General features: G+C 42.3%; 2 protein-coding genes and 1 non-coding gene across 3 annotated transcripts; 1 reads left to right on the forward strand and 2 right to left on the reverse strand.

Annotated features, from left to right (window-relative positions):
- The first annotated feature begins 271 nt into the window (after positions 1–271).
- HSD17B2 (hydroxysteroid 17-beta dehydrogenase 2) lies at positions 272–70,568 on the forward strand. Its single transcript, XM_060085406.1, has 5 exons — positions 272–683; positions 42,693–42,905; positions 49,490–49,675; positions 64,844–64,981; positions 70,207–70,568. Exons 1-5 carry the CDS (start codon positions 272–274, stop codon positions 70,566–70,568), a joined length of 1,311 nt encoding a protein of 436 aa, XP_059941389.1.
- A 26,321-nt stretch (positions 70,569–96,889) lies between these two features.
- On the reverse strand, positions 96,890–110,743 carry MPHOSPH6 (M-phase phosphoprotein 6). Its single transcript, XM_060084406.1, has 5 exons — positions 110,660–110,743; positions 105,462–105,574; positions 100,235–100,325; positions 98,048–98,142; positions 96,890–97,591 (listed from the first exon to the last, which is right to left on the reverse strand). The coding sequence occupies exons 1-5, from the start codon at positions 110,708–110,710 to the stop codon at positions 97,459–97,461; spliced, it is 483 nt and encodes a 160-aa protein (XP_059940389.1). The 5' UTR covers positions 110,711–110,743; the 3' UTR covers positions 96,890–97,458.
- An 18,284-nt stretch (positions 110,744–129,027) lies between these two features.
- On the reverse strand, positions 129,028–129,134 carry LOC132481029 (U6 spliceosomal RNA). Its single transcript, XR_009530737.1, has one exon. It is a non-coding gene; the product is annotated as a U6 spliceosomal RNA (small nuclear RNA).
- Between the last annotated feature and the right edge of the window lie 15,045 nt (positions 129,135–144,179).

A 144,179-nucleotide genomic window follows, 5' to 3' on the forward strand; every position in this document is an offset into this window, starting at 1 on the left:
AAAGCAGAAGAGACTTCCTGCGAGCTAGAGGTTTTGTTATTCGGTGTTCAGACAGATTGAATTCCGTCAATTATTACCCAACTAGTTATCTCTCCAGAGGTCATTAAAAGAAATGCGTGTGTTTGTTGTGGGTGAGTATGCATCTGTGTTGTGTGTGAAGTGGGCGTGCGGGGAGCGGTCAAATAGGAAGTGCTCTAGTATTTATATTCAACTGCAGACTGGTTTAAATTACCCACCAGGAAATATGCGGCTGTATGAGTATGCTTAACTCATGCTCATTCAAGGTGTTCCGGCGCTGTTTTCTCCCCCTCCCTTCTTGCCTCTCCGTTCAAATAACCCAGGCTGCCTGCAGCCTGTCTTTGCCCATTTGACTCAACTGGCCCTGAGCACGGAAAGGAGAGGAGAGTCTCTGAGAATGGGCACTTTCTTCTCTGAGCCAGGATGGCTTTGCCTGACTGTCACCGCAGTGCTGGGAGGAACAATTTTTTGCAAACTCAAGAAGAGCCAAGGGCAGGTGCGGAGGAAGGTGGTCTGCCTGGCGGGCCTCTGGGGAGGGGCTTGCCTGCTCAGCCTGTCCCTCTTCTGGGGCTTGATCCTCTTCTCCCTGTCATGTTTCCTCGTATATACTTACTTTTCTGGCCAAGAGTTGTTACCTGCAGATCAAAAGGCGGTGCTGATCACAGGTAAGCGGGCGGCACTGCGATTCTCCCTCAGGGCGGGAACTGACACTTGCTTTGCCTTAGGGGGACTCTTTCAGATTAGTTTTAAAAAGATAATACTTGGCATGGAGTAAATGAAAGCACATCCCCAGTGTCTTTCACTACACTGTTTTGGTTTGCTTTCTTTAGGAGGTGCACTTGAGGGGCTGATGGTGAGAGAGACTGGGAAAGGGACGTGCATCTAAGCCACGAGTTTGTTAATTTCCCAGCATATGTAAGAGTAAGCAAACGTGGTTTGTTTGTTTCATTGTAGCCAGGATTGTCGCCTCGGTTTTTTAAAGCTTAAACCAAATTTCGTTCTGAGATTAATGTTCAGCTGCGTTCTAGACTTGGCTTCTTATTCCCTAGGTGCGCAAAAAAGCTGTCAAATTTAGGTTATCCTTGTACTTTGCTTCATTTTTTAAAGATCGAAGAGACTTAACTGGGCTGGAAATTTTGCGGTTTTCCCCGACTGCTGTCAAGAACCTTGTGTCTCATCTGAGCCTTTGTCTTCAGATCTGTCATTGGACCACTAATATTTACTAATTGGATCAAACTGGCAGTGTGTCCAGAAGGCGGCTGCTTGTTGGCTGAGCTGCCAGCTTTTTCCTTCTTTTGTGTTTCTTTTTCCACTGCAAGTGTGAGGCCAGATTAAATTCCTGGGTGTTGTAAAACTGGTTTGTTTGGTTGTGAAGTTTGATTTTGGATAGGGCTTTAATTAGGATCACCACAGTGTTATCCTAACCTAGAAAGCCCAGCCAAGGTGAGGATACCGGTTGCAGAATCATTTCCCAGGAGGTCATCACCCCACCCCCTGCCCCCACCCCCAGGCTGTGACCTGCGGGAGTGAAGGCAAACGGAGTGTGAACAGAAGCAAATCAGGCGGTTTCCCAGTTCAATGAGAAATGGACTAGAAAGTGACTTGTCTATCTTGCCTTTGACTTAAACTCAGTAGTGAAATTCTCTCTTAAAATGAGACACAAGTTGGCCCTTGCTGGAGTTTTGAAGTGCTGCAGAAATAAAGCTTCTGCGATGAAAAAAAAAAATAACCAAAACATTTCAAAGGTAGAAAATTCAGCTGATCCGTGGGATGCTTATCTCTGTGAATGTCTGGTATCACCTGGAATCATGCATCCAGAAGACTGGCTGTGTTTTCCACTATTCCACTTGAATTCTCTGGGGCTGGCTGGGTGAAAAACTATAATAGCAGTATAAATTTTTCTGTTCTGTGTGTAGTAGCAAGTACCTGTGGTTTTCAGAGTAATTCTAGGTCAAATTTAGTTTCTGTACTTTTCCACTTGCACGAAAGAAGACAGAACAATTAAGCATGTTAAAAAAAATAATAGCGATGCTGTGGTTGACACTAATGGAACATGATCTCCTGGAGGTCCAAATATTCCTGGGAAATCAATTTCAGGGAGCAGCACTTCTAAGGCTCATAGATAAGAATACTAAAGCTTAGGATAAACAGAGGCAAACTTCAAGGTAACCGAGAAAATAGGAGTTATCTCTTGCTTGTTTGTCTTGTCAATGTTCTTTATCCTCTGCTTTTGAAGATGTAGGCATGCAGAAACACAACAAATGCACACTCAATTCAGTTAGTTCACATCAGCCATTGAAATGTCCTGACTTGGGTTCAGTGTCATGGAAAATGACTGATTCAATTAGGCAACTTGAGCCCAATGACTAATCCCTCAATGAAATGCTTAGCAATTAGAAAGCTTAGAATTAAGAAAGGAATGACATACATTAAGGTTAACTGGAATGTGCCTTTCAGGCTCTTTGTCATTTTCATGAGGAATGCCATAGATTCCACATAATTCTAGAGATGCTTTCAAGACCTTTGTACTAAATAGGGAAATTTTAAATGACTTCAGTTAGTTAGACCAAAACTCATTAAAAAATAAGTCATTGTGACTTGGAATAGCCTTTGTTTCAGGTTGGCTTACGTTATAAATTGGTACACATTTTAGTGTCGGGGAATACAGAGAGAAATGTCTCAGTATACATCAAAACCATAAATAATATTCCTTTATCTGATAATTCAAGATTTGGACATTTCTCTTAAAGAAATAATCTGAAATGTAAAAAAAGGGTAGATGCAAACCAAAATGGCACATTCACAAAGTTGTTCAACACAACCTTATTTCAAATTGTGAAATATCAAAAGCAATCAAAATGATGACAACATTGTAAAATTAGAAAGAAAACAATAAATGTCATTAAAAATGAAAAAAAAAAAAACACCCCGAAATGGTGACAAATTACGGTATATCCTCTGGATGTAACAATAGGCAACAATTAAAAATGACAACCACAGGACTGTGTTATAACATGGAAACTGAACTAAGAGAAAACACTCCGGGGATCTAGGTGTTTGGATAAGACTGCCTCTATATATACACTACCAAATGTAAAATAGATAGCTAGTGGGAAGCAGCCACATAGCACAGGGAGATCAGCTCAGTGCTTTGTGACCACCTAGAGGGGTGGGATAGGGAGGGTGGGAGGGAGACGCAAGAAGGACGGGATATGGGGATATATGTATACATACAGCTGATTCACTTTGTTATACAGCAGAAACTAACACACCATTGTAAAGCAATTATACTCCAATAAAGATGTAAAAAAAAAAGACTGCCTCTATGTCACATGAAGAGGAAAAGCACTGGAAGGAAACAGTCTGTGAATGGTTGGATCAGAGAACTTGGATTTGTTTTTCCCTTAGAATTACTCTAATATAGTTATATTACTTACATAACAAAAATATTTAACAAAGAGATTATGTTAGGAGGATAAAGTCCATCTTAGTGCCTAGTTAATTATGGACCCAGGTGTAGGACAATGACAAGAACAAGTTCAAAAAAACTTTTTCTTTGAGTCCCCTACTTCACTTTGCTAAGATAAAGGTCTTTTGTCTCTAAGACATATACTTATAGCAAGAAGAAGAAATAAGCAAGCACAGGGCATTTGAATACACATTTGTCCTCAAGGCCCCTGAAGCCACAGCAGCCATTCAATTTTTAAAATAACTATAAGATTAGTGAAGAGAAGGTCCACAAGTTTGCAATAGCGTCTCAAGCACAATACAGTGAAAAGAATGTTGAAGTCTGACAGGCTTGGCTTTGAATCTTGCATTTACTTTGCCTTAGGGTAGGTTCTCCAGGGGCAGGGCTTAAGATGAAGATTTGTGTGAAAGGGATTTATTAGGAAGTTCTCCAAGGAACAGAAGTCCCAGAGTGAGGAAGATGGACAGCTTGGGCTCAGCATCAAGAGAAGCCTGCTGAGGGTCCCATGTTGGCTTAATCGCTTGGGGCAGATCTGGAGGCACTGGTGGGTCACAGGTGACAGCCATCCCCATTGTGGGCCAGGGAGCTGTACTCCTTATACCCTCACACCTATCAATCATTAGTTAAGGGCTGTCACCCCCATCCTCTTTGGTGGTAGGAGGGGAGGCTTAAACTCCAGGCACTTCTGGCTCTCCATGGTCACTGGCAAAAAGGACCCCAGCATCCTGGGCAGCCCTTGGACAAAGTTGCAGGTGGCTGGGAGTGAAGGTGGTATGGATTAGAGCACCAAACAATGGTCAAGGGATCTGGGGCAGCATGACATCTGCTACATACCTCTTACTAGAAGTGTGATCCCTGAAAGTACCCAGTTTTAGGCTTTTGAACTTGTTTTCTCCTCTGTAAACTGGAAATGATACACACACACACACTGTCTCATAGATGGAGTTAGTAGATGAGAGAGGGAGAGGAAGGGAGGAAGATAGGAGATTCTGTGTGTTGACAAGGTGGGGTTGGGGTTAGGGAGAATAAGAAGAGAACAAAATGAAAAAAGAACAGCTGACAAAGAAATGGAAAGAAGAAACATCCATTTATTCATTCTATTCATTCAACTATTGATTGAGTCCTTGGTATGTGCCATGTATTGTCCAGAAGCAGTGGGGGAAGAAAGCTAAAGACCATGCAGTTGTTAGGTTGGTAGGTGATGGGATCTGAGTTCCCAGTTTTCCTTAACCTTGGACCCACATCCCCTGGGGGTTCCTTCCTCTTCTTCCTAGGTTGTGCATTGTCATTCTCAGCCTACCCTTTGAATTTGGTAGAAGATACACAAGTAACTTTGATTTTTCACCCTCAGGGCTTTCATCCTGGTCCCTCCAGTGTTTCTTGCCCATCTCGAAAGTTAACTATTGATATGTCATATGCTATGTGCAAGGCAGACACCTGGAGGCTTTCTTAGTCCACTGGGACAGATACGGCCACAGCTCACTATAGCCATGAGGTGGGGTACAGAGGGTGCCTTCAGGAGGGTTCCCAGAGTGCCATGGGTCCCAGGGTTGGGTGCAGGAGGGGCCTCATTAGGAACTGAAAAGTAGCTTTCTACAGAGAAAATGAGGTCTTCCAGGCTAACTGGTCAATCAGGTATGACACACATCTAGCCCTCATTAAAATTTGTTGAGTTGGATAATTTTAATTGGAATTTTCAAAATTGGGTACAATGGAAGAGAGATCAGGGAGGGGAAGAAAGATATGTTTGATGTGGAAGTCTTTATCTTATACTGCAAACAAAGTGTCTAGGTCGATGGTGACCCCCTTCTAGGACTTATTAGGTAGTCTAATTAAGGTTCTAAAATGGAATACTGTTGGCATCAGCTTGGGATTTGGGCTCCTTTGACTTTAATGGTAGACTACTGTAATGGATAAACATTGACACTGGACTAGGGACTAAAGCAAATAACATCTCTGCACTCAGAGCTTTACATACCTTTTATATTTGATTCCCATAACCCTAATAACTAACATGAATGAGGAAACGGTGTCCAAAGTCCCTGAACTACTAAGCAGCAGACATGGGACTAAACCCAGATCAGACCCATTTGCCATCCAAAGCCTTTTTCTTAACCACTGTTATTATCAGTGTTATAGCTACAGTTACTAGTAGCCTATAAAGGTTTCCAGGATATAAAATGTGTCCATTCATCGGCAAGTGAGTGTTGAACATCTCTTATGTGCACAAGACTCTGCTTGATACAGAACTTGGCAATTGATTGGATGCAAGATATGCCCATGAGAGAAGATAAAATGAAGGCACCATGGATGGGGATACCTTTGAAAAGGGTGATAACTGAGAGATGACATATGGTGAATTTGACTTCGGGTTTGAGTTTGAGGGCAGTGAGGGGGCAGTGCAGGTGAAAGGTCACTGGCAGTTGGAAATACAGACCTAGACCTTGATTAGGTTTGGAGAAGGAGGATGGAGAAACACAAGCAATATAGTGATGGTTAATATTACAAGGGAAGAGGTCATTGGTATATATTGTATGAATCAATACTGTCCTCAGCGAGTCTATAATTCAGTCGGTCTGTCAGATTTTTTTTTTATGAGCATATATCCTCTTTTATCATTCAGTTTGAACTTAACCTTAGCCCTCTACAGAGAGGCATAAAAAAGGTATTGCTAACTTGGGTAATTTCGTAAAGGTTTGAACGGTGACTTTATTAGGCCTTCTAGATGGCGTGTTTAGGTTGGTGGATACTCTCATGGAATGAAGTCCCCCAAATGTATCGTAAGCTGTTTGATGGCAGGGACCAGATCTTTTTTTATAACCAAGTCCCTCCTCAGTCTCTGAGCATGTTAGACGCAATACAATGTTAATGCGTGAGTGAGCCCTGAGTGAACGAACCAAGCTGGTGCAATGTCCTCCCCTTTTCGTGGTCATTGGTTAGACACAATGGGTTTGTGCCAATCTGCCCACTTGCTTAGGTACTTATCTCTGCCAGTTCTTTTTGCTGGGGTCACCTGTGTAGAAAGGGCAGAGTGACATGGCCGAGCTCTGAAGGCCCCATTGTTCTACAGTGACTTCATTGTTGGCTTGCTCTGGACAGGGCTTTGTGATGACTTGGTTCTAAGCATACTCCTGCTCACCCAGGATGTGGCACGAACAGACTATCCTCTGGTCACACCCCCAACCCCTCCCACCAGGCTGCTGAAGCTGCTCTCCCAAGGGTCACTGGTGCCCTCCTAGTCCCCAGAGCTTGGTTTCTACCCCAGCACTGCTGACCATATTTTCCTTCTTGACACGGCCTCCTTTGCCTTCTGGGATACTACATTTCCATGCTTCTCCCCAACTTCTCCATCCTTTGACCCCACCGGGTCCTTCTTCCTACCCCTCCCACTAGGTGGCCTCTACGGCTCTGTCCTTAGCCCTCTTCAGAAGGGTTCATGGTACAAACAAGTTCTTATCTCTGAAAGTGATCAAAGATTATCCTTGCATACCCCCTCATGGCCAAAGCTGCCTTGTCTATTTGTTTATGTCAGTCTGTGAACCTTGATTACCCCACAGATTTTGGCATCCCCTATTTATGCTCCTAAAGATGAACCCTTCCCAGATGCTTTTCCTTTGCCTTATCCCCTACCTTCCAGCAATGGGGTTCAATGCTGAGCCTCAGAGTTGGTGATTACACTAGATCATAGGGTGTCAAAATGTATCTGCTAGGACATGGTGTGGGCAAATGTTCTGAAGCAAGACTGGAGATATCAGGTTAATGGGTAGATGGTTCAGATAGTTACATTTTGCTGAAACAAATGGAGATAAACAGACACCTGGGGATGACACAAGTCAGTAAATCCAGGGGCCAAAGAGGACAAGATGGGGGCAAGGTAAGCAGGGAGCATGAGGAAGTCTTGGGCAGAGACAGAGTGGAATGGAGAAACATGTCTATCTTGGATGATACAGGGACCCCTGGGTCTGTCCCATTCACCACTGTCACAAAGTGGCATCTCCTCTTTAACATGGAATTCACTACATGCAGCACCCTGGTGTTCCCTGAACCCCACCCCCTTGCCCACTAGTCTGCATCATGAGATCCTTCCTCTGTGCTCAGAATTGCCATCTCCCATGGATTTCATGCCATAAACAGGACATTGAAAAGATACATATACTGCTCGTCAGGCAGGGTCTGGTCACATGCAAGGGGTCTCCCTTGGCCTGACTCATTTGTAACAAGCCCGTTGTGATACTGGGTGGAAAAAATAATGAGGAGGAAATAACATCTCATCTGCTACTTTGGCATTTACACAAGCTACGGATAAACTTCATTTCCACCATGAAAAGGTACTGAAAAACAATTCTAAAATTCACAAACAGAAGCCATTAGGAACCTTGAATGCCCTTTGTGTGCAGAGGACTGAAGGTCCAGGAACTGGGCCAGATGAGTTTTAATTTGAAACAGTCAGTGTCCAGCATGGTCTTAGGTTGAATAGAACCCAAATTCCACTTTTATGGATCAAAGGCTTTGATAGGGCAGTTGAAACACTGGAAAGGGATCTGGATTTCATTGAATTCTATTTTCTAAAGACTCACATCTACCGAGGTCCTGTAGCCTATAGAGTCAAACCAAACCTGGACATCATTAAGGAGAGGAATAGAAACAAAACCAAAACTATGTTCCTCTCTTGAAACAACACATGTGCATCTAAGTGCAGGTCTGGTCACTGTCATTCAGGGTGGGCAGTAGGTTGCAGTGGTTAACACCATACACTTAGGACAATGACTGATATGGCTACCAGCTCCTGCCTTGCTACTTACTAGCTTTCTGACCTAGGGCAAATTAATGAACCTGTCTGAACCTCAGTTTCCTTATCTGTAAAATGGAGATAATCATAGTAGTGATCTCACTGGGATTGTTGCCAGGATGGAAAGAAATAACACCCATAAAGGGCTATCTGTAGATGGTAACTCTCATTCTTAGCCAAACAGGGCAGCATGAGGGTGGTGACCACATAGTCAAAGGATGAGGTTGCTGAAAGAGTCCTCCAACTCTGGAAAGAGAAGAATGAGAATGAGCATGATTGCAATAGGCTCTGGAATATGAGATGGAGGGAATCATTTTCTTAGGATCCTCCCACCCAATACCAACACCTTTTCCCACTTAAAGTTTGAGAGAAGCTTCTAGAAGCCCCAAAAAGTGGGTGTTCACATACAGATAGTAAACCGATAAGTCATCCTAGGGAAATATCATTGTAGGGACAATGGTGTAGGGGCTGGGGTTCCACTGCATCCTGTTCCCCAGGCAGGGTCTGGTCACATGCAAGGGGCCCCTGGCCTGACTCATTTGTATCAAGCCCATTGTGATACTGGGTGGAAAAAATCATGAGGAGGAAAGAACATCTCATTCTGCCACTTTGGCATTTACACAAGCTATGGATAAATTTTATTTCCACCAGCCATCTCCCAATGCCTGAATGACCTTTTCAGGATCATCCATTTAATCCAGTGGGGTCACGCCTGTAATGGAAAACTCATTAGCTTCTCAGGGAAATCATTTCACTTTTATCCAATGCTAATCTTTGTAAATATTTTCTTTATAATGAGCCAAAATATGCCTCCCTGAAATATCCAACAGTGCACTCAGTTCTGCCCTTGGAAGTCACATAATCTAATTAAACCACTCTTTTGCACGGTAGCCCTTGAAAAATGCGAAGACTGCATCATATCATAGCCAAATCTGCTTTGAACTAAATCTTCTCATTCATTTTATCATTCCTCCCATGACCTGGTTTCCAGAACTTTCACCATTCTACTAAGTCTCCTCTGGACCATTTCCAATATCTTGACATTCCTTTGAGATGTCAACTCTTTTTTTTTTTTTTGCGGTACGCGGGCCTCTCACTGTTGTGGCCTCTCCCATTGCGGAGCACAGGCTCCGGACGCGCAGGCTCAGCGGCCATGGCTCATGGGCCCAGCCGCTCCGCGACATGTGGGATCTTCCCGGACCGGGGCATGAACCCGTGTCCCCTGCATCGGCAGGCGGACTCTCAACCACTGTGCCACCAGGGAAGCCCCATCAACTCATTTTTAACATCAGGTGCCATCTCGGTATGAGCAATACACACCAGACTGGAACTAATGCGGTGAAATTAAATCAGTATACATGCAAGGTTCTTCTTGGATGTGGTTGCTTTGTTTGGTGGGGTCAATCCACAACTCCCTTTTTAATATCCCCAGCTGAGTTCTGAACTAATAGACATAGGCAAGTGGAAATCAAGATGTCAGCTTTACTCCCCATAGAAGCCTTGGAGAAGGTGTCTTAGATGTGTAGTACTAATGGTGCACCCAGTCAAGGCAGGGTTGAAAAGACTCAAGCCTTGTCCACAAGGTAGGGCTTGGGTTGGACAGCTAGGCTATCACAGCCTAATTGCACAGGCATTTTGCAGGCTGGGCGATGCCGAGGAGGAGAGGAGAGCTTCCATGTGACACTGTGCCCTCTTGAGTTTTCTCCTCTATTTTTCAGTCCTGATCATTTGCTCTGAACTGTCCTTTTGGTTCTTCTGTTAGAGAGAGAAAAGACCTTTGCATCCAGTGTAACGGTCTTGTACAGTTCTTTCTGTCAAAATCACCAATCAGATGCTTTGTTCCACCTCCCAAGGGGGAGGGAGGAGTGAGAGACAGAGAAGGTCCAGTGTCACACTGATAGATATACCTCTATACTGAAGGAAGCATAGGCAGTGAGGAAGAAGTGTTTGCCCTAATATTAGGCTCAGAAAGCTGGCTCTCTGGATGGAGGATGCTGTATCTAAACTGTGGCTTATGTGATAGAGGTCCAGGGAGGTTTGACTACAAACTTAAATGGGGTCAATAGTGGGCAGTTTGCCCACAACCTACCCACCACACCCATCCCAACACACACACACATACACACACAATATCTAAAAGAAGGTATTAGACCACTGACTAGCTCTGGGCCCTTGAACAAGTTGCTTCACCTCTCTGAGGTTAGTTTTCCTCCTGTGGAAAAAGGGAATCATGATGGATACCTCTTCTCAGGATTAAATAAGATTACAAATCCTCTTCTCAGGATTAAATAAGATTACAAATATATATGTATGCTACATGGCACATAGTAGATGCTTCCTGAAATATAAGAACCTTTACCCTTCCCCATCTTGTCTGGTTTAGTAATCCCTTTGGCAAAGGAGATAAAAGCGAAATAGGAGTTTGGTAATTCTGCCTTCTGTACCATTCATGAATACTACCTCATTGGCCTCCATTTTGCCTGCTCCTTTGTTCTTTTGCATTATGACCATCACTTGAAAGACAAGCCTTCTTTCTGTGGTTAACTCATTTCTGCAGGCCTCAGACTCATCTAGGTTTTCACTTACAGATGCTTTTCTTACATGGGTAGGGCTTCTCCCGTGTCAGGACCCTTAGTTCTGTGCTGTACCTACCTTTGGTTCTTGCCCTTTTAAGCCCTGGCTTCATCTGAGAGCTCCCTATGTGGTCACTCTGGCCTCTTGAGTTTTCTCCCATGATTCTTCTCAGTCTTGATCCTTTTCTCTGCATTGTCTTTTTGCTTCTTCTCTTAGAGAGGGAGTCTTCGGAGGGCATTGGATCAGGAGCCCTTGCTCTGGGTATAGTGCTCAATTGCTGTCTCTCCTCCTGAGTCTCCACCTCTATATGAGAACCCTAGGCTGGGTGTGAGGGGTGCTGAGAGTAATGAGGATGTGTGATTGACTTGAGCTGTGATGGGAAACACAACTGGTTATTGTCTTCATGTTTCCAATCACCACTTGTCAGCTGCCCCCTGAGCACACTTGACATACAATGGGGAGCAAAGACAGACAAGGTCTCTGCCCTCATGAAGCTTAATTCCAGTGGAGAAAAACATAATACAAACCAACCAATAAATAGATAAACTAATCTCAGCATGGCAAGACTTTGATGGCATGGATAGTGACTTCACTGTACTGCTGAGAACCACCTTGTATTGGAGGCTTCCTATGTGTTAGAAACTGCGTCAGGCACTGTGATTAGCATTTTCCATGCCTAATTTCAGTCAGTTTTCACAATACCTCATAAGGTAATTTTTTAATATATGCAAAGCTGTAAATATATGAAAGTAGGGTAAATATTCACAACATGCTCAATACCCATATTCTAAAATCATGATGGAGAGATCGATGAGATAATATCTATCATTAATCCCATTCAAAAGTGAAGAAATTGGGCTTCCCTGGTGGCGCAGTGGTTGAGAGTCCGCCTGCCGATGCAGGGGACACGGGTTCGTGCCCCGGTCCGGGAAGATCCCACATGCCGCGGAGCGGTTGGGCCCGTGAGCTACGGCCGCTGAGCCTGCGCGTCCGGAGCCTGTGCTCCACAATGGGAGAGGCCACGACAGTGAGAAGCCCGTGTACCGCAAAAAAAAAAAAAAAAAAAAAAGAAGAAATTGAGGCTTTCAAGGGATTATACAATTTAGGTCATATAACATAAAATAAGTAAGTGACAGTGCTAGAATTTAAATGCAAGTATTCTATCCTTCTTTTAGTTCAAGCAGATGATAGAGTAGTGCAGACAGGGGAATGGCAGGTGTGCCTCTTCTGGGGGAAAGGGACAAGGATGGCCAAATGTTTCAGACCTGCCAAGCTGTTTCAAGCATCTCTAGCTTCCACATTCAGGCCTAGGGTGTGAAGGTAAAGCAGACTCTCAGCAATGGAAGGAGAGCTCTATCACCCAGCAAGGCTCACCTTGGCAGCTCCAGAAAACCTTGAGGACTGAACAAGCAGGGACGTCCCTGGGGTTTCTCTCCAACAGTAGGGTTGTTATGCTTCCCATGAGAAGCCGTTAGTGCCCCGTGCAAGGTGACTTCTCATAGGGAGTCAGTTCCTATTTTCCAAATATTCCCAGCTGTGCCCTGGGGCTGTCACTTGGCTACCTCTAGGTTATTACTTCAAACCTACCTTGTGTGCTGTTGAGTTTTGTGAGGTTTTCGGTAGTGTGAAAAGGGGATTAGAATCTATTCATTCATTATTTCACCAATAATTATTGAGCACTCTGTGCTGGATACTGGGAATACAGGGACAAATAGCATGCATTCGTTACACTGAATAAACTTACAGTGTAGTTGGGGGGATAGATAAGAAACAGGACATTACAAGGCAATGCAACATGTGAGTGTTCAGAGAAGGGAGAAGAAGTAAGAGGAGATAAGACACCCTAGGAGTCTGGGGCAGAGGCCAGGAGTTTGGAGAGCAGCAGCTGATTGGAGGGACCTTATGATGGGAGAATCAGAGGACTTGCTAGCTCATTGGGTCTAGGTAGAGAAGAGGAGAGAGCCACTGCACATTAGGCTTTCCCTACTATAACCCTCAGCAAAGCTCTTTGTGATTTCTTTTGACAGTCTATCTTGCTAGATGGAAGGTGAGCTCCACGAGGGCAGGCAATATGTAAAGCATGGTGGCCACAACAAGCTCAAGGAATGAATTCATGAACAAATGAATGTAGACAATGATTCTGAGGCACTGAGAATGATTCTTCCTACTAAGAGAAACAATAGATTTTGAGAGGCTGAGGGGAAAGAACTGACTTTGAAGAGAAGATAAAGCCTTTTGTTTAAGACACTTCAAATCTGAGATACCAAGGTTGTATCCAGATGGAGTGTCCAGATGACTTGGAAAAGTGAGGCTAAAATCCAGAAGGAGCCCAAGACTGGAGACACAATTAGGTTAGTCTTCCACATAGGTAGGATAAATAAAGCTCTGAAAGCTAAAACAATGCCTGAGAGAAGAGTGTAGATAGAGATTAGGACAGGGAACTGGGCAGTGAAGGCTACCCAAATCTATAGAAGAGGAGGTAGAAGGTAGATCTGAATGGTGTAGGGTTCCAAGGGAGAGGAGAGTTCCAACGAGGAAAGTTAGAAACAACTTCCAATATGGAGGACAGATTGAGTGGCATGACAAGATATCTCTGGATTCAGTTCTCTGGGGAAACTGATTAGAGCGATTTCAGGAAAGGGTATAAGAAGGAGCCCCAATGCAAGGACAGTGAGGGGATGGTGTTGGTGAGCAACTCTGAAGTTTTGAGAACACTGGTGGAAAAAGGAAGGTGCAAGATGGGAGATTAGCTCTAGGGAATAGTAAGATCAAAAGAACTTATGAGGAGGGAGAAATTTGGGGGAGTGGTTTTGGAGCCCCAAAAGGAAGGACTCAATGAAGAAGATATTGAAAGTGCAACAAAGATTGTAGTAATTGATGAAGTGGGAGGCTCTTGCTCAGGGGATGAAGAAGAAATACAAGCAGTCACTGTCTCAGCTTTCCTTCAATTTACTTCATTTCAATTCACTTATGTAGTGAATTGTCAATGGTTTGTAGTGCCAGTTATGGTTATAGGGTAGTTACGAGAATAAAATGACATAAGGCATGCCAGATGCTTAGTACTGGGCCTGGCTGCATAGTATAAAATCAGTGAATGCTATGGCAGGAAACTAGAGAAGATAAAAGACAATAAAGTAATCAGAGAAAGCCTCATGTTGGAAGTAATACCAGCTATTTTTCTGGGCTGGAACAGGTAGGCTCCATGTTGGACTCTTATCTCTCTGTTCCTGCCAAGTTAAACAGAATGTCTCCTGTCATCACATTTGCCAACCTTTATGAGTATTTGTTTGATGTCTTCTTCCTTCTAGAGCAATAGCTCTTGACTGGAGCAATTTTGCTTCCCAGAGGACATTTTAGCAATGTCTGAAGATATTTTTGGTTGTCACAACTTGGGGGCATGGGAACAATCCATTGGCATCTAATGGGTAGAAGCCAGGGATGCTGCTAAACATTGTACAATGCACAGGATGGTCCCCATAACAAAGAATTACTTGATGTCAGATGTCAATAGTGCTGAGGCTGAGATACCTTATCCTAAGGTGTGAGCTCCTTAGATCAGGGGCCATATCACTTTTATTGATCACGGTATCCCCAAGTGCCAGGTACAGAGCAAGTCACATGATGGGTACCCAATAATAATAAAAGAAAATGAAAGGAAATGGATAAAGAAGATGTGAGATACACACACACACACACACACACACACACACACACAAAGGAATATTACTCAGCCATAAAGAAAGAATAAAATATTACCATTTGTGATACGATGGATGGACCTAGAGGGTAGTAGGCTAAGTGAAATAAGTCAGACAGAGAAAGACAAATACTGTATGATTTCACTTAGATGTGGAATCTAAAAACCAAAACAAATAAACAAACATGATAAAACAGAAGCAGAGTTATAGATACAGAGAACATTTAAATAGAGGGGGATGGCTGATGAGAGAAATAGGTGAGGGAGATTAAAAGGTACAAGCTTCCACTTGCAAAATAAATGCATCACGGATATGAAATGTACAGGGTGGGGAATGTAACTATGTAATATCTTTCTATGGTGGCATATTATAACTAGACTTGTAGTGATCATTTTGAAATGTATAGAAAGACCAAATCACTATGTTGTGTAACAGGAACTAATATAGTCTTGTAGATCAATTATACTTCAAAAACAAACAAACAAACAAATTCATAGAGAAAGAGATCAGATTTGCCGTTACCAGAGGCGGGGAAGGGGGAATTGGATAAAGGCAGCCAAAAGGAAGGAAAAAAAAGGGAAATTGGGGATTGAACTGGAGCTTGAAGAATAGGCCAGGTCTGAATGTATTTTTCTCTGCTTTGAGTACACAGTGGCAGAGGGTGCTGGGAGTTGTTTGGAAAAAAAGTTCACAAAGGAGACTGTAAATATTCTATCCCCAATGGAATGGACGAGATGAAGCAGCCCTGGGGCTTCACCAGGAGACTAACACTGCTATAAACAAGAGAGTCTCAGAACAAAGGGTTTGGAACTGAAGGTAACACAAGAACATCCCAGACTATGAGCACTTCATTGTTTTGAGAGATAGAATTCAGCCAGCCTCAGAAGCAGCAGAGATAGAATTTTAAATAGACACAAAACAGAGGGTTCTTTTGATAATGCACAAAGGTGAGGCTTCTCAGCCTACTGTGGGCTGCCCTGCACACAGAGAAGGTCTCCACCTTGGGGCAGGTCTACGAGTCTGTGGGATGTCAACCATCACTGTGCACTAGAATCATCTATGGGGCTTTTAGAGCATAACTGATGCTTGGGCGCCCACTCCCAGAGCTCAGGTTTACTTGATCTAAGGTGTGTGACCTGGGCATTGGTATTTCTTACAGCGCCCCATCCCAGGTGACGCTACATCGAGAATGGAGCACAGCTCAAAGCCTCCTATAAGCAATTCCTCTCTCTAACACCTATGTACCCAAGTCCACTGGGTGTCTCGGACTTGCCATGTCTGAAAGTGAGCTCTTGATTTGGGACCCCACCTACCTGGCCCTCGCTCAGTCTTCCCCGCCTTGGAGATCCACACTACCCAGCACCCTGTGGAGACCAGAATCCCTGCTTCTCTTCCTTCTCCCCCCAGATCCAATCCACTGCCAGAGCTGTAGCTGCTACTGATGCCCCCACTGCTCTCCTGCACCACCTCTGTGCTAGTCAAGGCTGCCATCATCCCTTCCTGGGCAGTTCCGAGCCTCTGGGGTTCCACTCTTGCCCCCGCCCAAATCATTCTCTGCAGAGCAGCCAGAGTGCCCCTCTCTGGTTTAAGAACCTTCAGAGGCTTTCCACGGTAAAGAATAAAACCCCAAACTTCTGCCCAAGCCCAGGGGCCCTGCGCGATCTGCTCCCCCTCATCTCACACCTTTCTCCCCTACTCCTTAGCTGGAGACACTAAGCTTTTCCTGGCATTGTAGCCTGTGCACATGCTGTTCCTTCCATCTGGAATGCTTGGGGTAGGGGAGCCCCTTTACAGGGCTGGCATCTTCTTCACCTTCATATCTTAGTCTAAATCAGGGCTCCTCAGTCACCATTCACATCCCAGGCCATACAACTCTTTATGGTTGGCGCTGTGCTATGCATTGTAGGATGTTTAGAAGCATCCATGGCCTCTACTCACGAGAGGCTTGTAGCACCCTACTCCCCCCATTTTTGATTGTGACCACCAAAAATGTCTCCAGACAATGTCCCGTGGGGGCCAAATCACTGACCAATTGGAACACTACTGGTTTAGTTTAATTCCTTTTTAAAAAAATTTTATTGACGTATAGTTGATTTACAAGATTGTGTTACACTGGTTTAAATATTCCCTTCTTGAGCAAGTGTTCCCTTGTGTCCGGGCTTTAAGTCTCCAGCAGTTATTCTCATTCTCCCTATCTTACTTTCATGGCACTTTTCTCACTCAGAAATTAAATAGGGCTTCCCTGGTGGCGCAGTGGTTGAGAGTCCGCCTGCCGATGCAGGGGACACGGGTTTATGCCCCGGTCCGGGAGGATCCCACATGCCGCAGAGTGGCTGGGCCCGTGAGCCATGGCCACTGGGCCTGTGCGTCCGGAGCCTGTGCTCCACAACGGGAGAGGCCACAACAGTGAGAGGTCCGTGTACCGCAAAAAAAAAAAAAAAAGAAATTAAATATACGTAGCCTTTCCCCACTAGATTACCTTGACCTTTTCACTCAGTTCTGTATTAGCAGCATCTAACACAGCTGCTGGCACATAGCAGATACTCACTAAACATGTATTGAACAAGTGCATGCATGAACAGATGAATGCATGAATAAGCCAGGACTGCTGGACATGTGAATGGGAGATGATCTAGCACAGTAGAAAGAGAATGGACTTTGAGAGCCAGCAAGTTCTGGCTTCCCAACTCTGTGTGACCTGGAACAGCGTAATGAATACCTCATAGCCTTAATTTAATTGTCTACAAAATGGGGACACTATCCTTGAGTGTCTCATCGGCTGTGCATTCCTTCCTGCTCTCTCCCAGATCACAGGTGATTTTGATGCTCCTTCCTGTGCCCTTGGCAGCTGGAGCAGGTCTGTATCAGAGCTCACCATTGCCAAGGACAGGAATCAACACTGTATCCTCCAGGCCTTATTTGATACCAAGCATATCATAGGTGTTCCGCCAATGATCTCTGTGCAGTGTGACCAGGGATCATGTTGTATCCATGCTTTTGTGATAGCACTGTGGCCAGTCTGTTGAGATGATTCCTACCGGGCTGGTCCCTGGGAAAAATGACCTATCTCAAATCCCTCCTTGGTAGGTCATGGGTCTGGGCAGGTTGTGCCCCTCTCTGTTATGGGTTCACATTCATGTAGGCCTCTGGCTTCATGCAGAAAATTGGGAAGCCTGGCCTGGGTCCTCCAGTGTCTCTGTTCCTGCTTCTTCTCCAGGCTTTGCAAATAATGAATTGGATGATGATGTCCGACTGACTCTTAAACCCAGGGAACTGAGGGTGGGGAATAACACCCTCCTCTTCCTCATTCACCAGAAAAGGGAATCTCCATGTCTCCAAGATGGTTCTAGCAAAGAGCCCTTGTGAGTGGAGTTATCAATGAGTTCTAGTTTGTTCCTAGCAGGAGCTCCCTCAGGAGGCATCCCTTTTGTAAAAAAAAAAAAAAAGTATTTATTTATTTATTTGGCTGCATTGGGTCTTAGTTGCAGCATGCGGGATCTAGTTCCCTGACCAGGGCTCAAACCCGGGCCCCCTGCATTGGTGGCATGGAGTCTTAGGCACTGGACCACCAGGGAAGTCCCAGGAAACATCCCTTTGAGGTGCCTACCTGCTCAGAAGCCCGCAAGAGGAGGCTAACCCCTGGGGTTGCATTTCCCTTGGGACTGGCTCATCCAAGTCCCACTAGGCCAGCAAGTGGCAAAGCGTGGACCTGAATCTATGTCTTGTCCATTTCTCTATTTTCATGCTCAAAATCCACATCCCAGGGGAAAATATCCTTTTCCCCAGCTCCAGCAAGGTTGGGCTATCCAACCAAGATGCCACGTGGTAGGGAAGGGGTAGCCCCTCTGTAGTGTCCTAGGGATGCTGTAATAAGGGACCGTACACTGGGTGGCTTAAAACATCAGAATAGTTGTTTTTAAGTTGGTTTCTTTTTTAAATTTTATTGGAGTATAGTTGAGTTATACAATATTGTGTTAGTTTCAGGTGTATAGCAAAGTGATTCAGTTATACGTATACCCATATTCATTATTTTTTAGATTCTTTTCTCATATAGGTTATCACTGAATATTGAGTAGAGTTCCCTGTGCTATACAGTAGGTCCCTGTTGGTTATCTCTCTTATATATATTAGTGTATGTGTTCATCCCAAGCTCCTGATTTATCCCTCCCCCCGCCCACTTTTAAGTTGTCTTACGGTTCTGAAGCCAGAACTCCAAAATCAAGGTGTCAACAGGGCTTCGCTCTCTTAGAAGCCTCTAGGGGAGGATGCTTACTTGCCTCTTACAGCATCCAGTGGTCCCTGGTGATACCTGGCTTGTGGCAGAATAACTCTAATCTCTGCCTCCATCTTCACATGACAGTCTTCCCTCTGTGCGTCCAAAGTTCCCTCTTCTTATAAGTCATATTGGATTAAGGGCCCTTCCTACTCCAGTATGACCTCCTGTTAACTAATTCATCTACCACAACCCCATTCCCAAATGAAGGTCACATTTTGAGGTACTGGAGGTTGGGACTTCAACTTATCTTTTTGGAGGATGCAATTCAATGCATAACATCCCCTCAAACCAAAGCAGGGTCGCATCACCAGAAGAAGAGGGAATGGATGCTGAGCAGATGTGCTGGCTATGGGCACATCCACACTGCATCCACCCCTTCTCCATGCATCTTCCCCCCTCTGCTCTCCATCCTGGAGACTGACCTCAGCCAATGGAGAGCAAGGGTCAGAGGTTGCAGGAAGGGAGACGTGTGAAATCAGATTATTCCTCCTGGCACCCTCCCTGTAGGGTCACTGGGGGCTGCCTAACTCCCTTGCTGGAAGGTCACAGTTCACTCTCTCTAGATTCCAGTATCTAATCCCTCCCTTTGCCCCTTCAGGCCTAGGAAAGGGCATCCTGACTTTTACAAGCCCGGAGTGTTCTACTGTCCTTTTACCCTTCCCACATCCCTTATTGACTTTCCTTCCAATCACCCAATTTGCCATCTCTTTACTCAAGGTATCCTGCCTTATACAGCAGCAAATACAACAGATGTCCACTGAACTTCTAAGAAATGTTCATTCTACCGTTCTTTTTTTTTTTTTTTTTTTTGTGGTACACGGGCCTCTCACTGTTGTGGCCTCTCCTGTTGCAGAGCACAGGCTCCGGACGCGCAGGCTCAGCGGCCATGGCTCATGGGCCCAGCCGCTCCGCGGCCTGTAGGATCTTCCCGGACCGGGGCACGAACCTGTGTCCCCTGCATTGGCAGGCGGACTCTCAACCACTGCGCCACCAGGGAAGCCCAATCTACCGTTATTTCTTGATTAAATAAACACTTTGCCAAATGACATCTCTTGGTCATGACTTCTGGTTCTCCTTGTTTCTTTGATCCTTCATCTAATCATAACTCATTAACTAAAGTGCTTTCTAAGAACTTTTCCTAGCAGCACAGGCTTTGGCTGCACTGAAGGTGCAGAAACATAAGGACCCACAGCACCCGTGCAGATCAGAACCCGTGCAGATCAGGGAGTTAGTGACCTGGACCACAGAGAAAAGAAGCCAAGCCAAAAAGCACTAAGAGCAGGGGAGATTTGGAAGAGGCACGCATTCCAAACAGGCTAAGATTAACATGTCCCTTGTGCAGAGTCTACAGAGGAGACAGAGATCCTTGAAATCGTCAGCATTTTTCATTCACCATTTTCATTCTTCATTTCATTTTCTCAACGACAGGGATTGTAAACTAAGATAGCAAATACCAACATAACCAATGATAAATTTAGCAGGAATGGGAAAAGTCCATAGTGCCAGCCATGGACTCTGAGTTTCCCACTAGACTGTAAGCCCCTTGAGGGCAGTGACTGGGTCAATCTCAATCATCATTCTATCCCCAGCATCCAGCCCAGTGTGAGGCAGAGAGAAGCTGAGTGAATTAATGAGTGAGACACTTTGGTTGGGGCTAGCTTCTAAAGGTGTTATAAATCAACTCTGAGACTATGCACAGAGAAAACTTGACTGTGTGTGTTTTTGTCCCTGAGGGAAGCTTCATCTCTGGTTGCTGCTGGGAACCAACAAAAGGCTGGATGTGGAGAGTCGCCCATGGGCAGGGTATCCCCTTGGCACTATGCAAGGAGGTTCTAACCTAGAATATATAACCATAGATAGAAGTTCACGTTTTGGTTTAATCAAGCAAATAATCAAAGTGACTCAGATATCAGGGAGGGTCACCCTGCCCCATTAAGTCAAGATATCATCTGCTTGAGCCCCTATATGAGGGGCTCATATACCCTGTGAGAGGTCCATCCACGCTCTCTAAAACATGTTTGCAAATCCCCGATCTTTCTCCAAGTCAGCTCTGACTCTCATTTCCAGTGAAGGTGAACTCTTGTTCTCCACACTGCTTTCCATCAAAACATTTAAGAGCCCCTTTTCCTTAAATACTCACCCCTCAAACCACCTACCAAAAAAAAAAAAAAAAAAAGCCACACACACCACGCACACAAATCAGCTGAAAGTAGTAAGCTTTCCAGAAAATTCAAGGCTCTTCTGTCATAGCAGACACGGTAGATATTAGACTGCCCTATTCTTCTGTTATTTTTTATATCTTACTTTTTATTGACTTATAATTCACATACCATAAAATTCACCATTTAAAGTATACAATGCAATGGTTTTTAGTATATTCATAAAGTTATCCAACTGTCATCACTAACTAATCCTAAATTTTCATCACCCCCAAAAGAAACCTGGAACCATTAGCAGACTGTTCTGTTCTGAAAATGTCACTTAGTCATTTCAGCCAATTCGACTTCTCAACCTCCCGACATGTTGCTTTCCATCTCCACCACCTCCACTTCATCTCTTTGGGGTGTCACTCTTTCTCCCTTTCTATTAGTGTTTTTAGCTGGAAGGGAATAGTACATGGCAGTGCTGTCCAGTGGAAATATAATGCAAGCCACATAAGTAATTTAGATTTTTCTAGTAGTCACATTTTTAAAAAATGAAAAAGAAACAGGTAAAATTAATGTTAATCATATATTTTACTTAATGCAATATATCCAAAATGTTATCATTGCAGTATGTAATCGGTATAAAAGTTATTAATGAGGTATTTTTCCTTGTACTAAATTTTTGGTGATTTGTTTGTATGTTACTTCCTTGGAGAAGTCTTCCACGATCTGCCTCCTCAAGGCTGGTCCCTTCTGCCTCAGTTATTCATCACAGCATTCATTTAGTTCCTCTGTAACACTTAACACAATTCATCATTTTCTTTTTTATATCATACAGGTAATGTCTGTGTCCCACACTGGACTGTAAACTTTGTGAAGACGGTGCTATAGTCTGAATTACGTTCTCCCCAGGAATTCCCTGGTGGTTCAGTAGTTAAGACTTCATGCTTCCACTGCAGGGGGCACGGGTTCGACTCCTGATCGGGGAACTAAGATCTCGCAAGCTGTGTAAGCAGCCAAAAAAACAATTACATTCTCCCAAAATTCATATATTGAAGCCCTAGCCCTACCCCCACCCCCAAAGTGATGGTATTCAGAGATGGGGCCTTTGGAAGGTGACTGGGTTTAGATGAGTTCATGAGGGTGGGGCCCCCATGATGGGGTCAGCATCCTTACAAGAAGAGATACCTCTCTGTCATGTGAGGACACAGTGAGGAGGCCTGCAGTGAGCTTTATTCCTGCAGGCCAGGAAGATAGCTCTCACCAGAACCTGATCATGCTGGCACCCTGGTCTCTGATTTCTGGCCTCCAGAACTGTGGGAGAATGGATTTCTGTTGTTGAAGCCATCCAGTCTATGGTATTTTGTTATGGCAGCCTGAGCTGCCTAATACATATGGGGATCACATTTATCTTCCTCATCAATATATCCCAAGTGCCTGCCACACTGCCTGGCACACAGTATGATCTTAGTAATAACTTGGCAAATGAATGAATAAGTAGATATGGATGTCAAAAATTATTAAGGTGTAGCAATAGCTACTTAGACAATTCACCTAGAATAGTATCCATTGGGAACTTTTCTTTCTGGGAATTGTCACCAAACTTGGAGATTGTCCTCCTGGGAATGGGCCACACAGTGAAAATTAGATTTACTCATAGCTGTGGTCCAGGCAACAAATGTTGAAACTCAGTTCTCTTGTCTGTGAAATGGGGATAAGCATATTGACCCTAGGAGCCATTTATTCACTCAACAAACACAGAGTTCCCAGTGTACTCCAGGCACTGTGCTAGGTGCTAGAGATTCAACAGGTCACAAAGCAAAGTTCTTGTCCTCATCAAGTCTCCATTCTACTGGGAGAGACAAATATTTTAAAATTAATGTACCGGGACTTCCCTGGTAGCGCAGTGGTTAAGAATCTGCCTGCCAATGTAGGGGACACGGGTTCCATCCCTGGTCTGGGAAGATACCACATGCCACAGAGCAATTAAGCCCATGTGCCACAACTACTGAGCCCGCATGCCACAACTACTGAAGCCTGAGCACCTAGAACCTGTGCTCCGCAACAAGAGAAGCCACTGCAATGAGAAGCCCGTGCACTGCAATGAAGAGTAGCTCCTGCTCTCCACAACTAGAGAAAGCCCTTGAGCAGCAACGAAGACCCAACACAGCCATAAATAAATAAATAAATAAATAAATAAAAAATTAACGTACCAATATGTCATACAATGTCAAGTAGTGGTAGGAACAATGAACAAAAATACTGAGATATCCTAGTTAAAGTGTGTAGTACAGTGTCTCAAATATAATAAGGGGCCAATAAATAGTACCCTTTATATCACTCTTACTATTCAAGTTATGATTTACTACACAGTATCTAAAGAGATACTTTTAAAATCAAAGTCAGCTCATGTCACTCCTTTGTTCAAAACTTTCTGATGCCATCTCATCACACTTAGAATAAAAGCTGTAGTCATCACCATGGCTGAAAGCAGGGTTTCTCTATCTTGGCACCACTGACATTGGGGCTGGATACTTCCTTGTTGTAGGGCTGCCCTGTGCATTGTAGGATATTAAGCAGCATCCTTAGACTCTACACACTAGATGCCAGTAGCACCACTCAACTGTGACAACTAAAAATGCCTCCAGGTATTGTTGGATGTCCCCTGGGGTGGGGGCCAAATCGCCCCAGTTGAAAACCATTGGCTTAATGGCCCCACATGAACTGGCCTTGAACCACTGCTCTGATTTACCTATTATTCCCTTCCTCACCTACTCTGCTCTGGTCAAAATGGCCTCCTTGTTCTTCCTCTAATAATTATGTCCTAAGAGCTCTTCCCTGTGCCTATACAGCCTTCCCTGGGATACCTGTTCAACTGCTCCTGCACAGAGGTGCCTTCCCTGACCTCCATACAGAACCTGGCATCCTCCTCCCCAGTCGCAGCACTCATCACCTCTTAATATCATACGCATTTGTTTGTGTGTTTATTGGATGTATCCCATCTCTATCTACCATGTAAGTTCCATGGGACAGGGACTTGGATGGTTTTATGTACTTCTGTACACCCATGATCTACTATGTGCATAGCACATAGTAGGTACTTAATAAATAGCTGTTGAGATGGCCAGTAGGCACATGAAAAGATGCTCAGCATCGCTAATTATTAGAGAAATCAAAATTACAATGAAGTACCACCTCACGCCAGTCAGAATGGCCATCATTAAAAAGTCTACAAATAACAAATGCTGGAGTGGGTGTGGAGAAAAGGGGACCTTCCTACACTGTTGGTGGAAATGTAAGTTGGTGCAGCCACTGTGGAAAACAGTATGGAGGTTCCTCAGAAAATTAAAAACAGAATTACCATATGATCCAGCAATCCCACTCCTGGTCATATACCCAGACAAAACTATAATTCAAAAAGATACATGCACCCCTGTGTTCATAGCAGCACTATTCACAATAGCCAAGACATGGAAACAACCTAAATGTCCATGGACAGAGGAATGGATAAAGAAGATGTGGTACACATATACAATGGAATATTACTCAGCCATAAAAAAGAATGAAATAATGCCATTTGCAGCAACATAGATGGAACTAGAGATTATCATGCTAAGTGAAGTAAGTCAGAAAGACAAATACCATATGATATCACTCATATGTGGAATCTAACATGTGACACAATGAACCTATCTATGAAACAGAAACAGAATAACGGACATAGAGAACAGACTGATGGTTGCCAAGAGGGAGTGGCGTGGGAGAGGGATGGATTGGGAGTTTGGGATTAGCAGATGCAAACTGGTATGTATAGAATGGATAAACAACAAGGTCCTACTGTATAGCACAGGGAACTATATTCAATATCCTGTGATAAACCATGAATGGAAAATAATATGAAAAAGAATGTATTGGGTTGGCCAAAAAGTTCGTTCGGTTTTTCTCTAAGATGGCTCTAGTGGCATTTAGTTGTCTTTAACTTCATTCGAAACAATTTTGTTACATTGTATTGTGACAGCTGCCATATCAGTGTGCATTTAAAAAAAACTTATCAAAATTGGTGAATTTTTGTGCAGCCATTTTAATGTTGAAGATGAAAAAAAGCAACATTTTCAGCATATTACACTTTATTATTTCAAGAAAGGTAAAAATGCAACTGAAACATGAAAAAGGATTTGTGCAGTGTATGGAGAAGGTGCTGTGACTGCTCAAAAGTGTCAAAAGTGGTTTGTGAAGTTTCGTGCTGGAAATTTCTCGCTAGACAATGCTCCAATGTCGGGTAACTGAGTCACTTTGCTATATAGCAGTAATTAACACAACATTGTAAATCAACTATACTTCAACAAAAAAATAAATAGCTACTGAAAGAATTAATTAATGAATAAATGTATGATTATTAGAAGGATAGGCAGGAACACACAGGATGGAAAAAGCAGAACATTTGTGGGATGATGAAGAAATCAGCCTGACTGGAATACAAGGTAGAGCCTAATCTTGGGCTTGGTTGGGTGTGTTATAGAAATTATTGAAATCCAGGCAGGGTACTTCATCCATTACTTATCAGACAAGAGGGAGCCAGAGAACGTTCATAAGTCGGAGAAAGATATGGTAAGGATGGAGTAGAATTATATTAGAAGCCAGACCCCAACTAGAAAACAATGGAATGAAAGCCTGGATCTAACTAGAAAATAACACAATGTTTTGTGTGTGAGTAGGGATGGCAAATAGCTTCCTCTCTCTGCTGTCTCTGATTGGTTAGGCATATGGGGGGAGTGGGTTCTAAGGGAGAGAGGGCTTTGATTGAACAACGTCCATGGTGGCATCAGAGGGGTGTGGTGGCAGGGACATCCCAACCCTGTTGGAAGGAACTAAGTCATTGTCAGTGATTGTTAATGAAACAGAAAATAGAGAACTTCTGTAAATCAGAGATCTCTTGGATTTCTGGGCAGGATTTGAGTCAACTTTGGCAGGTAGCATCTTGCACCATTATATGTTAGAAGCAGACCAGTGAGTTTTTGGCTACATGTTGGCAAGAAGGACATCCTGTCAGTCAGGAAACACCTTTCCTGTGTAAAAGACGCACAGAGACGTTATTAAGGCAGTCCTTTGCAGATGAAACTATAGATAATCACAGGGAGGAGGAACTAAGCCACCCTGGGATAATGGGGGAATTTAACGACATCTCCAGGTAGTTTTCCCTTCTTTGTGTTACGTTAATCTTAAGTAAACTTACTTTTTATGTAGTAGTGTGCTAGTTTTTTACGGAGTTGCTTAACATGTTTTTACAAGTGTTACTTTGCTTGTAAAGTGTCTTGTGAAATACAGGGTTGGAACCTTTTGAAATAAAATTCCACTAACCAAACCACGGGAAAACAAAGCATCCTGCAACATACTTGACCAGTTCTCTTTAAAACCATCAAAGATATCAAAAACAAGGAAACGTCTAAGAAAATGTCACGGCTGAGAGGAGCCTGAGGAGATAGGATGAATAAATATAATATGGGATCCTGGATGGGATCCTGGAACAGAAAAAGGACATTAAGTAAAAAGTAAGCAAATCTGAATAAAGTATGGAATTTAGTTAATAATAATGATTCAGTATTGGTTCATTAATTACAGAAAATGTAGCATACTAATATAAGATGTTAATAATAGGGGAAACTGCCTGCAGGGTATATGGGAACTCTCTATACTCTCTTCCCAATTTTTCTATAAATCTAAAACTGCTTAAAAAATTAAAATCTATTTTTTCGAAAAGACCCACTTTACCTTGAGATCTTGGGCATGAAATAAGGTAACATATATAAACATATATACTCAGACTTTTGGGACCTAGATCCCAGCACTGTTTTAGGCCCAGAGGACTGAACAGTGAAGTAGAGAACCCAGTAGATTCCCTGCCCTGATGGAGGTGACCTAGTTCTTTTTCTTTCCTGCCTGTATTCTTCTCCAGTGGGGTGTTCACTAAAGGAGGGACTTTAAGTTCTCTGTAAACAAAAACTAGGGCCTGTAGTTCCCAGGACTTTTCTATTTATAACATTCATTACTCTCTGTTTTAATGATTTACCTAATGTCTGTCTCCCCCAAACCAGGGTTTCTTCACCTCAGCACTATTGCCATTTGGATCATTCCTTGTAGTGGGGTCTGCCCTGAGTGCTGTTGAGCAGCATCCCTGGCTTCTACTACTGGAGGCCAATAGCACTCTCAGAGTTATGACAACCAGAAATGTCTCCAAACATTGCCAAGCATCCAGGGGGACAAATTCACTCGTGACTGAGATCCCTGCCTTAGGTGATTCTCGACCCTGGCTGTACACTGAAATCACTTGGAGAGCTTTAGAAGCTATTGCCAATACTAAGCCCCATCCCAGGCCAACTAATTAAGACTCTCTGGGGATGGGGTCTGGGCACTGACATTTTTTAGAGTATCTCAGTGATTCTAGTGGGACTCACGATTGAGAACCTCTGTTCTAGGCAGTAAGCTTCATGAAGGCAGGGAAATGTCTTTCTTTTATGGTGGTATTTCCAGGACCTAACACAGTGATCCCTTAGTGAATGAAAAATGAATAAATGAATGAATGAATAAAGGTGAAGAGAGGCAGGAAGACATGTCAGAAGTTAAATGTGGCATTTAGGGAAAGCCAGAGCACCACATTTTTTTATGGTCATGGACACCAACTGTTGAATAGATTCTTCCTATTTCTTTTGGAGGAGATGGGCATTTAATAGATTTTTTAAAGGTATTCTCTGAGTCTCTGCAAAGGCACCCTAAGAGGAAATGGTCTGGGGAGGTTTGGCTGAGTCCCCTAGTACTGCCAAGAAGGAGTTTTCACAGTCTTGTCTGGATACTTAACTCACCTCTTTCTAATGGCTTCTGGTCTTGGCTGAGGATTTCTGAAATTCTGGCCACCTCAGCTGACTGAACATCAAGCCCATCAGCATCAATTTCGGGGATGTCAGTATTGAGTTTCATGTCTAGTGTTTCTTAACTGGCATACTCTTAACACATGTAATATGAAATCTTGGACAATTATGATGTCATTTTCTGTGGCATTTGAGGATGTATATCCCTAACTTGGTAGCAATCTGATGGGAGGCTGAGCTGAGGTGGCTTTTTTTTTGTCATGAAATGCAGAAAAGGAGCTATAGCTGGATGTCAATGTCTTAGGATGAAAGGCACGGGTACTGAATGGGGGGTGAGGATTGGGAGAGAAGGTTTTGGTCCTAAGTAACTGGAAGGAGGGTGATGCCATTTAGGAGAATAAGAAATTCCAGAAGGTGAAGCAACTGGGGGCAATTGGTGATGAATTCTGTTTGAATTTGGAATGGCAACAGGTGGAGTTCAGGAGAGGTTTCAGGACTGGACTGTGGTCTGGAAAGCCAGCCACTTGCTCAAACCCAGCAGGGCTACTTTTTTTTTTTTTTTTTATCTTACTCACAAGATACAATCAGCACACACAGCAGACGAAGGAGCAAGGTAAAAGCCCAGCAGACCAAACAAATGAAGAGGAAATAGGCAGTCTACCTGAAAAAGAATTCAGAGTAATGATAGTAAAGATGATCCAAACTCTTGGATAAAGAATGGAGAAAATAGAAGAAACAGTTAACAAGGACCTAGAAGAACTAAAGAGCAAACAAACAATGATGAACAATGAATGAAATTAAAAATTCTCTAGAAGGAATCAATAGCAGAATAACTGAGGCAGAAGAATGGATAAGTGACCTGGAAGATAAAATAGTGGAAATAACTACTGCAGAGCAGAATAAAAAAAAAAATAATGAAAAGAATTGAGGACAGTCTCAGAGACATCTGGGACAACATTAAACGCACCAACATTCAAATTATAGGGGTCCCAGAGAAGAAGAGGAAAAGAAAGGGAATGAGAAAATATTTGAAGAGATTATAGTTGAAAACTTCCCTAATATGGGAAAGGAAATAGTTAATCAAGTCCAAAAAGCACAGAGAGTCCCATACAGGATAAATCCAAGGAGAAACACGCCAAGACACATATTAATCAAACTATCAAAAATTAAATACAAAGAAAAAATATTAAAAGCAGCAAGGGAAAAACAACAAATAACATACAAGGGAATCCCCATAAGGTTAACGGGTGATCTTTCAGCAGAAACTCTGCAAGCCAGAAGGGAATGGCAGGACATATTCAACGTGATGAAACGGAAAAAGCTGCAACCAAGATTACGCTACCCAGCAGGGATCTCATTCAGATTCTACGGAGAAATTAAAACCCTTACAGACAAGCTAAGAGAATTCAGCACCATCAAACCAGCTTTACAACAAATGCTAAAGGAACCTCTCTAGGCAGGAAACACAAAAGAAGGAAAAGACCTACAATAACAAACCCAAAACAATTAAGAAAATGGTAATAGAAACATACATATCTATAATTACCTTAAATGTAAATGGATTAAATGCTCCAACCAAAAGACATAGACTGCCTGAATGGATACAAAAACAAGACCCGTATATATGCTGTCTACAAGAGACCCACTTCAGACCTAGAGACACATACAGACTGAAAGTGAGGGGATGGAAAAAGATATTCCATGTGAATGGAAATCAAAAGAAAGCTGGAGTAGCAATTCTCATATCAGACAAAATAGACTTTAAAATAAAGACTATTACAAGAGACAAAGAATGGCACTACATAATGATCAAGGGATCGATCCAAGAAAAAGATAAACAATTGTAAATATATATGCACCCAACATAGGAGCACCTCAATACATAAGGCAAATGCTAACAGCCATAAAAGGGGAAATCGACAGTAACACAATCATAGGAGGGGACTTTAACACCCCACTTTCACCAGTGGACAAATCATCCAAAATGAAAATAAATAAGGAAACACAAGCATTAAATGATACATTAACCGAGATGAACTTAATTGATATTTATAGGACATTCCATCCAAAAACAACAGAATATACTTTCTTCTCAAGTGCTCATGGAACATTCTCCAGGATAGATCATATCTTGGGTCACAAATCAAGCCTTGGTAAATTTAAGAAAATTGAAATTGTATCAAGTATCTTTTCTGACCACAACGCTATGAGACTACACATCAATTACAGGAAAAAATCTATAAAAAACACAAACACATGGAGGCTACACAATACACTACTTAATAACCAAAAGATCACTGAAGAAATCAAACAGAAAATCAAAAAATACCTAGAAACAAACGATAATGAAAACACGACTACCCAAAACCTATGGGATGCAGCAAAAGCAGTTCTAAGAGGGAAGTTTATAGCAATACAATCCTACCTCAAGAAACAAGAAACATCTCAAATAAACAACCTAACCTTAAACCTAAAGCAAGTAGAGAAAGAAGAACAAAAAACCCCCAAAGTTAGGAGAAGGAAAGAAATAATAAAGATCAGATCAGAAATAAAGGAAAAAGAAATGAAGGAAACAATAGCAAAGATCAATAAAACTAAAAGCTGGTTCTTTGAGAAGATAAACAAAATTGATAAACCATTAGCCAGACTTATCTAGAAAAAAAGGGAGAAGACTCAAATCAATAGAATTAGAAATGAAAAAGGAGAAGTAACAACTGACATTGCAGAAATACAAAGGATCATGACAGATCACTACAAGCAACTCTATGCCAATAAAATGGACAACCTGGAATAAATGGACAAATTCTTAGAAAAGCACAGCCTTCTGAGACTGAACCAGGAAGAAAGAGAAAATATAAACAGACCAATCAAAAGCACTGACATTGAGACTGTGATTAAAACTCTTCCAACAAACAAAAGCCCAGGATCAGATGCCTTCACAGGCGAATTCTATCAAACACTTAGAGAAGAGCTAACACCTATCCTTCTCAAACTCTTCCAAAATATAGCAGAGGGAGGAACACTCCCAAACTCATTCTACGAGGCCACCATCACCTTGATACCAAAACCAGGCAAGGATGTCACAAAGAAAGAAAACTACAGGCCAGTATCACTGATGAACATTGATGCAAAAATCCTCAACAAAATACTAGCAAACAGAATTCAACTGCACATTAAAAGGATCATCCACAATGATCAAGTGGGGTTTAACCCAGGAACGCAAGGATTCTTCAATATACACAAATCAATCAACATGATACACCATATTAACAAATTGAAGGAGAAAAACCATATGATCATCTCAATAGACACAGAAAAAGCTTTTGACAAAATTCAACACCCATTTATAATAAAAACCCTCCAGAAAGTGGGCAGAGAGGGAACTTACCTCAACATAATAAAGGCCATATATGACAAACCCACAGCCAACATCGTTCTCAATGGTGAAAAACTGAAACCATTTCCAGTAAGATCAGGAAGACAAGGTTGCCCACTCTCACCACTATTATTCAACATAGCTTTGGAAGGTTTACCCACAGCAATCAGGGAAGAAAAAGAAATAAAAGGAATCCAAATTGGAAAAGAAGAAGTAAAGCTGTCACTGTTTGCAGATGACATGATACTATACATAGAGAATCCTAAGGATGCCACCAGAAAACTACTAGAGCTAATCAATGAATTTGGTAAAGTTGCAGGATACAAAATTAATGCACAGAAATCTCTTGCATTCCTATACACTAATGATGAAAAATCTGAAAGAGAAATTAAGGAAACACTGCCATTTACCACTGCAACAAAAAGAATAAAATACCTAGGAATAAACCTACCTAAGGAGACAAAAGACCTGTATGCAGAAAACTATAGGACACTGATGAAAGAAATTAAAGATGATAGAAACAGATGGAGACATATACTATGTTCTTGGACTGGAAGAATCAACATTGTGAAAATGACTGTATTACCCAAAGCAATCTACAGATTCAATGCACTCCCTATCAAACTACCAATGGCATTTTCCACAGAACTAGAACAAAAAATTGCACAACTTGTATGGAAACACAAAAGACCCCTAATAGCCAAGCAATCTTGAGAAAGAAAAACGGAGCTGGAGGAATCAGGCTCCCTGACTTCAGACTATACTACAAAGCTACAGTAATCAAGACAGTATGGTAATGGCACAAAAACAGAAATATAGATCAATGGAACAGGATAGAAAGCCCAGAGATAAACCCACGCACATATGGTCACCTTATCTTTGATAAAGGAGGCAAGAATATGCAATGGATAAAAGACAGCTTCTTCAGTAAATTGTGCTGGGAAAACTGGATAGCTACATGTAAAAGAATGAGATTAGAACACTCCCTAACACCATACACAAAAATAAGCTCAAAATGGATTAAAGACCTAAATGTAAGGCCAGACAGTATAAAACTCTTAGAGGAAAACATACGCAGAACACTCTATGACATAAATCACACCAAGATCCTTTTTGACCCACCTCCTAGAGAAATGGAAATAAAATAAAAAATAAACAAATGGGACCTAATGAAACTTCAAAGCTTTTGCACAGCAAAGGAAACCATAAACAAGACAAAAAGCCAACCCTCAGAATGGTAGAAAATATTTGCAAATGAAGCTACTGGCAAAGGATTAATCTCCAAAATTTATAAGCAGCTCGTGCAGCTCAATATCCAAAAAACAAACAACCCAATCCAAAAATGGGCAGAAGACCTAAATAGACATTTCTCCAAAGGAGATATACAGACTGCCAACAAACACATGAAAGGATGCTCAACATCTTTGCTCATTAGAGAAATGCAAATCAAAACTACAATGAGATATCATCTCACACCAGTCAGAATGGCCATCATCAAAAAATCTAGAAACAATAAATGCTGGAGAGGGTGTGGAAAAAAGGGAACACTCTTGCACTGCTGGTAGGAATGTGAATTGGTACAGCCACTATGGAGAACAGTATGGAGGTTCCTTAAAAAACTACAAATAGAACTACCATATGACCCAGCAATCCCACTACTGGGCATATACCCTGAGAAAACCATAATTCAAAAAGAGACATGTACCAAAATGTTCATAGCAGCCCTATTTACAATAGCCCGGAGATGGAAACAACCTAAGTGTCCATCATCAGATGAATGGGTAAAGAAGATGCAGCACATATATACAATGGAATATTACTCAGCCATAAAAAGAAATGAAATTGAGCTATTTGTAATGAGGTGGATGGACCTAGAGTCTGTCATACAGAGTGAAGTAAGTCAGAAAGAGAAAGACAAATACTGTATGCTGACACATATATATGGAATTTAAGAAAAAAAAATGTCATGAAGAACATAGGGGTAAGACAGGAATAAAGACACAGACCTACTAGAGAATGGACTTGAGGATATGGGGAGGGGGAAGGGTAAGCTGTGACAAAGTGAAAGAGCGGCATGGACATATATACACTACCAAACGTAAGGTAGATAGCTAGTGGGAAGCAGCCGCATAGCACAGGGAGATGAGCTCGGTGCTTTGTGACCGCCTGGAGGGGTGGGATAGGGAGGGTGGGAGGGAGACGCAAAAGGGAGGGGATATGGGAACATATGTATATGTATAACTGATTAAATTTGTTATAAAGCAAAAAATAAAAAATAAAATAAAAGGTTAAAAAAAAAAAAAAACTGCAATGAGGTATCACCTCACACCAGTCAGAATGGCCGTCATGAAAAAATCTACAAACAATAGGGCCTCCCTGGTGGCGCAAGTGGTTGAGAGTCCGCCTGCCGATGCAGGGGATACGGGTTCGTGCCCCGGTCTGGGAGGATCCCATATGCCGTGGAGCGGCTGGGCCCGTGGGCCATGGCCGCTGAGCCTGCGCGTCCGGAGCCTGCGCGTCCGGAGCCTGTGCTCCGCAACGGGGGAGGCCACAACAGTGAGAGGCCCGCATACCGCAAAAAAAAAAAAAAAAAAAAATCTACAAACAATAAATGCTGGAGAGGGTGTGGTGAAAAGGGAACATCTTGCACTGTTGGTGGGAATATAAATTGATACAGCCACTGTGGAGAACAGTATGGAGTTTCCGTAAAAAACTGAAAATAGAACTACTATATGACCCAGCAATTCCACTACTGGGCATATACCCTGAGAAAGCCATAATTCAAAAGGAATCATGTACCACAATGTTCATTGCAGCACTATTTACAATAGCCAGGACATGGAAGCAACCTAAGTCTCCATCAACAGATGAATGGATAAAGAAGATGTGGCACATATATACAATGGAATATTACTGAGCCATAAAAAGAAATGAAATTGAGTTATTTGTAGTGAGGTGGATGCACCTAGAGACTGTCATACAGAGTGAAGTAAATCAGAAAGAGAAAAATAAATACTGTATGCTAACACATATATAGGAAATCTTAAAAAAAAAAAAAAAAACGGGTTCTGAAGAACCTAGAGGCAGGACAGGACTAAAGACGCAGACGTAGAGAAGGGACTTGACACGAGGAGGGTGAAGGGTAAGCTGGGACGAAGTGAGAGTGACATGGACATATATACACTACCAAATGTAAAATAGCTAGTGGGAAGCAGCCGCATAGCACAGGGAGATCAGCTCAGTGCTTTTTGACCACCTAGAGGGGTGGGACGGAGGGAGATGCAAGAGGGAAGAGATATGGGGATATATGTTTATATATAGCTGATTCACTTTGTTATAAAGCAGAAACTAACACAGCATTGTAAAGCAATTATGCTCCAACAAAGATGTCAAAAAAAAAATTGACGTGAAAAAATCTAGCTATTTCCCAGGGCCTCACCACCCAACAAGTTACTATCCTTTAAGAGTGCCAAGGGCAAGGAAGGTGGGGTGTCAGTAGTACAACTGTCAAGTATTTTCTCTTCCTGGATTAGGAGCTGAGCCTTGTATGGCTCTCAGGAAAGTCTTAAGTGCACTAGAGTTTTATTCTATTTATCTACCATTTTATTATACCTCAATCTATTTTATAGGGAACAGGCTGTGTCAACATGAGGGTGGCAATCTGATGCATTGCTTAAATCTTAAACAAGGGAGGGGAAAGTCCTTTCCTCCTTAGTTTTCCACAGGTTTCCAGATAAACAGGGCTAGCCCCAGATGACCTTTGTTAAGTGGGACAAAGAATTGCCTGTGTGCTGGGCTGCGGGTGGGGGTGGGGTGGGGGGGTGGCGAGTCCCAGTGGTGAGGATGTTGGCCACAGAAATGTGCATGGGCATTAGGAAGTGGTGGGTCCTGATCTGAGAGCATGACCCGTGGGAAGGGGCAGCTTTGGGATCCTCAGCTTGAGCTCCTGAGTTCATTGGAGGAACGCAGGCCCGGAGTTGGCCCGTCTCCTGGTTAATCAAGAGAAACCATCGATCTGGCGTTTCAGGTGAAATAGCTGGACTCTAAGTGTTTATTTAAATGTTTTACGAAACACAGTGTGTGGGCCAAGCAAAACACATATTCAGAGCGTGTCCTCTTATTTGGTATCAATACATAGCAGGTCCTCAATTTGTGTTTGTCTATTCCACTGATAGAACTGAAATTCCACTATGAGAATGGGCCTTGATACCTCTGAAGATGCTCATCCACTGAGAAGCTCTGCTTTAAGCTGCTGTTGTTCAAAGATATTGATAAAGGGGAGACTTGGAGGAGCTTTAGGGACAGGGTCTGGGAGAGATGGGACCACTGGCAGAAAGCAGAGGGTAGTCCTTGGCCAATTCATCACTGTGGTTAGAATAGCTGTGATGACCTCTTGAGATAAGAACTGAACTGAAAATCCTTTTGGTTCCAGGAACTAGAAGTAGCCAATGAAAGGAGTAGCATGGATTAAAAATTTTCAAAAAAACCCAGTTGCCATTTATTTAACTAACACCTGGATAGTAACTGCCATATGCCAGGCTGTGGTCCAATTACTTTAGTATTTATAATCATTTAATCCTTCTAACGATCTTATGAGGCAGGGCCTAGTATCACCTCACTTTATAGATGAGGAAACTGAGGCACAGAGAGGTTAACTGGCCAAGGTCACACAGCTGGTAAGTAGCACAGTGAGGATTTGAACCCAGGTATCCTGGCTCAACAATCCAGGCTCGGGCTTCCCTGGTGGCACAGTGGTTGAGAGTCCGCCTGCCGATGCAGGGGACACGGGTTCGTGCCCAGTCTGGGAAGATCCCACATGCTGCGGAGTGGCTAGGCCCGTGAGCCATGGCTGCTGAGCCTGCGCTTCCGGAGCCTGTGCTCCGCAACGGGAGAGGCCACAACAGTAAGAGGCCCGCGTACCGCAAAAAAAAAAAAAAAAAAAAAAAAAAGAATCCAGGCTCTCATCATTTCTCTCTCTACTGCATTTTGACAGGGAGAATTTTATCATTTAGAGAAAAATGATGATTTATGGTTTTGTAGACTATATAGAAATAGCTAAAACTGGTTTATGTAATATTAATTTAAAAATTAGTTGTCAAATCATATGTGTGCTATAACTGTAATTGTTAAAGAACAGTGTATAGGAAAAAAAGACTAGAAGAAAAAGTACGAAACTTATGAAAGTTATGTTAGATTGGTGAGGTTATGGATAGTTTCTTCTTCTTTTGTTTATCTTTTTGTTCTTAAAGTTTTATTACTTACATGATGTTTTACTAATGTCTAGAAATTGTTTACAAATTCTTCCCCCTTCATCTCTCTTTCTGAATGCAGCTTCCAAGGGACCAGCTTGTGTCCAAGAGCACATGCAGTCTGTCTTTACAGGGTGGGTGTGTTTCATTCAAGGGACCTAGCCCTGAAGAACTTCGGAAGTTGAATTATTCACAACTTGCCTAATATAAGACTTGACCCAACAAATGATGGGATGTGTTTCTGTTCAACAGCTAATCCGGCGCCCCCATGTGGTAATAGCGTAAATCCACTTACAATTAGCCCACCAGCTCTGAAACTATACAATTCTTAATTCTTCTGAATTAAAGTGATTCACGTTTTCGTTTTTCACACAAATTGACTTTATTAATATTTTAGAATAAATCACTATTTCACATTCATTCCTATTTTGCAAAAATGGGACTCTAGTACTCGTTGCTTGCTCCAAACTGATGGATTTCCAGGCCACTAGAGATAGAATAATCTTAAAGGGCATAGCTTAAAACCACCCCCAGCATCTTCCCCACCCTCTATTGGGGTAGACATCCAACTCAATATGTTTGCTGGGACTTATTTTTGAGTCAGGAACCCTAGTGCCATAGGACTCTCTCTCTCTCTGCATTTTTAAGGCATTAAGGCCAATGCCCTTTTTTTAAAAAAAAAAAACATTTATTTATTTTGGCTGCACCGGGTCTTAGTTGCAGCACACAGGATCTTTGTTGTGGCACGCGGGATCTATAGTTGTAGCATGCAGGCGTCTTAACTGCAGCATGTGGACTCTTAGTTGTGGCATGCGTGTGGGATCTAGTTCCCTGACCAGGGATCGAACCCGGGCCCCCTACATTGGGAGCGCAGAGTCTTACCCACTGGACCACCAGGGAAGTCCCAAAGCCAATGCCCTCTTAAGTGCCAATTTAGCCAACTCATGCTTTTATTTGATCACCTACTATATGCTAAGCCTTGTGCTCTGGAAGCTTTGAGTATTTTACACTCCAGATGTTTATATGCCAAGCCCTGCCTGGGTTCCAACCTACCTCTGCCATGTGCAGCTGAATGACTTAACCCTTTTGTGTTTCAGTTTCCTCCTCTGTAAAGCAATGATAGTAAAATGACTTATCTCCCAGGGTGGTTGGAGTTAATATGTGTGAGGCTGGCATTAGAGTCATACTAGGTATGATACTTTTCAGAGGTTACTATTGGGTAACTTATGAAACACTTTGCCTTTTCACGAAGGCCCCCACCTTGTCTTTGTGTTTCTGGAGTGCACAAGGGCTACTCTATCTAGACAGGGAGCGGCTCCCCAGCCACATACTTTCCCAAGGCCCTCTTAATCCTGCACAGCCCTAAGACACCAGGGCTAGCATAGCTTGATCTCTAACAGGAGATCAGAAATGATGTCTGGGTTAGAGCCATGCTACTGATAACAAGTCACATATGACAGGCTGGGCCTTGTGCAGAACATCCTCTGTCTTGTTGACTTCCAAGGTCAGTCTAGGAGGGAGGTACTGGTATAATCCCACTTTCCAGATGAGGAAGTGGAGGATCCACATGACTGTATGTAACATTTCCCAAAGCTCAGACATGGGAGAGGCAGAATCAAGCAGTCTGAGTCTTAATCAAGATGTTTAGCTGACTGTCAGTAGAGGCCAACTCCCCATCTACCAATATCATGAATGTAAAGGCCTGTAAATCAAGAAGGATGTCATGTGCCTAGTATTATTTTTTAAAAAAAGATTATAGTAATTATAGGCATTGTTAAGCACATCACAAATATCAACTGGTGTAGGCACCATTATCAAGCCTATTTTACAGATGAGGAAGCTGAGGCACAGAGAGGTTAAATAACCTGACCAGGTTGCACAGGTAGGGATGGTGGGGCCAGGCTCAAAACCAGGCCTCTATGCTACCTTTTCTCACTGGTAAGGACAAACACATGGCCTCCCGTGAACTTTGGCTTTCTTAATTCAATGTCAAATAAAAAAAACAAATCCAGGTTTTGTATGGAAAGACTTTATTCTACAGGGTTGATTACTATGGGGCCAGGGGCAGGACTGTTGCAGTGAAGGGAACACTTTGACCACAGGTCTGCAAGTATCTCAAGGGTTAGACAAAAGAGTTTTGCTTTCATGGGGGCGGGGGGGGGGTGAACATGTCTGAAAAGAACCAGGTGAGGGGAATGGGGATAGGCCAGGAGTGATCAGACGGCAGAGGAGGGACCATCTTCTCTGAGGCCAGCCTGTTCTCAGGAGGAGCTATCTGCTGCCTCAGGCTGACCGTGGGCCAGGGCTTGGGGTAAGGAAAGAATCTATACCAGAGTTTGGTTAACAAGCATTTTGTTCCAGTGACTCACTGGGGACAAAGTTTATCTTGTCATTCATGAAGCAAAGGGTTGGAATTTTGAGGGCCTGGGTCTGGCCTTGTCATTGGTAAACAAGGAGGGCATCCCTCAATTCTCTCTAATTCACATGGAGAAGGTGACTCCTTTGCAGGAAACTATTTCCCAGAACACAAAGAGTGGAAGTGGTTTTTTTTTTGTTGTTGTTGTTTGCGGTACGCAGGCCTCTCACTGTTGTGGCCTCTCCCGTTGCGGAGCACAGGCTCCGGACGCGCAGGCTCAGTGGCCATGGCTCACGGGCCCAGCTGCTCCGCGGCATGTGGGATCTTCCCAGACCGGGAAACGAACCCGTGTCCCCTGCATCGGCAGGCGGACTCTCAACCACTGCGCCACCAGGGAAGCCCTGGAAGTGTTTTTTAACTTTTGCTGTTTTCCAGGACCACAGGGCTTGGTAAAGTTCAATATGTCCTCTCTCATTTTGTGGCTAGCATCTCCCGTAGGCCAGGCTCTTCCTAGGAATTTTCCGCAGAGAGTTAGATCCTGGATTCACGAAGCTGCCTAAGCTGGTCTAAGGCATTACCTTCGAAACTGTCTTTGGATCATTCTCTACTCAGAGAAAATGGGGTCAGGATCAAAGTGTCTCTTCCTTCTTTAACTTAGCATAATGTTTTCAAGATTCATCCTTGTTGTAGGGTGTATCAAAACTCCATTCCCTTCTATTGCTGAATAATATTCCATTGTATGGCTAGACCACGTTTTGTTTATCCACTCCGCCACTGATAGATGACCCTTTCTCACCTTCCTTGGTAGGCACCCTGTCTGAGTTTATTTGCTGCTTGGAGCTGAAGGCCACAGCCTGCATCTCTGTACCACAGGAGGATTCTCTCTGCGCAGAGGCAACATGCTAGCATCCTGATATGACACAAACCTTTCAGGGGAACTGGGAGCTTTAAAACCCATGGCCCCAATAGGCCCAGCCACACCACCCAGGAGGCAGAAGCACAGGGTGTGGTGTGTCACAAATGGGAGGGGCCTTCTGTGAACACCTGCTCTCACCCAGCAGAGTGTGTATCCCCTGGCTCCAGGTTCACGCTTCACTCCAGTCCGGTTCTGAGTTAGTTATTTCCAGGTTAATTCATATCCTTCCTTGCTGGGCCACAGGAGGCTCATTCAGAGGCTGGCTTCCCCAGACCTTCCTTCTCTGCTTTCACAGATAAAGGAGAAGGTGGTCCAGGATGACGAAGAGTCATGCACTGGGATTCAGGTCCATCCCTTCTATCTCTGTGACCTTGGCCTCTCTCATTTTCACTTTCCCCATCTGTAAAATGGGAATGATCATCTCTACTGGAGACACGGGGAGGATAATTTTACAAGACAGATTTAACCACCAGTGACATTTGGTGGTTTCCAGGGAGAGACCACATGCATTGCACCCACCACATGGTGAACTTGCCCCTGTCAAAGATCTGGCCTCAGATCTTTTTTTTTTTTTCCTCGAAAATACTTAGCTTTATTAGAGAAATGGTACTAAAAATAACAAAGATTCAACCAACATTTGCTCTATTCTACTTACATATCATAAATAAGAAGCTTTGATGCAAGACACACACTCCTTCACAATCTTTCCACGCAGACCCTGAAGCTCGATTTGTCCAACGGCAGGTCCATTTCTACAGGGCAAAGCTACATTTGCACGGCTCGCAAAATTGTTATATGCATGTAGTATTATATTTTAAAACCAGAATTCTAATGTGCTCATTTACAGCACAGCAGAGATCTGTCACGTGGCCCAGACCAATTGAGGTCTGCCTCAATTGGTACGGTCTCCTCCTCTGACCAGGACCAGGCAGGAAACCATGCACACACAGGTAGATGTGGACATACAAGAAACAAAGTAAAGTGCAATCAACTATGGTAGCCAGACGCCTTCATCTTGTGTTAGGAGGGGCAGAAGTGCCCACATCTTCTGTCTGAGGGGCAGAAGTGCCCGCACCTCTTCCTAAGGCTGCACTCTCTTGGGCAGTGTTTGCAGACGCCACCTACAATGGCCTCTTGGTAATACCTTTTCCTATACTTATAGGGCCCATCTTCATTCTAATTGGCATGACCTTTAAAAGAAGAGAAATTACACAAGAAAAATCAGTACTCTCTTGCAGCAAAACTGGAAAACATTGTAAAACAAAGCTCCGTCCATTCTGCCTCTCCTCCTAGAGGCAACTACTATTACCATCTTGGTGTCTCTCCTTCCAAATGCCTCCTTTTATATTTGCATGCATGGGTAGGTAGAGAATTAGTTTCCTCCACCCCCGTTTTGGGTCATAAATTGGATTCTGTATAATAATTGCTGTACTATAACATTTTATTTCACTTAACAAAGTATCTTGGAGCAGTATCTATTCCAGTTTATATAGTTCTACCTTATCTTTTAAAATCACTGTGTCATATTCCATCATATGTACCATAATTTATGCAACCATTCTCCAATTCATGGATGTTAAGGTTAATTCCTTCTTTTGCCATTATACACAGTCCTGTAAAGAACATCCTTTGTCTCTGCATATATGTGACTTTTTCCTCTAGGATAGATACTGAGACTTTTTGGGTCTCAGTATCTAAAATGGTCATTGATTTCACCCCTTCACATTTATCAGCAATATCTGTGAATGCCTGTTTCTCTGTCCTTTTGCCTTTTGATGGTGATTATCTTCTCTTTGGAGACAGTAACACTTCTGGTCAGATTCCAGGCAGGTCTTGTTAGCTTCGAAGTCAGACATCTTTTCTGATCACTGACATACTGATCCTTGAGTTGACTGTCAGCATGCTGATTTCCTGAATTTTCTGATTCTTAGGGGGATGCCTGACTGTAGCCCCCAACTGCTGACAAGACAGATTACCTCAAGGTTTACAGGGAAGATTGCCTGACACAGCCAATGTGAAGATGATCTCTCGTCTTTAGAGCTGTAGAAACCATATTAATTGTTACACGTTTATTCTGGTATGGCTCAAAGGGTGATTTTATGTCCATGTTGTCTTCATCTTTGGAATTTCAGGTATCTACGTTTGTACTTGTGGGTGTGAAACAATTTCTCTAGGGTCCGTAATATCCTCCAGAGTGGGTTGGGTAAACTCCCATCTCAAATTCCGGTAGGCTTGACATGTATTTTACATATGATCTTATCCTCTGGTTTCACAAAGCAGTGCACTTAGGGATTTCTATGTGGTTTCTGTTGCAGGTGTCTTCCTAGGATTGATGTCTATTCAGTGGTTTGGGAGAAGGCCATGGCTAGGGAAAAAGTTCTGAAGAGGTGAGAAGGACAGGTGGCTAGGAGCCTTCATCTTTCATAATCCAGAAGGAACTGGTCCCTGTGGGCAGCCTCTGCTATTGTCCTGGGTCCACTATGAAGCAGGACGTGACACTTTGCTACATCTTTAAAATGAAGAAACCAACTCCAAAGTATTAGTTTGTAATGAATGTTTTACTGAAGATTTTATGCAGTGATGGAGGTTATTACATAAAATACTACATGAGGAGATTAATAAAAAAGCTTCCATTAGATGTCTTAGTTTTGCCTCCTACGTTCTTTGGCCACCAGCCACTCCTGGACCCCTCCCCCTCATCAGCATTTCTCCTCCCACTTATGCCCCCACCTCAAATTCTACCTCACCTCCCTTTCTTTCTCATACAGAGAAATTTGTCTCTTGTGGCTTCTCTGACCATTTTCTCACTTAGCAAAAAAAAAAAAAAAAAATCAAACTTCCTCAAGACCTACTCTCTCCAGGGAACATGGACCATCATAAGTAGCATGCAGTGATTTTTTTGTTCAATGATTTTTCCTGCCATTGAGGTTTGAGCCCACTTTGTATTGCCTTGACCCCTTGCAGGTGGCGATTCTGGGATTGGCCATGCTTTGTCCAAGTATCTGGACGAGTTGGGCTTCACAGTATTTGCTGGAGTTCTGGATGAAAAGGGATCTGGAGCAGAGGAATTACGCAGAACCTGCTCCAAGCGTCTCTCCGTGCTCCAGCTGGACATCACCGACCCGCAACAGATAAAAGATGCCCACAGCAAAGTGAAGGAAAAGATGCAGAACAGAGGTACTGCCTTCAGCCACTTGCGCCCTCGAGTGCCCTCCACCCTCCTTGCAAACGCCCAACACTGGTTCCAGCCTCTAATTACCATTGTCCTCTAGTCTGTTCTGGCACCTGGAGAACCCTGTACTGAGCACCTGCCACACGCTGGCACCTTTTGCAGACACGAAGACATTAGGAATGAGTCAGGTGTGGTCCGTCCTCAGAACTTACAGAATTCTCCATCCCATTCCCTCCAGCATCTGCTTGGTCACTCTCCCATTAATTACTGCCCCTCCTCATTTCTTTCCTCTCACCGATATTAACTTGTATTAGACTTAAGAAAATAGCTTCATAATCACTGCCTTCCCTTAGCCACTGCCTTTCTCTTCCTCTTCCTTTACAACCAAGCTCCTTGGAACCCTGCCACCCTGTTTTCACTTCTCACCATGCCTCCCTAAGTGGTCTGGCCAAGCAAATCAGTATTATCCTAAACACCAAGCTCTTAATTTCTCTGCTGTGTTTCAGTGTGTTGATTATCCTCCCCTGCTTGGGCTTTGGGGTCTCCAGCCCCCTCTTGCCCTCCTAGTTCTCTGATCATTCTTTCTGCTTCTCCTGTATGAACCTCTTCCTCCGCCCCTCCCCCCATTCCCCTAAATGTGAGTGTTACTGAGGGCTCCACCCCCAAACTTCCCACTCCATGTTTCCCGGGCTGTATTGTTCTCTCCCTATACCAGGAATTCTCACCCGGGAAGTGTTTTAAAATACCTGTGCTTGGGCCCAGGATGGGCTGTGTAACTTGTGGGGGGGGGGGCCCAGGGCAAAATGCAAATTATGTGGCGCCCCTTGTTTACAAAATGTTTAAGATGTTTAGGTGGTGCCAGCAGAAAATTAAACCAAGCATGAGACCTTTCTGAAACACAGGTCACACACCCGTGATACCCACCCAACCTGGGACCTTCCCCCAACAGATTAAATCAGTATCTACAGGCAATAACTCAGCTAATACTTCCACAATGAGGCCAGTACTGTTGCTCTCCTTTTGCTGAGAATGTCCACTGTAAAGAAGATCCCATTTGGGGGTCTCAGGTATCAATACATTTGAAAGCTCCCCAGGTGATGCTAATATTCTGCCAGAGTTGAGAAACACTGCGATTTAATACGATAACTTCTGAATGTGTGTTACCAACCTAGCTCTCTTCTAAACGTCAGGACCTATATGCATATAAAATTGGTTAGCAGACATCCCATCTCAATTTGTCAAAAACTGACCTCATTATCTTTTTCTCTGCTGCCCGTCTGCAAATCAGTTTACCCTCCTGCATCGGACGACTCAGACACTGGCTCCAACGCCAGCACTGCCACCTAATCTGTCATTCAAGTCAGCAACCTGGGGGGGTCACTTAGACCTGCCGCTTACCCTCGATTTCTGCATCCTATTGGTCCGGAGTCCTGTCAATTCTACGTCCTAGATCTTTATCATCCCGCCCCTTCCTATCATCCCCAGGCAGCTGTGGCTTAACTGGGGCCCTCATCTCCCGCCTGAGCTCCCACAATGGCCTCCTTGCAACCAGGCTTTCCTTCCCCTATGCTTTCCAAATGGAGAGTGGTCTTTACAATGTGCACATCTTACAGTGCCATCCATTTCCTGAAAACCTTTTGATAATCAGAGCCTCCATGTCTTGCATTCCTCCCATGAGCAAGGCCTATGCTTTGCCTCATTGAATGGTGCTGTGGTTCTCCATCCACCACCAAACACCTTAACAAGAATTCGAAGGCCCTTCAGGAAAATGGCCCTTGCCAAACCCTTAATCTGCAATACCTGCTGGTCCACTCAGTAAATTCTGGAATGGTTTCCAGAATAGAATGTACTAGTTTACATCTTTGCACGTCCAGCTTCCTCTTACCCAAATTTCCCTCTTGCCTCACTCCATTCCTCTAGACTTTTGCTTTTGTCCAGCTGCAGACTCTACCCTCAAAGGAGATCTAGCTCAAACATCTCTTGCATGACCTTCCTGGTAATCCAGGTAACATCATTCACTTCCTGTTCTGGACCTTCACCTGATATCCGTTGCCCACACTGGTATTACCAATTATACAAATCTGTCCATCTCTCACTCCTCACCACAAGGTTCCTTGAGAACCAGAACCATGTCTCCAACAGGATTCTTTCAGACGCAAGTGATACGACCCAATTCAAAACTGCTAAAGCATAAAGGGAATGTATTTTGCTTATATAACTAAAAAGGCCCATTGATTTCAGGCATGTCTGGATCCAGGCACTTAAACAACGTCATCAGCACCCAGTCTCTGTTTCTTAGCTCTGCTTTCTCCTGTTTTGCCTTCACTTGGGGGTTTTCCGTGGAGGCCTCAAGCACTTCCTGCTTACATCCTCTTTACAGCTGACCTTCCCAGCAAAAAGAGAGTAATATTATCTGCTTCATTTGGTAGTTGAAGGGGTAGTTATTATATACGGAGCACTTACAAGAGTCCCTGACATGAGGCAAGCAGTCAGTAAGAACTCCTATTTTCCATTCATTCAACATTAAGCACAGCCCCTGGCATATAGTAAGTGCTCAATAAACATCTGAGAAATGAGAGGAGGAGAGAAAAATAGATGGTTGGTAATTAGAAATTAATTTTCAGCCAGTTTAGTAGTGTGTGGTTGTTTTCTAGAAAGGTAGTTTTCCTGGCTTTGCCTTTCACTATCCCTCTTATTATTGACTTGATGGTATCTTGTTAGGAGATATTCAATACAGACCCATCTGGTGAGGCCCAGAGGGACAGTATTGACCATAATGAATGATAAAGTAGTGGTTCTTTTTTTTTTTTTTTTTTTTTAGGCCACGCTGTGCATCATGCAGGATCTTAGTTCCCCAACCAGGGGTTGAACCCATGCCCCTGGCATGGGGAGTGCAGAGTCTTAACCACTGCACCCCCATGGAAGTCCCAAAATACTGGTTCTTGATACACTAATACCGTCCCAGTGTCCTGGGATGAAGGGGTCCAGCGAGTACAGTTTCCAAGGTATGAGCCCATGCTATTTTGGGGCCAGCCTTCTGGAGAGCAATCCTCCTTTGAGGCAGAGTTACCAATACCCCAATACGATACCAATACAGAATTACCTGCTCTCCTCGAGGTCTCTCTCAACTTCAGCCTCCCAAGTCAAAACAAAAGTGGAGCAGTAAAATAGGCTCATTAAAAATCACTAAGAAGGATGTTTGCGAAAGAACCCTCTGGGCCACATGGATAAACCAGAAAACCTCAGCTCCTGCAAGAGGGCCAGCAACTGTGCTGTGTTCCTACACACATATTTTAAAATTATTATGAACATATTGTTAATTATTAATTAATATTATTTAAAAACTATTATTAAGTCTTACAGGTATAATGGGCTTATTGGCTAGCTTAGAGTTTTATGGCAGGAGTTGGCAAGCTGTGGCCCTGTTTTTTCTTTTTTTAACGTTTTATTTTGAAATAATAGTAGACGCAAGCCTCCCCCAGTATTAACATCTTGCATAACTATAGTACAATATCAAAACCAGGAAATTGGCATTGGTATAATCCCCAGAGTTTATTCAGATTTTACCAGCTATACATGCAAGTGTGTATGTGTGTGTGCAATTCTATAACGTGTAGCTTTGCGCAAAAATCACCTCACTCAAGATACAGAACTGTTCCATCACCACCAGGCTTTTTCATGCTACCTTTTTAGAGCCCTATTCTCATCCTTAACCTGTTCTCTATCTCTTTAACTTTGTCATTTAAAGAATTTTCTATAGATCTGCCACCTGTTTTTGTGTAGCCTGTGAGCTCAGGATGGTTTTTACATTTTTAAATGGTTAAAAGAAATCAGGGGCTTCCCTGGTGGCGCAGTGGTTGAGAGTCCGCCTGCCGATGCGGGGGACACAGGTTCGTGCCCCGGTCCGGGAAGATTCCACATGCCGCGGAGCGGCTAGGCCCATGAGCCATGGCCGCTGAGCCTGCGCGTCCAGAGCCTGTGCTCTGCAACAGAAGAGGCCACAACAGTGAGAGGCCCGTGTACCGCAAAAAAAAAAAAAAAAAAAAAAGAAATCAGAAGATTTTTTTGACACATGAAAATTATATGGAATACGAATGTCAATGTCCATAATGTTTTATTGGAAGACAGCCACTCCCATTCATTTACAGATTGTCTGCAATGGCAGAGCTGAGTGAGTAGGAGGTGCAGTGCTAAAATATTTCCTATCCACCCTTTTATAGAAAATGTTTGCTGGTCCCTGTTTTGTTTTTTTGTTTTTTGTGGTACGCGGGCCTCTCACTGTTGTGGCCTCTCCCGTTGCGGAGCACAGGCTCCAGACGCGCAGGCTCAGCGGCCATGGCTCACGGGCCCAGCTGCTCCGCAGCATATGGGATCCTCCCGGACCGGGGCACGAACCCGTGTCCCCTGCATCGACAGGCAGACTCTCAACCACTGCGCCACCAGGGAAGCCCTGGCCCCTGTTTTAGGGCATTCTCAAGCTGCCACCTGCATGTGGACTGGTCAAAGGTGTTCATCAGGCTGAGTGAATTAAAACCTTCATTTGGAGGTGGGAGTGGAGGCATCCTCTCCTCCCATCACCATCCTTGTAATAGCTGTTGAGCTCTTACTACGTGCCAGGCATCATCTCACTTAATGCTCCCAATCATTATTGCGTCTAAGTGTCAGACCACCAACTCAGGTGTGCAAGAAATGTAATTTTATTTTCTATAAGTCAGCGCAATTTCTATTTTGAGCCGTCTTTCTGCCACGTGGCGAAAACCGTTTCAGTCATTTTGAGCTTTATCCCATTTCCCCAGGGTGGCATCTTAAATTCCTGGGGATGGGACATTTCAACTGCGACGGTCAGTGCCTCATGCTGGGCTCTGCTGAGATGTCCAGTGCTCTGTCCAGTCCTCATGCAGGTTGGCTGCTACCTCCCTCTTGGAAGCCATCAGAAAGGCACTGTTAGGGTTGGTGCCTCCTGCCGTTTCTGTGCTTTTGCACGGAGGCTCACTCTGCTCCTCTGCATATCCCACTGGTTCTCACACTTGGGTGTGCATCAGGGTTGCCTCGAGGGCACGTTATGTCACAGTGCTGAGCTTCAACAACAATGTCTGATCATCAGTTTCTGATCCAGCTGGTCTGAGGTGGGGCTCCAGAATTTGCATTTCTAACAAGTTCCCAATTGATGCTGATGATGCTGGTTCTGGACCACACCTTGAGAAACAGCTGGTCTAAACCATGCAGAGGCTCAGGGAACTCAGAGAATCTGCTTCAGGTCTATCTAGCTGAACATACCCCGGATGTTGCTCCTCTGTAAAGAGGACCCAGGGACTTCCCTGGTGGCACAGTGGTTAAGAATCCGCCTGCCAATGCAGGGGACGCGGGTTCAAGCCCCAGTCCGGGAACATCCCACATGCTGCGGAGCAACTAAGCCCGTGCGCCACAACTACTGAAGCCCACGCACCTAGAGCCCGTGCTACACAACAAGAGAAGCCACTGCAATGAGAAGCCCGCGCACCACAACGAAGAGTAGCCCCCGCTCGCCGCAACTAGAGAAAGCCCGTGTGCAGCAAGGAAGACCCAACGCAGCCAAAAATAAATAAATAAATGAATTTGAAAAGCCCAGAAATTAAAGAGGACCCAGGTCACTCACTTCTGCTCCAGATCCCCCTCCCCCAAAACATCTGGAGTTTTTGTATTACCTGTCTGCTACCGTTTAGGGCAATGATTCCAAAGCTTGGTTGTACATTGGAATCACCTAGGTAGGGACTTTATAAAACTACTAATGCCAAGGTCCCCTTTCTTCACCACCCCACAATTTCTGATCTAATTGGCTCGGGTGTGGCCTGGGCATCGGGGTTTTAAAAGCTCCCCAGGTGATTTTAATGTGAAGTCAAAGATGAAAAATCACTAGTTGTGGACAGCGGTTCTCCAAGTGTGGTCCAGGCCTGCAGCATCAGCATCACCTGGGAACTTGTTAGAGATGCAGATTCTCAGGCCCTACCCCAGACACCCCAAATCAGATCCTCTGGAGGTGGGGCCTGGTGACCTGTGTGTGAACAAGCCCTCTTGGTGATCCTGGTCAGTCAAGGGGATCAGGCTGGCTGGGGAAGGGCCTAGAGCTCAGGGACTCTGCAATCTTTTTAGCTCTTGGCACTTCTGCTCTAGTTTTCCTGGGCTAAGGAATCTTTTCTAGTCGAAGGAAAAGGGAAGATAGGATCTTATATCATTGCATTGCATATAAGATATATCGTCTTATATCTGCAAGTCCAAAAGATATCATTCCGTCTCCACACACTCCTTTGAGGGAGAAACATTACGTAGACTTTGATTAAATCTCCTCCTTGCTGTGTCATTCCTCCACAGGTATAACAAATATCTAGCTGCCCGGATGTAGGAAAGGGCTTTGAGGCAAAAGAATATTCCTCCAAAAAACCATTGCTTAATATTTCACAAATAATCAGGGAGACTAAGTTTTGAGAGTTGAAGTGATCTGCCTAGATCCTAAGTCTCAAAGGGGCCCTTTTGACTTCAGAGCTGGAAGGGCTGAAAATCTTCCCACTCTCCCATCTTGCCTAACCTCAGAGTTGTTCCCTTCTGTCCTCAGGACTGTGGGCGGTGGTCAACAATGCTGGGATCCTTGGCCTCCCAGCTGACGGGGAGCTCATTCCCATGACCGAATACAAACGATGCATGGCCGTGAACTTCTTCGGGGCTGTGGAAGTCACAAAGGCATTTTTACCTCTTCTTAGGAAATCCAAGGGGAGGCTGGTGAACATCAGCAGCATGGCAGGTGAGTTGGCCTTTCCCCACAAGGTCGTGGGTGCCGGTCATGCAAGATGTGACTCTCAACGCTCCCTGTGGGCTGAACGAGAAAGCAGGGCACTCTCATGCAGGGCTGGGTGGAGAATAGTCAAATCGTGTGTTTACCGTTGATCTGAGTACAATTAAAACCTTTCTTTCCTTTCAAATCCTTTCATGTACTGACCTTACCGGCCTTCTAACTCATCTATTCATTACTGGGGATTTAGGGCTCTCACACTTCTTCACAGTGTGACCGCTAATGCACAAGCTTCCTAGATTTGGAAAGGAAACCCTGCATACGCTTAATGTCATCGTGACAGGGAACCTGTTTTCAACCCTCCCTGAATTCTTCACACTCTGTTGTTCCCTGTGAGATGAATAGCAAATGTCTTCACTCTTTTGGCACTGTCAGAGCCCTGTGTCTCAGTTGGCTGGCTGCTAGGATTTTCCATAAGACAATTCCCATCGTTCTGCAATCTCAAGGCAGTTGGGGCAGGGTGTGACATTTGATAACTCATCTCTCTCCATTTCAAAGAACAGATAGTCAACAAGTCAAGGGTTTAACGATCTCCCTTCCATAAAAAATGCCCATGCATGTGATGTCTCATTCTTTCTTCTAGAACAGATATTTCCAAACTGGTGTTCCTCAGAGCCTTACTCAGCTTTGAGTGGTGTCCATGGGGTTGTCTTTTGGGCCACTGCATGGGTGAGAGGGAAGCCAAGAGGGTGGGCTCTGGACTCTAGGATCCTGCCTTCACATTGAGGAATACCACTCTTCACTGTTGGATCAGTTAGTTCTGAGTGAGATTTTTTTTTTTTACATAAAGGATCCAACTATTTGGTTGGTTGGTTTTGGTTTCTTTGTTTTTTTTTTTTTTAAGGGAGACATTTTTGTGTATTTTCTAGACAATCATTGTTGTCCCTCATATTTTCTTCCCTGGTTCTAACTTAGCAACTTCTTCTAACTTACTAGCTATGTGAGTGTGTCACTAGTGTTGCTGGTTGGCCTGAGGAGGAAGGAAGGAAAGAAGGAAGGAAGGAAGGGAGGGAGGAAGGGAGGGAGGGAAGGAGGAAGGAAGGGAAGGAAAGGGAAGGAAAGGAAAAGAGGGAGGGAGGAGGAGAAAGGATGGAGAGAGAGACGTCTAAGATGGTTAAGAGCAATGAGTACTGTATTTCAAATTTTATGAGAACCCCAAAATATTTCCAATTTTTTTGCTACCTTGCTAAAGCAAACAAATCCTGAGAAAATACATTTGCAATATTTCACCCTTAACTTTCTTCTGAACTTAGCCTTTACATTTTTGATCTCTGTGGAAACCTCACTTTTCTCAGTCCCCTGGTACAATCTGGTACATCTGGAAAAGTCTCACATGCTCCTTTGCCTCACTCATTCAACAAATATTTACTGAAATGACTTATCATTGCCTTCTACTTGACACAGTGACAAGGAAGATTTTTCTCTTCCTCTCTTGGTTCTCAACTTTGAGCATAAGATTCGTTCATAAGATTTTACTTATGTATCACTGATAGGCACACTACCTGCTATAGGCCCAGTGTCTGGCATGAAGTAGAAGCTCAATTAATAAATGAAAAAATGCAAGCGTGCAGATGAATGAATGGGCGAGTGATGAATTTACACTACAGAGCATGCCCATTCATACACCTTCAACTTGACCTCTAAAACTTTTTCTAAGCCAAGACTTTGAATGGACTTGTCACGTATTTCCACTGGAGGAAGATATTTGAGCGTTCAAATAAATCACACATCTCACTCTTATTCTCACCCCTGGACATGCAAAATCTTTTATACCCAGCCTTACTAGTTCCATTCCAGTATCTTACCATCGTCACCAAGTCAACATGTCTGAAGCTAAACTTTCTATCAGCCATTCAGAGCTTCCTTTCTTGACTTCTTTCTGTTCATCTCTTAGTCTTTCAGGTTTCAGAGCTTTGAGCCTTCTTGGATTTGTTTCTCCCTGTGCCTTTCTCTCCTTTTCTCCCACCCAGTCAGTCACCAAGATGTATGGAGTCTTCCTTCATCACATCCAGCTTTGAATCCTTACGTTTCAAGGAAACTCTAGAAATAGGTTCATTTGCAGGACTCAGAAACCACCCAGGGAATTTTATACAGTTGTTAAAACAATAGCATGAAAGCAGAACAGAAAGGAAGCGTACGTACTTGACAGGGCAGGTGTTTGTAAGAGGACAGGAGCCAAAGATCTTAAATCATGCTTATAGTTTCCCTCATTGATGAGGGCAGAGGAGTTCAGCAGAATCCCTAGCACTTTGCTGATGAGTGTTTTGCAAAACAATGGAAAAGATTTTTGAGCAAGGGGACAAGAAGCTAGACTGTAACACAAGAATCAGAAAAGTCATGGCATGTGTAAAAGACACTATATAACCAACCACCAATCCACAAAATTAACATCCAATGTGATGCCAACTTGATGATGTGTCTCTTGGCAAAGCTAATGTAATAGTAATTTTGGAAAATGCACTTAGTTGGGAGTTCACCCTGGTCTTTTTCTAATTTTGAAGATGGAGGTATGGAGAGAGAGAGAGACAGACAGTAAGTGTTCTCCAAAAGGAGTTCATGGTTGCCCTGACCCATCATGTTGTCTTGAGTCTGGCACCTCGGCCACCCTCTGCATGACAAGAATTTCAATGGTGTAGATTATCATGGAAGTTTGCATCAGCCAGGAGGAGCTGAGATGGAACTGATGACTCTTTTCAAGTTATCCACTGTGCGTAGCAAATAACCCCAAAGCAAGTGTCTCAGGATACTGTGAGTAGGCAACTGGTCTGGTAGAATAGTGGTTTCTCAAATACATGCATGACCTAAAACCTGGAACCTGGAATATGTGACTTTACTTGGCAAAAGGGTATGATTGAGTTAAGGATCTGAAAGGCAGAGATGATCCTAGATTATCTAGGTGGGTCTGATTCGGTTACAAGAATCCTTATAAGAGGGAGGCAGGAAGGTCAGACTCAAAGAGAGGTTGGAAGATGGAGGAAGGAGCTGTGAGCCAAAGAATGCAGGTAACTTCCAGAAGCTGGAAAATTCAGTGGGGATAAACTGCCTAGGTTTTGATCCTGTCTTTACCACTGACAACAGAGTGACCTAAGACAAAGTCCTGAACTTCTGAGTTGCAGCTTCTGCATTTTCTGATGGAGATAATAATGATCATTTCTTCTTAGGGCCATGGTGAGATGAGATGAAATGACACGGTTTTAAGCATCAGCCTTGCACCTGGCATGTGGTAGAGTTAGAGACCCAAAAGCCATCTGCCATGAAGAGGCTGCCTCTGTGTGCACCTGTGGCTTTTTATCCTGCCAACCGCTGGCATTGCCACCTGTGACTGTTCCATCCTGCCGCTGTCACACACTAGCTCCTGGGCAAATAAGCCCAACTGGTCACTACTTGCACATTTGACCACATCTCTGGGAGGATTTTCCACCCCCCTGTAATCATGTTTATCATCCCTCCCACAGAAATAGAATAGCTCTTTAACCTAAATCCTGGCAAGGAAGTTTGATAAATATTTAACCAAGGATTGTAGGAAGTGGGAGATGACTCTGATTGATTGTACATAGGGCACTTGAAAAATCTTTATGTTTGAGAGGTCTAAAAGTCTTTTCTGGCCAGTTTTCCTCTTAAGAAATTGCAGAATAAATACCCGTGTTATGTCATAAGCTGTGCTTGAATGAGAACAGCTGAAAGCAAACCTTATAAAATGACTAAGGCCTCAGGGATTTTGAGCCGGTTGTGCTTTGAATCGTGCTCTTGTATTACTAGCTGGGTGATCTGGGGCAAGTAGCCCCACTTGTCTGTGTCCATTTCATCTTCTGTCGTGACAGGGTGACACAGCTCCTGAGTCTAAGGCAGCATTTCTCAACCTGAACTTTATCGATATCTTGGGGAGGCTAATTCTTTCTGTGGGGGGCTGTCCGATGCATTGTAGGATGTTTAGCAACATCTGTGTTCTTGACCCATTAGATGCAAGTAGCACCCGGTGCTGACTTTCAGGTATTACCATGTGTCCACTGGGGTGGGGGTGGGATGCAAAATCAGCCCCAGTTGAGAACTTCTGGTCTCAACTGTAGATCTAAATGCACTGTGGATTCTGAGTGTTTAGCACAGTTACTGGTACACAGAAAGTACCCTAGTAACAGGGCCCTCTCTACTGAGAGACAGTAATGGTTGCCCATCACAACGAGCTATTTAAAATGCATGAAGATTACTTTACACCAAAGTAAGTGGCCTCAGAGGGTCTTACAAGTCTACAGATTTTAGGTATCTGGCACATTTCACAGTTCCAAACTTGAGCCTGGTCTTACTTAGTCCGGAGAAGTTGACAATGGGATCATTCCTGGATTTTTTTTCTTGCCAAGTTGGCTGCCTTAAGGGAATCATCTGGCAAATCATTCAGCCAGTCTCAGCTGCTCAGTGACGTGAGAGGAAGCCAAAGCTGAGATTTGTTTCCTTAAAACTCTCGCGCTAGCCAGGGCTTAGCGTAGGGTAAGGGGGAGAGGGGAGAGCAAGATGGAGTGAACGTCTTCATGCTGAGTTGAATTAGATGCTTACACCCCTGAAGTCATTCAGTTCTAACATGTACAGGATGCAGATATTGATTCCTTTTTAGATCAAGCACACTCTAGCCCAGGATCATCCAGCTGGTAAGCAATGAAGTCAGTGCTGGTAACTGGGTCTATTTAACTCCAAATTCTGTGTTCCTCTCACTTTTCCAGATTACCAAGCAAGAACACACCAGGGAAACGGGGGACGGGGGGGAGCGAGGGCAAAAAAAACACAGACCCTAACGCTAGTACATTTAAGCAATGATTAGGAAGTGTAAGCAATTTAGGGCTGCCTCTTACACCAGTGCTTCAAACATTAATGTGTATAGTGATCAGCTGGGGGTCTTGTTAAAATGCAGAATTTGACTGAGTTGGTCTGAGGGGGGCCCAAGATTCTGTATTTCTATAACTAGTTCCTAAGTGACTGCTACTGGTCCCTGGACAATTTTTTCAAACTTCAGATGCATGTGATACACCAGGAGGGCTACTTAATAACGACTGCAGGGAATCAAAACTTCAATGAGATAATATTTCACACCCACTAGGATGGCTATAATCAAAAAACCAGAAAACAGCACTTGATGGCAAAGATCTGGAGAAACTGGAACTCTCCTGAGTTGCTGGTGGGAACGTAAAATGGTGCAGCCTCTGTGGAAAATACTTGGCAGTTCCTCAATAAATTAAACACAGTGTTACGACTCAGCAATTCTACTCCTAAGTGTACACTCAAGAGAACAGAAAACAGGTGCTCCAACAAACACTTGTACATAGGTATTCATAGCATTATTTATAATAGCCAGAGATGGAAACAACCCAAATGTCCATCAACTGATGAATTAATAAACAAAATGTGGTCTATCCATACAATGGAATATTATTAATCCATAAAAAGGAATGAGGCACTGATACTCTGAAGGGTGAATCTTGAAAAGATTGTGCTAAGTGACAGAAGCCAGACACAAAAGGCCATATCTTGGGACAATCCTATTTATGTGAAATGTCCAAAACAGGCAAACCCATAGAGACAGAAAGCATATTAGTGGTTGTCAGGGGCTAGGGTATGGGGGTTCCTTTTGGGGCATTGAAAATACAGAACTAGATAGTGCTATTGGTTGTACAACACTGTAAACGTACTAAAAGCCACTGAATTGTATACCTTAAAAGGGTTAAATGGTGAATTTTACGCTTTATGTATTTACCACAATAAGAAAAAAATTCTGCCCCACCCCCAGAATTTCTGATTCAGTGGGTCTGGAGTGAGACCTGAGGGCTTGCACTTCTAACAGATTCCCAGCTGCTGCTGCTTCTCAATCACACTTTGAACAAGGTCCCAGACATTGATTTTGATACCAAACAGTTGTTGAATCCCCAGAGATTGTCAAATTACAAGGGAACAACCAGATGCTATTAGTCTCCACTTTCTGCTAACCATGCCTAAAGGTTTGTTTGTTTTTTTTTTTTTTGGCTGCACCATGCAGCATGTGGAACTTCCCCAACCAGGGATCAAACCCACACCCCTTGCAGTGGAAGAGTGGAATCTTAACCACCTGACCACCAGGTGGTGGTTACTTTTGTTTTCTTTTTTTTTTTGGCCGCGATGCGTGGCTTGTGGGATCTTAGTTCCGCGATCAGGGATTGAACCCGGGCCCTCGGCAGGGAAAGCTCGGAGTCCTAACCACTGGGCCGCCAGGGAATTCCCTGGACTTTGTTACTTGAGTTGAGTCCAGTTGACCTTGGAGGAGGCAGAAACCAGCTGGGAGCCCTCATTACTTTCTCCTGAGACAAGGTCATGGGTGTTCTGGCTTGCGAAGATATTAGAAAATGAGAAAGCTGCTGTGGGCATGGGACCCTGGTACCCCTATAAAAGTGTCCTGCACCTGGTTCCATATTGGAGAGAGGAGTTTCCCCAACACCAACAAGCAATGCTCAGATACCAGCAGGGTGTCCTACAATTCAACTCAATTCTGAAGCTCTCTACCTGGAGATAGCATCAGATCCCACAGGTTAGGGCTCAGTCCTACAAGACTGCCCACCATCCCCACTTTAGATGCCAGTGGCAAGCTCAGGTTATCCCCTGTGCTTCTGACCGATTCGCTATAGATCAGAGGTACCAACTACCCCCTCCTTGGGTTCGATTAATTTGCTAGAGCAGCTCACAGAACTCAGGAAACCTGCTTACTCACTGGATTACTCACTGGTTTATTACAAAGGATATTAAAGGATACAAATCAACAGCCAGATGAAGAGATACACAGGGCAAGGCACAGGGAAAAGGTGTGATGCTTCCACGCTCGGAACTCGCTACTCTCGCCGAATCTCCCTGCTCACCAACCTGGAAGCTCTCCCAACCCCCTCCTTTGGGGTTTTTATGGAAGCTTCCTTATAGCATGTGATTGACTAAATCATTAGCCATTGGTGATTGATCTCAATCTTTCTCCCCTCCCCAGGGTTGGGGTAGGACCGAAAGTTCCAACCCTCTAATCACAAAATTGGATCCACTTGCAACCAGCCCTCCGCCCACCCTTAGGAGAGGTTCTCGTTGCCATTAACATAACAAAAGTCCTCATTAACCTTTGCCACTCTCATCACTTAGGAAATTCCCAGGGTTTTAAAAGTCCTGTGCCAGAAACAGCAACCATGACCAAATACATATTTATTATAAATCAAAAAATCACACCTTACCTATACAGCCTCAGGCTGAAAAGCTGCAATATTTCTGCCCTGTTAATAGAGCACTCGCTTGGAAAGCCCTTTTTTCCCCATAATTCCTATATGGTCATATGTTAGCTTTAGGTCAGGAACAAGAGGATCTCCTGGTAGGTGCTGATCATTATGGCTAGGAGGAGTGTCTTGAGGCCCTGTGTTACCTCAGAGGACATCAAGAACATTTGAATGCTAGAACCTTGGGAAATGTTACTAATTTGTTGCTTATGCCACACCAAAGGAGTCAGGCAAAGACCAGGACCGAGCCCCCTGAGGGGGCTGTGAGGAAAGGGCCTCACAATTCTGTAAGCTCCAGGAGTGTAACTTCAAGTTTCCCTCCGTGTTAGCCACGGCCAAGGCCATAAGGTCAAAACAAGGACCACCAGAAAGACAAGGACCACCAGAGTGATCAGAAACATGAATGCTGAGTTTATTCTTGCCAGGGAACCGATTTACTGAGTAGTTCCCTGAGGCAGAAAAGCTGGGTCGGGGGGACTGGTATGTTCTAGAAGAGGGGGGGGATGCTGCCTTCATGGTAGCTACACCAAGTAGGGCTAGATGATTTGCAGTTATGAAGGATGGAAAGAGTCCATAGGTCTGTACGTGGTTGGTAAAACACGTCCCATTGTTGACTGGGTGTTCCACTAAGTCGCTGAATAACAAGGTCACCCCATATTCTGAGCCATTTACCAGCACTGGCTACTTAGAATCGATTGGAGGGAACCCCAGCATTCAGTTTTGGTACCTCCTAAGCAAGTACTGCTCTAAGGGCAAAGTTTTGCCTTTGCATTAGCCACGTCCATCAGTGATGGGGGTGAGCGTGGAATGGAGTGAGGAAGAAGTATATCATCACTTTAAATTTGGTTGCGGCCTTGGCAGAAAATGTTTCAGAAGCTCTAGCTTGCTTAGGGCGCTTCTCTCATGTTTTAACATTTCAAATTAGCTAGGCCTTGATTTTGGGGCCTCCCATGCTAAACTTCAATAAACTTATTTTTTTAGTTTTATTTACCAAAATGTTAGGAGACCTTATGACCTCGGTATGGCCAAAGGCCTACATGGGAGCTAGGCAGTTCTCCTGACCTAAGCGTGTCTTTTTTTTAATTTTAATTTTTCTTTTTAAAAAAATTTGGCAGCGTTGGGTCTTTGGTGCTGCACGCAGGCTTTCTCTAGTTGCGGCGAGTGGGGGCAACTCTTCGTCGTCGTAGGCATCTCATTGCGGTGGCTTCTCTTGTTGTGGAGCACAGGCTCTAGGTGCGCGGGCTCAGTAGTTGTGGCTCACGGGCTTAGTTGCTCTGTGGCATGTGGGATCTTCCTGGACCAGGGCTCGAACCCATGTCCCCTGCGTTGGCAGGAGGATTCTTAACCACTGCACCACCAGGGAAGCCACCTAAGCGTGTCTTAAAGGGAGTATGCGTTTTTAAACTTTTTATTTGGAAATAATTATAGACTCACAGGAAGCTGCAAGGAAATGTACAGGGAAGTCCTGTTCGCCCTTCATCCAGACTCCCCTAATGATAACATTTTACATAACTACAGTACGATGTCAACGCCATTGGTACCATGCACAGAACTTATTCAGATTTCACCAGTTATATCTGCACCCATTTATGTGTGTGTGTTTATAGGTCTGTGCAGTTTTTTTTTTTGTTTGTTTGTTTTTTTTTTTTTTTTTTTTTTTTTTTTTGCGGTATGCGGGCCTCTCACTGTTGTGGCCTCCCCCGTTGCGGAGCACAGGCTCCGGACGCACAGGCTCCGGACGCGCAGGCTCAGCGGCCATGGCTCACGGGCCCAGCCGCTCCGCGGCATATGGGATCCTCCCAGACCGGGGCACGAACCCGTATCCCCTGCATCGGCAGGCGGACTCTCAACCACTTGCGCCACCAGGGAGGCCCGGTCTGTGCAGTTTTATCCTATGTATAGCTTCCTGTAACTATGAACACAATCAAATACAGAACGGTTCCAGCACCATAACGATCCTGAGATACCCCTTTTATGGCCACATCCACACACTCACCCCATCCCCAACTCCTGGCAACCACGAATCTGTTCTCCATCTCTGTAATTTTCTTTCAAGAATATTATATAAATGGAATCATACAGAATTTGACACCAGCTTTCGCTCAACATAATTTAAAGGAAATACATTTTGACCAAGGCATATGTAGCTCAAAAACAAACAAGCAAAACCAAACATATAGACAAAAAAACTTTCTTCCAGCATAGCACTAGAAAGTCTCTTTTAATTTCAGTCTCTTGAAACACAACACACCTTATGCCCCACATCTGTGAGACTTGGATCAAGGATCAAACAGCACTGCCAGGTCACTATCCAACTTCTGAGATCACAACTTCCACAACCAAAACAGAGATCTCAGTTTTTCCAGAGCCCAAGCTGTATTAATATTTACATGTCCAGAGGACAGAAATAAATGGAAAAAAATCATAGATGTTCTCTAGAAGTGTTTAACAACCCTATCTGCCTGTTGGAATCACCTGGGGGAGCTTTTAAAAATCCCAGTGCCTTGGCAAATAATAGGAAGGTCTAATAGGGAGCTCACTTTGTGTCAAACACTGTTCTAATATATTAATTCACTTAACTTTCACAACAACCCTGTGATACATGTATTATCATTATTTAATTTACAGATTAAAAGACAGGCACATAAACATAAACTGGTTTTCCTAACTTTAACTGCTTTTCCTAATCAATGGCAGAGCTGGGATTTGAACACAGGCAGTGTTGGCTCCAGAAGCTGGCTCTTTAACTGCTGCCCTCTGCTAACCTTCCTTCCAACTGGCCAAGTTCACCTCACCTCTAAAAACCGTGGAGAAATGAGAATAGTCTAACCACACAGACTGGGTTAAAACTTTGAACAGGTTGCTTTAACTTCTTTGGCCCTTCTCCCCAGTCAAAGGAAGGAATTGGATTTTGAACTCTTAAGATTTGGTGAAACTACAAATCACTTAAATAAGAATCAGCTGGTCCTACGTGACAAGCTGGGAACCAGAGCTGAATGTTTGATGCCAGATACTATACTGAAATTTCACCAGTTAAGCCTCAGGACTCTTCCTTTTAAGTGACAGGCCCAAACCTCAGACTGACTTAAAGAAGGGAGAAGGAGTTGATTAGATCACCGACTGTTGGCAGCCAAGTTTCGAGCCATCGTAACCCTCCCCCACCTCCACTCCCCGTTTCCGTCCTCAACCCCTACCTCCAGCTTTCTGAACTCCCTTCTCGCTCCTCTGCGTCCCTTTGCTTCTCTTCTCCTGTGTGGGGGCAGAAATGGCCCCTGGGAGTGCCGGTGTTGCACCATTATCACACTTAAGTAGCCAGGAATAAACCATGAAAGCATCTCCCTTCCAAGATCTAGATCAGGACTCTGGCTCAGCTGAGGTCACGTGCCCAGCCCCAAACCAATCTCCGGGTCCAGGGGGTGGGGTATTATGATCGGTCAGGCTGCTCTCTGAATGAGGACAGAACCATTGACTGACAGCCTTCCTACAAAGACAGGGAGGTAAGGATAGTTTTTCTCAAACGGAAGTTATGTGAACCAGATCAAATTTTTTTTTTTTTCACTTTGGCCATACCGCACGCGGCATGTGAGATCTTAGTTCCCCCACTAGGGATGAAACCCGTGCCCACTGCATTGGACCGCCAGGGAAGTCCCAGACCAAAGCTTCAATAATCATGTAAGAATAATGATGATAATTGACATTAGCTATGGTAGGTATCTCTACTTCAATGCCTATATTCCCTTCCCCCAGTTTTATTGGGCTATAATTGGCATATAACATTGTATTAGTTTCAGGTGTACCACATGATTTGCTGTATGTATACGTTGCGAAATGATTACCACAATAAGGTTAGTTAACATCCATCACTTCACAGTTACAATTTTTTTTCTTGGGATAAGAGCTTTTAAGATTTACTCTCTTGGACTTCCCTGGTGGCACAGTGGTTAAGAATCTGCTTGCCAATGCAGGGGACACAGGATTCGAGCCCTGGTCCGGGAAGATCCCACATGCAATGGAGCAACTAAGCCCAAGCGCCACAACTACTGAGCCTGGCTCTAGAGCCCACGAGCCACAACTACTGAAGCCCATGCACCTAGAGCCCATGCTCCTCAGCAAGAGAAGCCACCGCGATGAGAAGCCCGCACACCACAATAAAGAGCAGCCACCGCTCGCCGCAACTGGAGAAAGCCCATGCGCAGCAACAAAGACCCAACGGTCAAAAATAAAAAATATAAATAAACAAATAAATTTATAAAAAAAAATTTACTGTTACCAGCTTTCAAATATACAACACAGTATTGTTAACTATAGTCAGTATGTTGCACATTACATCCTCAGAATGTATTTATGTTATAACTGGAAGTTTGTACCTTTTGACCTCCTTCATGCATTTCCCCAGCACCCCACCCCTCACCTCTGGTAATCACCAATCTGTTCTCTGTATCCATGAGTTAGCGTTTTTTGTAGTGTTTTTTTTTTTTTTTTTTTTTGCGGTACGTGGGCCTCTCACTGCTGTGGCCTCTCCCGCTGCGGAGCACAGGCTCCGGACGCGCAGGCTCAGTGGCCATGGCTCACAGGCCCAGCCGCTCCGCGGCATGTGGGATCCTCCCAGACCGGGGCACGAACCCGCGTCCCCTGCATCGGCAGGAGGACTCTCAACCACTGCGCCACCAGGGAAACCCTGTAGTTTCTTTAAAGATTCCACATATAAGGGAGATCCCATGGTATTTGTCTTTGTCTGTCTGACTTACTTTACTTAGCATAATGCCCTCAAGGTCCATAGATATGTACCTAGGAATCCATCACCACAATCAAGATAGTGAACATGACCTTCATTCCCCCGACTTCCTTGTCCCCCATTCTAACACATACCCTGGCCCCCCAGCAGGTAACCACTGATCCATTCTATCACTATAGATTTGTTTGCATTTTCTAGAACTATAAATAAATGGAATCATAAAATACATACTGTTTTTTTGTCCGGCTCTTTCTTTCACCATGATTATTTTGAGACTCATCCATGCTGTTGTGTGTATCAAGTTCATTCCTTCTAATGGCTGAGTTGTATTCCATTGTACGGCTGTATCACACTTTATTTATCAATTCAGCCAGTGGATGCTTCTTTGACCAGGGAAATCTTTGCCAAACCTGGGACCCTTAATGTCATGGGCTCAGTCATCCTGGGTTCCCCATGAGGTCTCCTGAGTGCTCTGAACCCCTTCATAATCTCGTGTCTTCCAGTGAAAGGACACCAGGAACACACCCGTATTCATTTCCTAGGGCTGCCGTAACAAATTAGTGGCTTAAAACAACAGGAATCTATACTGTCACAGTTCTGGTGGTCAGAAGTTCTGAAATCAAAGTGCTGGCAGGGCCACCTCGCTCTGAAGGCTGTAAGGGAGAACGCCTCCTTGCCTGTCCCAGCTTCTGTAGCCCCAGGCATTCCTAGGCTTGTGGCAGCATTGCTCAAATCTCTGTCTCCATCTTGACATGGTCTGCTCCCTTGTTTCTTTGTGTCTTCTCTTTCTCTGTCTCTTACAAGGACAGCCATCATTGGATTTAGGACCCATCCTAATCCAGGAAGGTCTCATCTTGAGATTTGTACCTTAATTACATCTGCAGAGAACCTTATTCCAAGTAAGGTCACACCACTTTTCTGGCTTCCTTTGCTTCTGCCTTCCATAGCTCATCCCTCACAGCTGGTCCAATGAGAGACGCAGTTTAAGGCTCAATCTCTCTCAGCTTCTAAAAGAAATGTGATTCAAGTGGAATAAAGAGCATCTGCCCCCAGCCCTAGAATAAGTCCTTCCTCTTTTTTTTTTTTTTTGCGGTATGCGGGCCTCTCACTGCTGTGGCCTCTCCCGTTGCGGAGCACAGGCTCCGGATGCGCAGGCTCAGCGGCCATGACTCACAGGCCCAGCCGCTCCGTGGCATGTGGGATCTTCCCGGACTGGGGCACGAACCAGTGTCCCCTGCATCGGCAGGTGGACTCTCAACCGCTGCGCCACCAGGGAAGCCCCACCCTCTTTTTTTTTAACCCCCAATTTATTATTTTACAGTTCTACAGGCCAGAATCTGAAATGAGTCTCACTGGGCTAAAACCAGTGTTTTGGCAGGGCTGAATTCCTTCTGGAGGCTCTACGAGCAAATCCATTTCCTTGTCTTTTCTAGGTTCTAGAGGCTGCCTGCATTCTTGGTTCATGGTCCCATTTCTCTGTCTTTAAAGCAGCAACATCGGGCCATCTCTCTCATTCCAACGCCGTTCTCTCCTCTCTTTCACTTATAAGGACCCTTGTGACATTGGGCCCACCTGGATAATCCAGGCTAAGCTCATGATCTCAAGGTTGATTAGCAACCTCAGTTCCCCCTTTTCCATATAATCTAACATATTCATATGTTCCAGAGACATCTCTGGACATCTTTGAGGGACCATTATTCTGCCTACCATACCTCTCTTTCCTATTTTCCACTTTCTCTGTATCCCTAGTGATTTCCTCAGATATAGCTTTTAGGTAACAAATTCTCAACTGTGTTTGAACTACCATCTAATTTGTCTACTGAGTTGTTTTTTTTTTTTTTAAGTTTAGTTGATTTACAATATTGTGTTAGTTTCAGGTATACAACAAAGTAATTCATATATATATTTCAGATTATTTTTCATTATAGGTTATTACAAGATATTGAATATAGTTCTCTGTGCTATACAATAAACCCTTGTTGCTTATCTAGTTTATGTATAGTAGCTTGTAACTGTTAATCCCAAACTTCTAATTTATTCTCCCCCTGCTTTCCCCTTTGATAACCATAAGTTTGTTTTCTATGTCTGTGAGTCTGTTTCTGTTTTGTATATCGATTCATTTGTAGTATTTTTTAGATCCCACCTATAAGTGATATATAATTTTGTCTTTGTCTGACTTACTTCACTAATAGTCTCAGGTCCATCCATACTGCTGCAAATGGCAATATTTCATTATTTTTTATGGCTGAGTACTATTCCATTTCATATATATGGTATATGTATATACCACAGCTTCTTAAGCCAACTGTCTGTTGATGGGCACTTGGGTTGTTTCCATGTCTTGGCTATTGTAAATAGTGCTACTATGAACATTGGGGTGTATGATGTATCTTTTCAAAGTAGAGTTTTCATCTTTTCTGGATACATATGCAGGAGTGGGATACCTGGATCGTATGGTAGCTCTTTTTTTAGTTTTTAAAGTAATCTCCATACTGTTTTCTATAGTGGCTGCACCAATTTACATTCCCATCAACAGTGTAATAGGGTTCCCTTTTTGCCACACTCTCTCCAGCATTTCTTACTTATAGACGTTTTGATGACAGCCATTCTGACTGCTCATACCCCCTTACAGAGATGCTCCACGGTTCCCTATGGCACGTGTTACTCCTTGTTGCAACAAGTATTAAACCCAATTTGTTCAACTACAAGTTCTGTAATGGAGAGAACAGTGCCCACTCTGCCCCCACTTCCCCAAAGATATGTCCACCCAGAATCTCAGAATGTAGGTTGGCCAAACTGGAAGGTCAGAGGCTGGGGCAGATGCTCTTTATCCCACCTAAATCACATTTAGCTTAGAAGCTGGGAGAGATTGAGCCTTATACTTGGTTTGCCATTGGACCAGCTGTGATGAAGCAGGCATGGAAAGCAAAAGCAAAGGAAGCCAGACAGTGAGTGACCAAGAATATGCATTCACCTGCATACAGAGGGCCTTCGTCTTCCTTTCTCTGCCTTAGTCACCACTGATACCAGTTCCTGGCATGAAGTAGGTGCCATCTAAATACTTAGTGGATGAACAAATGAAAACATCAGACCTGATTTTTTTTTCTCCCATTATTCCCATAGGAGGGGTTCCAATGGAGAAGATGGCAGCCTATAGCTCATCCAAGGCAGCTCTGACCATGTTTTCAGCAGTCATGAGACAAGAGCTATCCAAATGGGGAGTTAAAGTCTCTGTCATCCAGCCTGGAGGCTTCCGAACAAGTAGGTGTCTGAGCCCAAGAGCCCTGCAATATTCATTCTGGAAGGGATGCTGAAGGTCCTTTGTTTTGACAGAGTTCAAGCCAAACCCCTCAGTGGTGGACCAAAGAGGGGTTGGGATGGGTGGGCTTCTAAGCATAGAGGGGCAGGTGCCAGGTTTTGCAATGTACGGTTGCTCCCCTGCCTCCTTTCACCAAGGAATTAAGTTTTGATGTTATGTATTTTTCAAACACAACCTCCTCCCCTCTGAAGGACATGACCCATATCCTTCTATCCCGGGAGGAGATGGCCATCCTCTCCTCTCCGCTCCCTGAATTTCTGGACTCTGAGCAGATGTAGACGACCCCCATGGCTCAGTCCTTAGTTCTGGGTCATCAACCAAGTAATTGGTGATCTAAATGAAGATGTAAAAGAGCCTATCTAATAAAAGACCACACACTGGGAGGGATGCCTAACACACTAAAGAACAAACCCTAGAGGTCTGAATATTAACCCAAATGCACCAGATAAAAATCTAAAAGAAAAGCAGAACTTTGTCTTGAAGCATTTAGCAGCCAGGATCTCCCAGAGTTGTCCAGGAGGAGCACGAAGACTCGGTGAAAGGGCTCATCTGGGAAGAAAACCAAGGGAAAGAGACCTGGGCCACTCAGGTTGAGAGGCGGGACCAGGGCAGTAGGAATGGAGGGAAGGTGAAGTCTTGAGAGGGGTTTCCAACTTGGGGACTCCCTGGGCAGGTAGGAGAGTTGAGGGGAGTTGACGGGGAAGGAGGGTGGGTCAAAGATGATGCCGAATATGGCAGCCTGAGAGACAGAGCACAAAAAGCTGCCTGACAGCTAGTGGAAGGGGAGAATGATGAATTTGAATCTGAACCGGGCAGGAGGATTGAGAGTTTGGTGACACAGCCAACGAAGACTTCCAACACACAGATGCAAGATTCCCTTTGGACCAGAGAACAACCCTGCAGTTAAGTCACAGTTTCAAGGACTCACTGAAATTGTCATAGCTAGCATTTTGGGCAGCCGTTCTTACCAGGCACTAGCCATTTTCCTTACATTCTTTCCTGATATTGTTGATCTTATTTTTTAAATTGAGAAATATATCATATACACACATAGTTTAATAAATTATCAATATTATAAAAATTCATGTACTTAACATCCAGATCAAAAAATAAAACATTGCCAGCTCTCAGAAGCCCTCACATGGTCCTCTCCAGTTTTAGCCCTCTCCTCCCTGCAACAGGTAACCTGTCATACTTTTTGTAACATTCATTTATTTGCTGTTCTTGACAATGTTCCATGCATACCTGCATCCCCAAACAATAGTTTGGCTTTACTGGTTTTTGAACTTTAAATGGAATCAATGTGTATGTATTTTTTTGCGTCTGGCTTCTTTCACCAAACATTATGTTTTCACAATTCATTTATATTGTGTGTAGCTGTAGTTCATTCATTTTCATTGCTAGTATTCTGTGAATATGCCACAATTTTTCTACTATCGATGGGATATTTGGGTCACTTTTGGACAACTGTGAACAATTCAGCTGTGGACCTTCTGGCACACCTACTGTGGCGTATGTGTGTGTGATTTTTCCTATGACATATACCCAGGAATGGGATGACTGGATCATAGATTTTAATTATCTTCAACTTTATTGGATAATTCCAAATTGTTTCCTTAATTATCATTCCAATTTTACTCCCATCCTTTCCATATATGTCTTTTTTTTAATTTAATTTTTTGCTTTATAACAAATTTAATCAGTTATACATATACATATGTTCCCATATCCCCTCCCTTTTGCGTCTCCCTCCCACCCTCCCTATCCCACCCCTCCAGGCGGTCACAAAGCACCGAGCTCATCTCCCTGTGCTATGCGGCTGCTTCCCACTAGCTATCTACCTTACGTTTGGTAGTGTATATATGTCCATGCCGCTCTTTCACTTTGTCACAGCTTACCCTTCCCCCTCCCCATATCCTCAAGTCCATTCTCTAGTAGGTCTGTGTCTTTATTCCTGTCTTACCCCTATGTTCTTCATGACATTTTTTTTTCTTAAATTCCATATATATGTGTTAGCATACAGTATTTGTCTTTCTCTTTCTGACTTACTTCACTCTGTATGACAGACTCTAGGTCCATCCACCTCATTACAAATAGCTCAATTTCATTTCTTTTTATGGCTGAGTAATATTCCATTGTATACCATATATGTCTTAATCTGCATCACAGCCCTGAGGAGTAGGTTTAATTGACATCATTCATCAGGTGAGGACACTGAAGTAGGATGGGTAATATGTAGCTCAGCATGGACATCTGTGACACCACGATGGTGGGGAATTTGAAACCAGATCCCTAGGTGCAGAGCCTGGTTCTTTCTTTTATATCAGGATGTCAGTTTAAAGCTGATATTTGATGGTCTCTCTAAAGGCGAGAGGCCAGATGGTGGAGGGCTGAGGACTTAAGTTTGGAGAATGACATTTGAAGTGGGGGATGAGGAAAGGAATCTTTAGGGACACAAAGAGCTCCTGAAGACATTCAGGGAAACATATCAGATTTTTTGGGTACCCTGCAATAAAAACTAGCTCAAGCATATTGCACGCTTCGCAGATTTTAAGACTTTCTGTGTACAATCTCACTTTATCCTCACCTATGAGGTAGGCATTATAATATTCCCATCTTATGGGTAGAAAACCGAGGCTCAGAGAAGTTAAGGAATTTCTCAAGCCACAGTGCTGATATGAGGCAGAGATGGGATTTGGATCCATGTCATCTTGCCAGTTTTATTGTGTGTAGCCCCGAAGTGGCAGGGGATGGGCAAATGTGTGTCAAAAATGGCAGATGAAGGCTGACGAAAGGGTGGTGGCTTTGTCATCAATAAAGAGAGTTTTGGGGATTTTGGACAGGGTAGGCACAAGAGTGATTAGAAAGTCCATGAGGTGTTTAAAGAGGGAGGAAGTCGAGAGGAAAAGGAATCCCCTGTGAGAGTAGAGACTGGGGCAGAAGTAGCTGGAGGAACAATAGTCCATGCAAACATGTTTTTTAAGATGCAGAAGCCTCTGGAGTAGTAACTGTCAGGGTAATCATTTCTTTGAGTATGGTCATGCCTTCATAAAGAGAAATGAGCGATTGAAACTCCCTTTGCATTTCCATGAGTATAATTGGATTTCACTGGCTTACATTTCATAGTGAGGCTCCCCTGCAGTCCTGGTATCCAGGAGTCACCCAAGCTAGCAAAGATTCATCCCCACAGCAATCCCTGAGCAATCACACACTTTGTGGGAGGGAGTGTGGGTTGCTGCAACCTTTCTGGAAAGTAATCTGGCACTAGCTATTAAAATTCAAAATGAATGTGTTTTTTGACCAGACAGCCACCCTTTGGGGACTGTAGCCTAAAGAAGTGAACGCCGAAAAACAAAAGGATACATTGTGCAAAGCTGGTGACGGCAGCGTTCCCTGAAATGGTGAAACCTAGGAACGACTGGCAAGTCCTTTGATAGAGAAATGGTGACTAAAAGCTGCTCAATGGAAAATTCTGCTGCTCTGGTTTAAAACTATAGCCATTGACCAGGAGGCAGGTCTGTGATTCATTACTAAGCAAACAAACAAAAATCAAAACCCACAAACAAACAAAAAAGCAAATTCCTGGAAAATACTTATAGTATGATCCTTTTTGTGTGTTCCTGGTAAAATAAAATTAAGCCAAAGCCAAACATATCTATATATTTGTATGAGCAAGGAGGGAGTGTAGAATGACACACAATACTGTAAGTTTCCTCAGAGGAGATTAATTTTAAAAACATATGCACCCCCTTATTATTCATTATTTATATAATGAGCAGCCATTGCTACTATATTTTAAAGTAAATATATAGATACTATTAGATTTTATATAAGCAAGAATTTACTTCTATATTAAATATGTGGTTATATATTTAATCACATATAATTTATGTTAAAATTTAATGTATTATTTAAAATGAAATTAAAATTATATTTATTTCCTTTTTTTTTTTTTTTCTTTTTTTCTTTTTGCGGTATGCGGGCCTCTCACTGTTGTGGCCTCTCCCGTTGCGGAGCACAGGCTCCGGATGCGCAGGCCCAGCGGCCATGGCTCACGGGCCCAGCCGCTCCGCGGCATATGGGATCCTCCCAGACCGGGGCACGAACCCGTATCCCCTGCATCGGCAGGCGGACTCTTAACCACTGCACCACCAGGGAGGCCCTAAAATTATATTTATTAAATAGATAACATGAGGGACTTCCCTGGTGGTCCAGTGGTCAAGACTTCACCTTCCAGTGCCGGGGCAGGGTTGGGGGGATGGGAGGGGTAGGGTATGGGTTTTATCCCTGGTCAGGGAGTTAGGATCCCGCACACCTTGGGGCCAAAAAACCAAAAACATAAAATAGAAGCAACACTGTCACAAATTCAAGAAAGACTTAAAAAAAATGATAGCATGATGCTCAACATTACATATTTTTTTAACCTTTTTTTGGCCACATGGCTTGTGGGAACTTCCCTGACCAGCGATTGAACCCAGGCCATGGCAGTGGAAACCCAGAATCCCAACCACTAGGCCACCAGGAAACTCCCAACATTATATATTTAATTTTATACACAGAAGCAGGCGTTACTGCTATATTTTAAAAAATTATATGTGTATGTATATATGTAGGTATATACATATTGTATAGATAATATATATTATATACATTATATTTTATATTGTATATAATAGTCATGAAAAGATATGTACTAGAATGTTTGTGGCAGCACTATTTGTAAGAGCCTCAAATTGAAAACAACCCAAACGCCCATCATAGTATAATAGATAAACAATTTATGGCATATTTACAGAATGGAAAGCTACTGACTACACAATACATGCATCCATGTATGCATGTATCTAAAGTCAGGCAAAGCTACTCTACTCTATTCATCTGACAGTGGCTCCTGGGAAGGTGGCCGAGGCTGGTTTGTCCTTTTCTTGGTCTGGTTGCTGGTTACATGAGCTATTCGGTTTGTGGAAACCTATTCATCTGTGCACTGTTCTGTATGTATGTTTAAAAGAATAGAATTGCCATTATAAAGCACATACTGTAAAAGGCATTTGGAATGTCCTTCCCAACAGAAGCCAATTCACAAGGGCCTTCTTCCCAATTAGGGGTAGGACATGCCTGTTTTAGCCTTTCCAGCATCTGAGCCTCTCTTTTTTTTCTTGCATCTCAGACATCACAGGCACGAGTGACATGTGGGACAAGCTGGAGAAAAACATCCTGGACCACCTCACCCCTGACGTGCAAGAGGACTACGGCCAGGATTATATCCTTAGGGAACGCAATTTTCTCATGTTCTTGCAAACCTACTCTGTAATGGATGTCTCCCCAGTGCTCCTGGACGTCCAGCATGCCATCACTGCTAAGAGCCCCTTTGCATTTTATGCACCAGGGAAAATGTCTTATCTGTGGCTCTGCTTTGTTTCCTTTAGTCCTACTGGCATATTTGATTATTTTAGCAAAAAAATGCACAGCCATGGAAAGAGCATGCCCAGAGTGTTAAGCATGACTAACTGGAAGAATGAGGCCATGTAGGCAAATCAGTGGGAAATGTTAAGAGTCTTGGAATGAAAGGGAATCTCGAGCTTCCCATTAAAGTTGTGGTTTCCTACCTTGCAGCCCCTGTGAACTCTGTTGGTTGAATAGTGAGACAGAAGGGAAGGGAGCAGGGCACAAACTTGAAAAGAATGACATAGACCTTGAGCATATGACGTAAAACTGGTTAGAACAGACTAAGCCCAAGATGGCAGAAGATTCAACTTCCAGTGGAACTTCAGCCTCATTATACGCTCACTGTAATACATTAGCTAAATGACACACCCACTGACGCCATAATAGTTCTGAGGCAGACCATAAAAAGCCAAAAAGTAGGCGGTGGCCCAACTCCTGGAAATCCCCACCCCTTCCCCGAAATAGTTGGAATAATCCTCCCGCTCCTTAGCCTATGAAATCACCCAGTGCATAAAAACTAACCACCCCATATTTTGGGGTGCTCTCAAGCCTTTTGAGATGGACCAAATTCTGTCTATGGGGTGTGTATCTCTCTCAGTAGATCTACTTCTTACCTATCACTTTGTCTCTCATTGAATTCCTTCTGTGATGAGACATAAAGAACCTGAGCTTCATTAAGTCGTGAGACCAGGTGTGCGATTTCAGTTAAAAGATGGCGGGTTTGAGTCTCAGTCTGGGTTGTGAGGTTTCAGTAGGACTTACTACAGGGTGGAAATGATCACCATGGAGAGCATTAATTGGGTGTTTACACTGAATACATTTCAGATATTCTCTCATCTAGTTCTCATTTGAGAATGCAGGTAGGAATCTTCACCCCTACTTCATAGGTAAGGGAATTAAGGATCAGAGAAGTTAAGTTCCTAGTTCATTGTCACACAGCTAACAAAAGGCAGAGCTAGAATTGAAACCCAGGTTGGACTCCACTGCTTGCCAGGAGAGGCAGAAGAGAGAGATGAAGAGGGAAAAGAGAGAGGAAAGCGAGAAAAGGAGGAGGAAATGGTAAGGACCACAGTCAAATTGAGTCTTTCTCACTGTGCATTGTTATCCTACTGTAACTACTGCTTCCAAGGTATTGGATTCATTGTATGTAGTCAGCGCTCCATGCCCCTCTTCCCCCTTCCTCTACCAGGAGCCCTGGGGATAATAGGATGAGGTCTCCCATCTCAAGCAGTGCCCCTGAAGTCTTTTGGCAGACATGGGGCATGTGACTGGCTGGGTTTGGTGTCCATAGTAACCATCCCTGTGGCCTCCATCTGAGCATCCAGGATGGAAAAGGCAGCATTATCACTTGGAGAAGGCTAGCTGAAAGGAGCAACGTCAGATACTAAGGGAGGTGTAGCCAAGTTCACCTGGTAGAGGCAAAAGGGGAGGAGCTGGTGAACAGAGGGGGCAGGAAAGTAACCAGAAAAAAACCCAGCTTGACATGAGGGAAGTAGAGGTCCAGATATCTTGCTCATTGCAAACCTCCCTTTGTCCCATTTCCTTTCTAGAATGTGCAGGTTTTCTATTTTCCAGCTCCATGGAGGTTTGGGGAGAGTAGATAAACTGACAATGCTCTGTGATTTCACCCCAAAGAAAATAATAAAAAAAGATATAGCGAGATAAATAGTTATAAAATACTAATATGATACTTTTTTTGCAGTACGCGGGCCTCTCACCGCTGCAGCCTCTCCTGCTGCGGAGCACAGGCTCCACATGCGCAGGCCCAGCGGCCATGGCTCACGGGCCTAGCCGCTCCGCGGCACGCAGGATCCTCCCGGACCGGGGCACAAACCCGCGTCCCCTGCATTGGCAGGTGGACTCTCAACCACTGCGCCACCAGGGAAGCCCTATGATACATCTTTAATGGCTGGTCATGCTGTCTGTCCAGTGGTTCTACACCATTGTTTTAGAGTAGAACAGAAGAAAAAGAAAAAAAAATCAAGTGTTAAGTGTTGATTTCCAAAATAGGCACTTTTTGGAGATAAGAGTTATGAAGCCCAAGGCTTCTATTTGCATGATTTGGATGTTGAGAGAACAAAGTTTTTATACAACCTGCTGTCCGAGGTTTGGAGGACTGAGGATTGTGTGTTTCAGTCTAAGCCAGTGGTTCTCAGAGTGTGGTCCCTGGACCTGCAGCATCAGCAAGACCTGAGAACAGTTGACCTAAAATAATAAAACAGCCAGTTATTATTTTACCAGCAAAATGAATTTATTCGAAACAGCAAAGAATTGCAACATGGGACAGGCAATCTATGGCAAACCACAGGCAAGTCTAGAGAAGAGAGGTCTTTTCTTTTATAGAGGAGAAGGGGGAGTTGGGAGGAGCTGTTATAAACAGAGTCCATTGGAGGAAACTGGGAGTTCAAAGTGTAGTGGCTTTTCATTGGCTGAGGTGTGACAGTCTCTCATTGGCTGGAATGTTGCCCAGCAAGGAGTTCTTCCTCCTGCTGGGTAGTAAAGTAATAACCTTCTTCCTATTGGAGATGCAAAGTACCTCTCTTTCTGATGGGTCTGCAATTCCTCTAGTGGTCTGGCATGAGAGCACCTCCTTCTGGCCTCCTGACTCCATTTAAAATGAGGTTTCTCTATTAATTTCTAGAGAACCTATTAGAAATGCAGGTTCTCAGGAGCCAACCCAATCGTACTTTAGGTTCCTATGGCTGCTGTAACAAATCACAAAAAAACTTAGCAGCTTAAGACAACAGACATTTATTATTTTACAGTTCTGGAGGTCAGAATTCTGAAACGGGTCATACAAGGGTAAAGTCAGCAGAGCTGTGTTCCTTCTGGAGGCTCAAGGGGAGAATTCATTTCCTGCCTTTTCCAGCTTCCAAAGGTCTTCTGTATTTCTTTGCTTGTGGCTGCATCACTCTGACCTCTGCCTCCTTCATCTCATCTCCTTTGACTCTTACCCTCCTGACTCACTGTTTTAAGGAACTTGTGATGACACTGGACCCACACAGATAATCCAGCATCATCTCCCATCTCAGGATCCTTAACTTAATCATGTCTGCAAAGTCCCTTTTGCCATGTGAGGGTCACATATTCACAGGCTCCAGGAATTCTTGTGCCATTATCATTAGCCATACATCAGACCATTATTCTACCGACCATACCTACTAATCAGAAATTCTGAGGGTTGGCCCAGCAACTTGTGTTGTAATGAGCCCTCCAGGAGATGCACACCCGAGTTTGAGAACCACTGCTCTAAGCCATAGAGTAAGCAAGCTGCGGGATTTGTGGTCAGGTCACAGAAGGAGAGGGAATCTCTTTGAGGACAGTGGGAGAGAGCTGGAGACATCAAACAAGGTCTACTTTCTGTTCCGCAGCCTCCCAGGGGTTGAAATCACTGTGAGGCATGGGGAGAAGGTGCTGAACACAGATCCTTCCGTATTCAGGTGGGTCTGAGAATCCTGGATCAGAGAAGCTCCTAGCTGGTTTCCCATAGGAGTGCTTCCACACTACCTTGGGGTTACCTTGGAGGGAAAGAAACCACAGTGTGGCCTATCTGGTTGGAGAAAGACTGGCCACCCCTCACCAGCACTCTGGCCATGACTCCCCTGGGTTTGGGTGGGAGTGGGGGTCTGGAATAGTAGTGAAGAGAGTAGTGAAGAGAGAGAGAGTAGTGAAGAGAGTACTACTGGAGAGATTAGTGTAGAGCTCCAGAATGAAGACCCAGCGCACCTGTGGGGTGGTTCAGGGGAATACTGTAGCAGAGGCCACTTGAGCTAGGGGCTAAAGCGAGGATGAGAAATGCAACCAGAGGCCAATGAAGATGAGACAACGCTGCTTTCCTGGTGCCAGGAAAATACACCAGCTCCTACGAACCCAGATTCTTAGGATTAGGGCAAGGAAAAGAAGAAAAGATGGCAGGGGAGGGGATCTTGAATTCCACTGCACATTCATCTGGAAGACCCTGTTTTAAACCAGAAGAGACTAAGTTACCTGAAAGTATTAATAAGCATTAAAATATATTTCAGTTTTAGCACAATACCTATAGGTTCTCAGAAAACAAGAGACAAGTATTACATATGAAATCCAGGCCCTGACCATGTCTGCACAGTAAATGATGTCCCTGGTTTACTGTAAGAAACCAGTAAGAGCTAATGGCAGAGGGAAGCCCCCAATATATCCACAATTCGTCGTATTCTTGGCGGAAGGCATGATGAACCGGTAATTCAACAACAGGACTCCTGGCAAAAAGTATTTTATCTTTCCCACTCCTGCTTTCTGCTCAAGGGCAGGATACAAGGTACATTTAATACCTGGCCACACAGCATCACATGCAAATTGCATGCAAACCCTCACCCACTCCCCTTTATCTCTTCCCTTTCTGTATTTTCCCAATGCTGGCAGAGGCAAGTGGGCCATCCTCACAACCCAGGATAAGAGGAAGGAATTAGAAAAAAGCATCCAGGGAAAATATGATTTATTACATAGGGAGCTGATAAAGGCCTACAAATAAACTTTACTATACTATTGAATGGAACATTAAATTTCATCAGTTTCATTATACTGGTGATAAAGACCATGTTTTGGAATGCCATTCTGGATGGTGTAATTCTGAGGAAGAGTAATTCCATGCAAACAGCTCTGACGAGGTGCTGGTATCTCCTGCCCAGTAAAATTTCCCAGTTCCACTCACACATAGTCGTCCACTCAGGAACCTAGGACCCCTGAACACCTGCTCTGGAGTGGCTCCAAATAGTGTTTCTCTACTGATTTATCTTATAAGCCAATATTTCCCTCTGGGATCTCATGTGTAGTGGTGTCCATGGCAGGACCAGGTGGATGTTTCAGAGTCTCAGCTTAATACCCAGCTCAGAATTCCACAGCAAGAAATAAGAAGCAAAAGGAAGGGAGAGAGTTTGGGAACTAATGTAAAGGTTGAAGATATGTTTGTAGTCTGAAGTTGCTTACTCTTGCCTGCCCAGCATTCCTTTGGGGGAGGATTTTAGTGAGACTGTCACTCAACGGACCCTACATCCCCATCATAGGGGTGGGCATGTGACCCAGGCTGGCCAATCAACTCATACCCTTGGCTCCAGTGACTGGTTCGGGGTGGGGGGGCACATGATCCAAGAAGAACCAGTCATGGCTCCCGATGGTGGGAGGATTGCTAATAGGCTCTGGGAGAAAAAGGGTATCCTTTTCCATTATAATGTCCATGTTAAACTGAAGCCTCTAGAGCCCACAAAGAGGAGAGCCTGGTAGAGAATGAAGCCAGGATAGAGGAAAGTGGGCCAGAATGATGAGGAAAAACCAAAGTTTGATGACATAGTTTGAGTCCCTTGATCTAGCTATACCTGCTGGTCTACTGTTTGGACTGATTTCCAACTTGTGTGAGCAGATACATTTCCTTTAAACTATTTTGAGTTGGGTTTCTATCTTTTGCAACAGAATTAATTTCTGACAAATATACACTCTAGGGAAGGATTCAGTGAAGAATGGTAAGTAAAATAATGCTTGATGGAGAAAATAGGCAATGCCACAATGTCCTAGGAGAGGAAGAAAGATGAGACTAAAGAAAAAAATAAAGGAGGTTAGGGTGGGTGATATTACTGTTTAGTGGCCCTCTTCCATTAGAAAAGCAACTTTTCTGTTAAAATTTCCTTTGGGGTTTTATCCCCAAAGTCTGTGAGCATGGTCCCTCTGGAAAAAGGTGACACAAAATCCTTGCTGAGCCCCATGGTGGAAATCAAAGATTTCAGCTGATCACTGCCAATTCTAGACTATTGAAATCACACTTGGCTAAAAGAACAGTGGTAGGTACAGTGCGTCTTGTGTGGTAAGACACCCTGTCCTGGATCATCACAAAATTTATTTACCATATTGCAAAACATGAAGATGACGAAAGTGAGAATCCCAGCTTACCACGGGAAGCAGGAAGATCAACAAAGAAACTCAAAACTTTTGTTCTAAATTATTTGTTCTTCTCAGATTATTCCATCCACGTGAGAGTGTTCTGGCCACCAGGCAATTGCCCTGGGAATTTTACCAGAGAGAGAATTTTGTTTAGCTCTACTTTCTGTTCTTCCTCCTATTTTGATAATAGGTAATGATTCACTGCTGGATATCATGTAACCTCTTTCTTTGACTTTGTCCTGTGCTCTCTCTCCTAACTATCCAAGATGAACTAACTCCATATAGAGAAGGTCTTAACTGGAAACATGCTATTTTTTAGACTGGGTATGATTTTTAGGTAAGACAAATGTTTGCGCAAGACATTTTCATTGATGATCACAAAAGTTACACTTTCATCTTGAATATTCATGGTATTCAAGCAAACTGGGACTGGAAAAAATCCTAAAAGGGCTACTGATATTAATACATGTCATTGCTATTGCAATGGCTGGAATTTTTTGGCAGGAGTCGGGGTAAGGGGGACGTTGTGTGGTTCAGCATCCACTTACCTTCCTATTTGGAAGTCATTCCCCAGGTGTGAGATCTTGGTGGAAAGCAATGCTTTTCCTCCAACTATAGAAGCCAGAGATCTAAAGCCTGCCTCTCCTAGAATCTTAACCTTTAGGACTTGGGCATCGTGAACAAATGTATGACCTTCCTAAGATATGGAATGTCGACTGAGGGATATGAAGAGTGATGATGGCAGTCTCCCACAAATGATAGTTATTGCGCTTCCTGTTTCTTGACCCTTTGGAGGCACTTGGTCCCATCAATTCTACTTTTCAAACCTAGTCTTCCAGACTTGCCTTGATTAAGTGAATCTCATATATATATGAGATTGCACAAATTACACAAATTCAACTTAAAAAGCTCAACTCTTGGGATGATGAAAAAGTTCCAGAGATGGATAGTGGTTATAGTTGCATAGCACTGTGAATGTACTTTTTTTTTTTTTTTCTTTTTGCGGTATGCGGGCCTCTCACTGTTGTGGCCTCTCCCGTTGCGGAGCACAGGCTCCGGATGCGCAGGCCCAGCGGCCATGGCTCACGGGCCCAGCCGCTCCGCGGCACATGGGATCCTCCCAGACCGGGGCACGAACCCGTATCCCCTGCATCGGCAGGCGGACTCTTAACCACTGCGCCACCAGGGAGGCCCTCTGAATGTACTTTTTACGCCACTGCATTAGATACTTAAAAGTGGTTAAAATGATAAATTCCTATGGTATGTATATTTTACCACAATTTTTAAAGAACTCAGTTCTACTACATACTAGCTGTGTGACTTTGGGCAAATTAACCTTCTGAGCCTGATTTCTTATCTAAAAAGGGAGATGATAACAGTACGAGCATCATGGGGTTGCTGTAGGATCGAATTCGTTAATTCAAGTAAATTGCTCAACAGAGTTCCTGGCACATAGGAAGACAGAAATGATTGTTAGCTTAATAAATAAATAAATAAAGGCAGTAAAGATTCTTATCAGGAAGAATAGGAGGTGTGAACTTCATTGTTTGTCCATGAAAGACTACCTTGTACTCTTGTGGGAGGAAGAAGCATTAGCCAATCATCAGCCGTCCCACCATCCAGCCTCAACCTAGAAAGGACACACCAAGGTAACCTCATCTCCACAGCAAATGTGCTCAGATACAAAGAAGAAAAAACCAACTACTATTATCCTATGTTTGGGGGCCCTTATTAACTGCTATGCACCAGCTAAACCCTTAACATTATCATCCTATTATCATGGTAACTGTATGAAATCAGCATTATCACCTGCATTAGAGGAAAAAGAAGAAAATCCCTAAGATGCAGAGAAGTTAAACAGCTTGCTTAAGGTTACCCAGCTGCTGAACAACAGACCCAAGATTTGAAACCAAGTCTATGCATCCTAGTCAGTTCTGACTGTTATAACAAATCACCATACATGAAATGGCTTCAACAACAAACATTTATTTCTCACAGTTCTGGAGTGTGGCAAGTCCAAGATCAATGTGCCAGCAGACATGGTGTCTGGAGAAGACCCACTTCTTGGTTTGCAGATGGCCATCTTCTTGTATCTTCATGTGGCAGAGAGAGAGAAAAGCAAGTTCTCTCCTTTCTCTTCTTCTAAGGGCACTAATCCCATCATGAGGGCTATACCCTCATAAACTAATTACCTCCCAAAAGTTCCACTCCTAATACCGTCACATTGTGGGGTAGGTTTTCAACATATGAATTTGGAGGGGATGCATTCAGTTCATAACACTCTCTAAAAATAATCCCAAAATACCCATATTATACCACCATGCTGCTTTGCTACCAAGAGTGTGACATGTTTGGAGCAATATTAACCGAATTCAAAACACAAAACAAAACGAATCACTGTGCAGGAGGAGGAGAGTTCTCCTTTGACCTTAAAATGGGAGAGACTAGTAGAGTCTCCCCAGTTCTTCTTATAAACTTCCCTGGAAAAGTGTTCCCTCAAACACCAGTCTCCCTTTCCTCTCCCAACATGCCCAGGTCAAATCTTAGTCTCACTGCTTACATTATAGCCTGAAGCCTTCCGTCCAGGGGAGGCCGCCTAATGACTTGGGATTATGAAGTTGTTTCTCAGTAGAAACCAAAAAAGAAGAGATGGGAATCCAGGGCCTGCCTGGGTCCCCATGCTACTGCGTCCCTGCAGGTGAAGCAGAGTCCTAGACAGAGCGAGAGGAGGAGCGGGCTTTTGGGGTGGTACACAAGGAGAAATGCACACTCTATCCCTCTTTGTAGAGGGTGCATCCTTCTTGGAGCCATCCACCCTGAGGGCCCATGAAAATGTGGGGCTGTGTTTTGGGAGTGGGCCTTTGAAAAAACTGTGGCGATGAGGAGGACATAATTAAAATACTTGTGGTTGTAAGCAATGGAAACTGAGTTCTGACTCTTTGAACAAAATGGGAGTTGTTTGTATATATATAAAGTCTCAAACAAATGCAGAGTGAGCATGCACCAAAGTTTTATTTAACTCATAATGAGAGAACCAGTGGGATGGCAGAGCTGGCTTCAGAGAGGATATGAGAACTGATATATAAAATATAGCTCTCTTAAAATAATAGAAGGATGCTAGAATTAGATTGCTAAATGCAATACAAAACTGCAAGACTGGTTAAGGTTCTACAAACAATATGTTCATACTGTTTGGGTCTATATTCTCTGCTGATCAGAAATCATCTGCATCTCTACTGCATAAAAATATTGTAATTTGCACCCTCCAAGTTTTTTCCAAGTTACTATCTACCATTGGAGAACTGGGTCCCTGGTCAATATGTAAGTTCACATTTCCTTGGACGGTCAGGTGGTTCTTGGAGGGCTTTTAGACAATGCTCTGACCTGATACTAGAAAGATCACAGATGTCGTTGTGCCTTATTCCCAAGTTTTGGGTGACTTTTCATAATAATAACCAAGGTAGGGATTGATGAGCAATCAGAAATTCTTTTCCACCAAGCCTTAGGTAAGGCCTCAGATGTTTCTCCAGAACTGTGCTCCATGTGGCCACTATCAGTTGATGGGAACTAGTGCAAGGGACGAAATTGATTTGCCATCCACCTTGATGATGACAGTGGCTTGGTTTAGAAGTTCCAGATAGCTTCTCCCATAGCTGGCTGAGGCTACGCCAATGACTCAGTCAAAGCTCTGGCTTAGCCACGAGGAAAGACCTAAACAAGGATCATCTCTCATTGAAAGAAGGTGAGAGGCCAAAGGAAGTGGGAGGTCAAAGGAAACTTTTTTTTTCATCCTAGATGAATGTTCACTTGTTCTTCCTAAAGTCAGGATGTCATAGATAAGCTACATGGCTTCCGAGCCATTTATGTCAGGCTGATGGGATGTTTTGATTGTTCCTAGTGTAGAGTTGTGTGTTAATGGAAGCTTGGAAGGGGATGGGAGATTTGCTCTTAGTTACACTGGGTGCTGCTAATGACCTTACAGAGCATATGGTCCATCCATCCAGTCACTGGACCTGTTGTAATCAAGAGAAATGGGAAGATTAGGCCCCTGAGGAGAAGCAATCATCCTTCATTCATTCCAAGGCATCCCCTGGCACCTACTATGTGCCAAGCTTTATTGAAGTCCATTGGAAGCTGTCAATGAGTCCCTCCTCTAGAAAGACCATGAGATGCTACCATATAACAAGTTTCCTTTGTGAGCTACACCAAGGCCCACGTGCTTCTGGTCTATTTGCAGCTAGAGGGAAGACTTAAGTACTGTGTCAGTGTCCTTCCTTGAAGTGTTCTTTCTTATAATTACACAGTGTTTAAATTGTCAACAAAAACTCCTGCTTGAAAATTACACTTGACATTTATATTTTTATGCAAAATTGGGAAGAAGGTGGTTCATCAATGTTTCAAATAAGGTAAGAGAACACTAATTCAGTGTCATCATAGGTCTTTCATTTCTGTCCTGAGTGAAATGATAAAAAGGGACAGGAAATTTCCCCTCTCAGGACAGCTGTGAATGGTCAGGTGAAGAAAAGCACAAGGAGGCAGAGGCTGGAAGCTGAGCAGGTGATACCTGGCATTGTGATTTTTATGCAATAAAGGGAAAGTGGAAGATGAGACCCATCTCTGTGTCTTGGTGTCCTGTGACTTCTGCTTCACTGTTCATTAAGAGTGAAATTCCTACTTTGTTGAGAGATGGGAGACAACCCCACTTTGGTAGACCATGAAGCAACTGCACTGGGTGAGAAGCTATGGAAGGGTGGGGTGGGTCCAAAGCAAAGAAGACAGCCCCTGCCCTCCCAGAACTCACCATGTAGGAGACATGATACCAAGACTATCTGATACCAAGACTATCAGCCTTCTGAGGGTCAACGTCCACAAGGACATTGAAACTAGAGGGTGTCAACAAGAGAAACATCCTAAGATCATAGGTAAGAAGATTAATTATACCATACAAATACTAATCAAAAAAAAGTTGGCATAGCTATACCAATGCCAGACAAAGTAGACTCTAAGGGAAAGAGCGTTTCATACATTTTATATCCTGCACACCCCAACTGGAGCCGAAATGTTTCTGCTCTGGCCACTCTGCCTTCTCTGATCTGCCCTGGGGTGTGAATGTCAAGCCAGATCGTGGCTGTCCGCTTTGCCCATCCGTCCTACACCGTTAAAAGGAGGGAGTTCTGTCTCAACCCTAAACCTTAGGTTTTCGCTTTCATCTCTCACCCACTGCATTACCAACTCCTTCTCCTGCTCAACAAGTTTTTCTTGAGTTCCCACACTGTTCCAGGTACATCTGGGAACAAGATAGATTGATCCCTGCTCTCCTGGGAATTGACAGTATAATGAGGAAGACAAACATGCAGTGACTAAAGAGTCTGAGGTAAACGTGTGGTCATTGCTATTACTTTTGAGTGCACAGGGAGCTCTATTCATCTATGACAAGGGGTTCCTGATTTTAGCTGTTTCCTACCAGGGCTCCAACCACCAAGCCAGTTACCACCTGCTCTTCTGAAAAGATGCCAGTAGAGGATAAAACCCTTGACAATCAGCCCCAGGAGGTGTAAGAAGGAAAACAGCCCTCTCCTGAATAACTGCTTGATGTTTCAGGCTGCTCAAGTCAACTCTAAATCAGATGTCTGCTGCTCCTGGACTCTTGAGAAGTGACTACCATCCCCATCTGACACCTGTGGGGAACGCTTGGCTCTGCTCAGGGGGCTGACTGTAAAGTCAGCACCAATGTGGGGCCTCAGCACCCAGATCTGCAGGCCCTGGGCCACAAGGAGGAACCTGTGTTCTGGCTTGAGGTGACAAACTGCAGACTCAGTTTGATCTGGTAATTGATTTTGAAACACCTGGGTACAGGCCAGGTGGCGGAGGCCCATGAGGGAGTAAGGGCCTCTCTAGCCAAAGCTGAGTGGATGGATGGAAATTGTCAGGTAGGGGTTGTGGCTGATTTTACATCATGTAACTTGCTGAACATCGGATAACAGGCCTCATTGAAAACTGGCTCATGCCTTTAGGCGGCTTCTTTCATAACTTCTCAGAAAATCCTATAAATCAGGGCCCTGAATGGCTGCAGGGCTTCTGAATTCAGCCAAAGTTAGTTCCCTTCCTGTCTTCCCCAGGCTAGGTTTCAGGGTGGATGCTAGACTCTTTAGTACCTTTTGCAAATTACTACACAATTTTACTAATTGTCCAGTAGACAGACACAGTCCCAAGGATGTATGGCTTGTTAAGGGGAGTGAAGGCTGGGTTTCAGGTCCCTCTTACTGCCTTAGCAGGATGTGTTGTGAAATGCACAACCTGTGCAACCGTGCACATCAGCCTTGCTGAACTTTATGATCTCCAAGGACAGTTTCTATCATCCTTCCTTAAAATATGCACCTTGCAAGGACAGAGTTAGCATCAGATCCAAGGGGATGAGCAAGTAGCAATCAGAGAACAAAAGGTAGTAATCCAGCTTCAATTCCACTTCCCTGGCGAAGCCTTCGGTTTTAGGGGTACCAGAAATGATTCTGGATCCTGAACAGGTACCGAAAAACCACAGAGACTCTGATAGGACACCCAGAATGCAGGGCAAGTTTGGGGTTTCAAAGTCCAAACTAACAATCAGGTGTGTTGTTATTACCTCTTACTTTGTGATCCTCAACATCTTGGAGGAGGCAGCCTGGAAAGCATTTCTAGGGCAAGAAGGTGAGGAGACTGGGATGGGAAAGCAAGGAGATGATGGGTGGAGCAGAGGCTGGAGGTGGTGGGAGGGAATGGGGCAAACATACAGGGGAAAGGGTGCAACAAAAAAAAGAAGAGAGGGTAAGCGGGGGGCGGGGGGGATGGAGGTCGGTTGTAGAGCAGGGGGATGAGGAATCTTGGCTGGATAACATTCTATATTTCTCAGGCTGAAGTCAGTACAATCCAGAATGCTGAAGGGGCTGAAGGTCTGGAGTGGTAATGGAGGACCTCTTTGAGGAGGTAACATTTAGGCTAAGAGCAAAGGTTGAGGGGAATTAGTGGACATAATCATTCCGAACAGAGATTTTTTAAATTGAGTATTATTTCATGTATGAGAAACACCACACACACACACACAACACCCCCCCCCACACACACACCCCTTAAGCACATGGCTCAAAGAGTTTTGAGAAATGAATAGAGCTGTGTAGCCCACGCTGGTGGGAGTAGAGATCAAGGTTCACTTGTTTCCATATAGACATCCAGGTGTTCCTGAACCATTTGTTGAAAAGACTTTACCTTCCCCACTGAGTTGCTGTCATACTTAGTAAAAAAATTTGCTGGTCATACAGATATGGGTCTATTTCTGGATTCTCCTCTATTCCATTGATATATTTGTCTATCTTATGCCAATACCATGTGCTTTTTCTTTTTCCCCCCTCTTTTTCTGTCTTTTATTTTTGACCTCCTTTTTTCAACTTGACTATATTCTACTTCAATTCCTTTGGTGGTTACTCAAAATTTTAACAGGTACACTTAAGGTTTTTTTTTTAAAAAAATAAATTTATTTATTTATTTTTGGCTGCATTGGGTCTTTGTTGCTGTGCACGGCCTTTCTCTAGTTGCGGTGAGCGGGGGCTACTCTTCGTTGCGGTGCACGGGCTTCTCACTGCCATGGCTTCTCTTGTTGTGGAGCACAGGCTCTAGGTGTGCGGGCTTCAGCAGTTGTGGCATATGGGTTTAGTAGTTGTCGCTTGCAGGCTCTAGAGCACAGGCTCAGTAGCTGTGGCACACGAGCTTAGTTGCTCCACGGCATGTGGAATCTTCCTGGACCAGGGACTGAACCCGTGTCCCCTGCATTGGCAGGCAGATTCTTAACCACTGTGCCACCAGGGAAGCCCCTGGTGTTATTTTTTAAAGCAGATAATTAGACTATTTACAATCAATGCATATTTAAAATTTTTAAATAATTACACAACTTACAATCAATGCACATGTAGACTGTCCAATCAATTTTTGCTGATTTCTGGCATCACTAATTCTTCTTACATGACACAACCTTTGTCTTTATTTTCTTAGCTCCATTCTTTTTTTTTTTTTTTTTTGCGGTTAACGGGCCTCTCACTGTTGTGGCCTCTCCCGTTGCTGAGCACAGGCTCCGGACGCGCAGGCTCAGCGGCCATGGCTCACGGGCCCAGCCGCTCCACGGCATGTGGCATCTTCCCAGACCAGGGCACGAACCCTGCATCGGCAGGCAGACTCTCAACCACTGCGCCACCAGGGAAGCCCTAGTTCCATTCTTTAATACTTTTTTCAGGGAGGGTCTGTGAAGAATACTAACTCTTGATCTCTGGGTTTCTGAAAATGAATTTCAATCCAGAGTTCTGTGCTCAAATGAGCTATCATCACGAGTGATTCCATATAGACAGCCTCACATGAGTCACACAGCTGTTTTCTTTTTCTTTTTTTTAAGACCATTTTTAGAAAGAAGTTTTAGGTTCACAGCAAAGTTCAGGGGAGAGTACAGAGATTTGTAATATAACCACTGTCCCCACACATACATAGCCTCCCCCACTATCCATATCCCCCACCACAGTGGTACATTTGTTACAAATGATGAACCTACATTGACACGTCATAATCACCCGAAGTGCAGAATTTGCCTCAGGTTTTACTTATGTCATACATTCTACCGGTTTGGATAAATGTGTAATGACATGTATCCACCACTGTAGTATCGTACAGATAGTTTCACGGCCCTAAAAATCCTCTGTGCCCTGCCTATTGATCCACCCTTCCTCCCTCCCCTGGCAACCACTGATCTTTTGACTGTCTCCATAGTTTTGCCTTTCCCAGAATGTCACAGAATTGGAATCATCCAGTATGTAGCCTTTTCAGATTGATTTCTTTCACACAGTAACGTACATTTACGTTTCCTCCCTATCTTTTCATGGCTTGATAGCTCATTTCTTCTTAGCACTGAATAACATTCCATTGCCTGGATGGACCAGTTTATTTATCCCTTCACCTACTGAAGGACATCTTGGTTGCTGCCAAGTTTGGGGAATTATGAATAAAGCTGCTGTAAACATCTGTGTGCAGGTTTTTGTGTGGACATATTTTCAACACCCTTGGGTAAATACCAAGGAGCGTGATTGCTGGATCAGATGGTAAGAATGTATTTTAGTTTTGTAAGAAACTGCCAAACTGTTTTCCAAAGTGGCTGTACCATTTTGCATTCCCAGGCCACATGGTTTTGATTTCTGCTTGTTACTGGGGCTAAGTTCCCCTGGTGGCCAAAGGAACATTTTGTCTTTTGTTTTCAGGTTTGGCTATATGTTTTTAAACTTGGGGCGTAGTCTGTATCTGTTTAGTTCTCCACCTTGGGCAGACTTGTTTACACTCAGGAAAAAGCACTACTGAGACAGAGGACGAAGCAAGTGTACAAACGCTACTGAGGAGAGAGGTTTGGAGAGAAGGCCGTCTGATTGTATGGTCATAATAGACTGAGAGCTAATAAGGTGAGATTACAAAGGCAGATCTGAACCACACAGGGCCAGGGTAAGGAGTTTTGAATTTATTCCCAGTGTGGTGGAAAACCATGGAAACATTTTAAGTAGAGAAAGTGACATGATTGATTTCGAGATTTAAAAAGTAATTTGGCATTTATTGCTGGCTTTCTCATTCTCTTTACTTATCTAGCTTCTGAGAGCTCCTGATTTTACTTTCATATACATATGGCTGTTTCCACAGCCTCCAAGCATTTACATTTTAAGAATGCCTTCCAAAATATAAATAAAAGTTTCCAACATTAGTCTGCAGAAAACTAGAAATCATGGTAAAGAACTGGACTAACACTGGGTTATAAATTGCATGACTCAAAGGTAGCAAAAATGTAATTTGCATTAGTTTTAGCCGAATCTTAGTAAATTAAAATATATCAAGTAATTATTTAATAAATGCAGTGCAAGAAAAAGAGTGAGATGGAGTAGGGAAACTATAGATTAAAAGACACTTAAAAGAAATATCAATGAGTGATTATGTGGAGAACTTATTTGGATCTTGATTTAAGCAAACTGTAAAAAAAAATATGACATTTGTTAGATCATTGAATTGGATATTTTATGATATAAAGAAAATGTTACTTTACATGTGATAATAGTTATTTTAAGAGCCCTTATCTTTTAGACATATATACTAAAATATTTTCAGATGAAATGGTATGACATGATATTTCATTCGAAATAATATAGAGTGGGGTAAGTGGATGGAAGTATAAATGTAACAAGATGGCTGTAAGTAAGTTGTTGAAGCTGGAAAATGGGTACATGGAAACTTATGATACTATTCAGTCTACTTTTGTATAGATTTGAAATTCCACAATAAAAATCTTTGGAAGAAATTTGCCATTTTTAAACATTCAGTAAGAAATATGAATGTAATCAATACCGATTTTCTAGATAAAAGTCTGTGATCCTTCTCCTTTCCAATCATTCTTTTCTTGATTTTATGTATTATCTATCTATCTACCTACCTACCTACCTATCGATCTATCATCTATCCGTCTGCCTGCCAATCTACCCTTACATTGTCAATAACAATTGTTCCAAAGTCTGACTCAGAGTTGCTGTCTCAATTTGGGTTCCCCCAGAAGCAGACCCTGAGATGAGGGTTCAAGTGCAAGCAGTTTATTTTGGAAGTGCAGGAAATGTGCAAACAACATGGATAAATCTCAAAACATTATGCTGAGCAAAAGAACCTGGGTACAAAAAAATACGTGCTATAAGATTCCACTTATATGAAATTTTAGAACAGGCAGAACTAACATAATGTGGCAGAAACAGATCAGTGGTTGCCTAAGACAGGAGATCAGGAATTGACCACAGGGAGGAATGAGGGAATTTCTAGGGCGGATGGAAGCGGTCTACATCTCCATTGTGGTGATGGTTACCCCGGTGAATACTTTTGTCAAAAGTCATCAAACCATAGATTTAAAATGGGTGCATCTTATCACATACACATTATACCTCAATGTTGACTAAAAATAGAAATTCCTTCTACCAGTTGACAGAGTGTCAAAATAAAAGAGACATATAAAATGATCTGACCTTTTAAAAGAGTTACTTTTATACTCTTCAGCTTGAAGCCAATCTCTTCCTTGGCCCCTTCTCAGGGAAGTTCAGTGAAGAAAGAGCTTTCCATACTTCCTCCACCTCTTCATTTTCTTCCTAAGGAAGAAAGTATTTATTCCTCATCAAGGAAATGAAGAGTGAATTTATATTCGATTTTTTACATTCAGAGTTGATTTAATACGAATTAGAATTTTTGGAATAACACAGTACTAATTCTAACACTTTTAAGTATTAAAGCCAATAAGCTTCCAACACGCATAATTCACACTCACGAGACGGCTTTTCTTAGCTTCATAATTATTACATCCTCACACCTTTGGAATCACTGGCATCTATTTCGTGTTCTTCTCATTTTTTGTAATCTCTTCATCTGGGAAAAGGAAGCTCAGGGAGACTTCAGGCATTTCTTAGTTTTGCTCTTCGGCTCCCAGGTATAAACACTTGGAAACATACAGTTTCTGATTTGAAAATTACTGACTGCCAATCCATGGGTGCTGGAGGGTGTTTTGAAACCCTCTGCCGCCACCCAGCTGTCTCTGCCTCATCATGAGGACAGATGTTTCAGACTCACTTTCTTTCACCAGTGAGCCTTCTGGCCCAGTGGTTTCCTACTCGATTCCTGCTGGAAGCTCTAGGGCTTCTGCTACTTTTGCTACAGAGGATAGAAGCCACCTCAGAATTGTACATTTGGCCATATGGATTGTAATGTCTAAAAATCCAGATGCCAGCTTTCCCAGAATCAAGGGCATAGAGGCCATAATCTGTTGAACAGTTCTGAAATCAGCTACAGTCTTACCACCATCTTATGCAATAACTACCATCCTGCGTAATAACTGGCCAGCCAGCAACCTAACATTCTGGGATTATTTGCTTCCCTTCAAATTTCTCTCCAGCAATATCTGCACCGCAGTTTATCCCACAGTGTTGATTTCTCCTGGCTAATTTGGAGAAACATGTTTTTTCCTTTTCTAAACCTTATTATCCAATTTACAGCAGTAGGAGGTATTCACAGGGATTCAAGAAAAGATTCCCAACCCTCTCACACTGTTGGTGGGAATGTAAATTGATACAACCACTATTGAGAACAGTGTGGAGGTTCCTTAAAAAACTAAAAATAGAATTACCATATGATTCAGCAATCCCACTCCTGGGCATATATCCAGAAAACATGAAAATTCTAATTTGAAAAGATACATGCACCCCAATGCATGTATGGCAGCGCTATTTACAATAGCCAAGATAGAGAAGCAACCTAAATGTCCATCGACAAATGAATGGATAAAGAAGATGTGGTACATATATACAACGGAATACTACCCAGCCACAAAAAAGAATGAACTAATGCCATTTGCAGCAACATGGATGGACCTAGAGCAGGGGTCCCCAACCCCTAGGCCAAGGACCGGTACTGGTCCGCGGCCTGTTAGGAACAGGGCCACACAGCAGGAGGTGAGCCGCAGGCGAGCGAGCGAAGCTTCATCTGCTCCCCATCGTTCCCGATCACTCGCATTACTGCCTGAACCATCTCCCCTCCCATCCCTGGAAAAACTGTCTTCCACAAAACCAGTCCCTGGTACCAAAAAGGTTTGGGACCGCTGACCTAGAGATTATCATACTAAGTGAAGTAAGTCAGACAGAGGAAGACAAATAACATATGATAACACTTACATGTGGAATCTAAAAAAACGATACAAATGAACTTATTTACAAAACAGAAATAGACTCACAGACATAGGAAAAATACTTATGGCTACCAAAGGGGAAAGGGGTGGGGGGAAGGATAAATTAGGAGTTAGGGATTAGCAGATGCATACTACTATATATAAAACAGATAAACAACAAGAACCTACCGTATAGCACAGGGAACTACATTCAATATCTTGTAATAACCTATAATGAAAAAGAATATATATATTGCTATATATAAAATATATATAATTGAATCACTTTTCTCTACACCTGAAACTAACACAACGTTGTAAATCAACTGTAATTCAATTAAAAAAAAAAAAAAAAAGACTCCCGGGACTTCCCTGGTGGTCCAGTGGGTAAGACTCCGCTCCCAATGCAGGGGTCCCGGGTTCGATCCCTGGTCAGGGAACTAGATCCTGCATGCATGCCGTAACTAAGAGTCCGCATGCCTCAATTAAAGATCCTGCGTGCCACAACTAGAACCCGGAGCAGCCTAAATAAATAAATAATACATAGTTTAAAAAAAAGATTCCCGAACTCACTAGCAGCCGGAGAAATGCAGATGAAAGAAACAAAGTGCCACACCTCGTACAGATAAGATTGGCAAATGTTTTAAAGTTGGTATTTTCATTAGGTATTGCTGCATAACAAAGTGCCCCCCCTTAAGGTTCTTGGAATCTCTCTTACATAACAAAGATCTCGGAGACATACCTTTAAATCTGACATCGCAAAATCAGAAAATGGTCTACAGCTGCATCCTTGACCTTGACGATTTACCTGAAAATTATTCTAAGACCAAATTTTATTGACAACACTCCAGATTTGATCTTTGCGTTTTCTTACTTTGAGGACCTTTTGCTTGCTAGAAAGACCACCCTTGTCCCTCACATTTCCTCTAAATTCTGCTACAAAACTAAACAGTTCCTTCTGTAGTTCATCTCTCTGGCTTTTTAAAACCATATTTACCTATTTTACCATAGGCAGCCAGAAGAAGCTATTTGTTGCTTTTAACTTTCTACCTGGGAATTTCCCCAGCCAGATCTTACCAGATGGGGTGGGCCCTGGAGTTAATTTCTGGGAAGAATCAGCCTCAGATGCCTTGCATATTCTGTTTGACAGAGAGAGTAGAATCTGGTGCCTGGAATAAATCAGAAGGGAGAAGTAAATCTCAAACTAAGAATTTTATAATTCTAACCTCCTGGGGAAGGTACTGAAATTCTACTCCATTACTCTTGAAACTTCAACTAAAGACTTTGAGTTTGTGAATATATGCCTGCAGATAGAATTATCTTGCAAAACAGTGAAGTATGCAAAATCTTTGAGGAGCCAATATTTATTAAATAAGTTCACAGTCACTAAAAACATTTATGTGAGGCTAGGTAAACAGAAAAAAATTTTTTTTTCCATTCAATTCACTATTACCTTTAAATACCTACTTCTTTACAAAGCCCTACATGAGGAACTTGGTTTGGAACCAAAGAACAGTGAGGCATAATCCCTGCTTTGAAATTAGGTAATATATCATAGAATATGACCTAAATGAAATGTGATGACACAGTTATACTCCAAGTGAGCACTCATCAAATAATTGCTTTTCCAATTTTTTGTTACCATAGATTGACATGTGAAATCTTTCTTAATACGGGATCACTAATATAGAGAATACCCTATTTATGAAATTAATCGTTTATGTTGAAAACAGAATTTAACCCATACCATCTGGAAAAAGTAAATTTAGAAAAAAGGAAATATTAAAAAAATACCAGGTAGTACAATATAATTCTGTGAGATTCTGTTTGGGAAAAATTAGGGTCTTTGGGGGCTAGGTTATTTTATGCCTGTTTCCCAATTCTAGTCTCTTGCTTTCCCCTGTAGTGTGACATGAGAGAAAGAGTGTGGGCTTTGAGTTCAGTAAATCTGGGTTCATATACTGCTCTATCACTTAAAAGCTGTGTGACATCAGGTGAGTTACAGAATGTCTTTGTACCTCAGTTTCTTCATGGATAAAATGGACGCAATAAATTATATCTCCAGCCCACAAGTCAGTGCCTGGCTGAGTGTGAGAACTCAACATTTAACAAACGATCGAATAATATCAGAAATATTCCCGGCACTTGGCTGACATTTAATGACAAATCTTCGCATGCCTATTGCAGTGGTATGAGTAACTGCTTCTACCTTGCTTCATTTTCCTCCAGGTAACATCTGGGTCCTCCATTACCAGCTCCCTTCTTGGTTAAATACCTGCTAGGGTTTCTGATGATCAAGTGTGGGTTTGTGCTTTATACTCCTGAGGTAGCTCAGGTTTTCTGTTACCATGGACTCCAGAATCTGGTCTATGGCTCAAACAGCACACTTGTTATTATCCATTTTTAAGTTGTTGCCATCCCAATGAGGTTAAGTGAGAATCTGAGGTGGGAGCAGCAAAGGTTCAAGGACCGATCAACTTGACATGGGTGTCATACGTGGTAAAGTGACATCAGGGACAATGATCAGAGCAGAGGTCGGAGATGGGGACGTGGGTGTGAGAGCCTGCCATGAGTGGGAGAGGAGGAAGACAAGTCGCTGGGAATCATAATCTGCCAACATTTGTCAGGTTGTCATCTTCATTACCTGGATGGTCTTGTTTGATCCTGCTGCAATTTTGCAACAACACACGATTACCCCTGCTACTCATGGGCAGACAGGCTTTTCTCCCATCCAGACGATGCGGATGGAAGAGAAATTAGCGAGGGATACCATCCAGATTAAATACGCCTTAAGGAGAACAGTGTGATTTTGTACAAGCGTGTCCACGGACTCCTACTTTACAATGAATGTCTGAAACCAGTGCATCTTTTTTCCTGGGGCAAGTGAAAACACAGGGCCACATGGAAAACAAGCTAAATATGTTGGAAGGAAACTCCAGGATATAAAATTGAGCTGCTGGCTTGGAAAGTAGTATCCTGTGTAAATAGTTTCTTTGTCCAAAGAGGGCTAAACAGGGCCCACTTATGGGTTAATGACTTCATAATGATTAAAATTAAAATTAGAACTTACCGTGTAGTGAGAAGCTTATAGCTCTATAAAAACTTACAGAGACACCAAATAATTTTAGTAAACTGCTTATGGAAGGCTATGCCTACAGGGAGAGGGGAGGTCAGACCACAGACTCTCTTTTAAGAAGCTGCCAACACACCTTGGACTCAAATGATAAGGCACCTGTGTGTTCTCTGAAGCCAGGATTCGGAAAATCTAAGAGTGTTTCGGAAGGCAAGTGCAGAAACTGGTATCTTCATAAAAGACATTATACACTGGAAGTTCTCTGGAGATTTTCTTGCAATTACTATTATAGCTATATCTTCTCTCCCTCCCCAAATAGCCCACTTTGATAAAGTTCGTTAACCAACTTGAATGTCGGCGAATGGCTGGTTGTATATGAGTGAAATGATGATTATCTTTTAAATTGAATTTTGTATCCATTAGCCAGTGGTATTCAGTTTCCTTCCCCAAGATCTGGGAGGGCAAAAAGTTTCAGTCGCCTGATTTGGTGGCTTTGTCTCTGTGGCATTAACCGCTGAAGGGTCTGCTTCCAGCACAGACAGCTCCCTTAATGGCTGGAGCACAAACATCCCTGATCCCACTGGTGGCATCCTCTCCTTAATTTGGGTGCATGCTTCCTCAGAGACATGATCAAATGGTTGTATTTTATAGTACGATTAGAAATAAACCTGAGCATTGTGAGGCTGAATACACAAATGGACAATGGCCAGACCACATATAAAAACAGAATTTTGATTCATAACCTGCAGCAACCGGCCCAAGAAATCAAACTTTTATAATAAACAACTCAGGAAGCCAGCCTACTACAAGCCAGACTTGGCAGGAAGTCAGATGGTTATCTCCAGGGACAATCCAGGAAGCTAAAAAATAACTTGGTAACAATCAGCCCCAAATGGTCAGGACTTGGTTAGTAACTGACAACTTGCTTAATTTTTCTCCCTATTTCCAATTTGGGACCAACTAGAGAAAGTAAAATACAAGACCCTAACCAATGACTTAGGATACCCTGCTGCTAGATGGCCGCCTATAACCTTCCCATGCCAACAGCCTCCAATCAAGGCACGCTTAACCCTTCCCTTTTTCCCACTGTAAAGCTTTCCCACTCTCTGCCTGCCTGAGTCTCTGCTAAGGCACAAGTGATGGTGGCTGACTCCCTAGCTATACAGCAAGCTCAAAATAAAGTCTTTGTTTTTTCTCATTTGGTTGGTCATTACTTCCACAGCAGTGTGGTTTAAACATGCTCTGTAGGCCAAATGGTTCCCAAATCCATTCACTTAAGAAACATTTATCAAAGCCTTTAATATGAGCCATATCTCTTGCTAGGTGCAGGAGTAAATTAAAAAAGGTAAGATATAGTTCCTGCCCTAGAGGACAGTAAGTAGCTTGACAACTAAGGGGATGAATTTGAATGACTCAGCAACCAAGCCGATGGGCATTACTGTGCTGGGCAGTGTTCTCCAAAAAGTGGTCTGCTAACTTCTGGTGACACGAGATAACTTCCAGGAAGTGGAAAGGGTTGAACGTCTTTACTTTAATAGTTGTAAACTTGAACGCAGATTAGAAAAAGCAGGGTTTCAAGCTGTACCAAGACCATGATTTCAGATATTACTGCATTAGGATGAGTCCGTATCTGTCAAAATCTAGTCAGGAGATAAAAGCCACCCTTATTTTAACTGGGGAAATCTAATATAAATAACTGTTAATGGGGTATTAAAAAGCTAAAAAGGCAAAAAGAGAACGCTTAAGGTTATCATGCAGGAAGCTGCCACTCTTAGGGAAGAGGCTCAAATTGTTCAACTTTAGAAGCTTGGAGGGCCCTGGAGAGCTGAAATTCAAGACCTCTGACAAGAAGTTGCTGCTCAGGGTCTTGCCTGGCAGTCCAGTGGTTAAGACTTTGCCTTCCAGTTCAGGGGGTGTGGGTTTGATCCCTAGTGGGGAGCTGAGATCCCATATGCCTCGAGGCCAAAAAACCAAAACATAAAACAAAAGCAATATTGTAATAAATTCAATAAAGACTTCAAAAATAGTCCACATTAAAAAAAAACTTTAAAAAGCTGCTTGTCACTTAAAAGCAGTGTCTCTGAGCTGAGTGGGGGGCCCTGTGGGCCAGGGTACCAGGCAGACATCTGAGGGGCACCAAGTGTTATCAACAACTGTGACTGGAACCCCAGCCTTTGCTGGGGTGAAGAGGTATTGTTTGGGGGGGGGGGTGGGGGGGCAAAGGGAGAGGAAGCGAAGAGGAAGCAGACAGGAAGGGCCAAGACCTTTCTTCCCCCTCTAGCTTCGCTGTCTCCTTCTGGACTCCATTGGCTGGTCCTAGTAAGGAGGCAGCTGGCAAATGAGAAATGGGGTTTGCCTAGTGCCAGCCCAGCATGAGAAGCTGAGTACAGAAGAGTGTTTGAATCTGAGAAACAACAGGTTAATATTTGCAACGGTCTGTCCCTTGGGCCATTCAGCATACACATGCGCGTGAACACATGCACGCACATGCACGCTTCTAAACGTGATTAAACTTCCCGGAAGAAAAATTCCATTTCTACCTAACAAATTGCAAACATCCTTTGTACAAAAGATGTTCTCACTCGTTCTTCAAAATCCCAGCAGACATTGTATCCGTTTCTGGGAAACAGTCACACTATTCATCTTATCTCCTGTCAGTTACACCTGGACTTTAGTCATAGACCCATCTGAATATTCTATTATCTCAAGGCTAGGAGCAAAGTTAACCCTCTTTAAAAAAATTTACACAGGGCTTCCCTGGTGGCGCAGTGGTTGAGAGTCCGCCTGCCGATGCAGGGGACACAGGTTCGTGCCCTGGTCCGGGAGGATCCCACATGCCGGGGAGCGGCTGGGCCCGTGAGCCATGGCCGCTGAGCCTGTGCGTCCGGAGCCTGTGCTCCACAACGGGAGAGGCCACAACAGTGAGAGGCCTGTGTACCACAAAAAAAAAAAAAAAAAAAAAAAAATTTACACAATAATAATAAGAAGGAGGAGAGAGAAGTTAGTACACACACACACCAAGGAAGAAAAGATGTGAAGCTGCTCCGTAATTTGTTCCTGTAATTGGTCGCAAGGCTGTAAGGGTCGCAAGTTAATAAACTTCATTCTTTCCCTACACACTCCATGTTTCCTCTTTCCTCAGCCAGCATCTCAACTGCTCAGGGGTGACACCTGCTAGGGTGACCCAAGACTTCATAGCCTAAAGGGTTGAAATCGTCCCCACCTCTGAGGTTGTAGTTTTCCATTAAAATTTGTCATTGGACATGGAAGTGCTAAAAAAGATGCCCTGGAGAATGCTCTGGGTTTGACATCCTTCTTCATCACCCATTGTGTAGGAACACACATGTCCCTTTGTTCCCGAGATCACAGGCACCAGCCAGGAGAGTAAACTTTGCCCACTGATTTACTGGTAAAATGACCAGATTGTTTCAATTTCTGTCTTAATGGGACCACTGTCGTCCTCCCTGGTGGGAGCACACCTTCCTTGGGAACCCAGATCTCCAAACAATGGAGGTCAAAATTGAGGGACAGGAAGCAAAATGCCTAAGTGGGTTATTGGGTGTAACAGTGAGAGGAGCCACTCCCTCTGCCTCTGTTGATTCCAGACCATATGTTCTGACCATGATGAGAGCAACAGCCCCATCTGAGCGGTCAGTGGTTCAAAACATAAATTACATTTTGTAAGATGGAATGTTGTACCCACCTAGGGCTGTGACTGAATCTTCAGTAGACCATTCCACCATCCTATTACACCCACTGCTCCTGGGTGTTGGGGTATGTGCTAAGACAAGTGAATTCCAGAGGCACAAGCCCACTGCTCCACTTCTTCTATTGGGAAATGGGTTCAGCTACTGGAAGGAAGGCTGTGCAGAATATCATGAAGGATTCCATAAATCCATGGATTGTGGTGCTGGCGAAGCACTGAGAAAAACTTCCAGCTTCTGCCCCAGGATGTAGGGAGCCAGAAGGTGCACTGTCCTCACCTTCACAATGAATTAGAGTCAGATTAACTTCAAAGTCACAACCTTTTCATAACTCACCAGAGAACTGAGGTCACAGAGCAATCTGAATCTAAGGAGGTTCAGAGAGAGAGGAGAAATGCACCTCATTTAATTGCTGGGAACATAATTAGATGAAATCAGTTATTTCTTAGATGTCCTAGGTACATATCTCCGGATGGACAGACACACCTACACACTTAATTCCATGGGCTTCTGTATTTACTACTTAGAATAAGGTTCAGATTAGGAGATGGTCTGCTTGGCAGTAAATTCTACTGGGCTGAACTATCAAAAATCAATAATTGTTTCTGACCCATAAAAGGCAATTTCTTTTTTTTTTTTTTTTTTTTTTTTTGCGGTATGCAGGCCTCTCACTGTTGTGGCCTCTCCCGTTGTGGAGCACAGGCTCCGGACATGCAGCCTCAGTGGCCATGGCTCACGGGCCCAGCTGCTCCGTGGCATGTGGGATCTTCCCAGATCGGGGCACGAACCCGTGTCCCCTGCACCGGCAGGCGGACTCTCAACCACTGTGCCACCAGGGAAGCCCAAGGCAATTTCTTATGGTTCAACCTAATACATCACCATATTCTAAATTAATGGCTGTTTTTTAAAAGTTACTAATTGGACAAAAGCTCCAATACTGAATTAGACTAAAATTATTATTTGCAAGTATAAGAGAATGAAAAAGTATATGAAAACAGGTATTTATTAAAGAACAATTTTTTTCTTAATTAATTAAAGGCTTTAAACGTAAAAACATAATTCCACACACTGACATTGACTTGGTAGCATGGAAATATTTCAGCCTGGAGAGGCATGTTTGTTCTTGATGAATTTACATACAATAAATTTTCATGACATTTGATTCCGAAATATATGTATGAACTGACTTGACATGATTATAAACATAAGGGCAATTTAAACACTGGTATTAGTTTACATGAGTCAATTCAAGGTCAGTGACTGGAGAACTATATTAAAAAAAATCTGAGATAAAAAATTCTTTAGGAAGCAACCACGTACCTATGTACAGTTGAAGATCAAGGGTTAAAAATCCACTCTTGATGAATACCATTAAGCAAAGGATGTATAACATCCAACACACATCTGTTCCAAAAACAGCATGTTTCCAAAATTATACATTTCTTTACAAATAAACACTACAGCATTAATAACTATAGAGGAACCAACAGAATGAGTTCCAAAATGTGCTAATTCTCACAAGGCATCCCTGAGCCATATCTTAAGGCATCTGTTTTATTCTTGGGGCTTTAAGAACATCTTCTTCGTTTTAATTGGTTTTATGTCTCCATTTTCATCTTCTTGATAATTGGCACGGTCTCTTTTTTTGGCAAACTTTTTCCCAATTGTCCCCACCAAGGTCTCGTATCTGTTAAGATGATATACAGAACAAGTTTAGTTTCAAATAAAAAAGGTAGGAATCAAGACTTGTCAAGAATATCAAACCAAGTACATAACAAAGAGTAAGAAAAATCAAAACTTCGATTAAAAGAAACCATCTGATTTAAAATTTATGAACTTCTCTATGAACGACTAAATTCTTCACTGTTTTTGTTTTTGTTTTTGCATTATCCTAAATAAATTGAGATGTATATTTTAAAATATGTATTAGAAACAGCACTAGAAATAAACCCTCAATTTGCCAGCCTGTGACAGGTATAAATCTACCCCAGGCCATGTTAGAAGATGACTAAGCCAAGATGACTTCCTGCTGGGGTACTCCCTTCAAAGGTACGGTAGACCAGTCACCATGCGAAAGGGTGCACACATGAGAGCCAATGAATGCTGGGCTCAGATTATAAAGCTGGTCCAAGGTAACAGTTACCTTCTAGCCATTTCTTCATCTGACACATCGAGCTCCACTGTTTCCTCTTCAACTTCCTCTGCTTTGTTCTTAGCATTCATCTGAAGCATTAATTTCTGAAAAATACAACAATGGGGACTAGCAGGGCTGGAAAAAGCTTGTTAAAGGAACTGGTGTCAAACGTATTTGAAGGTAGAGACACAGAAGCCACAGAATCTACAGGATTAACCAAAATTTATAAGGGATTCTCTATAATACTTTATTCTACAATAAGCTGATAGAAGCCAGCTCTGAATTAAAAAAATAATAAGACAAAGTTCCATTAGATTAGACTTACTGTTAATGAGTTTAAATGTATTTTAGATCATAAATTTATTAGTTACTTGTACCTAAAGCAGGCACACTGCTGACACACTCTAGTGACTGGGGGAAAGAAGAAGTAAACTTTCAGATACCCTCTGAACTTCCCAACTTTGAGCCAAATGGGAGAAACACTACAGTCAAGAGTAATTTTAAATGAAGTTTTTGGTGGTGGTTGGGGAAGGGGAGCAGCAAACTGCTGGAAGAACTGGAAGGCTGGCTCTGGTATAATTGTGAGACCTTCCTCACCCCTGAACACACGGGTGGGTAACGCACTGATTTCCACATGATGTCCACACGTCATGGGTCCCTCCTTCATTTCTTTTTCTCACATTAACCTTTTCTTGATAGTTATCCTCTGACAGACTTAAAAAAAAAGTACACTACCTTCTTTATCACTAGAAACACATAGATATTAAAAAATGTGTTCTAAGTTCGTCCTGCTTATAATAAAGTAAGTACTCTCAAGTTGGTATCATTCTTTTTATAACCAGGTACATTGAACTTTTCTCACAATTTATGACAGCTCAGATCTGCAAGCCAAACAGTTCAAAACCTTTCCCAGAGAGAATATATTCAGTGTTACAGAGTGCCAGTAATTAAAGTCATTTTCTAATAACTTCCCACATCAAATTTGGAGGGTCAGATCAACTCTTTTTCCCACTGTATCAGACATACTTTGGAGTCCTTGCCCGCCCAATACCCTAGGCTCTGGGCATCATCCACTCATAATCTTTGCTATCTTTTCTTTCCTTTCACCCCATTGTCCTCTTTGTTTTCCTAATCTAAAGCTTTAAGCAGGCCAAAACAAGGAAATATATTAAAAACAAACACTTTGTGTTGATTCTGCATAAAGTAAATTTAACACCTTAATTATCATATCCCCTCAAAAAAGGAAAAGAAAGAAAATCAACCTACAATCTTTAAGTAAACTCTGGCATTTCGTTTGGTTAACTGTTGTTCCTATAAGCATCCTGAGAGAACTGGTTTTCAACCAGGTATGATTTTGCTTGCCAAGGGACCTCTAGCAATGTCTGGACACATTTTTGGGGGCCACAACTGGGGTGTATATATGTATCTAGTGGGTAGAGGGTAGAAGCTAGGGATGCTGCTCAACATCCTACAGTACACAGGAAAGCCCCCACCATAAAGAATAATCTGGCCCCAAATGTCAATAGTGCCAGGGTTAAGAAACCGTGGCTTCAAGTGATAGATACAAAACTAAAGCTTTATACCACAAACCTCCATTTGGTTGGTCAAGTACCTGACAGATGGCTTTCAATATATAAGCCAGAGTTCTAATAGTTATTTGTTAAATGAAGGTCTGTGCTTCTCTACAAACCCGAGGCAGGAAAATTAAAATGAACGTCTCAGTTATAAGCTGAATATTTCATTTTCAGACAAACTTTCCAAAGATTCATTTAAAAATCTATTTACAAGCATGGATTAAAACCTGTCCATTAAAAAGTCAAATTACTCAAATTTTAAGTAACATTTTTTCCACTAGAAAAGATACATTTATAGATGCCAGAAAATAATTTTTTGTAATAGCATCATATGAATAAAATTCTGACATTCCTGCAAAAGAACTGAGGTAAAATTCTAACATTTAACAGTGGCACTGTCCGGGACTGTATACAGCTATATTAAATTATCTACTCAATTCTATCATAAAACTAGACTGCAATGCCTATAATTTCTTTAAATAGCTATGGCAATATTTCAAGACTTGTTATTTTCTATATAATGAGGAGAAATGGTATCTGGTGGGGAAAAACCTAAACCCAATTATAAGCAGAAAGAATTCAATTGGAAAAATCTTAAATGTGAAGCAATTATATTTAATACCTCAACCTCAGGATTAAATCCTCTGAATGACATTCTTCCGTAGAGAAGATCTTCACATAACGAGAAACTCTGCTCTTCTATTATGAAACTCCTAGACGAGAAAATAAACCTGTATTAATACCATGACTACTTATAACAAAGCACAGCAAATAAAAGTCAAGATTTCAAATGAAAAATAGATCTTATGGTTCTCAGCAGAATCAAGAAAAAAACACAGTAATATTTCTGACCTAGGATTAGAAATAAAAACTGATTAATTTGGTCAACAAAAGCATTAGGAGGCAAGAGCGGCAGGGCACCTGAATTTTCCAAAAGTGAAGCAAAGGTTCCTTGACGTTTATACCCCCCACCAAGTTTTTATTAAATCTGCAGAAATTAGTGTCCTAGGTAGCTTTAAAAGAGTGCTTTAATAGGAGCTCTTAGCTGTAAATAATGACTGGCCCTGGATGACTTAAGCAGAGAAGTAATTTATTATAAGGATACTGGTATCTCACAGAATCAATGGGAGAGCTGGATGAGCAGAACTGGAAAATGGGCAGAAACAGGGTAGCTAGGTGGCTGACTCCAAACCAAAATCATGCTACAAAACCACCCTGGTAAAAATGACACTGCTGCTGAGAGGGCATCCAGGAGGCACTGTTGCCCTGGAAATGTGATGTAAGTGTGAATGTTTCAGTCTCCAAAAGGGATTCTCCCGTCAGTCACCAGTTTATGACCCCAATTCCAGGTAAGCATATCCGACTACAGCCCGGCAATCAACCATAAAGCAAGCCAGGAAAGCAAATACTTGGCCTTTATGGCAGATTGCTCCTTGTCAAGCAATCTTGCCCTGCTTCTTGTCAAGATGCGCTCATTCATTCACTCACTCGGCAAACACTTGTTAAACCAAACTGTGTGCCAGGCGCTGTTCTAGAGTTGGGGAGACAGTCATTACTGAGAGGCTCCGCTCTCGTGGAGGTTACATTCTAGAGGGGGGCCAGATAATAAATAACAGACTTATACAATGGATAAGCATGAAGAAGGTTATTCCACTCCTGGCCACAAGGGAGCAACTGGTACCAAACCAGCCCGCCGACTGTAACCAAAAAATTTAGGCACATGCTCTTCTGAATTTTTTGTTCAGCCTCTTCCATAAACTAGAGATTCCCTTTCTACCGGCCGATCTTGTTTCTTGTGAAGTACAGGTGATAAAACATCACCAATGTCCCCAGTAAATCATCTCCCTCAGGAAAGCACCATACATATGCATTTAAGCATTCACTTAAGTCAAGAGGTGGACCCAAAGGCCAGGAAAGGATTCATAGTAGGGCCACTGGCCCCTCAGAGGGCTTTCCCATGGGTTTCTATTGGCCCAATAACTGTAACATTAATATAAAAAGGAGCATAAGTGGTTTGTTATCTACAGCATAGTTTCAATGATGAGCAACACTAATTCAGTTAGCAAATAAGGGAAATATTCATCTATTTTTGCAGATGAGAAACTACTGCTCAGAAAAAAATAAACAAACTTGCCTAAGGCCACAAATAATATGCACGGCAAAACAGGGTAAAAACTCACTGCTGAGAAACAATTCTCTATGGGTCTCTCTCATTTTAGCACACCTTGTGAGTGAGGCACTAAATGCCCTTTTGTTCCAAAATATCTTTTTAAGGATATATGCACAGTGAACAGCTTTGAAAGGCAGGGCTTTGCCTTCATTCTTCCTCTGGAGCAAAGCGCAGACTTGCTTAATGCCCAGTATAATAAAGACAATGCCTCCATTGGAGCCAAGGGCAAGTCTGTTTGCGGTTTAGTATCAAAGACTCAGGTTTCCTAAGCTCAGGACTTTGCTGTGATGCAAACCTACTGTGGGTGCCACATCATCCTCCCTGGGATTAGGGGAAATGATGCCAATGTGATGCTCATGCTGCTTGCTGTGCTGTGAGTAATAAAGTCCTCTGTCTCTGACTCAGGAATCTCGTACCTTCCACCAGTATCCATGAAACTGTGGCAGGCTAACTTGTCAGTTTGCTAAGTAGGGTCAATCTCAGAGTTCACAGTTCTTGAAGTTCACCAGGCCACAATGCACAAGCACAAGAAGCACAGGAGACAAAAAATACTTTTTAAACAACATCCTATGGCAAAGGAGTAATTAAAATGGCTATACTCACATCCTCTATACCAGGGCACATCCTTTGGAGAAAAACCATATAGCCACAACACAGCAAAAACTTGGATCTGGTAAATTCTATTCCTAGTATTCCTAAGTATTTTATGTCAGGTTCCCTGGAAACAGACTCGGAGACAGAGTTATGTGCAGAAGTTTTATTGGTGAGTGCTGCATGGCAGATGCCCCTCTGTGGAAATGAAGACTGCAAGACTGGGCTGAGGGAGGAGCTGACTTGCAACGTGGCTATGCCAAGAACTCAGCCCCTATAAGAAACTCTAGGAAGCCCTGCAGTTGTTCCAAGCTGAGACAAAGAAGCCAGACCCTCAGCCCCCTACATAGCCTGGTCACTGGCTAGGGGTGTCCTATAAGGGGAGGTATGAACACTGAACAGCCCTAACAGTCACTGAGTTATAGCCCAGTGCAGCTGAATGGCAACCTCTAGACTCCCAGAGCATATACACAATGGAATCTCCAGTTTCACAGATAGTAGTAACCCTCTGGAATAATTCAGATGACAATACCAAGTAAAGATTCACAGACACAAATGAGCAAAAAGAGTGGGTGAATTTCATAATATTCAAGTATAAGGAAACACATATACTGTTAACATTTCTTGTGTTTTATGCCGGGCACTGTGCTCACTGCTTCACATACATTATCTCATTTACTTCTCATAATGTAAGTAACAGATACTATCATCACACCCAATATACAAATGACAAGACAGGTTCAATAACTTGCCCAAGATCCCAAGTAAGCAAGTAGCAGAGGTGGGCATCAAACCCAGGTCTGCCTGTCTCCAGAGCCCATGCACTTAATTAACCAATCCATTCCATTGTCTCCCTATCTGGGGTGTTAAAACATACACACACCAGCGACATACCATCCACTTACCCCTCCAGGTCTACTCACCACTCTCCCCAACCCCCCCAACATTAATGCCTTGGGAGGCTGATCTGAATGTAATACATGAAAGGGCTCCTTTGCTGTCTGGAATGGCTGGCTCCCTTCCTATGGGATTACTTGGGCTGGCCGTGCCCTCAAATAAAGGTAGCAGCTCTTGTAAGATGCTCTCTCCACACAGCCTGTCTTGAGATTCAGTAACCATTCCCTCCCCTTGATCCTCCAGGCCTGGAGTGGACATTATTTCTACTATACATGCCGCCAAGGTGCTGCACTGTCCACAGTGGCTTCCCTACACCTGCTCACACTTTGGTGGTCTCTGTTATACACTCCTCAAATTACCCAATTTGACAGTGTCATCTCTTCCTGCCAACATCCTAAACTGATAATTCGTTCCTATACATAAATAGGACACTGAATGATGGCAAAAGGTTATTATTTACTGCTATGGTCTGAATGTTTGTGTCCCCCCCAACCCCCAAATTCGTATGTTAAAATCTTAACCCTCAAAGATGACGGTACTAGGAGGTGAGGCCTTTGGAAAGTGCATAAGTCATGAGTGTGGGGTTTCATGAAGGAGTTTAGGGCCTTAGGAAAGAGACCCCACAGAGATCCCTAGCCACTTCCACCAGGTGAGGACACAGCAAGAAGGCGCTGGCTATGAACCAGGAAGAGGGCCATCATCAAAACATGACCATGCTGATATCTTGATCTTAAAATTCCAGCCTCCAGAACTGTGAGAAATAAATTTCTGTTGTTCATGAGCTTCCCAGTCTGTGGTATTTTGTTATAGTACCTGAACAGACTGAGACACCTACCTCCCTAGGAAAGGAATCTAGGTCATTTTTCTGGGACTAATATGCTGTGTTGGGGGAAAAAAAACAATACTGAAAACAGGATACAAACTGTCTTGCTTTTCAATAAAAGCAAGTAACAAAACATGTGGCAAAACTTCAAGCAAGTTTAGCCAAGGCATAAAATTAAATTATAGCTCCTTACCAGTAACCGTCCCTTCCTACCAACCCCTGCTCCCAAATCCATACCATCTTCAGCATCATCTTCGCCTTCCTCACTAACATCTTGCTTCCTCTGAGAAGCAAGAGAAAAGCAAGTTGAGAAGCAAGCAGAGAAAACAAAGTACCTTCCTTCCATCCCTCCTGGTGGGACATACTTTCTATCTTTAGAGAAGCATGTCTAACCTTCCAGAAAAGATTCAGAAAAAGTCCGCCAAATGAACCATGGAAAACAATGTGTTAAAAAGAAGAAAATAAATTACAAGGTATGGAAAGGAAAGACATACATGGGCCTGGAGACAATAAGCAGCATCTTCAGTCATTTGACAAAATTTAAATAAAACTGCCATACCACAGAGGTTACCAAGGTGAGGAAAGCATCAAGGAGAAATGATAAACAGCTTCCAGAAGAATTCAGAAAAATTAATTGATGATGTGAATCCTTCACTCCTTCATTCAAAATTTATCATGCATCAACCAAGCTTAGAGGTGGAAGAGAAATGATGTAGTGTGTTATCAAGCTTCAGTAACGACTAGCTGGTAACCCTGGATGAGTTACCCTCCCTTAAGCTTCAGTTTCATCAACTATAAAATGGATGGAATAATAGTAGCCAGCTCTCAAGTTTGCTATGAGGATTAAATAATTAAGAGATGTAAAGTGCTTAGCCCAGGTCCTAGAACACACTATAGACTCAATTCATCTTAGCTAAGATGACTGGTATTAATAGCAAAAATTAAAAAAAAAAGAAAATAAACAAAACATTCTTGACCTGCCTTTACAAAGCTCAGCCTAATGGAGAACTCTGCTACTGAAACAAAACTGGAGAGGCTTGAAGAACACATCTAATCTTCAGAACTTAATATGATACAGAGCACATTACTGATTCTTATAAAAGGTCTCTAGTTATTACCAGAGATATACAGGTTGGATTCCTTTATGCAATGTAAAAAAAAGAACGATGTTATAAATGACGGCCGAGGACCAGTAAAAATGTATAAATCAAACTAGAACTCTTATAGACTTAATAATTTAAAAAAAAATTTGCAAGGCTAGTTCAAGAAACTGAATAGATACTATTTCATGGGTTTTATGTCATGCAATGATCAATCACATTTACAGGGATTTCCCTTTGAACGCCCAAAGTGTCATAAAAAACCTACTCTTTCTCTTTAAGCTCGGGCAAGTCCAAGTACCAGTGCTCTTCACTAATGATTTTCTTTTCTTCCTCTTCTAGTTGTTTCTTGGTTTCTGAGTCCAGTCCCCTTTGCATGAACTGTCAAAACGAAACAAAATCAGTGTCAGCAACTATTTTTCCCAGCTTACAGTTGAGGAAAACTCAACCTGCCCTCCCTCATTTCTCTGGGCATCCCGTCTCATGGGTGGAGGTGGGGTGACCAAGCAGCTCAGCCCCTGCCCTTGACAACATCACTTCAGGAGGGAGCCTGCTAGAGCACATAAAAAGCAACATGTGTACTTCCTTTAGAAGACTTTAAAAGAGCTTTACCACATTTTAGTTTTTCTGATTTAATAAAACAGGCAAAAAACCCCAACTGTATTCAATAAGTATCACGTTAAGTATTTCAGTTTTACATAATAGCCAGTGAGCAAGGGCTAAGACAAAAGACTGATCCACAGAGCAGGACAGGAAGGTTGAGACAGAAAGTGAGGGGGGCACAAAGGAGAGGATGCTCAGTGCTATCCGAATCTCTCTCTGACCCGGGAAGCCCATCAGCCTTTGCAGCTGCTGACCTGGATTTGTAATGCCCTTCTCAAGTTCTTCCACCTGGCCAACTTCTAGCCCTTCTGACAAAGGTAAGGCTACTCCATCTCTGTAAAATCGTCCCTGACAGCTGCAGGTGAAATCAGCATCTCTTTCCTAGAAGCTTCCCATGGCAGCTTCAACTAGTCTCAGGACACTTTAATTTCTTGAGTATCTGTTTTTTCTGAAGACCTTCAAGGCAGGGACTGTGTTTGGATCATCTCCATCAGTACCAGCATGACGAATGATGCATTGTAAGCGCTCTGTGAACACAGATGGCCTCAAAGCTGTATCTGTAACCCGGCTGCTCTTCACTTACATCTATCCTCTGAAACGCTCATCAACTCTACGGCTGCCCTTTATTCTAAACTCTGCAGAAGCTCAACTCCAAACAGGCCAGTCCTGCTGTTAGTCTCTTCCTAGCACAAACAATAGCTGTATTTCCTCAGGAGACAGATGAACAAACCAAGAAGTTAACTGCAGCAAAATGATAAAGTATCAATATGGGAAAAAATAAATTCAGAAAACATCCAGGAGCATCCCAGAAGTTCGGTCTAGGGTTCCACTGGTTTCCATTAATCCCCACTTATTTCCCTTATCCAGGCTCCATAGTACTCTCCCCTCTACTCCAGCTCTTCCAAAAACACAAGCATTTTTAGGCATAAGGGCTTTACCAATGGCTACAAAATGAAATGACAAAACTTGAAAAATGTTCACAAATAAAATACAGTGATAACATCAAGTTCTGATAATGATGTACAGAAACTGGATCACTCCTACACTGCTGGTGGGAAAGTAAAATGGTATAACCTCTGTGGAAAACAGCTTGACAATTTCTTACACAAGTAAACATACACTTACCATAGAACCCAGCAACTGTCCTCTTGGGCATTTATCCCAGAGAATGAAAACTTACATTCACTCAAAAAGTTATACAAGAATATTCACAGCACCTCTATATGCAACAGCCCCAAAGCTGGAAACAACCAAAATACTCTTCAAGAGGTGAATGGTTAAGTATATGGTACATCCATAGCATAGAATATTACTCAGCAATAAAAAGGAACTACTGATTGACTCAATAACCTAGAAGGATCTCAAGTGAATTACGCTGAGTGAAAAAAACAATCTCAAAAGGTTACACATTGTAATGATTACATTTATACAACATCTTTGAAGTCACACAATTATAGGAATGGGGAACAGATCCGTGGTTGTCAGAGGTTAGGCATGATAGAAGGGAGTGGGCGTGGCTACAAAGGGGTCGCTCAAGGGAACCTGGTGGAGACGGAACAATTCTGTATCCTGAATGTGGTAATGGTTACATGAATCTACACACGATAAACACTCTCACATACACCTGCCCCCACACACGAAGGAGTGCATGTAAAACAGTGAAATCTGAGCAGGCTCTGTGGATTGTACCACTGTCCATTTCCTGGCTTTGCACTGTACTCTAGCAATATAAGACAAGGAGGTGAAGTGTGCACGGCATCCCTCTACATTTTTTGCAACTTCTTGTGAATCTATCATTATTTTAAATAAACATAAAAGAAATGTTTGCAATCTATCTAAAGTGTTTTGTGGTCCTCATTCTTTCACCTCTGTGTCTACAGCCTCACCATAGCAAAGAAGAACTGGCAATTTCTGTAATGCATACCCTGGACTTCCCACTCCTTCTGCCTCTGCTACTCAACATCATGCTTCAATTCTCTGCCTGGCAAAATATTCCTCTGGGAAGGCCCAGAGCATGTGTCCTTTGGGCCTTCCCTGACTTTTTTGGCCAAGCTCTTCTCAGGTCTGTTCCCATAAAAGAATACCTTTCCCTACTTCTAAGACAGCCTTATCAACACTGGCTCATTATGCTTTTTCTGTGCCTCCCAAAAAACTAAGATTATGAATAGTAGACAATGTCTTTTGTTCATCTTGTATTACTGGTACTCAGGCAGTACTTGGTACCTGAGAAGAACTCAATAAATTTTCTCTGAACGTGAGTCTAGACCTGTCTTATTTTTCCAGACTCCCTTTCTTGGATGGTTCTCTTTAAACCTAGATGCTTCATTTCATCACTTATACTCTTGGTGGTGAAACTCACCAGTCCTGCCCAACTGCCCTTTTACCTCCTAATTTTAGTCAGGTAGATATTATTTATGGTATATAAAATACACACACACACACACACACACACACACACATTCTGTACACATGGAAAGGAAAGATCATCCTGTGAATATGAATCAAGCAACTCCCCAATTCTCCTGACTCTACAGCATCTAAGAACATACTCTAAAGATAGTGATTTAACTTTACTCACAACTGACGGCCTAGGGCAGGTCTCACAAAGTAGTACAGTCCTTAGGCTGGATGTATATTGTTGTAAATAAAGCTTTACTAGAACAAGGTCATATTCATTTGGCTCTCAGCCACAACGGAAGAGCTGAGTAGTTGTAAGAGTGGCTGTTTGGCCCACAAGACTAAAGTCTCTTTACAGAAAAAATTCACTAATTTCTGTCTTAGGAGTCCAAAAGAGCTAAAATCACAAGAAGTACCCTCTCTACAACCATTCCATCATACTGACAGACCTTCCACCTACCTCCTTTACTTTCTACTTCTGGTCAGGATCACCCTCCAGCCCCCAATAGCTGACCAAGACAGAGGAATTCGAGTACACTAGAAAACAACTGAGTCCATATTAAATCCTCAACCCTCTCATTCTTACTCTACAATTAGCTCTGGTTGAACAGCTACGCTAGATAAGGAAACCAAATGCAGCTGCTCCATTGCTTCTCAAAGGATACCCCACTCTATCTGTATAAACTGTGTCTCCTGCTATCCTGCCAGTAAGTTCTTTCTCATCAATGGCTGAAGTTGCTAACCCACATAGAGAACCTGGGTGATTTTTTTCTCTCTCCTTTGCTTCCAATGTCCAGTTGTGTCTTCCCCAGTCACTCAAGTAGGGATGGATAATTTTTTTAAGTGAACTTCTTCCTTCCTAATTCCAGAGTCAGATAGTTGGTCTGAGCCCTAATTACCCAGCACATCTTCACTTCCTTATTCCAAGAGCTAAAACAACTGCTAAAATCTTTTCAATGTCTGCTTTGCCAGTCCACTTCTCTGAAACTTACATGATGCTACAAACCATAAGCAAACATAAAAACTCTGTTCAGTAAAGATTCAAATTTTGCTAATACGCTTGACAGAAGTGCTTTAGAAATGATAAATTATGCTATGATTTACGCTGCACCCTCACTCTCCCTATTCATCCCTAGTTAACCCTAGCTCAACTCCATTCATGTCTTGCACATGCAACATTTACTCTCCAATCTTTCAAAACATTACTCACGCCTTGCTTCCCTTCACTGGAAATCCATTACTCTGTAAACATGACAGCTAACAGTCTGCATCTATGAGTGGTGTTCAGCGACAAGCAGTACAGATAGTAATTAAGAGCAGGGGCTTTGAAGCCAGACTGCCCGAGTTTAAGTCCTGCCAATACTCTTTATTAGCTGTGTAACTTTGGGCAAGTTACCTACTTTTTGCTTCAGGTGCCTCAGCTGTAAGAGAGGGATAATAATCGTGTCCACCTCAAAGGGTTATTACGTGGATTTCACACGTTATAATAATGCAAAGCACTGAATGTCTAACACATAGTATGTTTGCCACTACTATTAAGTTTTAAGGCTTGGGTGTTTCTCTTGTTTTAATTCCTGTATTCATTTCATACACCCTTGTCTTCCCCCGCACAACTCTGAAATTATTTGGTTAAACTGATTCAATTTCAAATCTGAAAATCACTTTTCTTTCAAGTTCGGTGACATAATTCACTGTCACCTCAACTGTTAAAATTCTCTCCATTCCCATCATCACCTGAAACCCCTCACCCAGTTCATTAGTTCTAGCTGGTCGTTATGACTGCAGTTTGGTCCCTTGTCGGGTCTTTCTTTCACCAATGTATTCTCCACTGGACACTTAAAGTAACGGTGAAAAGTAAAAAGCACAGCTCATGTTACTTTCCCCGGTGCTCAACTGCTTCCCAATGCTCACAAGATACAGAAAAAAATCCTTAACCTGGCCTAAAATTCCTTGCATCTTGTGATTACTGTCTCCTTTTCCAAGCCCATTTCTTGCTACTTGCCTTCCAGACATACTGAATGACCTCTAGTTCTTGGAAATAATGGCTTTTTGGGGTTTTGCCTCTCAGACTTCTGAACTCGCTTTCCCCACAGTCTATGCCGCTATGCACCAAACCCTCCCACCTACGCTTCAGCCTCTACTAGACGCCATTTCCCTCAGAAGCCCAAGTAAGTTCCAGGGGCTTCCGGCGACTCTAGCATCACTGCACTTAGTACACTGCATCCTAACTGCCTGCTTAGGCGTCTCTCCTATCCGGCCGCGGGCTTTAAAAGAGAATCCGACGGATTTATAATCCGGTTCCCAGTGCCTAACGCAGAGCAGGCGCTAAGTGAATGAATGACCGCGAGAGCTGGAGGTCCTCCGGGGCCTCTCGAATGCCCCCATACGCCCGCCGCCTCGGCTCTAGCCAGGTATGGAAGACCGGGTACTCCCGCCGCCCGACGCGCATCCCTCGCGTCCCCGCACCTTCATGCGCAGCAGGTTCTTGGACAACTTAGTTTTGCGCTCGGCCGCCATACTGAGCACCACAGCTGCCGCGCTCCGCCACTAGGTCCGCCGCGCATGCGCGATGCTGCGTGCGCGTCGGCGCCTTCTTACGTACATCGCGTCGTGCCGCCCCGTGGCGCCGCCCCGTGGCCCCGCCCCCGTTTCTCGCGCTTCAGCTTGGCCCGCGCTTTTCGCGCGTCGCCTCAGGGAGCGCTCGCCTAGTGAAGAAGCTCAGGGGAAAGGCGCTGCCGCCAAAGCAGGAGTGAGAGCGACTTGACGCCGGGAGGGAGACCCACAGAGGCCGCAGCTGCAGAAGGCCGGAGTCCTGGCCGCTGTCGGCCTTCCCCGAGGGCTTCGACCGGGCCCCTCAGGCCGCGCACCGGCTGAGCGCCGCCCGCCTCACGGACCCCGTCCTGCCTCGCCGACCCAGTCGCCCTGGTGAGACCTTTGAGATAGTTCACAGCAGCCGTCGCCCCCCCCCCCGCCCCCCGACCGTTTCTTTCACGTGTTTCTAACGTGGCTGGTGGGCTTTCTATGTTCTGCATCACTTTACGTGTCATAAGTTCATTTTATATCCTCGATAACCCTATGGGGCGGTCATTATCCCCTTGTTACAGTTGAGTAAACTGAGGTACAGGCAGGTTCCAGAACTAGCCCAAAGCCAGAGGGAGGGAGGTGGGGGATGAACCCAGGCGGCCTGGCCGCAGAATGGCCCTTAAAACAGTGTTAAATCCACCTGTTAACTGGTGTGTGCGTCTCTGAACCTAAATGATCTGTTAACGAGGAAGAATAGAAAGAGATAGATGTCAAAGACATATGAGCATGAGAACATGACCTTGTTTTAATCCGAGGAATTAAAAGAACGTTGCCAAATTGATACTTTTAATGCTCCGTGTACGACCTAAAGACAGTTTTGCACACCGTTCACAGCTGCCACACTTTGGAAAACACCCAGCCTAGTAGCTTTTCAGCTGATAGCGTGCACCGTATGCCGAATTCTTACGCTGGGTATCCCACGTGTATTGTTTTATTTAGTCCTCATAAGAACTCTGAAGAAGGTATTCGTTTGGGAACCTGAGGCCCAGAGAGGTTAAGGGACTTACCAGAGTTTACACAGCTAGTAAGTGTTAGAGCTGAGGTTGACCAGATTGCTGACACATGAATAAAACATGGCCATGCCCTGGCAGGTTTTCTCAGAAAGTCATGATCATGTGGTAAGTGGTTATAGAAACTTATTCATTCACATGTGCGTGTGAAACACTGGGCTAATCTCTGAGCTACACTAGTGCATAAAAACACATGACCTCCCTTTCCTGGAGCTGGCATTCTGGTGAGTGCCATGGCAGAAAGAAAATGATGATGTGATAGAGTGACTTTTGGGGTTACATTAGTTCAGGTGATCTGGGATGGCTCTTGCCAGATGATATTGCCAAGGCTTGAAAGCTGAGAAAAACCTGTTGGATGAAGGGTTGGAGGTGGAGTGTACTAAGAAGAGGGAAGAGCAACTGTAAAGGTCCTGAAATGAGAACGAGATGAGTTGTCATAGTTTACCAAGTGGGAACAATATAGGTGATCCCATGTTATGGGTTGAATTGTGTCCCTCCAAAATTCATCAGAATTTTGTTTCAGAATGTGACTGTATTTGGAAACAGGACCTGTAAAGAGGTGATTAAGTTAAAGTGAGGCTCTTAGAGTGGGTCCCAATGTAATCTGACTGGTGTCCTTATAGGAAGAAATTTGAACACACAGGGAGATACCAGGAATGCACATGCACAGGGGAAAGACACAGTGAGAAGGTGGCCATTTGAAAGCCAAGGAGAGAGGCCCCAGAAGAAACCAAACCTGCCTATGCCTTCATCTTGAACTTCCAGCCTCCAGAACTGTGAGAAAATAAAGTTTTGTGGTTTAAGCCACCTGGTCATAACTGTCTTGTTATGGGAGCCCTAGCAAACTAATATGACACAAAATTAGGTATTGATTACAGTTATAATAAGAGCCCTACATGAAAAGTATGGGGCTCATGAGAGGGTATAGCAAGGGCACCTAAACCATTCCGGCCTGGAAAAGGGAAGGACTCTTAAAAGTGGGACATTTAAGTTGAGATCTGAAAGGGGAGGAGTTAGCCTGGGGAAAGGCCTTCCGATCATTTAGTTTTGTGCCTCTGTAACTCCCATACATCCACAGAAAACTTTTCATCTTGCAAAGCTGAAACTCTCCCCATTGAAGGTTAACTCCTCATTCCCTCCTCCCCTGGTAACCACTATACCACTTCCTGCCTCTGTGAAATTGACTTCTGTTCAGGATTTTGAAAGGAGTTCTGTGGGAGCAAAGGTGAAGAAGTGATCCATTCTGTAGTCTGCATCTGGGAAACAGAGCTGACTATGAATATGATCTTGAAGGATAGGCACATGTCTTATCAGCTTAAGAGGAAAACAATTTTTGACAGAAGTAAGAGCATATGTACACCAGCTAAGGATGCTAGAAGCTCCAGACCTTCCCTCTGGACCTCTGTTGTTACCAGTCTACTTGCACACTGGATTCTGATTCCTTTTCCTGAAACATTGGCCTCATCATGGCCCCTGACCTACTCCACAATTTACAATGACTGTTATTATCTGAGGGATGAAGGTCAAATTCTTCAAACTTCAAAATTCTACATTTTTATTTGACATAGAAAATACTTATAATTAAAGCGAATCCCCAAAGTCTCTTTCTACCCATCAAAATGTAATAAATGAGAAGTGATTTTGGGCTTCCCTGGTGGTGCAGTGGTTGAGAATCCACCTGCCGATGCAGGGGACACGGGTTCGTGTCCCGGTCTGGGAAGATCCCACATGGTGCAGAGCGCCTGGCCCGTGAGCCATGGCTGCTGAGCCTGTGCGTCCGGAGCCTGTGCTCCACAGCGGGAGAGGCCACAACAGTGAGAGGCCCGCATACCGCAAAAAAAAAAAAAAAAAAAAAAAAAAAGAAGTGATTTAAAAGTAATAATGTAATTTTAACTTTGAATTAAACTCCCAGACAGGGAAGATAACTCCTTGATCTATGTTGTTGAATTGTAGAATACAGAGGATTGGTTTCACAATAATGTGTTAACCTGTTTTAGTTACACAGCCAAACAAACATCATTTTGGGGGAAGAGATATTTTCATAGGTCTTCACACAATTCTGAATCCTTTCATAATGGAATTTGTTGGAAGTGTGAAAACCTCCAATTCCTTCCAGTTACTAGATCCATCAAGAACACATCCCCTGAGTCTCTTCACTCTTGGAGCTGATCATGTCTAAGGCTGTGCAGCCCAGTACAGTAAGCCTAGTCATATGTTGCTACTGAGCACTTGAAAGGTGGCTAATGTGACTGAGTAATGGAATATTAAATTTAGTTAAATTTAAAAACTATAGCAGGGTAAAATACTTTCCTGTTATACACATTTCATTGTTTTGGAAGGACTGCATTTCATTTTAGCCTTTACAGATTTATTGTCTTCATTGAGATGGGCTGTAAGTGTAAAATATATACCACATTTCAAACACTTGAAGAAAGTAAAATATTTATATTTTTCATATTGACTACATGTTGAAATATTGGGTTTGGATATATTGGTCTAAATAAAACCTAGCATTACAGTTAATTTCATCTGTTTCTTATTTTAATGAGGCTGCTAGAAAATTTAAAATTATATATATATCTTGCGTTTCTTTTTCTTCTCTTTCTCCTCCCTCCCTCCCTCCCTTCCCCCCTTCCCCCCTCCCTTTCCTCTTTCTTCTTTCTTTTTCTGTTTTTCTGTTAGCGTTTGTTCTTTTGTTTTTTGCAAGTACCAGAAATTGACAATGGCTTATTGAATAAAATGGGGATTTATTAGAAGGACATTTCTAGTAGTTCATAATAAGGTTTGAGAACAAGGACAAGTTCAAAGCACAGAAACCAGGGCAGCCCAGGTATCTAGGAAACAGGAACTAACTTAGTGCCACTGTAGGAATGATGAGCATCAGGTGATTGCTCGTAGGACACTCAATTTTTCAAAGTCAAGGAGAGAATCTCATTGAGTCTTAGCTAAGAGAGGGCAAGACCTGACTTATAGTCCCTTTAGGACTATACAAAATGGGGGAGGGTAATTCTTTAAAGAGAAATTGAGTGCTATAACCAAAGAAGAGAGAATCATTTTACAAGCCAAAACAGCAAAGCCAAGGTTAAGTATCTATTTAAGGCAGGAAGGAGGAGAGTTCTGTTGACACAGCCATGGAGGACAAATGAGCATCAGTTGGGAAACTGACATACAATATCAATCTCCCTTTCCCACAAAATGTGTTCCCTCTTACTACTAAATCTTACTGCTTTATGACTAACAGTCATAGACTCCTATTTTTTCTGCCTTCTGCCTTTTTCATTCTTTAACAAATACTTTTTTAAAGTTTAATTTTATTTTTTTTCTGCTTTATAACAAATTTAATCAGTTACACATATACATATGTTCCCATATCCCCTCCCTTTTGCATCTCCCTCCCACCCTCCCTATCCCACCCCTCCAGGCGGTCACAAAGCACTGAGCTGATCTCCCTGTGCTATGCGGCTGCTTCCCACTAGCTATCTACCTTACGTTTGGTAGTGTATATATGTCCATGCCTCTCTTTCGCTTTGTCACAGCTTACCCTTCCCCCTCCCCATATCCTCAAGTCCATTCTCTAGTAGGTCTGTGTCTTTATTCCTGTCTTACCCCTATGTTCTTCATGACATTTTTTTCCTTAAATTCCATATATATGTGTTAGCATACGGTATTTGTCTTTCTCTTTCTGACTGACTTCACTCTGTATGACAGACTCTAGGTCCATCCACCTCATTACAAATAGCTCAATTTCATTTCTTTTTATGGCTGAGTAATATTCCATTGTATATATGTGCCACATCTTCTTTATCCATTCCTCCGATGATGGACACTTAGGTTGTTTCCATCTCTGGGCTATTGTAAATAGGGCTGCTATGAACATTTTGGTACATGACTCTTTTTGAATTATGGTTTTCTCAGGGTATATGCCCAGTAGTGGGATTGCTGGGTCATATGGTAGCTCTATTTGTAGTTTTTTAAGGAACCTCCATACCGTTCTCCATAGTGGCTGTACCAATTCACATTCCCACCAGCAGTGCAAGAGTGTTCCCTTTTTTCCACACCCCCTCCAGCATTTATTGTTTCTAGATTTTTTGATGATGGCCATTCTGACTGGTGTGAGATGATATCTCATTGTAGTTTTGATTTGCATGTCTCTAATGAGTAAAGATTTTGAGCATCCTTTCATGTGTTTGTTGGCAATCTGTATATCTTCTGTGGAGAAATGTCTGTTTAGGTCTTCTGCCCATTTTTGGATTGGGTTGTTTGTTTTTTTGTTATTGAGCTGCATGAGCTGCTTATAAATTTTGGAGATTAATCCTTTGTCAGTTGCTTCATTTGCAAATATTTTCTCCCATTCTGAGGGTTGTCTTTTGGTCTTGTTCATGGTTTTTTAACAAATATTTTTAAGCATTTCTTATGTTCCTGGCCCTTTGGTAGGTGGTGGGGAAAATACCCCTTCCCTGATGGTATGCCACAGACAAGGATATAGGTCTTAAATGCTGTCAGGGATAAGACTTATGGCAGGAAACCTAATCTGGATTTGAGGAGCTTGGAGAGCCTTCCTTGGGGAAGTGACACCTAAGCTGAGACCTCAAGATGAATTAAGTGTATATCAGACAAAAAAGGGAAAGGGGCAGGAGTAATGAAGGAGAATTTAATCCAGATGGAAGGGTGTTTGAATGATGGCTATTGTGTAAGTGACAAGTCTGGAGAGGCAACCTAGGGCCAGATCTTAAAGGCCATATGTTAAGTCAGTAGGATTTTGAAAGTTCCTGTGAAGCTATTGAACTGTTTTACCAGGAGAATGGCATCATTTAAAAACTGTACAATATGGGGACTTCCCTGGTGGTGCAGTGGTTAAGAATCCACCTGCCAATGCAGGGAACACGGGTTTGAGCCCTGGTTTAGGAAGATCCCACATGCCGTGGAGCAGCTAAGCCCGTGTGCCACAACTACTGAGGCTGCGCTCTAGAGCCCGTGAGCCACAACTACTGAGCCCGCGTGCCACAACTACTGAAGCCTGCATGCCTAGAGTCTGTGCTCTGCAGTAAGAGGAGCCACCTCAATGAGAAGCCTGCGCACCACAATGAAGAGTAGCTCCCACTTGCTGCAACTAGAAAAACCCCGTGTGCAGCAACAAAGACCCAATGCAGCCAAAAATAAAATAAATTAAAAAAACAAAAAAACGGCACAACAGAATTGTGTTAATCTTAAGATCACTCTTACCAACAACCAAAAACTATTAGAACTAATATATGAATTCAGTAGAGTTGCAGGATACAAAATTAATATGCAGAAATTTGTTCCAGTTTTTTTTTTTTTTTTTTTTTCCTTTTTGCGGTATGCGGGCCTCTCACTGTTGTGGCCTCTCCCGTTGCGGAGCACAGGCTCCGGACGCGCAGGCCCAGCGGCCATGGCTCACGGGCCCAGCCGCTCCGCGGCACATGGGATCCTTCCAGACCGGGGCACGAACCCGTATCCCCTGCATCGGCAGGCGGACTCCCAACCACTGCGCCACCATGGAGGCCCTGTTCCAGTTTTATACAGTGATAAACTATGAGAAAGAGAAACATAGAAAATAGTCCCATTTACAATTGCATCAAAAGAAAAAAAATACCTAGCAATAAATTAAACCAAAGAGGTGAAGGACCTGTACTTTTGAAAACTATAACACATAGACGACAGAATTTGAAAACGACACAAATAAATGGAAAGATACACAGTGCTCATGGACTGGAAGAATCAATATCCTTAAAATGTCTGTGCTACACAAATCAATCTACAGATTCAATGCAATTCCTTTCAAAATATGCATAGCATTTTTCAAAGAAATAGAACAATGCTAACATTTGTATGGGACCACAAAAGACCCCAAATAGCGAAAGCAATCTTGAGAAGGAAAGACAAAGCTGAAAGTATCACACGCTCAGCATGTGTAGCATGCTACAAAGTTCTAGTAATCAAAAGTACAGTACAGGCACAAAAGCATACACATAGAAAAATGGGTCAGAATAGAGAGTCCAGAAATAAACCCCTGCTCACATGGTCAATTGATCTATGACAAAGGAGACAAGAATATACAATGGGGAAAAGATAGTCTCTTCCATAAATGGTGTTGGGAAAACAGGGCAGCTACATGCAAAAGAATGAAACTGGACCACTTCTTACACCATATACAAAAATAAACTCAAAATGGATTAAAGACTTAAATGTAAGACCTGTAACCATAAAGCTTCTAGAAGAAAACTAGGCAGTGACCTTTTTGACATTGGTCTTAACAATCTCCTCAGGCAAGGGAAACAAGCAAAAATAAACAAATGGGACTATATCAAACTAAAAACCTTTTGCACAGTGAAGGAAATCACCAACAGATCGAAAGGCAACCAAGGAATGGGAGAAGATATTTGCAAATGATATATCTGACAAAGGGTTAATGTCCAAGATATATAAAGAACTAATACAACACAATATCCAAAAAGCCAAACAACTCCATTAAAAAATCAGAGGACCTGAATAGACATTTTTCCAAAGAAGACATACAGATGGTCAAAACACGTGGAGTGGTGCTAAACACCACTAATCATCAGGTAAATGCAAATCAAAACCACAGTGAGATAGCTCACACCTGTCAGATTGGCTGTTATCAAAAAGACAGGAAACAAGTGTTGGTGAGAATGTGGAGAAAAGGGAACCCTCGTGCACTGTTGGTGGGAATGTAACTTGGTGCAGCCACTATGGAAAACTGTGGAGGTTCCTCAAAAAACTAAAAATAGAACTACCATATGATCCAGCAACTCAACTTGCAGGTATTTATCTGGAGAAAATACAAATTTGAAAAGATATTTGTATCTCTATGTTCATTGCAGCATTGTTTACAGTAGCCAACATACAGGACCAACCTAAGTGTCCACTGACAGATGAATGGATAAAGATGTGGTCCCTTCCTTCCTTCCTTCCTTCCTTCCTTCCTTCCTTCCTCCCTCCCTTCCTCCCTCCCTCCCTCCCTTCCTCCCTTCCTCCCTCCCTTCCTCCCTTCCTTCCTGCCTTCCTTTCTCTCTCTCTCTCTCTCTCTCTCTCTCTCTCTCTCTCTCTATATATATATATATATATATGTATAGTAAAGAATTAAGTCTTGTCATTTGCAGTCACAAGGAAGGACCTGGTGGGTATTACGCTAAGTGAAATAAGTCAGCCAGAGAAAAATAAATACCATGTGGTTTCACTTATTTGTGGAATCTAAAAAACAAAATGAACAAATGAAACAAAACAGAAACAGTTATAGATAGGACAAACTGGTAGTTTCCCGAGGTCGGGGGATGAACTAAACAGGTGAAGGAGGATTAATAGGTACAAACTCCCAGTTATAAAATAAATAAGCCATGGGGATGTAATGTACACATAGGGAATATTGTCAATAATATGGTAACAACTGTATGGTGATAGACGGTAACTGGTCTTTTTTTTTTTATTAGTTTCTGCTTTATAACAAAGTGATTCAGTCATACATATACATCTGTTCCCACATCCCTTCCCTCATGCATCTCCCTCCCTCCCATCCTCCCCATCCCACCCCTCCAGGCGGTCACAAAGCACCGAGCTGATCTCCCTGTGCTATGCGGCTGCTTCCCACTAGCTATCTACCTTACGTTTGGTAGTATATATATGTCCATGCCTCTCTTTCGCTTTGTCACAGCTTACCCTTCCCCCTCCCTATATCCTCAAGTCCATTCTCAAGTAGGTCTGTGTCTTTATTCCCGTTTTACCCCTAGGTTCTTCATGACATTTTTTAAAAAATTCCATATATATGTGTTAGCATACGGTATTTGTCTTTCTCTTTCTGACTGACTTCACTCTGTATGACAGACTCTAGGTCTATCCACCTCATTACAAATAGCTCAGTTTCGTTTCTTTTTATGGCTGAGTAATATTCCATTGTATATATGTGCCACATCTTCTTTATCCATTCCTCCGATGATGGACACTTAGGTTGTTTCCAGCTCCGGGCTATTGTGAATAGAGCTGCAATGAACATTTTGGTACATGTCTCTTTTTGAATTATGGTTTTCTCAGGGTATATGCCTAGTAGTGGGATTGCTGGGTCATATGGTAGTTCTATTTTTAGTTTTTTAAGGAACCTCCATACTGTTCTCCATAGTGGCTGTACCAATTCACATTCCCACCAGCAGTGCAAGAGTGTTCCCTTTTTTCCACACCCTCTCCAGCATTTATTGTTTCTAGATTTTTTGATGATGGCCATTCTGACTGGTGTGAGATGATATCTCATTGTAGTTTTGATTTGCATTTCTCTAATGATTAATGATGTTGAGCATTCTTTCATGTGTTTGTTGGCAGTCTGTATATCTCCTTTGGAGAAATGCCTATTTAGGTCTTCTGCCCATTTTTTGATTGGGTTGTTTGTTTTTTTGCTATTGAGCTGCATGAGCTGTTTATAAATTTTGGAGATTAATCCTTTGTCAGTTGCTTCATTTGCAAATATTTTCTCTCATTCTGAGGGTTGTCTTTTGGTCTTCTTTATGGTTTCCTTTGCTGTGCAAAAGCTTTGAAGTTGCATTAGGTCCCATTTGTTTATCTTTGTTTTTATTTCCATTTCTCTAGGAGGTGGGTCCAAAAGGATCTTGCTGTGATTTATGTCATAGAGTGTTCTGCCTATGTTTTCCTCTAAGAGTTTGATAGTTTCTGGCCTTACATTTAGGTCTTTAATCCATTTTGAGCTTATTTTTGTGTATGGTGTTAGGGAATGATCTAATCTCATACTTTTACATGTCCCTGTCCAGTTTTCCCAGCACCACTTATTGAAGAGGCTGTCCTTTCTCCACTGTACATTCCTGCCTCCTTTATCAAAGATAAGTTGACCATATGTGTGTGGGTTTATCTCTGGGCTTTCTATCCTGTTCCATTGATCTATCTTTCTGTTTTTGTGCCAGTACCACACTGTCTTGATTACTGTAGCTTTGTAGTATAGTCTGAAGTCAGGGAGCCTGATTCCTCCAGCTCCGTTTTTCATTCTCAAGATTGCTTTGGCTATTCGGGGTCTTTTGTTTCTCCAAACAAATTTTGAAATTTTTTGTTCTAGTTCTGTGAACAATGCCAGTGGTAGTTTGATAGGGATTGCATTGGATCTGTAGATTGCTTTGGGTAGTAGAGTCATTTTCACAATATTGATTCTTCCAATCCAGGAGCATGGTATATCTCTCCATCTATTTGTATCATCTTTAATTTCTTTCATCAGTGTCTTATAATTTTCTGCATACAGGTCTTTTGTCTCCTTAGGTAGGTTTATTCCTAGATATTTTATTCTTTTTGTTGCAGTGGTAAATGGGAGTGTTTTCTTGATTTCATTTTCAGATTTTTCATCATTAGTGTACAGGAATGCCAGAGATTTCTGTGCATTAATTTTGTATCCTGCTACTTTACCAAATTCATTGATTAGCTCTAGTAGTTTTCTGGTAGCATCTTTAGGATTCTCTATGTATAGTATCATGTCATCTGCAAACAGTGACAGCTTTACTTCTTCTTTTCCAATTTGGATTCCTTTTATTTCCTTTTCTTCTCTGATTGCTGTGGCTAAAACTTCCAAAACTAGGTTGAATAAGAGTGGTGAGAGTGGGCAGCCTTGTCTTGTTCCTGATCTTAGTGGAAATGCTTTCAGTTTTTCACCATTGAGGACAATGTTGGCTGTGGGTTTGTCATATATGGCCTTTATTATGTTGAGGAAAGTTCCCTCTATGCCTACTTTCTGCCAGTAACTGGTCTTATTGTGGTTATTTCATAATGAATTAAAAAAAAAAGTCAAATCATGTGCACCTGAAACTAATATGATATTTAATGCTAATTATAATTCAATAAAAAGTGTTTAGAGACTGAATTTAAAAAAAATTACTCCGACTGAAAGTGGAGTAGGGAAATGGAGGAAGAAGGAAACAAGGTAGGGAGAAAGTCTGGCCCTCAAGTAGTCTCAAACATTCTTTTAGATTACTCTTCCTAATTTCTTTTAATTTCCTATTTTAACTAGTTCACCCAACACCTATGAGATAAAATCCAGGCTGATGGTCAAGGCTTTCTACACCTGCCCTCTAGCCTTATCTCCTAGCTTTTTAGCCCTGTCTTGTATGCCTCAATTTAGCCTCCTCTAGCCAAACTAATCTACTCGTTGTGCCTCCAAACATTCCATATTTACCCTGCATGTAAATATTCATACTGCCTTCTATTTCTGGAGTGATGCCTGGAATAATGTTTTCTTTTTTCAACTTTTCAAATCCTGCCCGTCTCTCAGAACCCAACTCAAATTTCATCTTCCTCTTACATCAACCAAAAATGATGATTTCCTTTTTTTTCCTGAATGCTGATAGGGCTGTTTTACAGTTTCAGTGTTTAATTATACACTGCTTTTTATTGTCACCTAACATGATTGCAGGTGAAGGATGGCAGTTCTGAGTTTTATAGTTACCTGAATCTTTCACAGCTTCAAGTGGTTCTTAGTATACTCAAATACTTATGGAATGAATACATGAAAAACTGCTCTTTAAAATGGGTGAGATAGCATCTTTTAAAATACACATTCTTTAATAATCTGATAAGCCCCAGAATACCTAACCAATTCTGTATAGCAGAATTGACAAAGTTTTATTTTACAAAAGAAAAAAAATAATAAAAGGAGTGAAAGGCCAAGGACGTGGTAATGAAAGCATCTTATTTTCCTGTACTAATTCTATTCAATATATTCTGTTCAGTTAAAAGATATGATATCTTTGGACTTTCTGTAGAAGTTTCTCAAGAAGCCAGTTGCTATGGGGATTGTGAAGAGAAAAAATTTAAAAATATGATTAATTTATGCAAATGAAGCTACCATGTCTAAACCTGGAAGACATTTTTGAAGGATGGAGGGGGTTCTCAGAAAAAGAATGTGGAAATGAGTTGTTAGGGGAACATGTTATAGTTGTGGAAGTCAAGACACAGCTAAGATGGATGTTTATTTTCTTGTAGGGGAAATTGTGTGTTTACTAATAATAAGGAGGAGCAAAAGAAGAGTTAAATCAGAGGACTGGAGCGACTGAATGGTTTTCTTTTTACCTACGACAAGTTCTTACTTACAAAGAAAACTTATAGAAGTCAAAGCCAGTAGTTGAAAAGGAAGCTGCTGGGACTTTGAACCAAGCCAAATCAGTGTCTTTCACTGTTTCATATCCCTCTACCACTCTTAAGAATATGAGTCCCACATTACAAAAATAAAAAGCCCATTCTTTTTCCTACAAGGACAGTTACATGTTTGTAGCTATTCTGTTATTTTATTTATTATTTGTAGTAAGTTTTGCAGACGTTAAAATGTATTTTGCCTTTTGGAGAAATTTTTCCTGTTACAACTTTACAAAAGAAACAAACAAAAAAACTTGCTCTCCTAGATTACCGCCTGTTTGCTCTGAGTATGCCTGAAAAAGCAATGACAGATGCATTCAGCCTTATACCCTCACCAGATGGTGTAGGTTGATGGAGAGTGAAATTTTAATTCTGATGCTGGTTCTGAGTCCTGTGGTGTTCTTGCCACAGTTGGAAATTCCTGGCTAGAGGACATGGACAAGCCAGGGCAGGGTTATTCATAACAAAAGTGAACAATTAAAAGAAAGAAACGAAGGTTTTCTTTTTCATTCCCTGTAAGGTATAGAAGGAAAAGAGAGGTCAAAGAGGAAAAGATAAAGAGGAAAAGAACTGAATTAGATATTAGATTTCTTTGATTAAAAAATTCTTTAGTTTTCAAATTAAGTGTATTACAAAAGTAATATATTTTACTGTAACCAATACAAAAATATAGGGCCTCCCTGGTGGCGCAAGTGGTTGAGAGTCCGCCTGCCGATGCAGGGGATGCGGGTTCGTGCCCCGGTCTGGGAGGATCCCATATGCCGCGGAGCGGCTGGGCCCGTGAGCCATGGCCGCTGAGCCTGCGCGTCCGGAGCCTGCGCGTCCGGAGCCTGTGCTCCGCGACGGGGGAGGCCACAACAGTGAGAGGCCCGCATACCGCAAAAAAAAAAAAAAAAAAAAAAAAAAAAATATAGAAGTATACTAAGTAGAGAAATGAAAGTCTTACCTGCTTTGTTCCCCCAACTCCCATGCCTCAGAGGCAACTTCTATTAAATCCTTTGGCTTTAAAAGTTTGCAATAGAAAAATACTCTTTAAATAAACTTTACATCTGTTGAGTTGTTTTAAGAAAGATATCTGTTTCTGATAGTAAGAAGGCATTGCAAAGTGTTATAATCTCTTTTCCTTCTCAAATAGTATTTGTTTCGTTGTTTTGTTCTGCTTTTCTGTTTCATGAGAAGGTTTCGCCATGACTTACTACCACCATTGGGTGGCAGCCTAAATTGCAACCCCTTAAGAAGTCAAGTCATCCTTGGCACTGGGTTCTGTGAAATTCATCCGAGAAATGACAACTTTGTACAGATGTTTTTAAAGGAAGAGTTGAATAAATTTTTCCTCTTGTTCTGATAGAGAGAGAGAGAGAGAGGGAGAGGGAGAGGGAGAGAGAGAGAGAATGAGAATATGAGAGATTGAGAATGCAGCTGAGCAAAGGAAATATTTAGTGACCTGGGAGAAAATCCTCTCTTCCATTAAGCCATTTGCTCCTGCCCATCTACTCTCAACAGCTCGAGAGCCACTGAATCCTCTTAACTCTGTGAGGATCAAATGAGATAACATGTGAAAACACCTTACCAAATGTACAAAGCTGTGCAGATGTGAAAGATGGTTATTATTATAGCATGGATGCAGGTTGCTTTTATAGCCACTTTTATTGGCACGATTGCTTTTTTTTTTTTTTTTTTTTTTGCGGTATGCGGGCCTCTCACTGCTGTGGCCTCCCCCGTTGCGGAGCACAGGCTCCGGACGCGCAGGCTCCGGACGCGCAGGCTCAGCGGCCATGGCCCACGGGCCCAGCCGCTCCGCGGCATATGGGATCCTCCCAGACCGGGGCACGAACCCGTATCCCCTGCATCGGCAGGCGGACTCTCAACCACTTGCGCCACCAGGGAGGCCCGGCACGATTGCTTTTTAAATGGAGTCATCTGTCTGAATTAACAAACACAAACCCAGATCTGTAAAAACTATTGCACATGTTTATTTTCTTTAAAGTCACTTAAACCCAAATCTAGGTAAAATCTCATCATACTTCTGGGCTGGCAGGAATTAAATCTAAATATTTATGTAGTGCTCTCTTGTCCCAAACATTGTGCAAGGATTCAGGATATTAAATGGTGCCAAACCATAGTGAAGATCATAGCTCTTGTCATTGATCATTGGCTCTCACTGGATAATATGGAGATGACCATTGTCCAGCTAGCTTGGTCCTACTAGACTCTGCTCCTCCACTGTTTCTAGTTCATGCTTGGTGTTAGGAATCTTTGAAAGGACTGGGGGGCCAACCATTCAGCCTCTCTGGGTGCACCACACAGACACTCTCTTGTCTTGCCAGGTTCTGTGTCTCACTGCACCTTCTGAATCCTGACCTCTTCCCAATATTGAGAAAACTTTTCCTTTTCCCTTTTGCTGCCCTAGAAGGTACTCTGGCTATCCCATCTGCCTTCAGCCCACATGGACCTACCTCTTCAGTGAGTGTAGACATTGCCAAGAGTCAGGAAGAGCTGTAGAATCCAAGCAGCTTGTGTTCTGTGCCCTTTAAGATATTAAGGGTTTGTCTGCCTTCTTGAAACTATTGAGGTGTACATAGAGCAAAATACAAATCAAAGATTCAAAAAATTATTCTACTCCAGTGGCATAACAAAGGCCTTCTCTTGGCTTTAGCAGGGCAGAGTTTTGGTGAGTACACTCCAGATTGTATGTCTTTTTATCTGGGTGAATAAAGCACACAACATTATCTTCTTGATTCTTTTTGGCTGTACATAGACTAAAGAACTGTTTTTCTATTTTCAACCAGCTGCTATAATTTCAACATAAGAGAAAAAGGAAAACACTTCTTCATTAACTCTAAAAAGCAATAATTATAATAGTTTATAATTTACACCTGTTGATAAATACCCCCATAACATTAGTGAACACTGCTTCTCTGGGCTGGTTATCATGTTTGGATATTTTTTCTTTTCTTTTTTTTTTTTTTTTTTGCGGTACATGGGCCTCTCACTGCTGTGGCCTCTCCCAGTGCGGAGCACAGGCTTAGGACGCGCAGGCTCAACGGGCATGGCCCACGGGCCCAGCCGCTCCGCGGCATGTGGGATCTTCCTGGACCGGGGCACGAACCCGTGTCCCCTGCATCGACAGGCGGACTCTCAACCACTGCGCCACCAGGGAAGCCCTGTGTTTGGGTTTTTATAGCAACATTCAAACTACAAGGAAGCTAAGTTGTTTTTTGTTTGTGCTGTTTAGGGGATGGTGTTGGGAACCATTGGTTTTGTTGATTAAATTAATCAGAAATTAATTGCTATAAGTTAAATGCATAGCTGTTTGGAATTTAATAGCTAAATTTTAAGGATAGAAAATGTTAAAATTTTCTAATATGGAAAATTTCAGAAATATTTAAAAGTACAGAGAAGAGAATAGTCTTAACACTCATATACTCACCAACCAGCTTAATTATTAACTCATGGCCAATCTTGTTTTATTTTTATCCCCTCATTTTCCTTCTCTCTATCCCTTTTCCAGTTATTTTGAAGCCAATCCTAGGCATCATATAATTTATCTGTAAATATTTCAGTAGATATCTCTAAATGGTAAAGGACTTAAAAAAATAAACATAGGGCTGGAGCGGCTGGGCCCGTGAGCCATGGCCGCTGGGCCTGCGCGTCCAGAGCCAGTGCTCCGCAAAGGGAGAGGCCACAACAGTGAGAGGCCCGCGTACTGCAAAAAAAAATCAACATAATCTCAATGCAGTCATTGCTCTTAAAAGTTAAACAGTGATGAAAAAACACTTTGTGTCCTTATCTTGTCTCTTTATTTAAAATTTAATATTAAATTTATGTCAATAGCATAAATCTTCACACACTAACATATACTGAAGGTTATCCTGGATATGTTGTTAAGTGAAAGTGCAAATATTAGAATAATTTTTATAACATGGTTCAATTTCTATTTTAAAAGATTATAAATAACTACATCTATTTTTGTTTAAACATATAAAGGGATAGACACATATAAAACGAAGAACAAAACTGGTTCTCAAACCAAGAGCAGTTGTGACTTTTAAAGTAAGAATAATCACAGTTGGTATTGGAGATGGGTATAGGACTCTCACTTTGAACCTATTCTTTAGTGTTTTTTATTTATAAAATATATGTGTATTACTTTTGGAATTAAGTTTTCAAAAAAGAATTCATGAAAGGGAGAACTTAAATTATGTCAGTATGAGAAATGGGAGACATTCTTAGATCAGGATCTCCTGTCCAAATATTGTCCCTCAGTTGGATAATCTCACTCCTAGGTTAGTAAGAGTAGCAGCTAGCATGTACAGAGTGTTGGCTATGTGCCAGACACTTTGACACATACTTTCAATCTGATTATTTTTTTCTCACCATAACCCGTTGAGGTGGGTATTCCCATTTCACATAGGAAGAAACATGATCTAGAGCAGTTAAATAGCTTGCTAAAGTTTGGAAGAGGCTGACCAGGCTTGGAAGTGAGGTGCTGGGACTCCCCTGCCCATGTACTTCATTGATCATTCCACTTTACTTAGAGCTGAAAGTGTCACTGTTACAGAATGAGTTGTGTTATTTCAATTTATATTTGTTTAACTCTTTTGTCGCTTAATGTCCACATTAGCTTAATTTTTATTTTACTGTATACTCAATAGCTCAGGCAAGACCAAGTAGTAATGCCTCTCATTTCCCCCCTTATCTGTAGAATCTGGCCTGAAGGACTAAGGGGAGAAACAACCTCAAAAGAACTTCATGCTTTTCTGATATGAGAAACATTTAAATAATAGGCAGGTGGTTCTTGTCAATAGTGGCTTTCTGTGCAGTTATCCAGCAGCCTAACTTTTCTTTCTTGCTGAAAATTGTTATAAAGCTCTTCTTCATTTATCTGTTCCACAAACAGGACAAAGGGATTACAAGTGTATGGGAATAGAAGTGCCCAACACTTTTATTTGGGATACATTTCAAATCATAGATGTAGACAAGCTATAACTATCTTTTAAAAAAAGTTGTATGGTTTAGTCCTTGCATACTGTAGCAAATTTATTTTTCACAACTTTACATTAGCATTCCCAATGCTTTGGGCTTTTTCAGGTCTTTTTGTTGCTGTTGTTCAGGAATAACAAATTCACTTTATTATGTAACATAAAAAATGCAATAGGAAAGCAAAATAGCCTATATAACAAAATACCTACATACACATATACTATGATACATAAATTACTTATGTATTCTAAACATTATTATATCCCTTACCTACTAGGGATAATTGAGATATGACTGAGTATCCAAAAGAAAACTGTCTCTAACTAAGGAAAATTGATCCTTACAAAAATTGGCTGAAATTATTCAAGTAATTTTTTTTTTTTTTTTTTTTTTTTCTCTACGCGGGCCTCTCACTGCTGTGGCCTCTCCCGTTGCGGAGCACAGGCTCCGGACACACAGGCTCCGCGGCCATGGCTTGCGGGCCCAGCCGCTCCGCGGCATGTGGGATCTTCCGGGATCGGGGCACGAACCCGTGTCCCCTGCATCGGCAGGCGGACTCTCAACCACTGCGCCACCAGGGAAGCCCTCAAGTAATTTTTTAAAAAGATGAGTGTTTTGAAATTTTCTAGCCTTTTGCACTCCTTTTTTCTATCCATCCTGTCAGGGAGCCATAGGAGCTTAAAAGATTTTTGAGAAAATGCCCATCTTCCAGAACTTAGACCACTTGATGTCCCTCTACACACAGTGAAAAAGTACAGCAAGTATGAACTACTTCACACACTGCAGGAAGATACTGTCCAATCCTGCTTGTATTATTAAAATAAGATTTGAGACTTTAAGCATTTAGATTTAAATTTTTGCTCTTCAGGTAAGCTGACTGGTAGGTCACTCTAGTGGGTAGTTCACAGTGTTTGGTGAAATAAATTTAATATTAATTCTTCTCCAAATGTATAGCTCTACTCTGTGTATCTGTATAGATACTCCAAAGAGGTATTTTGAGGAATCTTACAAGTACTTTTTAAAAAAACATCTTTATTGCAGTATAATTGCTTTATAATGGTGTTAGTTTCTGCTTTATAGCAACGTGAATCTGCTATACACATATATAAAAATATGGAACGCTTCACGAATTTGTGTGTCATCCTTGCACAGGGACCATGCTAATCTTCTCCGTATCGTTCCAATGTTAGTATATGTGCTGCCGAAGCGAGCACACAAGTACTTATAATTATGTTTGGTGAGATGTTTTAAAATCAATTATAACTCCTTTAGGAGGTCCTGGGGGACTTTTTGCTCTGAAGGGGGAAGAATTTTCCATCACCTAATGTCAGGAAATGTACATGCTTTGGAAGCTCTTTAGTTAGTTCAGAAACCATATTGTAGGAAACCCAGTTCTGTAACCTGCCCTCTAGGTAGGTCTCACATCAGTGTCTGGGGAAATTCGTGAGTTTAGGACTGATAAACTTATTCCTCCAAAGAGATGTATTTTTCCTGTGACTTACATACCATGATTGGTTTTTTAGTTAATTCTTCCTCTGGATTATCTTGCAGTTGTTGCTAGAAAGTAAATCCAGATATGGGTGTTTGGTTGTGTGATAAATGTAAGTTTAATATAAAGCATTTGGCAGAGGAAGATCCTGTAAGGTCATAGTTTTCATGGTATTTTAAGTGTTAGGACTGGAAATTTTCTTAAAGATATCTACTCAACTCTTTAACTCATTAGGAAACCGTGGCTCCAACAAAGTTAAGCAGCTAGTGGCAATTCCAGGACTAGAGAGATCATATTGAACCATGGTTTGGTGTTTTGGCTCTGAAGTCCCACAGTGTGCCCCTGCCACTTATTAGCTGTGTGACTTTGTGCAAGTCATATCACCTCTCTGTGCTTCAGTTTCCATATCTGAAAATACGATAGTCATAGTACATAGTTTGCAGGGATATTATAAGGATTAAATAAATGAATATGAGTTAAACATTTAGCACAGTGCCTGGTATACATTGAGCACTGAATAAATGCTGTTAGAATTAGAATTCATGTTTCTTACCTCTCAGTTGATTGCTTTATAGTTGTGCCATATTGTTTCTCCTGACATCCCTTAAATATATTTGATATAGCATTAAAAATGTTTCATTAGTGTTATTTCTCATTAGAATTGATAAAATATTTTAGAAAAGAACACATATTTAACAAGTATCATGACTATTTTTTTTCCGTGTGAGAGATGGCCATGTAATAAATGAAGAATTTGGAATGAAATGAAAAAGTAAAATGATGTATGTCTGAGTATATTCAGATAGTATTTTATTATTCCTTTTTTTGAATTTTATTTTATTTATTTTTTTATACAGCAAGTTCTTATTATTTATCCATTTTATACATATTAGTATATACATATTAGTATATAGTGTATCTCCTAATTCATCACACACCCCCTAACCCCTCCGCCGCTTTCACGCCTTGGTGTCCATACATTTGTTTTCTATATCTGTGTCTCAATTTCTGGTCTGCAAACCGGTTCATCTGTACCATTTTTCTAGGTTCCACATATATGCGATAATATACGATATTTTTTTTCTCTTTCTGACTTACTTCACTCTGTAAGACAGTATCTAGATTCATCCACGTCTCTACAAATGACCCAACTTTGTTCCTTTTTCTGGCTGAGTAATATTCCATTGTATATATGTACCACATCTTCTTTATCCATTTATCTGTCGATGGGCATTTAGGTTGCTTCCATAACCTGGCTATTGTAAATAATGCTGCAGTGAACATTGGGGTGCATGTGTCTTTTTGAATTATGGTTTTCTCTGGGTATACGCACAGTAGTGGGATTGCTGGGTCATATGGTAATTCTATTTTTAGTTTTTTGAGGAACCTCCATACTGTTCTCCATAGTGGCTGTATCAATTTACATTTCCACCAACAGTGCAAGAGCGTTCCCTTATCTCCAAACCCTCTCCAGCATTTGTTGTTTGTAGATTTTCTGATGATGCCCATTTGAACTGGTGTGAGGTGATACCTCATTGTAGTTTTGATTTGCATTGCTCTAATAATTAGTGATGTTGAGCAGCTTTTCATGTGCTTCTTGGCCATCTGTATGTCTTCTTTGCAGAAATGTCTACTTAGGTTTCTGCTGATTTTTTGATTGGGTTGTTTGTTTTTTTAATATTGAGCTGCATGAGCTGTTTATATATTTTGGAGATTAATCCTTTGTCGGTTGATTCGTTTGCAAATATTTTCTCCCATTCTGAGGGTTGTCTTTTCATCTTGTTTGTAGTTTCCTTTGCTTTGCAAAAGCTTTTAAGTTTCATTAGGTCCCATTTGTTTATTTTTGTTTTTATTTCCATTACTCTAGGAGGTGGATCAAAAAAGATCTTGCTGTGATTTATGTCAAAGAGTGTTCTTCCTATGTTTTCCTCTAAGAGTTTTATAGTGTCTGGTCTTACATTTAGGTCTCTAACCCATTTTGAGTTTATTCTTGTGTGTGGTGTTAGGGAGTGTTCTAATTTCATTCTTTTACATGTAACTGTCCAGTTCTCCCAGCACCACTTATTGAAGAGACTGTCTTTTCTCCATTGTATATTCTTGCTTCCTTTGTCATAGATTAGTTGACCATAGGTGCGTGGGTTTATCTCTGTGTTTTCTATCCTGTTCCATTGATCTATATTTCTCTTTTTGTACCAGTACCATATTGTCTTGATTACTGTAGCTTTGTAGTATAGTCTGAAGTCAGGGAGTCTGATTCCTCCAGCTCTGTTTTTTCCCGTTAAGACTGCTTTGGCTATTCGGGGTCTTTTGTGATTCCATACAAATTTTAAGATTTTTTGTTCTAGTTCTGTAAAAAATGCCATTGGTGATTTGATAGGGATTGCATTGAATCTGTAGATTGCTTTGGGTAGTATAGTTATTTTCACAATATTGATTCTTCCAATCCAAGAATATGGTATATGTCTCCATCTGTTGGTATCATCTTTAATTTCTTTCATCAGTGTCCTATAGTTTTCTGCATACAGGTCTTTTGTCTCTCTAGGTAGGTTTATTCCTAGGTATTTAGTTCTTTTTGTTGCAGTGGTAAATGGGAGTGTTTCCTTAATTTCTCTTTCAGATTTTTCATCATTAGTTTATAGGAATGCAAGAGATTTCTGTGCATTTTGTATCCTGCAACTTTACCAAATTCATTGATTAGCTCTAGTAGTTTTCTGGTGGCATCTTTAGGATTCTCTATGTATAGTATCATGTCATCTGCAAACAGTGACAGCTTTACTTCTTCTTTTCCAATTTGTATTCCTTTTATTTCTTTTTCTTCTCTGATTGTTGTGGCTAAAACTTCCAAAACTATGTTGAATAATAGTGGTGAGAGTAGACAACCTTGTCTTGTTCCTGATCTTAGTGGAAATGGTTTCAGTTTTTCACCATTTAGGATGATGTTGGCTGTGGGTTTGTCATATGTGGCCTTTATTATGTTGAGGAAAGTTCCCTCTATGCCTACTTTCTGGAGGGTTTTTATCATAAATGGGTGTTGAATTTTGTCAAAAGCTTTCTCGGCATCTATTGAGATGATCATATGGTTTTTCTCCTTCAATTTGTTAATATGGTGTATCACATTGATTGATTTGTGTATATTGAAGAATCCTTGCATTCCTGGGATAAACCCCACTTGATCATGGTGTATGATCCTTTTAATGTCCTGTTGGATTCTGTTTGCTAGTATTTTGTTGAGGATTTTTGCATCTATATTCATCAGCAATATTGGCCTGTAGTTTTCTTTCTTTGTGACATCTTTGGTTTTGGTATCAGGGTGATGGTGGCCTTGTAGAATGAGTTGGGGAGTGTTCCTCCCTCTGCTATATTTTGCAAGAGTTTGAGAAGGATAGGTGTTAGCTCTTCTCTAAATATTTGATAGAATTCACCTGTGAATCCATCTGATCCTGGGCTTTTGTTTGTTGGAAGATTTTAAATCACAGTTTCAATTTCAGTGCGTGTGATTGAACTGTTCGTATTTTCAATTTCTTCCTGGTTCAGTCTCGGAAGGTTGTGCATTTCTAAGAATTTGTCCATTTCTTCCAGGTTGTCCGTTTTATTGGCATAGAGTTGCTTGTAGTAATCTCTCATGATCCTTTGTATTTCTTCAGTGTCAGTTGTTACTTCTCCTTTTTCATTTTTAATTCTATTGATTTGAGTCTTCTCCCTTTTTTTCTTGATGAGTCTGGCTAACGGTTTATCAATTTTGTTTATCTTATCTAAGAACCAGCTTTTAGTTTTATTGATCTTTGCTATTGTTTCCTTCATTTCTTTTTCATTTATTTTTGATCTGATCTTTATGATTTTTTTTCCTTCTGCTAACTTCGGGGGTTTTTTGTTCTTTCTCCAATTGCTTTAGGTGTAAGGTTAGGTTGTTTGCTTGAGATGTTTCTTTTTTCTTAAGGTACGATTTTATTGCTATAAACTTCCCTCTTAGAACTGCTTTTGCTGCATCCCATAGGTTTTGGGTCGTCGTGTTTTCATTGTCATTTGTTTCTAGGTATTTTTTGATTTCCTCTTTGATTTCTTCAGTGATCTCTTGGTTATTAAGTAATGTATTGTTTAGCCTCCATGTGTTTGTATTTTTTACAGATATTTTCCTGTAATTGATGTGTAGTCTCATAGCGTTGTGGTCAGAAAAGATACTTGATATGATTTCAATATTTTTAAATTTACCAAGGCTTGATTTGTGACCCAAGATATGATCTATCCTGGAGAATGTTCTATGAGCACTTGAGAAGAAAGTATATTCTGTTGTTTTTGGATGGAATGTCCTATAAATATCAATTAAGTCCATCTTGGTTAATGTATCGTTTAATGCTTGTGTTTCCTTATTTATTTTCATTTTGGATGATTTGTCCACTGGTGAAAGTGGGATGTTAAAGTCCCCTCGTATGATTGTGTTACTGTCGATTTCCCCTTTTATGGCTGTTAGCATTTGCCTTATGTATTGAGGTGCTCCTATGTTGGGTGCATAAATATTTACAGTTGTTATATCTTCTTCTTGGATTGATCCCTTGATCATTACGTAGTGTCCTTTTTTTTTTTTTTTTTTTTTTTTTGTGGTACGCAGGCCTCTCACTGTTGTGGCCTCTCCCGTTGTGGAACACAGGCTCCGGACGTGCAGGCTTAGCAGCCATGGCTCACGGGCCCAGCTGCTCCGCTGCATGTGGGGTCTTCCCGGACCGGGGCACGAACCCACATCTCCTGTGTCGGCAGCATAGGCAGGCAGACTCTCAACCACTGCGCCACCAGGGCAGCCCTGTAGTGTCCTTCTTTGTCTCTTGTAATAGTCTTTATTTTAAAGTCTATTTTGTCTGATATGAGAATTGCTACTCCAGCTTTCTTTTGATTTCCATTCACATGGAGTATCTTTTTCCATCCCCTCACTTTCAGTCTGTATGTGTCTCTAGGTCTGAAGTGGGTCTCTTGTAGACAGCATATATACGGGTCTTGTTTTTGTATCCATTCAGGCAGTCTATGTCTTTTGGTTGGAGCATTTAATCCATTTACATTTAAGGTAATTATCAATATGTATGTTTTTATTACCATTTTCTTAATTGTTTTGGGTTTGTTATTTTAGTTCTTTTTCTTCTCTTGTGTTTCCTGCCTAGAGAAGTTCCTTTTGCATTTGTTGTGAAGCTGGTTTGGTGGTGCTGAATTCTCTTAGCTTGTCTCTAAGGGTTTTAATTTCTCTGTAGAATCTGAATGAGATCCTTGCTGGGTAGAGTAATCTTGGTTTTAGCTTTTTCTGTTTCATCACTTTGAATGTGTAATGCCACTCCCTTCTGGCTTGCAGAGTTTCTGTTGAAAGATCAGGTGTTAACCTTATGGGGATTCCCTTGTGTGTTATTTGTTGTTTTTTCCCCTGCTGCTTTTAATATTTTTTCTTTGTATTTAATTTTTGATATTTTGATTAATATGTGTCTTGGCATGTTTCTCCTTAGATTTATCCTGTGTGGCACTCTCTGTGCTTCCTAGACTTGATTAACTATTTCCTTTCCCATATTAGGGAATTTTTCAACTATAATCTCTTGAAATATTTTCTCAGTCCCTTTTTCTCTTCTTCCTCTGGTCCCCTATAATTCGAATGTTGGTGTGTTTAATGTTGTCCCAGAGGTCTCTGAGACTGTCCTCAATTCTTTTCATTCTTTTTTCTTTATTCTGCTCTGCAGTAGTTTTTTCCACTATTTTATCTTCCAGGTCACTTATGCGTTCTTCTGCCTCAGTTATACTGCTATTGATCCATTCTAGAGAAATTGTAGTTTCATTTATTGTGTTGTTCATCACTTTTTGTTTGCTCTGTAGTTCTTCTAGGTCCTTTTTAAACGTTTCTTGTAGTTTCTCTGTTCTATTTCCAAGAATTTGGGTCTTTACTATCATTATTCTGAATTCTTTTTCAGGTAGACTGCCTATTTCCTCTTCATTTGTTAGGTCTGGTGGGTTTTTGCCTTGCTCCTTCATCTGCTGTGTGTTTCTCTGTCTTCTTATTTTGCTTAACTTACTGTGTTTGGGGTCTCCTTTTCGCAGGTGCAGGTTTGTAGTTCCCGTAGTTTTTGGTGTCTGTCCCCAGTGGCTAAGATTGGTTCAGTGGGTTGTGTAGGCTTCCTGGTGGAGGGGACTAGTGCCTGTGTTCTGGTGGATGAGGCTGGATGTTGTCTTTCTGGTGGTGTCCACATCTGGTGGAGTGTTTTGCGGTGTTTGTGGTCTTATTATGATTTTAGGACGTCTCTCTGCTAACGGATGGGTTTGTGTTCCTGTCTTGCTAGTTGTTTGTCATAGAGTGTCCAGCACTGTAGCTTGCTGGTTTTTGAATGGAGCTGGGTCTTGGCGTTGAGATGGAGATCTCTGGGAGATTTTCGCCATTTGATATTATGTGGAGCTGGGAGGTCTCTTGTGGTCTCTTGTGGACCAGGGTTCTGAACTTCGGTCTCCCAACTCAGAGGCACAGCCCTGACGCCTGGCTGGAGCACCAAGAGCCTGTCATCCACATGGCTCAGAATAAAAGGGAGAAAAGAAAGAAGATAAAGTAAAATAAAGTAAAATAAAATGAAGTTATTAAAGTAAAAAATAATTATTAAAAAAACTTTTTAAAGTAAAAAAAAAAGGAGAGAAAGAAGAGAGCAACCAAACCAAAAAACAAATCCACCAATGATAACAAGTGCTAAAAACTATACTAAAAAAAAAAAAAAAAGAAAAAAACCCGACAAAATCCTAGGACAAATGGTAAAAGCAAAGCTATACAGAGAAAATCACACACAGAAGCATATACATACAAACTCACAAAAAGAGAAAAAGGGAAAATATATATATATCGTTTCCCCCAAAGTCCATCTCCTCAATTTGGGATGATTCATTGTCTATTCAGGTATTCCACAGATGCAGGGTACATCATGTTGATTGTGGCAATTTAATCTGCTGCTTCTGAGGCTGCTGGGAGAGATTTCCCTTTCTCTTCTTTGTTCGCACAGCTCCTGGGGTTCAGCTTTGGATTTGGCCCCTCCTCTGCGTGCAGGTCACCTAAGGGCGTCTGTTCTTCGCTCAGACAGCATGGGGTTAAAGGAGCAGCTGATTAGGGGGCTCTGGCTCAGGCGGGGGGGAGGGAGGGGTACGGAGTTTGGGGGAGCCTGTGGCGGCAGAGGCATGACGTTGCACCAGCCTGAGGTGCACCGTGTGTTCTCCCGGGGAAGTTGTCCCTGCATCACGGGACCCTGGCAGTGGCGGGCTGCACAGGGTCCTGGGAGGGGGTGTGTGGAGAGTGACCTGTGCTTGCAGACAGGCTTTTTGCTGGCTGCAGCAGCAGCCTTAGCATCTCATGCCTGTCTCTGGAGTCCTCGCTGATAGCCTCGGGTAGCGCCCATCTCTGGAGCTCCTTTAAGTGGCGCTCTTAATCCCCTCCCCTCGAGCACTAGGAAACAAAGAGGCAAGAAAGAGTCTCTTGCCTCTTCGGCAGCTCCAGACTTTTCCCCGTACTCCCTCCCGGCTAGCCGTGGTGCTCTATCCCCCTGCAGGCTATGTTCACACCGCCAACCCCGGTCCTCTGCCTGGGATCCGACCGATGCCCGAGCCTCAGCTCCCAGCCCCCGCCCGCCCCGGCGTGTGAGCAGACAAGCCTCTTGGGCTGGTGAGTGCTGGTCGGCCCCGATCCTCTGTGCAGGAATCTCTCCACTTTGCCCTCCGCACCCTGTTGCTGCGCTCTCCTCCGTGGTTCCGATGCTCCCCGCTCCGCCACCCACAGTCTCCGCCCGCGAAGGGGCTTCCTAGTGTGTGGAAACCTTTCCTCCTTCACAGCTCCCTCTCACTGGTGCAGGTCCCGTCCCTATTCTTTTGTCTCTGTTTATTCTTTTTTCTTTTGCCCTACCCAGGTACGTGGGGGAGTTTCTTGCCTTTTGGGAGGTCTGAGGTCTTCTGCCAGCGTTCAGTAGGTGTTCTGTAGGAGCTGTTCCACATGTAGATGTATTGCTGATGTATTTGTGGGGAGGAAGGTGATCTCCACGTCTTACTCTTCTGCCATCTTGAAGCTCCGCCCCCCTGGGTCCTTCCTGATGTTGAATTACTCAGTGAACTCACTGGAGCTATTCTACCTCTGGATATCCTGTTTTGTGATATAGTAAAAGTCATTGTTTAAGCCAATTTTACTCAGCCTTTTACTATTTTCAATGGAAACATGCTAATTGATACAATGTAAAGTCATGTAATTATAATTCTGGTTTCTGTGTATTCTTTAATCGTAGTTGCCAGAATGAGCTGAAGTCTGAAAATTGCTCAGCAGGACTAGGCATGGCATGGGCCTCTTCTCATGTGGTTTCACTTGCCAATGACCACTATCTTGATAATTGTAAGTATTTAAACTTATATTAACCAGTTATATTTCTTTATACCTTGAGTTAATGTTTTAGGTACAATTATGTAAATATTAAATTAGAAAATTACTAATTTCATAGGGTCCCATTTTGCTGCAATTTCATTTCCTCTCTTAAGTTCTTTGGATACCATCATTCTGAGGCCAACCTGAATGGGGGATTACTTCAGACAGTATAAGGAATGCTATAGATCTTTTGTTACATTAGCATAGCCATCGCCTTTGAATTGACATAGTGTTTTCCTAACGGAAATGTGCCTTGAAATGTGTCTTAGGTCTTAAAAATGTGTCTTAGGTGTCTTAAAATTGACTTTCCCCCCCCCTTTTTTTAAAAGTCATGAGGACAGAATCATGCACTAGCAGCTGTAGATTAAGAAGACTGAACATATGTGAATTGGGATTCATGTTGTGATAAATGAAACAAAAAATTAACTTGACATATATTTCAGATATATTTAATTTTTCTGCTGGATGATTACTAGCCATAGGTGTTAATTCATTCATGTAAATCACCAGGGTTACAATTTATAGGAGCCTTATAAAATAAATACAGTTGGATAATGATCAAGTCTCTAAGGAGGCCTTACCACCTTTAGGAAATCTTCCTTAATTAATTTCACTCCTGAATAAGACACTCCGTTTTGGCTACTATCTCTTTACTCACTCTTACTGTGTATAGTTACTGACAGAGTAGTATCCCCCTTTCATAGTAAAGGGGGAGTAACCTTTCTTTTAAGGAGGTTCCATGAAGAGATGTGTCATTAGCAACCAGACCACGAATTTAGAGGATGGGGGTCTCAGTTAAGGTGACAGTGTACCCTTAGGTATTTTATCAGTGATCTAGGCAAAGTAAACTGTGAGTGAACTGCACAGATGGGGCCTGTTCAGAGAGACCCTTAGGAAAGTACTCACGTGGGACCCGAGCCCTTGGCATTGCAGTATAGTGATTTCTTCTTTTCTTGGTGTTCAGTAGATTAATAGATTATGATCACTGTTCTTAATCAAAGAACAACACCCCTATTCCCCTTTCTGGTAGAAAGGCTGCTGTATATTTAGAATGAGGAGGAAGAAAAGAAATATCTGCATAAAGCTTAAGAAATACCTGCTTAAAGCCTGTTAATTGAGAACACCTGCTTGCCAGCACTTTTAGTAGGTATGTCTGTAGAGAGAGACTGGGAAGAAACTGTTCTTTCCTGTTCCATATAAGGCAAAACAAAGGTGTGAAGGATGTCACTGTGGGTTTTCGATTTCTGGCCATAGACAAGTCAAAACCTTTTTCAGGATTCTGTCTACCTTCTGAGAAAACTTCCTCCAATTCAGTCCCTATAGAAACTCACCTGTAGGGGTGAAATGTCTTTTCATTTTCCGCTTCACTCCCTAATTGAGCAATACCAGCTTTGGATGATTAAAATTCTTTCACTTTCAGGCAGACTTCTGGAAGTACTATGAGTAATATTGAGATATTGTTTGGCGTTTCATTTGATAGGAAATAAAAAACATGTGAGTCTCAATCTTCTGACATCCTGAAATTTCCACCCCATCTTGATATAAAGAATTAAAGTACAGTTTATGCTGGAGATGAGAGGTTTCCATAATCTGGGAGAATATTAGGACAGGACCTAAAAATTCTGTCTTTAATGGCATCCATGAGGCCAACAGCCTCAGATTAGTGTTGAATCACTAGCTCCTTTGGGGAATAAGAATGTGAATTTTTGTTGGGACCAAGGGGTTTATGTAGCTATTATGCTGGACTGCATAAGCTTGACTGCTTTTTATGCATCTTACACAAAGTGAAATAGTAGTCTTTTTGAAAATTTTAGTGTGTCTCATTTGTATTAAGGAGTGCCAAGAAAACTGTGTGTGTGTGTGTGTGTCTGTGAAAAATCACAGGGCAGGGCAGTGGTCACTTGTTAGCCCCTCTGTCCTCTGGGAGAAACTTTTTCAGATGCTAAAAGCTTTTAAGTTCTGTGTTTCATTTCAATAACGGAGGTGAAATTCCAATGTAGGGTCACATAAAGCCCCATCTAATTATATAATAGATCACATTCATTTCCACATTTCAGAGTATTCTTACATGTTTTGCAAGTGTTTTTGTCCAGTTTCTATCCTATAGTGTAAGCCTTTTTGTGAACAAATCTTCTGTATTCTAATTCTTTTGTATCTTGCACATGACACACTGCAAACTGCAGGGATTCAGTAAATCCTTATAACTTGCCAGTTTTAACTAGTAGATAAGGTAGTCCTTTAAAGGTTACAAAAAAACTTTAGCAGTTAGCAGCAGGAGCAGCCTTAAGCTCTTTTTTTTTTTTTTTTTTTGCGGAACGCGGGCCTCTCACTGTTGTGGCCTCTCCCATCGCAGAGCACAGGCTCCGGACGCGCAGGCTCAGCGGCCATGGCTCACGGGCCCAGCCGCTCCGTGGCATGTGGGATCTTCCCGGACCGGGGCACGAACCCATGTCCCCTGCATCAGCAGGCGGACTCTCAACCACTGCGCCACCAGGGAAGCCCTAAGCTCTTTTTTTAAAGGAATACATTTAGGGAAGGATGTGTAAACATTTCAGTAGTCTTAGTAGCATTCTGCCTCTGATTTCCACTTCTTAAAGTAATAGACTTACATAATTTAAGCACTTTAGCTACTGTCATCATCTAATCTATTAAGTATATAATTGTCCAATATACATTTTCTTTTATACATCCCTGTTGACTATACCTTACTTCCTGTTTTGTTTTTCAGGATCTTTTCATTGTTAGTTCAAATGCCAGTTTTCTTGCCCAGTCAAGTAAGACGTAAAATATAGGAGGGAGGCTGGGTCTTTGGGGGCATCAAAACTGCTCTCTCCCCTGGGCTCAGTTGACCCATTATTTGCCTACTATCTGCTAGAGTGCACAACTGGCCAACAATTTGCATTTAATGGCAACAATGAAGCCTATAGTCTCAGAGAGATGCAGGTACCCAAGGCTACAGCTGCAGGAAGAAACAAACACACCAAAATAGATGTATCTGCCTTAGTTAATAAAGATCACAGATGGAAATACTTTTTTTCCCCCTGCAGACATGCTGGGATTTTAGAACTGATGCTATTAATCAATCTGTCCTAAAACAGAAACAGTTGCAAATATGTAATATAGAGTATTGTGGAATGGAAAACAAACCTTTAACTAAGCCTGTTTTTTTTTTTGAAGTTGGAAAATGTTGCCAGCCTATTTTTGATGTAATTGAAAATGTTTAGAAGCTTTCATGAAGAGTTGATTAATATATCAAAATCAAAAAAGGCAGTTTTCACTGTTGGTGGGAATGTAAATTGATACAGCCACTATGGAGAACAGTATGGAGGTTCCTTAAAAAACTAAAAATAGAACTACCATATAACCCAGCAATCCCACTACTGGGCATATACCCTGAGAAAACTATAATTCAAAAAGAGTCATGTACCAAAATGTTCATTGCAGCTCTATTTACAGTAGCCCAGAGATGGAAACAACCTAAGTGTCCATCATCGAATGAATGGATAAAGAAGATGTGGCACATATATACAATGGAATGTTACTCAGCCATAAAAAGAAACGAAATTGAGCTATTTGTAATGAGGTGGATGGACCTAGAGTCTGTCATACAGAATGAAGTAAGTCAGAAAGAGAAAAACAAATACTGTATGGAATCTTAATAAAAAAATCCATATATATGGAATCTTAAAAAAAATGGCTCTGAAGAACCTAGGGGCAGGACAGGACTAAAGATGCAGATGTAGAGAGTGGACTTGAGGACATGGGGAGGGGGAAGGGTAAGCTGGGACGAAATGAGAGAGTGGCATGGACATATATACACTACCAAATGTAAAACAGATAGCTAGTGGGAAGCACCCACATAGCACAGGGAGATCAGCTCGGTGCTTTGTGACCACCTAGAGGGGTGGGATAGGGAGGGTGGGAGGGAGACGCAAGAGGGAGGAGATATGGGGGTATATGTATACATATAGTTGATTCACTTTGTTATAAAGCAGAAACCAACACAACATGGTGAAGCAATTATATTCCAATAAAGATGTTAAAAAAAGACAATTTTGAGTCTAATTTTGATTGTTTACTGTGTAATACAGGATTCTTGGCTTTGAAATTCTGCCATGCAGGGTGAAAAATGACAGTGTGAAACAAAGTGGTCTATTGAAAAGAACATTGTGTCTAGTAGGGAACAGCTGATACCAGCCCAATGAGTGATATCTGGGACTGTAATTCCAGAAGGAGAGAGAGCCCAGATTTGGCCAAGGGTGGGGGTGGGGGTTCTTTTGCCCCACCCGCCTCTGAAGCAAGAATCCCAAGGTGGGGAGTTGGTTGGGAGGTGCTCTGGTCTGGAAGCTGGAGGAACCACGATAGTTTGGGAGCTTGATTAGCTGCACAGACTAGAGTATCCCCACAAAGGTGGAAGTGATATCATGAGGGAAGTATTGGCATAGCTTCTGTAGGAGGGCCTTGGAGTTTTACTATGCTCCAAGAAGCTTTTCTGAGGGCTGCTTGATTTTCTAAATATGAATGATTTGAAGTAGTTATATTTTCGTTCTCGGCTTTTGGACGAAGGGGCCATAGTTCAAGAAAACTTGCTGTACTAGGAAAGAAATGAGTGAACGCTAACCAAGAGTTTCTGCCTATTTGGGTAAAAGATGAATACTCAAGGAGAGAAAAATGCCTGCCCTAGAGTGATTTTACAAATTCCCTTTTCCAGGAAAGTCCTAATTTCAAATATTTTCCCCATTATTTCAATCATTGACATCTCCCAGAAACTCAGTATTCTGGTAGCTAATAGCACTATATCTGCTGGACTGTCTTTCGAACCCAGAAGGAACACAAAAGTCTGTTTAGAACCACAGGTCTTGGTTTGGGGTTCAGAAAATAATGTCACTTATGTAGAAGGAGGTGAATGAACAAAAATACACAAAATCAACTAAATTTCATACCTCGTTGGGGAGATACTAAAGTATCTGGGCCAGGTTGTCGTGTAGCCTCTGCTTGAATATCTTCCCTGATAGACTGGGGAGAAGGCATCTAATTATTAGTAAGCTTTGTATCTTTAGTCAAACCTGTTTCATCTGGATCAACAGAGGATGTCCTTTTGTTTGTCTAGATGGTCCTTTTCAGATAGGCAGATGGTTATTTTATCCCTGTGAGTCTTTTCTCTCCCAGGCCAAGCTTCACCAAGCCTTATGTTCATAACAATATTTTCACCATTTTAGTGGCCTTAACACTCTACTTTGGCTGTGGTTTTCCTAGTCTAGTTTCTGCAGAATAGAACTGCATCCCCCCTCCCTTTAAAAAGTCTTGAATAATACAGTTTAATATCATTTTAGTTCATTTGACAGCCACATCTTAATGTTGTTTTATATTAAGCCTGTGGTCGATTGATGCCTCTTGGTCTGTTTCAAATAAATGAGTATTTCCCCCATCTCTTCCTTCCTGCACCATGTACCTGCATTTGACTCTTAAAATTGGCATATGGGTCTTTACCTTTATACCTAATATATATGTTTTTGGAATTCTGACCTGCCATTCAAATCTGTCAAATTCTTGTAAAATCTTGATTCTTCATCTAATGTACTGGGTTTCCTGTCAGCTGCACACTTAAGTAGGTTTTTCCATGTTTTTGTAAGTGTTACCATAGTATTGTAAAAAAAGCATGCCCTTTGCAGTGAGACAATCTTGGTTTTTAATCCCAGCTTCCTGTACCTGCTGTCTAATGTTGACATGTTATTGAAACTCCCCAAGCTCAGTTTCCTCACATCAAAATGAAGGTGATAACAATTTCTACCTTTTAGGTTTGTTGTGAGCATTCACGATAATATAAGTACCTGTTGCTGAGGAGGTGATGGTTTTGGTAATAATAATAATAATAATAATAAATGTTTTTGTGACATGGACTCAGAATCAATTCTCTTATTTTCTTTCTCCTTATCTGAGTCAAATTTAATATGTTGGATAGGGCTAAGAACAGAGCCATAGAGCCTCTAGAGACCATTCTCTAGGTTGACATCCATTAATTAGACAAATATTGAGAAATAAATATTTATTGAGCACAGCTATACTTCAGTACTATTCTAGTCATTTGGGGTATAGTGGTGAAAAAAAAAAAAGACAGTAAAATCCCAGCCCTCATGGAGCTGACATCAAAAGGGCAGGGCTACCATATAATGTAGGGACATCATTCACATAGAATTTGTTGGCTCTGCAAAAGGAGGAGACAGACATACAGACACACACACACATCTCATAGTGTACATAATACAATGTCAGATGGTAGTAAGAGCTAGAATGCATAATGTGACATTAGCTAATTGCAAGAACTATGTAGACAAATAAAACAAGGTACTCAGAGTATGATAAGGGGCA

This window comes from Mesoplodon densirostris, chromosome 19 (assembly GCF_025265405.1).
Source record: "Mesoplodon densirostris isolate mMesDen1 chromosome 19, mMesDen1 primary haplotype, whole genome shotgun sequence".
Classification (NCBI taxonomy): domain Eukaryota; kingdom Metazoa; phylum Chordata; class Mammalia; order Artiodactyla; family Ziphiidae; genus Mesoplodon; species Mesoplodon densirostris.

What these genes read in the sequence shown, in the direction of transcription:
- MPHOSPH6 (XM_060084406.1), bottom strand. Translation starts at nt 110,710, where the DNA reads ATGGCGGCCGAGCGCAAAACTAAGTTGTCCAAGAACCTGCTGCGCATG. An exon ending in AGAACCTGCTGCGCATGAAG is followed by an intron (nt 105,575 to 110,659) that starts GTGCGGGGACGC and finishes TCGTTTTGACAG; the next exon opens with TTCATGCAAAGGGGACTGGA. An exon ending in GATTTAATCCTGAGGTTGAG is followed by an intron (nt 98,143 to 100,234) that starts GTATTAAATATA and finishes TGTATTTTTCAG; the next exon opens with AAATTAATGCTTCAGATGAA.
- HSD17B2 (XM_060085406.1), top strand. Translation starts at nt 272, where the DNA reads ATGCTCATTCAAGGTGTTCCGGCGCTGTTTTCTCCCCCTCCCTTCTTG. An exon ending in AAAGGCGGTGCTGATCACAG is followed by an intron (nt 684 to 42,692) that starts GTAAGCGGGCGG and finishes GACCCCTTGCAG; the next exon opens with GTGGCGATTCTGGGATTGGC. An exon ending in GGAAAAGATGCAGAACAGAG is followed by an intron (nt 42,906 to 49,489) that starts GTACTGCCTTCA and finishes TTCTGTCCTCAG; the next exon opens with GACTGTGGGCGGTGGTCAAC.